Source organism: Protomyctophum parallelum (genome assembly GCF_964188405.1).
Source record: "Protomyctophum parallelum genome assembly, chromosome: 6".
In the NCBI taxonomy this organism is placed as follows: Eukaryota; Metazoa; Chordata; class Actinopteri; order Myctophiformes; family Myctophidae; genus Protomyctophum; species Protomyctophum parallelum.
The window spans coordinates 20,856,136-20,982,524 of record NC_139701.1 but is presented as its reverse complement, the minus strand read 5'-3'; the positions used below and the strand labels follow the sequence as shown (position 1 = coordinate 20,982,524).

The following is a 126,389-nucleotide window of genomic DNA, read 5'->3' as shown; positions in this document are numbered from 1 at the left end:
GGTGATAAATCATTTCTATAGATTATTATTATTATGATTTGTAATGTTCTGTATTTACATGTCAGTATGATAGTAGGACAGCTGGGAGGGAGGCACAGGAGGAAGAGCCGCTCCAGATTCATCTCAGGCCAGCAGGGGTACTGTAATAACAGAACAAACTAAAATATCAAAACTACAAGGTAGTACGAAGTGTAAATTGCAACTAAATGAATCTCTCAACCACCAGCACACAATCTACAGGCACAAATTGCATTTTAAAATAGAAGTGAGATCATCCTGGGATGTAAAGACATTTCTTTCCTGGCAAACACCTTACCTGTTGCCTAGCATAAAATTGATATCTTTATTTTTAAATGGAACAAAGTTTAAAATATTAATGGAATGTTGTTTTATATTTTATAAATACTCCAAAAGCTCAACTCTTTAATCCTTTTACAGTAGCTTATAGCCCCTCTCGGAACCCTCCGTAAAGCTTTTCTGAAATTTGGATGTCACTTTACGTAGGGTCACTGTGCGTATCTGTGTTTTCGTATTGAAATGATAGAACGTGGACATAAATATCGTCGGATACGTCGTGTCTGCGTCGTTTGACGGCTTCTTTTAGTTTGAGTTATTCTGAATGTGTCAACTATAAGTACCTATACATACCGCTGCGAATTCTCCTGTGCCGCGGAAGCCTTTAAGTATTTTAACTTTGTTTGACCGATTTGGTCGCTTTGATTCTTCTTTTTTATTTACCGTTTATTGTACCGCCTCCTGATGTGCGGTTGGCTTGTGCATGGCTACGTTCCTGCCTCTGATCTGCTCTGTCATAGCTATAGCCACTAGCTAGCCAGATAGGCAGTACAATGAGGTGTCAATAAATAAGGAAGGAAGAGAATAATCAAAGTGACCAAATCGGTCAAACAAAGTAAAAATACTTAACGGCTTCCGCGCCACAGGAGATATTCGCAGCGGTATTTATAGGTACTTATAGTTCACACATTCAAAAGCCCTCAAACGAACAAAAGCCTTCAAAGAGCGCAGAAGGACGTATCCGAAGGTATTTACGTTTATTTATGTGTGCGTACCCGGTGGCAGGGTGGAGGTGGAATAGGACCCCATGCTATCTGGGTCTCAAAAATGTCAGAAACTTCAGTAGCATTGGGTTCTGACTTGTAGGGCTAAGTAGCTTGTATGAACAACATTGATAACATTGTGTCCTCAGACATGGATGCTTGCCTGTTTGTTTGATGCTACATCAGAACATGACAACCTTCACTGATTTTATTTTGACATTCTTGACAATAAACAACTTTGAGCAAACCTTGTGACTTCCATTGGAAAAGCAGGCGGCCATGAAACACAGCTGGAACACATAGAATGTTCGTTTGAAATGTGTGTATGAGCCCTCACACGACAATAACAACAACGAACACAACCAAACACGGGGCTTAAATAGGCACAGATTAACAGGACACAGGTGAACTCAAATCAATCAACACAAGGATTGGCTGGGGAAAAACAAGACAGGTGAAACAATGAACAAAAAATCAGGGAAGGTGAGACAAGGCAGGAAACAACTACAACGGAAGACAGGAAACACAAAAGCATCACTTCAAAATAAGATTCAAGAACACCATAGCATTACTTCAAAATAAGTTTAAAGAACAACAAAAACAACACACGGAAGGCAGATCCTGACAGTGACTAATATGTATTGTACTAGGACACTTTCGTATGGGGTGAATATACAACATCCCTGTTTGAAACATTTATTTACAATGTGATCCAAAAGTAATCAAAATGTGGGAGGTATTAGAAAGGTCTTAAATAAGTCTTTAGATTGCCACCTCACCATCAACTTGGGACTCCCCAAAAATCATGTGGGGACCCCCTGGGGGTGGCGACCCGCAAGTTGAGAACCACTGCTCTAGCAGATAGAAAATGCAGTATAATTTTGAGTTGGGTTTAGGGATAGGACAGAGTCTGTCATGCTCAGTACAGCCTCTGTGAGGAAGAATAATCTATTCATGCATCTGATAAATACCCATAAAGAGCCTGCCGTGATGTCATGAATCCATAGGGTCCTCATGCCATGTCGTGTCTCTCTCTGTCTCTGTATAACATATTACTGTCATCACTCTCACCTCACCTCTGTTAACATATTACTGTCATCACTCTCACCTCACCTCTGTTAACATATTACTGTCAGCACTCTCACCTCACTCACCTCTGCATGGTGTGTTCCCACAGGTCAGTACACTGTAATGATGTGTCACTTCTACCTGAAGAGGAAGATCGGATATTTTGTCATCCAGACGTACATGCCCTGCTTCATGACCGTGATCTTATCTCAAGTTTCATTTTGGCTCAACCGGGAGTCCGTGCCGGCACGAACTGTCTTTGGTGAGTACTACTGAGTACTACTGTAGCTACATCCTGAGCGTACATTTTGAATTATAGGATTTTGCTGTGTAGTAATTAATACTACACTACTAATAACAGGGTAACAGCAACTTTTAATATTTAAACTCTTGGTGATAAATCATTTCTATAGATTATTATTATTATGATTTGTAATGTTCTGTATTTACATGTCAGTAGGATAGTAGGACAGCTGGGAGGGAGGCACAGGAGGAAGAGCCGCTCCAGATTCATCTCAGGCCAGCAGGGGTACTGTAATAACAGAACAAACTAAAATATCAAAACTACAAGGTAGTACGAAGTGTAAATTGCAACTAAATGAATCTCTCAACCACCAGCACACAATCTACAGGCACAAATTGCATTTTAAAATAGAAGTGAGATCATCCTGGGATGTAAAGACATTTCTTTCCTGGCAAACACCTTACCTGTTGCCTAGCAAAAAATTGATATCTTTATTTTTAAATGGAACAAAGTTTAAAATAATAATGGAATGTTGTTTTATATTTTATAAATACTCCAAAAGCTCAACTCTTTAATCCTTTTACAGTAGCTTATAGCCCCTCTCGGAACCCTCCGTAGTAATTAATACTACACTACTAATAACAGGGTAACAGCAACTTAAAAAAAATAAAGAGAGAACTTGAAATTATCCTGGTTTACAAGACACTCAAACTCTAGACGGGCCTGCCCCAAAGTTATTAGTGCAGCCACGCCCGGCAGCCGGCGAAAACTAGAGTTCTCAACAGGCCCAAAAATGAAGGCCCGGCACTACCTGGGCACTCATCAAATCCTGTACACTCAAGACATTGTTGTTGTTGTTGTTGAAATTCTTTATTGGGAAGTGTGACCCCCCCCCCCCCCTCGCCTGCAGTATGATGTGAATAAAAAGAAATGGCATAAAACATGAAGTAGTGATATACTGTATATCCCAAAGCTTACAGCTGATTACTGAAACTGCTGAAACCACTTACATCCTCCAGGTGTGACTACAGTGCTGACTATGACTACGCTCAGCATCAGCGCTCGCAACTCTTTGCCTAAAGTGGCTTATGCCACCGCCATGGACTGGTTCATTGCTGTCTGCTACGCCTTCGTCTTCTCGGCTCTAATCGAGTTTGCAACGGTCAACTACTTCACCAAGCGGAGCTGGGCCTGGGATGGAAAAAAAGCAATGGAGGCCCAACAACCCAAGGTTTGTGTCTATGTACAAATTGTACATGCATGGTCTGAAGAAGTACAGATGAGAAGTACCGTACCCTCCCATGTGGGGACAATTGCTAGCTGTCACTACTTTATGATCCAGGAGTAGGGATAGAATTAAAAGCCCATGTGTGATTGTTTAGTCTTACATTCTCTTACCATCTTAAAGAGTTTGATTTGTAAATGGACACTAATGTTTCCATTATTTCCCAACGATCCAGTGATTCCTCATGTTCGCATCCTGTTCACCAGGATGTTGGGTGAAATCAGCCTTCTTTCAGAAATACGGGGAGGGAAAGGGGAGGGAAGCCAAGAGCTATTGCTCTTGGCGTGGAACATCCTTATTTTGTAAAGTACAATTTTATCACAGGTCACAGTCAGAATCAACAACACTGTTATTGTCAGATGAATACATTTGCATGTACGGTAACAGTCATTTGATTACAGTATAATTGGGACTTTTAACCACTTAAACCCTATAGACTTAGTAAACTGGACCCGAGTTGGCTCTTTGCTAAAATAACTAATGTTCTCCCCAGAATATGAATTCTGATGTTGGAGATTTTAATAAAGAAAAAGAGTCCATATAAAGTTTGCGTTGAACTGGTGCTGTTGTTGAGACTCCCGGCCACACGTGATCTAAATGGAGATATAAATCAGGTATTCTGAAGCACTGCAATGGAGCTGGATCAATAGAGGAGCTACTCATCCTGCCAGTGTCATCATGGCACTCTGCCAGTTCATTATCGGCCATAAACATCAATGCTCACCATAGTTATTCAGTAGCCAAGATGTATCTTGCTTGTGTGCGTTAGAGCGAGAGAAAGAGAGAGAGGGAGAGACTAGTCTTACTGATGTTCACGTTGAAATACTTTTCTTCTATTTATTATTTACTTATTATCCAGCAATAACAGTCATTATTACTTTGACAAAATGTTCATTTCAGTGTTAAAGTTGCAAAGATGCAAAGTACACCTTTGTGAAATTTAGGAATGTGGTGACGTTGGCTAAGCTATCTGTAGAAAGGAAATAGTTTATTTAGAAAATAGCTAGCTTTTGCATATGTTTAGTTGCTTGGTTTTGTTGCTTATCTTGGAGCTCTGGAATGTGGTCCAATTTTAGTAGGCTATAATGTTTGTTATAGCCGTTTGTTTAACGGAACGGAACGGAACAGAACAAAACAGAGATTACATCACAAATAAGATTATCTGTCAAATTTCACTTGACAGATAATCCCACCCAACTGAACTAGGCTCGTTTTCATGCGGAATAAAGATCAGATTTTAATGATAGCTAATGCCATCGTAGAATTGTATCCAGGTTTATTGCAAGATGCATTACAATGTTTTAACCTGCTTGTAACAGGGCCTTAACCACTTTCACTAACCACTATTCTGGGGTGAACATTCTGCAAAAAAGAGCAGATCTACAAGTTACCAATGCATCCGTATAGGCTTTAAGTGTCTGTCTTTCCCTCCTGATATTTATGACCCCATGGCCTTGGCCCTTTCCTGTGGCACAACGCTTCAGCCAAAATTACCAGTTGGGTGTAAATAGCAGCACAGCCTCTAGGTGCCGGTAGCAGGGCTTTTATCTGATTTGTATAATTGATCAATGCCTTTCTCTTACACCACAGAAAAAGGACCGTCTGGCTAAGAAGTCAAACAACGCCTGTTCAGCAGGAGTGAACTACGCACCCAACCTTACCAAGGATTCCTCCATTTCCACCATTTCAAGCACAGCCGTTCAACTCAAACCTTCGGAAACCAAGCCCGCAGAACCCAAAAAGACTTACAACAGCGTGAGCAAGATCGATAAGATGGCCAGGATAGTGTTCCCTGTTCTCTTTGGAACGTTCAACCTGGTCTACTGGGCCACTTATCTCAACAGGGAGCCAATTATCAAAGAAGGAGCCATATAAACCTCCATAACAAGAGTCATTCATCCCTCTGACCTCCTACTTCAGGTGTTTAATGACTGGAACAGAATCCAAAACCAATACCAAGCACCTAATCTTTATTCTTACCATCGGTTAGTGGATTTATTTAGTTTTTTAATTTAGTTTCTATTTTATTGCATTACATCGCATGTTCATAGCTGTACAAAAGAAATATTGCCATGTTTGCCTTGCCTTTCTACTTGTACGATAATCTACTACTTTCTTTACAATTCATTATTTCAGTCTCATTGTAGAATTCCATTCACTTATTAGTTCCTGCCACTAATTCTAGAGACATGAAACATTTAGCATTTGGCATCTATATATTTTTTCCCGTAGTCCAGGTGGCATTGATAAGTGCAGCAAAGCCAAATGCTATGCAAAACATTTCTACTGTGTTATTACTCTAAAGCTTGATTTATCTGTACCTGTCTGTGTCTCTGGCCAACAATAGCCAATCTACACACTCACAAGGTGCTGCTGTGCAATGTTGTGAGCTTGTAGATCTGCTGTTTTCAGTGTGTGACATGGCACACAAACAAGTATAAATCAGCCATAAGTGTGCTTTTATCGTTGGGAACTCTTGCTTTGTACAAACAGGCCATGCGTTCTGATGTGCAAGGCTCAGCCCAGGCACACAGAACCTCGTTGTTTGTCAAAAGCAGAAGAATAGCCATGCTAAATGTGTTGCCTTCAGAGTGACCGACTCATTATGAACGCACTGAAACCTCCCGCAATCACCTTTTTCAAAAGCGAGTGCTTAGAATTGTCATTGAATATAATTTGATGCGATGTGTAGAGAATTTCATTTTGTGATAGTGGCAGCTTTTGTTTCCAGGTTACTGAGAATGTATGTATGTATGTATGTATGTATGTATGTATGTATGTATGTATGTAGTTTAGGACTCGTATACATTATGCCCTGCTTTTAAACAAGCACCATAAAGCAAGTAAGATTAGCTTCTATGTTATGCAGACAAAGCAACATGTTACTCTAGTCTAGCGCTTAAGTGACTGGATATTACAAAGAGATAAAGCAGAATAGCTTGGGCTTCAGCGGTTTTCACAGAATATGCTTTTTCCTCCACATTTTTGGCTTTTTAATTAACTCTGTTTAGGTTTTTTATAAGCTTTGATGATACATTATTCTTGATGAACATTTTGATGCTTTTGAACATTTTTGTTATGAAGTAGATTAGTTGCTGTTGTATCTGTGAACATACTGAAAATAAGCTCTACTGAAATGAAGAGGTATCGAGTTCTTTGCTTTTCTTTTTTAACTACAATGATCAGGCTATTTTGGGGAATTTGGGAAATTATTGTTTTCATTATATTGAAATCTCACTATCTTTGTTATTATTATTTTTTTTCAAATGTTCCAGGCAAAAACAAGATCCAAAAGTAATTAGAAATTAAAACTTTAGTGACCACCTGCACAGTTAATCCCCAGTGTTTATGTATCCCTTTGCAACTCCGAGAGTGTCATTTGTACATTCTCAGAGTTAGATGCAAGGTCTTCACACTGGGAGTGAGACAAATAAACCATCAAAAAAGCATTGCCTAACCTTTTGGCAAATTAATCGCAGTAAAGAAAAATTTTAGTGATGTGTAAGGACCTTCAGATTTTACTGTGTGGATACAAGTGCAGCTTTTTATATGACACATTTCACAAAGACCTTGTTAATTGATGTATAGTACGGCTGTTCTTTAATGCAAATGTCTGAAGCAATAAATACATGCTGGTCTAGATGATGACTTCTACTGCATCTGTGATATCCTATAATTTCACCCTCAAATTATTGTCTTTTTTTTTGCTGGGTTTATTACCACATTCAGTTGATCTTTTGCCAGTATTCTTCCTGTATCTAGCCCTATATTCTGTGACACATTTCATTTGTTATTGGTTGAAATATAATAAATGCACCGCCCTTTTGTCTTGGGAATACAGCCCTTTCTGATTGTATTTTTTATATTCATCTTTCATAATAGATCTGGTTGGGAATACATGGCATTTGCACAAGACCAAATGCATGCATGCATGCATGCATACTAACATACATACATACATACACTGTAGTCTTTCTATAAATAAAACCACATGCTATTTGTAAAACAGGCAGCATGCAGTTATTCCTTTGATTATAAACACATCCTGTCGGGTTCTCTAGCTGTGACATCTGGCTCACATCTGTTTGTCAAGGATTTAGCTCCACTTAAGTTGCTTTTTCCATTCAGCATGACGATACTCCAATTTAAGCTGTCACTGATGGCAGGGGCTGACTGCAATCACATTGTACATGTATACACCCCGAGAAGCTCAGAGCAACACACACATGCACGGTACTACTAGCATCCCACCATCAGAATGATCATCACATCACTTCCAGTGTAGGCTACTCTCCCTTGAACTTTGTACACATATTTACCCCGGCCATCTTTACTTCCAGATGCAAAATAGCAGAGTATACTTTGTGTTACAGATGATTAAACTGAGGACATGGTTTAATGGTGTCCATGCCATTTGAGGCGCGCACAACATAGCCCAGAGAAACTGAAAAAGCTGAATAACAAGTTTCATCACCACTTGAAGCTACAAGCTCACAACATTATTAATATTGTATTAATAAGAATGTTCACTTCATAAACTGAGGCGTGTGAAATAAATGCAAAACAGAAGGTAATTATGGTGGGAAATTGCAAGTGTGGGTTGCAATTTCCCTCCAGCAGCTCGCCTAGTACACTATGATGGTATACTGTATTGACTCAAATGGGGAATTGCAAGTGTGGTTGCTAATGATGTCTGATGATGATGTATTGACACACACACACACACACACACGTTTATACTGAATGTTTATCTAGAATGAAGTTGGACAATAACTATAGTCCGATTGCCTCTGGCAACCACACTTAGAACAGACATTAAATTGTATAATAATAATAATAATAATAATAATAATGTAACTGTAATTACATTATTGTTACAGTAATTAAACTACAAACTGTCTACTAAATGAAGAACATAATTCTACATGTATGTGTTTCCTGTTTCCAGGGATCAGTTGAATCAGGTATAATTTGTTGTGTGCATTTTTCATTTTAGCCACTAGAGGATGATAACATTCAGCCATGATGACCATAGTGTAGACTGTAAGGGGCCAGGGCCATGACACCAATACACTACTGTGGACTACAATACCAACAAACCATTGTGCTGTAGCCGATATTGCATGCTGGGATAGCTATGAAATGTAGAAGTCCTTCTGTAAGATAGTTAAATTGCTCTATTGGATGTGCTTGCTTGCATTGTGTGTGTGTGTGTGTGTGTGTCTGTCGTGTGTGTCGTGTGTGTGTGTGTGTGTGTGTGTGTGTGTGTGTGTGTGTGTGTGTGTATTCAGATTGATTGATTGAACTGTGGAATGACTTACAAGATGTGAAGGTTGAGCATTGTTTTTTCCATGCAGAACATCCTCACATATTACACGTTGAATGTAATTTAAAGGTGCTGGCAGTGATATTTTCTCTTAAAATATGTGTTAAATAGCTCTATTCCAATAGTAGCCTATAATAATGATTGCTATGTGTTTGGTCATTAACAGGTGCACTCTCCAGCTCGTCTCTCCAGCTCTTTAGTAAACATAACTTAATTTTCTGATTTTCTGATAGGACAAACAAGTTAAATTGGAAGTGATGGAAAAAAGAGAAAAACAAATGGGAACTGGTTCTGACCATTATAGGTAATGATTGTGTTAGAAAAGATCCCAGGCTACTGCAGTAGGCAGTCTACCACCATCGGATTAAGTCCACACAATTAGGCTCTCATCTACGTTTTGTATAGCTTAGGCCATTTGGAAGGAGATTTTTCTTTTTTACATTAAACTACAAGTTTCTAGTTAAAATTAAACATTCTTATTGCGCTAAATGAAGTAATTTCGGGACTTTCAAAGTAGCAAAGGGGACCAAAGCTGTTTGACGCAGCCTTAAATCTCTAGAAAGGTTTGTGATGATTTATGAATGTGTCGAGGTCTGACAACGTGCATTTGTAGTTTGCGCACCTGCGTATAGATAGACCACCAGTAGGCTACAAGTAAGACGCGCAAACGCGGGAAGCGAGCGCAGCTCGTGTGTGTGTGTGGTTGTTTGTGTGTGTGTGTGTGTGTGTGTGTGTGTGTGTGTGTGTGTGTGTGTGTGTGTGTGTGTGTGTGTGTGTGTGTGTGTGTTACAGCTGCCCCTGTGTGTGTGTGTGTGTGTGTGTGTGTGTGTGTGTGTGTGTGTGTGTGTGTGTGTGTGTGTGTGTGTGTGTGTGTGTGTGTGTGTGTGTGTGCTACAGCTGCGCCCTCTGGTGGCGGGCGGGTGGTGTCACAGCGGGACAGACAGACAGACAGACACACAGACAGACACACAGACAGACATGATCTGCAGGGTCTCATAGTTAGTGCTCATTGCATTCGCAATAATGTGCATGAGCATGTGACGGTGCAACAGCAGATAACCAAATGCAACGATGAGTGGGAGGAGCAGGTCCTTGAGGAATGATTTGAGAACGCGGGACACCTGTGTGCAAACTGCAAAAAATGTGCAAGTCTCATGTTGGAAGAGGGTGTTTCTAGCCTCCACTCAGCGTCAGCAGAGCAGAACTGGACCATATCGGCTCCAACACAATCCATCACAATCAACACACGCCGCTCTCCGTGCACACCTGCAAGTTCGGTGTCTTTTTTTCCTAAATGACGAAGATGTCACAGAAACTGTTGCCATACTTGTTACTTCTGTCAGTTTTCAATATGTGGTAAGTGACACATTTATTTAAATGTTGGCGTTTATTTCACGATTTTGTTTTTAGCACAGAATGTGTTCTTTTGAGAGCACATGCACATACCAAACTTAATTTAATTGTCGAACTCGAAGGGGTGCGTCATGAATTTTACAATTGCTTTATAAACCTTGATGTAGGCTATATATGTCAAGTTTCAGAAAGCAATTATAGGTTCACAAGAACAGGTTAAGCCTGCATTGTGAGGGATCGACTTTATAATGACTATATGCCAGACTATCTGAGAGCTAGTCTGTCCATCTGTACAGTATAGGCTACAGATAAATAATAATTCGTATGATTTTAACGAACTCCTCCTGACCATCACGCTATTAACACACAGTTTGTCAACTTTTATGTGTTGAACTTTAGTCATTAGGTAGCGCTGCAGGGGGCATCTATCACTTTAGCTTTTTTTGTTATGAAGATTTGGTAGAAATTTCAAATTGGTCAGTTATTATTTAGGATATTATAATCAAGGTCTCTATGCATTTTCATCTGCGTGAATTCCTTAAAATGTATTGTTTAATTTGCCCAAAAAATATGTAGCATATAAGAATTAATAAAGATGAAAGCTGAGGCTATACAGTGAACTAGTGAACTAATTGGCACATACAATCTTTGACAATACAAAATATTGATATATTCACTAATGTGTATTTTTCTCCCTTAGCTCTCAAACAATTGAATATGAAGACGACTATGAGGATGTTACTGTGAATCAAATGTTGGCTCCTAAATCACATGAAACCTCGGACACCACGGAAATATTGAACAACTTACTGAGGGAATATGACAGGAAACTACGGCCAGACATCGGAGGTAAGTCACTGTCTTTCATTCACAGAAAGTGCGACCCAGTGATGCTGAGAGAGAGAGGCAGAGAGAGGGAGACTCATGTGCGCTGTCCATGGTCCTGAAAGCAGTGTGTGTGTGTGTGTGTGTGTGTGTGTGTGTGTGTGTGTGTGTGTGTGTGTGTGTGTGTGTGTGTGTGTGTGTGTGTGTGTGTGTGTGTGTGTGTGTGTGTGTGTTGAAACTGCATGTGAGGGACATTTCCTTTCCCAGCATTCATCCCATCATATTTAATTAAAATGAGCCATTCACCTCAATCTATAGCTAACCACGTCGGGGTGCAACACATGTTGGTGTACATGCAGCACTTCGTGCACGACACATCATGCAACCAAGTACAAATCACCCTTTATTCTTCAATTGTTACATGAAGATACAGATAATGCACTTCCGATCAGTGGTTCTCAAACCTTTTCATGTCAAGGACCTCCAAATTAATGTGTATTTGGACACAGACCCCAATCTGAAAACATTATGTGACAGGGACCCGCATACAAATCTTGTAGCCTACTTTGTTTTTTCCTAGATAAAAAAGCAGCTCTACAAGCTCACATCGTGGCATGATGTGACACATTGACCCCCTTTCCATCGGTTGGTTCCCAATGGGAACCGGTTCAGTTCTTTTTGGTTCTTAGTCCATGAGCCAGAGCTCTAAAATTGGTGGGAAAAACTAGACCTATATTAAATTGTTTATAGGATCAAGGATACAAGTAAATTAATACATAATAACTACTGCTTTAGATGGTGTTTTTCTTTTGTGTGGATAAGCCATCTGTCTGATTATTCATCTAACAGCAGTCATTTTAGCCTACAATGAGAAGAAAAAAAATAGGCTATTCCCATATTCTAGCAACTGGTTGTATTTGGGCCACATCATTTGGGCCACATCAAAAAGGCTGGCCTTCATCTACTGATAGGAATAAAAATAAAACATTGGCTGTAAGGATAAATCCTGAATCTGTCCTATTGGTTTATTAGAATTGGTTCCACAGGGGTGTCTGGTGACTCAGCCAGTTAATGCATGAACCATTATGCTTGTGAGTCAGGAGGACCCGGGTTCAAAGCCAATCCCCATCTTATTTCACATGTCTCCTCTCTCTCTGCCCTCCACCTCTCTACGCCACTGATTCTCAGCCTTTTTAATGTCTGTCAAGGGCCCCCAATGTCATAGGCATTAGGCCACGACCATAATTTTATAATTTTACTAACACCGGAAAACACTTTGAAAATCAGTGCTCTACACTCTCCTAATCAAATAAAGAATAAAAATCACACCGTGTGAAGTGAGGGGCGCTCTTATCATCAAGATGATTAGGTGATGTAATGATGTAAAACAAACGGTGACAAACAATCATCGTACATCATCATGACGTAACATGTCGATTTGCTCAGACACATACTATGATGTAAATTGTCCATTCATTGTCAATATGAATGTAATGTTTGTGTAAGACAAAAATCTACACTAATAGCTGAATATAGGAGGGGCAAGCGCCCCTCAATAATGGCTTTAAAAATAGGCCGACCCTCCCAGATAATGTTTCACGCAGTTAAAATAACACACTTGATTTAACTTGTGTATCTCTCACTGTATTGTCCCTGCAAGCATACCCTAACTCTGAATGCTCAAGAAACCAGGTGTGAACCAGGCTGTGGCTGCCGTACAATAGACCCATCACAGCATTGTTCTATACCTGCAATGTGTAACTTCTGCAGGATCTTGTAGTGTCCTTGAGTAAGCATCAGGTAAAGAGAACAGCCAGCTTGCTTGGTGATGGAGCCTGCATGTGCACCATACCAGCATGACAGCCATCAGCACAGAAGTGGAGGAAACAAAACACACATACAAGTTTCATTAGGCTTGTTACGGCGGAGCTCCACCGGGCGCGTTGCGTCTCCGTCGCGTGCGTAAAAAACGAACCGGGGCAATTTTAATGCAGTCACGCAACGCAACGCGGGCAGTGGAGCCACCCTTCATTGATTAAAAAGGGAACATTCCCTGACGGAGACGGAGACGCGGTTCCTTATACAAATATGTTTAAACAATTATGCTTCTGTGGGATATATATACTGTACAGTATTTGTGACACTACTTGTAGCACTTTTTGACAGGAAGAATTTGAAAGTGACTGTCTATTACTTCCCAGCAAAATCTCCCACTTAAATTGGATTCCAACGGTGTTGTGGCAACTGAACAATGAACAGCCACAGTCTCAACATTTGGCTGCCTGCTATTTGTCTTTCTGTTCGACACTGTTCCTCAGTCTGTGTGATCCTCGCTCTGGGCCTATAGTGAGTTGGGATATAATTGGAATGATTGAAATCATTGGTCATTCGTTGTCTTGATTGGCTACACTTTGATAACCTTGAGCTTTGATAACCTTGAAGTCAAAAGGCTAGCCACCACCTACAGTAGTTCAAAATTAATTAACTTCTAGTTTTCATGACTTACTTATAGTCAGGGCATGGTGGGTTGTCTCTCGGTTACTATAGAGCCTCGTAGAACTGAAATCTGGTGGACCCCCCCCATTTTCTTTCCACGTACAATGGTCAGATCAGCACACATATAGATAAGAGTGCTCCCCATGGAGCCCTGGAGTGTGACAATCTGAAGTTTGAAATACATTGTTTTCAAATAGGACGGCACAAATATCAGCTATTTTAGGCATGTGTGCAACATGACAACTGTTACAAGTATTGTACAGAAACAACTAAAGTCTCTGTAATGTTTATGTTGTACTATTACTGAAAAACTATCTAAAAGAAAGGGATTTAAGATCATTAAAGCTAGGCTGTTGCTTGAGTCCAGTGCATTCTGTCAACTTCCGGCCGTCCAGGACTTTGTCACACTTTGCCATGCTCTTCGCCAATAAAAGTCTATGTAGAAAAGCCGCCATTGGACTGGCCCAGTGAAAGTTGTCACAACTCTCTCATCTAAACAGCGCTGACAGACACAAGCCAGTGAAGCCACTTTCTTTCCCAGGACAAAAAACTACACCACTATTTAAACCACCTGCGATATTAAAAAACACCCACAGACATTTGTGCAGCAAGCAGCTCACAACAGCTGTGCCAGTCATAGCATACTGAAGTTTAGTGAACACCGACAGTCAATCAAAGCTTAGCTTGTGTCAAGTCAAACAAACGTGAATCCTTGACTTCCGGTTGGTGGAATTCCAAATAAGCCATATTCTGAAAACAAATGCCATTTGGTACAATAAGTGAATGTCGTTCAGTAATATCAGTATTATTGATTTCATGTATTTCTCATGCTACACAGCAGAACTACACAATCAATCGGATACATGACATCCAGCGCTTATGAAAGTACCCAAAATAACAATTTTAAAGGGCCCTCCACACCAATATAATGATAAATGATAATGATGTGAAGAGCATTTACACGATAAACGATAATGCTTGATTTAGACCTACTTAGTAGGCTATAACTTGGGCTTAACATTCTGTAAACAGTGGCATCATGCCACCACGTCGTACAGTAGCTCTTACTGCTGTACGTTGTGCAGAAAAGGTCTGGTCTGGGTTCAAGAAATTCTTCAGAGACAAGAGGAGTTAAAAGAATCCAACACACTGCTATGAGAGTTGTCATCTTTTGAAGACAATTTTTATTTATACTTTTGTATGCCAACACGAATTTGATAGTATCCTGCGGAATGTCAAAGTAGAGGCTCCATAAACACCAAAGGCAGTCGTGTCTAAACATATTCAAGGGCTTGATTCAAAGTAGTTCTGTTATAATTGTATTATTGTTCATTATAGTGATGCCCTGACTTGATATAAATGGGATGTGATGGACAGACATGGTACAGTATGACAGCCTACAGTTCCATGGCAGAGGGTAGGATTGTAGCCGTTCAACAGAATAATGCCACATCGGTTTTTGTATATGAAGCCAGGCCAGCTTTGGTTGTTACCATACCTTGCCAAGGAAGAGTTTACAGAAGAGTATTCAAACAACAAGCAGCATTTCACAGGTTCTGTTCTGTCATGCAGTCCCCCATCCAGATGTTGCAAAGACCTTTTGATCCGAGCTAGATAGTATTGTCCACACTCTGATGAACATCCCCATGTGTGACATCCTAGGTGTCAGTCTTGTTCTACAGCAGATGACCCCTGAAACCTCCACCAGCAGTCCCTCCAAGGCCAGTGCAGCTAATTAATGCACCCATTTCAGGTCTGCTTACTCACACCCTATTTGTCCTGCTAGTGAGTCAACTGGGTCAAGTCACCAAATGTTATGTCCACGCAGTGGCAGGCAGCTGACACAGGGCCTGCACTCCGTTTCATTTTGGTTTATTATTATTTTGTATTATCATTTGTAATACGAATGATGCAAGTTGGAACGATGCAAGTTGGAAATGCACTGGAACACTGACATTTTTGTTTATGTGAACATAACAAATTAACTTTTTACATTACAGATTAGATTACAGGCACTGAGGAGCGGTTTAGTGAGACATCAAGGATTTGTAACTGTAGCCAATTACTGTACTAGCACAGATTGATTTGTCCTAAAGCACGATAGTAACATTACATGTCACCCTATGACTTTTTCCGCAGCATTTATGGGCCTCAGGGCTCTACTAGTGACTTTTCTTTTACTGATCGACGCAAACTTAAGTGTAGAGTCTAAATATCTTTGCTGAAAATAGCCACGTGTCCCGAGACATGAACCGGATGTAAACAAACGCTTGTCTTTTCTTCCACCCGGAATTTCTTTTGTAAACACCATCATCGGTTAGTTAAGGGGCGTTGAATAAAGCTTGTTTTGACCAAAACGCAATCTGGACAAAGAATCCGAGAAATGCATTTTTGTAAATCCGTTTACATTGAGGCCGATGAATAAACCAACACGGGCTCTTGTGACCTGGTGCGAGATTGTCCCGGTGGCAAAAGAACAGTTTCAGGGGCATTTAAGCGCACAGGGAGAGCTCAATCGGTGGCTAAACAGCAACTGCAGCACCGTGTGTGTGATATCTTTCTCACGGCCAGCTGTTAATGACATTGTCAATATTTCCATGGCCTGATTGTGTCAGCTTCCTTTTGGGCTGACACAGGAAACCCTCTCAACCGTGTCGGCCTTTGCTGTGCCGTGGCGTGTCACACAACACACCGTAGATAGACTCATTACCGGAGAAGCTGGGCAGGCTCGGGAAAACCTGGTGCCAAGGCTAACCCTGTGTGACAGCGGACACATTGGAATTTAGAAAGCAGGCTATGGTTATCAATCATGCAAATTTCCCCTCTGTGTCAAGAGTTTCCTGGCTATGAGAGGTGACAATCTTGTTTTTATTTTGTTTATGGAGCGTGGTTAACTTTAAACATGGCTTGCTCGTGCGTGCGTGTGTGTGTCCCCGACATGTCAACTGTATGTAACGATGCTTTGCCGTCCATGCACGTTGTAACTGGCTCCCACTGTCAAACTGCACTGGCAGTGTTTGTGTCCTTTGCACAAGGTATTCCTGTACCACATTATGTGGACATAAATAAACATTTCAAGTGTGTGTGTGTGTGTGTGTGTGTGTGTACTTGCCAGCAGTTCAATTTAGCAGAGTGTCATAGAGGTGATAAGTCCATGAGTTACATCATTTTCTGACACACTGTTTTAACCATCCTTCGTGAGTACAGTGTATAATGCAACTCATAAAACATGGTACTTTTACGGCATGGCTTTGCAGGAGGCTAGCTGTCTATATAGAGATCAAGAGATTTGTTGGATTCGTCGTGTCTGGACTCAAGAGAATCGCTGGACCAGCAATTGGCACCAAATTCCGTGAATGAATGAAATGAAATATTTAACTATAATGTTATAATGGAAGTAAAAGGGGCTCTTTGCAGGCTTTCACCAAATTTGGAGTAATTCATAGATGTCATAGACGACTGAGGTCACGTCACAGCAGGCTGATCACATGTCCAAGATCCACATTGGAGCCATGCTCATTCCATGTGGATACCAACATGGCTAAGAAGCTCTGGTAGGTAAATTGACAAAGGACAGGTGGTGGTTGTTTGGGGAAGAATTCTGTATGTCCATGAAGCCTATAGGAATTATGGTTAAGAGGACACCATTTCCCAAATTGGGCCCATCCACACCCACTCCAGGCCATCACACACACACACACACACACACACACACACACACACACACACACACACACACACACACACACACACACACACACACACACACACACACACACACACACACACACACACACACACACACACACACACACACACACACACGGGATCTACCTTATGGGCACTTTGGGCACATGCACAGGGGCCCTTGGGCATCATCATTTTAGCTCCATGGAAATTTCCCCACTTTGTTATTGGCTGGGTTTCCTGGTAGGCCTCAGGCCTACCATTCTGAAATTTAATTTAATAATATTTGGACTGCTGGGCTCCCTTTACTCTTACTCTAAAATATATATGTATATATATTTGCATAGATGTACCATTGCGTGGCACATCTATGCACAGAATGTCTATGTTCACAGGCTTCTGTGTGCGGCCTAGAGGGCATCTGAGCATGTGCGGCACTACAAGTCTTACACTAAATGCGTTCGGGAAACCCAGCCCTTATTTATTAAATAGAGTCAAAATGAATGGTTTTATTGTTGGTGAGAATGCAGCTGGAAAGTGCAATTGTGTGTAAAGGAGCAACAATGGGCTAGATTTGCTGTGAGGCGGGGAGGCAAAAAAAAGAAACTGACAAAAGTTCGCGCACAGGTCTGCATGTGCAGGAGGGCCCTTCGAGCTTCAGTGCCCAGGGGCCCTCAGAGGTGCTAATCCAACCCCGTTCCTGACAAACTCATTCATGAGGCTTGTCTTAATCCAATAAATGTATTTAGCATATATAAATACTTATATACTTTATATATTGGCCAGAATAACCGTGGCATGAACTTTAATATCGTTCTATCTCCCATGTATAAAACCGACGCTTCATTGATCCTGTGTGGGTTGCAGAGTGCATTGGTCATTTTAGTATACATAATGCCTTGTAAAATGATGGCATTTTAATGAAATGGACAGGGGTGGGACTCGTGAGAGTCTTTCGATTCGTTCTGTAAGAAATGGATGAGGGAGCGATTTGATTGGTAAGAAACAGAGTTGTGGCGATTTGATAGGAAATACAGGTGGAGAGATTTGATAGGAAATACATGTGGATAGATTTGATAGGAAATACAGGTGGAGAGATTCCATAGATGTGATATGATGTTCTGTCTGGTTTCCAGATGGAGCCATTTGACTGGAAAGAAATTGACATAAAGCATGCAGTTCAACATGTTGTAACATTGTTGTAATTAATTCGTTTTATACTGTCCAATTTTATTTATCTTTTTAATAATGCTTTTTCCTGGCTTTTGTTGGATGCTATTTTCCCTTGTCTTTTGTACTACTAAATATCCCAGGTGGCTGCAGACTACAAGCCTGCCTTTGATTGAAATGACCTACTTAACTAATCCCTTTAATTTGTTGACAGGGGGTCTGTTCACCGAATATCAAAAATAGCTGATTGCAACGCATTGTGCTATTTTTTACCAAATGTTCGCCTATTACGACATGGATTCAAGTGGTTAAAGAACCATTTTTTTCCACTCTCACCCATTTAACATGTTTGGTTTACTTCTCACTATATGCCCTCTCTCGTACCGCCCCCACAAGTCATAAGGGTTTCCAGGAGCTCTCACAGATACCGCTGGTCTCTTACTGTTCTTCCTCCCGCTTGCCAGGCCAGCTGTCAGGGAACACCTGATGCACATGCACTGTTCACTTAAAAGCCCCCCCTCCCACCTCCAATTTCAGCTAGCTCCTGGTGTCCTGCCACTTCTCTTCGTTGACATGTGATAGGCTTTGGCGCAGCTAGCCAACGGGGAGACGATCTGTTCTGCTGTTTGAATATTTCAGAAGCCTTGGCATTTCTTCCAGTAATGAGCCTTGGCCGGTGAGAGAAGACACAGAGCGATAGACTTTGTGCCATCAATCCATATGCCTGCATGGCACAGAGTGTGGAGACACCCGACCAAGAATAGGTTGTGTCTCCGTCCGGCAGTGCATTTGTGTCAGAGGGATTTCCTTCCTGTGACTGATGATTGGTCCAAAACATTCTGCAATGGAGACCAGTGGACTTGTGAACAGGGGGGGGGGGGGGGGGGGGTGGAGGACAGAAATCACAGTATGATCGGGCCGGCCTTGACACATTATTACTAAGGTCTACTTTAGTCTCTGAGGATTATATATAGGCTGGCAAAATAAATGAGCATTATTATAGCAATGAAGTGTAACCCAGGTCAAAATAGCCAAGTCAATAAGATAAGGATGTAAATATAAATGGATTTAGGATGAAACAACACATTGCACTACAACACATCGTGAGCTTGTAGATTGACATCTTCATACTGTATTTAAGATTTTTGTAAATGTTTTGAAAACTTTCACCTAAAATTACATGCCAAAAATAAGGATTAATTATTAATTATTAATTAGATTATCGATTATTGTTTCTATAATGTATTGATTTGTTTGACTGTATAGCCCCACTTCACTTTGCTGCCGACCATCTGGCAAATGGTAGCAGAGCATTGGGTCTCGATCCAGTATGTGTGTGTGTGTAATATATATATATATATATATATATATATATATATATATATATATATATATATATATATATATATGCTGGACATGTCCCCAGGCCATAACTAAATAAATACAGTGTGCAGATTCTGCATTATACTGCAATTTACAATGTTCACATTCGCTGCAGCCACTAAGGGGGCAGCTATTTATAATATAAATGTACTGTATATACATTGTATATACAGTACATTGTGTGTGTGTGTGTGTGTGTGTGTGTGTGTGTGTGTGTGTCACAAATGTCACACATGAGCAGCCTGTATAGTGAGGCTGCATCACTGACTGAACACATACACAGAACTGCACAGATACAGTATAATACCTTACTATAAATATTGACAGGGAGAATATATACTGTATAATTAAAAGCTCGTTTTTCATGTCCCTCCTTTCCAATTGACCTGGAGCCCCCTTGTTGGCCCCTGGGAGACCCCACGTGCAATAGGAGCTATCTCTACAGCAGAACTCTTTGAGTATTTCCGTGCACGCACACGCGCACACACACACACACAGTCAGTTAGTACACACACACAGTCAGTTAGTACAGAAAGTATAGTCTGTTTTGTCAGCAGTGACATATGCTCCTCAAAGACATGGCATAGTAAATAGTTTAATATTTAATATTAAAGTTTGTGAGGTCTCTCTGCTGGATTGATTCTTAAAAGTCTGAAAAGCAGGAAGAGGCTCGTAAAATGATAACTGAGATAAAATAAATATATAGTGGCACAGATGTTCAGGAATGAATACAAAGAGGACCAGTGTTTATCCTTATGCTGTACTAGAACTTCGCGGCCGCTCATCCCAGAGTTACTTTGCCGCGCACTATGGGAAGAAGGAAATTGCGGGAGTTGACTCCACATGTAGTAACGGATGGGTTATTAGTTATTATTATGTGTCCTTATTAGTGTAGTGTAGTGTAGTCAACACGTTATGGCTCATACACACTGCCCGGTATTTGCTCCGATTATGCTGTCGAAGAGCATTTTTGGCGCTGGCCGACAAAACCCCTGATCTGACGTTACTGGTAGATCGTGATCTACCTTTTGGGCACCGCTTAACTCAACCTTTTTTGTCCCATGGCACACTTTTCATAGCCTAAAAATCTCGGGGCACACCTAGATATACGGTTTGTGTACACTGTATATATACCGGTGTGTATATATAGTAAATATATATATATAAATATATATACATATAGAATATTAGTGGTCCATGACATGAAAATGTTTGAGAACCACTGCTGTAAAACAACATTGGACAATGATGTTTGACAGTCAGCAATATTGTTGCTTATTCTAGATTTATTTTCTGACTGGATCTGGCCTGTTAACATTTTCATAGACCTGGTTGCTTGTTTCCCTCTCAGTCAATGTGGCAACCCTGGTCAATGCCGTGTTGACTGTTCTGTATGATGATTTAGCTTAGCACACAACAGCTAGGAGGATGCAGCAGGCTGATGCCGTCATGTTTAACAGTATTTTGCGCAATTTATGTCCCCGAATTTATGGATATGGACTTATGGCTCCATCGCTGCCTCTTTCTTTAGTAGAAGTAGAAATGTAACGTGTTGCTGACTGTTTACCTCCCTCTCACACGCGCACACACGCACGCGCACACACACACACACACACACACACACACACACACACACACACACACACACACACACACACACACACACACACACACACACACACACACACACACACACACACACACACACACACACACACACACACACACACACACACACACACACACACACACACACAGCTGACGTCCTCTCCCACCGACGTCAGCTGTTCATTTATCTCCTTATTCATACACGCTTTGAGCTGAGAGAAGCTATAAAGCGCCTTTTAAATATGACAATGCTGTATATATATCAGCTGCACAGTTCAGGCAAGTGTCTGTGGCATATGTAACTTTAACAAAATAGGTTTGACAGCTTAAATCCACGCGGCAGTGTTGTGTGTGTGTGGGACACGGGGTAGTGTTGTGTGTGTGTGTGTGTGTGTGTGTGTGTGTGTGTGTGTGTGTGCGTGCAATCAGAAGTACTGGCAGTAGCGAAATAACAAACGCGATCTGTCTAATCGTAGTAGTTAGGAACAAACCAAGTACTTTCTAAGAACAATGTTAATGTAACTAAGACATTCGCTGAGCGACCTATATTTTAAATACAGAGATTTGGAAGGAATAAGCAAAATGGTGAGGCGACTATAGGTAAGGTTTCTCTGCGGAGAGGGAGATCCATAGGGGAGATCACATTACAGCAGCCAAAGAGGGAGGGGGGGGGCTGAGAGCTAGTGACGGGTGTGGCTTGGTTGAGTTGGTTGAGTTTTCATTGGCTAGTGGCCACATCTGTATGGGCACATCTTTTATGGGCACATCTTTTCATTGGCTGTGCGCACATCTTTTGCGCCACGTGACAACTTTACAACTATTAAATTAGATGGCAGTGCACCAGAAGCCACTGTGGAGACTGGATTTGCAGTATTCGCCTCCTTTATTCCATATCCCTTAAAGATCCTGAGTGTTAATTTGACTCTGTAAAAGTTGCCCCTTACTGGTCCATTTCTAAACTCTCCGAGTTAAATGAATGCTTGGGATTTTGCTGTGTACTGAACGTGCTTAAAACGGTTCTGTTTATTTAATTCGCATTTTGTTCCAAAGGTATCAATTTATCTTTTTTCTTTCAAAAGGGGACGATAATCCACTCCTTCCTATATTGACCAGCCCTGACGAACGTGCAACCTAAGCATAGCCTTATCCCGGTGATGTCTTTGTGATGGACGATGATTGACTATTGGAAATCAAACAAGCTATCCTTTCTGACTCAGGGGCTATAAGAAAGATTGTAGTGGGACTATAGCAAACCCACACAGGATCAAGACAATTGACTTCATAATTGGAACTGTCAGGATGATAATTATTTGAAGACAGGCAGAGTTTGGAACACAGCTTTGGCTAGGTCACAAAGAAAATAATAGAATTAATGATTTTGGCAGACAGTCACAAATTCACGCGATGCAACAATGTGCTATCCCAGCATTTAATCCCCTTAAACCTTTCATTTGCACTAACATCCATTGATTTCCCCACTACGTTGTTTAACACTAATGCAATATGAAAACCAGTAAACCACAACAACAAACCTCAGACAATAAACCACAAGAATAAGACCAAGTCAGACCAAATAACCATTAAAAAGAGATTCACCTTTCCTTAGGCCTTCCTTTCCATAAGCCTTGACCAAACATTCCTTAAACACAATTTGTGTACTGGTCCCATAGTGATGCCGTTTTCGCTCCTCTACCACTGAGGCCCTTTTATAGTCACCATCTGCAGCACCATGCTGGGCGTCGGCAGCACAACAGGTGAACTTGATCAACCTACTAGTCAAGAAACTAGTCAAATAAAGGTCTGTAAGACCCAACATGGCAGGAACCCCTTCACAATAAAAGTTTCACCATCCCGGGGTCCGTTACAATGAACTCCTGAAATATTGAATATGAACTATTTTCAGTTTAGTCGGTCTGTCACTTAATTTCCTCTTCATTTTTACTTTATTTCTATCTTCTGTCATCTTTCTCCTTGATGATTCGGTGACGAGCGAGAATCTTTATTTATTTATTTTACAAAAAGTCCCAAAAATCCTGGTTTTGCCATCAATATAACCGTCAGTGCAGTCAAATACAGTGACTGGGCTGTCACTGTGTCCTCTTCTCTCTGTGAACTAATGTATGTCCATTCATCAGACACAGGCGTGGCTATGCTGGAGAGAGATTAGCTAATGTCTCAGAAGACCTGTTAAATCTCACGAGAGGTTATGCCCCCTCCCAACACACACACACACACACACACACACACACACACACACACACACACACACACACACACACACACACACACACACACACACACACACACACACACACACACACACACACACACACACACACACACACACACACACACACACACACACACACACACACACACCTCACTGCATCACTGTATAATTGTCCCCAGTTACTTGTTGGCTATCACCAGATCTCATCATAATATTCTCACATACTCCAGAGGGAGATGATATGCTATGATATGATAGTAGGCCTACTTTATTGTCAGTTTGCACTGAAATTTGTTTTGCGACCCAGCGGCCTTGTATGCAACACATATACACATTTGACATAACACAGGACAAAAAGAAATACAGTTACAAATACATACATAGAAACATAAGGGCAGAGAGCAATGTCCACAGCTCAGTCTAGTCCTGGCCAGAATCCTGATTAAGCCTCAGAGTTGATTGAAAAGACCTTCAGTCTGACCTTATTGTGCCTGGAACACCATATCTCCTTCCTGACGGCAGCAACCTATACTCTCCATACAAGACATGGCTAGTATTAGAGGTGACATTCCTTGCTAACCTTAGGATGCTGTTATCATATGTGGATGTATAGAGATCAGCCATTGGCCTGCATTTCTTCCTTTTTCTGTGTGAATGGCATTGCAGTACCTACATTCACATTAGTGTGGTCTCACCATCTGGTCCAGGTACTGTACCACCAGCTGCCAGCTGGACCATCAAAATAAGTGTACGAATGGAACAAACAGTATAATATTGGGGTTCCAGACGACTTGTGACCACAGGTCACATTTACTATGAAATCAGTTAATAAAATAATAATGAATTTTGTACAAAATGGGCCACTCCTGCAAACTTTAGAATCAAATCTTAGCCAATCAGGATGGAATAAGAAAAATCAGACAGATCTGTCTCGACCACATGACTATAGAGATAATGTGTACAAATGTGTGTTTGGACAACATCTGCAGTAATATAAAAAACTTTTGCCAAAATATGCCTCCTGGTAGCGCTAGGCCTATAACAGGCCAATGTAAAACATTTGTGGCAGAGGTTCTTCCCTGTTCTCCATGCCTTCGGGCTTGCAGAGACAAAAATAGCCTGCTTTTTGGGCACACTTCCCAGACACTGCTTCTGCTTTGATGTGTAGCAAATGTTGCTCTAGTTTTATATTAGTTTTATATTGGTCAATGGTCACTTTATTAGATCCCCTGTTTCTCCTTGAGCTTCCTAGGTAGCCTATAATGTGTTTACGAATGCTATATGTCATTGTTATTCTCCTGTAGGTTGTTACTGGCAGAGATGTAACATTATTTGCCTCTTTTCTTGGCCAGTTCACACATAAAATATAAGAAATCATTTTTACCAATTATTGTGTTACAATTCAGTCATATACGTGTTTAGAATAAGAACAGTAGGTGTTCTTGTGAGGTGTTTGCGGTGAATCGTGTTCTAGTGTATTTTATATCCATAAATAAACATTTGGCATTAAATTGTTACACACTTTAAACGCCTCACATGTTCCAGGGATTTACAGTGGTACGATGTACACTGTATATATACCGGTGTGTATATATAGTAAATATATATATATAAATATATATACATATAGAATATTAGTGGTCCATGACATGAAAATGTTTGAGAACCACTGCTGTAAAACAACATTGGACAATGATGTTTGACAGTCAGCAATATTGTTGCTTATTCTAGATTTATTTTCTGACTGGATCTGGCCTGTTAACATTTTCATAGACCTGGTTGCTTGTTTCCCTCTCAGTCAATGTGGCAACCCTGGTCAATGCCGTGTTGACTGTTCTGTATGATGATTTAGCTTAGCACACAACAGCTACTGGTCAATGCCGTGTTGACTGTTCTGTATGATGATTTAGCTTAGCACACAACAGCTAGGAGGATGCAGCAGGCTGATGCCGTCATGTTTAACAGTATTTTGCGCAATTTATGTCCCCGAATTTATGGATATGGACTTATGGCTCCATCGCTGCCTCTTTCTTTAGTAGAAGTAGAAATGTAACGTGTTGCTGACTGTTTACCTCCCTCTCACACGCGCACACACACACACACACACACACACACACACACACAGCTGACGTCCTCTCCCACCGACGTCAGCTGTTCATTTATCTCCTTATTCATACACGCTTTGAGCTGAGAGAAGCTATAAAGCGCCTTTTAAATATGACAATGCTGTATATATATCAGCTGCACAGTTCAGGCAAGTGTCTGTGGCATATGTAACTTTAACAAAATAGGTTTGACAGCTTAAATCCACGCGGCAGTGTTGTGTGTGTGTGTGTGGGACACGGGGTAGTGTTGTGTGTGTGTGTGTGTGTGTGTGTGTGTGTGTGTGTGTGCGTGCAATCAGAAGTACTGGCAGTAGCGAAATAACAAACGCGATCTGTCTAATCGTAGTAGTTAGGAACAAACCAAGTACTTTCTAAGAACAATGTTAATGTAACTAAGACATTCGCTGAGCGACCTATATTTTAAATACAGAGATTTGGAAGGAATAAGCAAAATGGTGAGGCGACTATAGGTAAGGTTTCTCTGCGGAGAGGGAGATCCATAGGGGAGATCACATTACAGCAGCCAAAGAGGGAGGGGGGGGGCTGAGAGCTAGTGACGGGTGTGGCTTGGTTGAGTTGGTTGAGTTTTCATTGGCTAGTGGCCACATCTGTATGGGCACATCTTTTATGGGCACATCTTTTCATTGGCTGTGCGCACATCTTTTGCGCCACGTGACAACTTTACAACTATTAAATTAGATGGCAGTGCACCAGAAGCCACTGTGGAGACTGGATTTGCAGTATTCGCCTCCTTTATTCCATATCCCTTAAAGATCCTGAGTGTTAATTTGACTCTGTAAAAGTTGCCCCTTACTGGTCCATTTCTAAACTCTCCGAGTTAAATGAATGCTTGGGATTTTGCTGTGTACTGAACGTGCTTAAAACGGTTCTGTTTATTTAATTCGCATTTTGTTCCAAAGGTATCAATTTATCTTTTTTCTTTCAAAAGGGGACGATAATCCACTCCTTCCTATATTGACCAGCCCTGACGAACGTGCAACCTAAGCATAGCCTTATCCCGGTGATGTCTTTGTGATGGACGATGATTGACTATTGGAAATCAAACAAGCTATCCTTTCTGACTCAGGGGCTATAAGAAAGATTGTAGTGGGACTATAGCAAACCCACACAGGATCAAGACAATTGACTTCATAATTGGAACTGTCAGGATGATAATTATTTGAAGACAGGCAGAGTTTGGAACACAGCTTTGGCTAGGTCACAAAGAAAATAATAGAATTAATGATTTTGGCAGACAGTCACAAATTCACGCGATGCAACAATGTGCTATCCCAGCATTTAATCCCCTTAAACCTTTCATTTGCACTAACATCCATTGATTTCCCCACTACGTTGTTTAACACTAATGCAATATGAAAACCAGTAAACCACAACAACAAACCTCAGACAATAAACCACAAGAATAAGACCAAGTCAGACCAAATAACCATTAAAAAGAGATTCACCTTTCCTTAGGCCTTCCTTTCCATAAGCCTTGACCAAACATTCCTTAAACACAATTTGTGTACTGGTCCCATAGTGATGCCGTTTTCGCTCCTCTACCACTGAGGCCCTTTTATAGTCACCATCTGCAGCACCATGCTGGGCGTCGGCAGCACAACAGGTGAACTTGATCAACCTACTAGTCAAGAAACTAGTCAAATAAAGGTCTGTAAGACCCAACATGGCAGGAACCCCTTCACAATAAAAGTTTCACCATCCCGGGGTCCGTTACAATGAACTCCTGAAATATTGAATATGAACTATTTTCAGTTTAGTCGGTCTGTCACTTAATTTCCTCTTCATTTTTACTTTATTTCTATCTTCTGTCATCTTTCTCCTTGATGATTCGGTGACGAGCGAGAATCTTTATTTATTTATTTTACAAAAAGTCCCAAAAATCCTGGTTTTGCCATCAATATAACCGTCAGTGCAGTCAAATACAGTGACTGGGCTGTCACTGTGTCCTCTTCTCTCTGTGAACTAATGTATGTCCATTCATCAGACACAGGCGTGGCTATGCTGGAGAGAGATTAGCTAATGTCTCAGAAGACCTGTTAAATCTCACGAGAGGTTATGCCCCCTCCCAACACACACACACACACACACACACACACACACACACACACACACACACACACACACACACACACACACACACACACACACACACACACACACACACACACACACACACACACACACACACACACACACACACACACACCTCACTGCATCACTGTATAATTGTCCCCAGTTACTTGTTGGCTATCACCAGATCTCATCATAATATTCTCACATACTCCAGAGGGAGATGATATGCTATGATATGATAGTAGGCCTACTTTATTGTCAGTTTGCACTGAAATTTGTTTTGCGACCCAGCGGCCTTGTATGCAACACATATACACATTTGACATAACACAGGACAAAAAGAAATACAGTTACAAATACATACATAGAAACATAAGGGCAGAGAGCAATGTCCACAGCTCAGTCTAGTCCTGGCCAGAATCCTGATTAAGCCTCAGAGTTGATTGAAAAGACCTTCAGTCTGACCTTATTGTGCCTGGAACACCATATCTCCTTCCTGACGGCAGCAACCTATACTCTCCATACAAGACATGGCTAGTATTAGAGGTGACATTCCTTGCTAACCTTAGGATGCTGTTATCATATGTGGATGTATAGAGATCAGCCATTGGCCTGCATTTCTTCCTTTTTCTGTGTGAATGGCATTGCAGTACCTACATTCACATTAGTGTGGTCTCACCATCTGGTCCAGGTACTGTACCACCAGCTGCCAGCTGGACCATCAAAATAAGTGTACGAATGGAACAAACAGTATAATATTGGGGTTCCAGACGACTTGTGACCACAGGTCACATTTACTATGAAATCAGTTAATAAAATAATAATGAATTTTGTACAAAATGGGCCACTCCTGCAAACTTTAGAATCAAATCTTAGCCAATCAGGATGGAATAAGAAAAATCAGACAGATCTGTCTCGACCACATGACTATAGAGATAATGTGTACAAATGTGTGTTTGGACAACATCTGCAGTAATATAAAAAACTTTTGCCAAAATATGCCTCCTGGTAGCGCTAGGCCTATAACAGGCCAATGTAAAACATTTGTGGCAGAGGTTCTTCCCTGTTCTCCATGCCTTCGGGCTTGCAGAGACAAAAATAGCCTGCTTTTTGGGCACACTTCCCAGACACTGCTTCTGCTTTGATGTGTAGCAAATGTTGCTCTAGTTTTATATTAGTTTTATATTGGTCAATGGTCACTTTATTAGATCCCCTGTTTCTCCTTGAGCTTCCTAGGTAGCCTATAATGTGTTTACGAATGCTATATGTCATTGTTATTCTCCTGTAGGTTGTTACTGGCAGAGATGTAACATTATTTGCCTCTTTTCTTGGCCAGTTCACACATAAAATATAAGAAATCATTTTTACCAATTATTGTGTTACAATTCAGTCATATACGTGTTTAGAATAAGAACAGTAGGTGTTCTTGTGAGGTGTTTGCGGTGAATCGTGTTCTAGTGTATTTTATATCCATAAATAAACATTTGGCATTAAATTGTTACACACTTTAAACGCCTCACATGTTCCAGGGATTTACAGTGGTACGATGTCTTGCCTGCAGCTGGTGCAGCGTGGTTTTGGAGAGAAGCATTGACCGTTTCCATTTGTGAAAAGAATTTCAGTATCATTTGCAGATAGAAAATCACCCCGTGTGAACTGAGTGGTGCAACTCCCCTCTCTCCCCCCCCCCCCCCCCCCCTCCTCTCCTTTCTCTCTCTCTCTCTCATTAGCAGGCAACAGTGCAGCACTAATACTATCTCTCTCTCTCTGTTTCTGCACCCTACAGCGCCCCTACTCGTAGTCAGTCATACTGGTGCTCATGAACACATACATAGGTGAACAAACACATAGGTGAACACGGACATTGCTGTTCCTTGGAGTTTTTGCACCACTCAAAAAGCTATCAAACTTCTGTTGCAGCTTATGCAGACCACCGGCTCTCTTTTTGTGCATGCAAATCTGCGAGAAATTCCATGATTGCACAGTAGTTGAAACCATTGCTTTTAACAAGGCTGCTCTCATGGTCCAACGCGTGGGGCACAGAGGTTTCAAAGATGGTGCGTCCTCATCTGGTAGCCTACTCCTTAAACCAGGCTAGTCGCTTTGGTGAATTTCTGATCAGTGTTATGTCATGAACAACTACCATGAAATCCTGACACTCTTTGATGTTGTGGACAACATCCTGCACAACTAAATTCAGGACATGATTGTGCGGTGCAGTGAATGTAGACAGACACTAGGGCTGTCCGCCTCGACAGGTTCTGTCGCTGGGTCGGCGGCAGGTTTCAACGGCAGGCTGGCATCGCTGTTGCCAGCCAGTGTTTTTGCTGGTGGTGGTTTCATTGTGAACAAGTAAGCAGAGTAGTAGTACAGTACTGTACGCATACCCTACCTGGCAGGTGAAAACAAAGATAAGAAATAGTGGACTAAAGCCTGATGTATTCATAGTGTACACGGCGGAAATGGCTAATCTACAATTCTCGGCACACAACACTGGCGCACTATCTATAAATTCAGCAATATAGCATCTATCTCACGCATAGTAGAACATCACAGCTATAATCATTTTACACATGCTTCTGTCTAATGGGTCTGCTCCCCTCAGCCCTAAGACAAGAATGAGATGGTGGGTAAATAACCAACAGGCTAATTAGGCACTGCTAATTAATTATCTACCGTCATGGTTTCCACATACACAACCCCACCCCCCCAAACTGGTGCTAAATGGCATGGTGGGCAGGTGCTGATTTATCAACTGCAACAGAATTAGTAGGGTACTGTATAATGAAAAAAGTAATGTAATACGATTTCATTGCCAGAGGTGCATGCAAATCTTCAAAGGGACACAATTAACCAGGAGCGCTATTGTATCTGCTGCACGGCCTCCCCACTCCGTCGTTTAGTGTTCTTCCAATGTGTCTTGTCACTTGTCAGTTAAAAGTAGATCTTTCAGGCTGTGCAGTCATTCCAGTCGATTCACTGTACGTCTTGTTGCCAATATTTTGTAGTGCGACCTCTAAATCATTTGAGTGTTGTGGTCAAAATGAAGCAGCATGGGCGCCAGCCTCTTTTCAAAGTGGGTTCAGTAAACTCGGAGCACAGTCCCGAGCCAACCACTATCAATTAACATAATCTGTGCCACATTACATTTTAGTAATTTTGATGGGGGGGGCCCGGCTGTCTCGGAGCCCTTCATCATGTGTGACTGTGTGTGATTCACTGCCTAGTGATGTGGCTCCAATATTCACTGGAAAAGAGAAGGGAACCCGCACACTCATATGCTCCAAAAGATACATTTATTGACGACGTTTCGAGCCAAGGCTCTTCATCTGGTCAAACGTCGTCAATAAATCTATCTTTTGGAGCATATGAGTGTGCGGGTTCCCTTCTCTTTTCCTATGTCACTTTTTGAACCCAGCACCCCCACTAAGTGATAGCTCCAATATTCACTGCCTCAGTGCTGCAATTAAAGTGTCCTGCTGTGCTAATCACCTGGTATGAAATAGTCTTAGCACTTGGACTATATGTCCCACTCCTTTGAATCTCTGGTGCATTCAGTTTTTCATCTGACGTCAAATCAAATGTCTTTGTAATTTCTAAGAAAAACGGTTTCAGTTTAGGGGTGTGGTCTGTAAGACAAATTGCAAGTTGTATTTTTTCCTGATTGATCAGTCTACACTGTACAGAGACAAGAAACCAAGGGCATAGACAGATCGAAAAGACATTTGTGGTATATTTCAGCGTGCAGCAGTGCAGGAAAAAGAGGCCAGGATATCGATGTAGTGAGGTTACAAAGCAGGCAGCTTTATTTGCAGTGAAAAACAGTCCCGCGTCAAGACAAGCACAGACAAAGGAAACGTCCTTTGTGGTTCTCCGGAATTAAACAAACACACAGTCACTTGATAGCCGAAAAGAGCAACCGGATCCCAGGAACCCCTAATCAGAACCCAAGCCGTTGTTTATATCCTGTAAAATAGTCCCTCCTCCGTTGCAGGCGGCTCCTGTCTCTTGACCAATGATATAACTCTTTCCGGTTGGGGAGGGAGGCGGGACCAGTTACAGGAAGGACGACGAAGGCCTGGGTTTTGATCCAGCTATACATAGTTAAACTTTTAACAAGATTTTAAATGTAACTGAACATTTTCTTATGCGACATGTTTAAACATATCTAAAAGTATATTAACTGGAAACAAACTTATAGTTTAAGAAATGTTTAACGGAACTACAGAAATAAAACTGAACACTTTCTCTTAAGAGGTAAACTAACACGGTGGAGCGAAACCCTATGTTCTTATCGTACATTTTAAAGGAGACGAGTTAAACTCACTATTAATAGTTAGAGTCTCATCTTTCTATAGTGACAGATTGTTAAAAGTTATTGAGTTTAACCGGTGGACTATTTGTAAAAAAAACTCCACTGTTCGCAGGACTTATGCAAAACACATGTTCTTGTGGCAAGAACAATAGGATCTGGTTTCATTCGCACCTCCGTGCAGCTTCAAAGGTTTTTAGAACAATAGATGTGAAATGTAATCAGGAGCTTCTGCGTGAAAGACCTTTGTGCATGAGATAGCTTTTAAACATATTTCACTGACTTAGTGACTATAGTACCTTTTGGTTCATGAAATTATACGACATATTTAAAGACGGAGTGCTGTGATTTCTTTCCACCCTAAAACATGATCATCAGGTATTATTATATAAGCCGGAGGAAGAGTACTTAACATGTCGTTTTTATGTGGACACGCCCACCAGTTGATTACGTATGCCTGGCTTGTAGTGATGCGCGGTCCGGCCCGTTGCAGTGCGCACACAACCCAAACAAGTGAAGTGAACCAGTCCAAGACAGATAGCATGTCATGTATGTGTAGCCTATAAGTTTTATATGTTCATTCAAATAATTTGTTACGACTCGCGCAGGAACGAGGGACCTCTCTCTCTCTCTCTCTCTCTCTCTCTCTCTCTCTCTCTCTCTCTCTCTCTCTCTCTCTCTCTCTCTCTCTCTCTCTCTCTCTCTCTCTCTCTCTCTCTCTCTCTCTCTCTCTCTCTCTCTCTCTCTCTCTCTCTCTCTCTCTCTCTCTCTCTCTCTCTCTCTCTCTCTCTCTCTCTCTCTCTCTCCCCTAGGCCCTTCAAATTCCCTCTGGACTGCCCCCTCCCCTCTCTCTCTCTCTCTCGAAAGCAATTTAAATTGAATGGACTGAACTTGGTGGGTGTTGAAAAGCCCGTAGTTAGGCTATTTTTTGACGGGCGGGTTATGGAAAAAAAACAGCCTGCGCATCACTACTGGCTTGCCTAGTCAGTGGGTGGTGATGGGTGGTGAATTGATCCACCTGAACTGAAGCCACACCCACAGCTGTTGTTGTATGATAAAAGTGGGAGGGGTTAGGGGAGGGGAAGATATTGTGATGTCACTATATCACTGTTTTTTTCATTGTCACGTTTGACTGTCAAGGTTTCAGCCTCCAGGAAGAAACCCTAAATACAAAGGGAAGACATCATTGCACATAACCACACCAAGGGGTCTAATGAAGTACTGTCACCTCATAAACACAAACGATACAACAATACAAAAATCACGGCACTAGATAAGATATGGTCAGATTTGATCTTGAGTCCTCTTGAGTCCACAAGGAGTATTAGTAGATACAGTATATGGTATAGTTACTGGTATGGACTATGCACTAACTGGCTGAGGTAGTAGTCACCCCATCATATTGGGCTTTTATTGTAGGAGGGCTTTCCCCTGGAAATCTGGTAAACGTGGCTCAGTTGCAGCAGACCGGCAATGAATACACAGGTTGCATATTGAAAATCACGTTACATGTTGCAATGTCCATAACCATTCATTCCTGACGGAGCTAATCAAATACTGGAGGGTGTAGGGCTGCTACTCACTTGTGCCTGCCGTCTGTACTGTAGGCTACATGGCTGTGATGAATGGGACAGCTTCGGGATTCGGGAAAGTTGATTAAATAGTCTCTTAATGTTTCAATTCAAGTGATAAAGTTCACGTGGGCATGTCCGTCCATCTGTATGATTAGGCTACTGTTGTTGTCTTGGTATTCCTTTCATGCGACTTCACTCACCTCCAGTGCATGTGGATGGAGCTGCTGCTGCTGCTCCACCTTACTCCATCTATCTTGCCCTCTTTTGCCTGTGGTAATTTTATGTCTTGTTTATGACTGTTCAAAGAATCAAAACTCAACTTCATCAGGTGATTGCAGAGCAGGGCTAACAACTGTATACAGCCACAGTGTGACAGCAAATCCATCAACTCTAGTACTCTAACGTGCAGCCAAGCAGCCCAGTTTAAACCCTCTATTTCCTGCCTGCGCCGTGAAGGGCCCTACACAATAAAGCGTCACCCTTTACCTCCCAATGAACTAAATTTTACACTGCTTATTATTGACAGGAAATGTAGTCTTAGTCGCGGTAATTTAACAGCGTGTTTGTGGGAGAGAGCCAGAGAGAGAGAGAGAGAGAAAGTATACAGTTTAATACCACGCATCGGAGCGGCCGGCCGGCCGGGCCCCCCCACCCCCGCGGGCCCTGAGGCAAGCATGTACCAGTTATGTATTTTTTGTAAGTCACTGCAGAGGCAATTTAAATAAAGACTGTGGCAACATGGAGGTCTCCCTCGCGTAAAGAGCACTCCAATGGGATCACAGCACAAATGAGCCCTTCATTGTTCTTGTCGCATTTTACCAATAGTAGGTCATTCATCATTTGCCACAACATATTACTACACCATTAGAACAATTATCTCCAGTGATGGTGTGTGCCTGTAAAATGTGTTTTAAAATATTCAGATTAAATAATAATAATCAACACACAGGGCTTTTGGGGGTGTCTTTCTAAAGGATGTTCATAAGATGGTCAAGGTCATTCAATATTGGTCTGATCCTGTTTTTGCCATAACATCTTAATTAAAGCACCTGTTGGCATGGGTTACACTGCCATACTGTGTGCATATTAAGTATCTCCTTTGGCAAGCACTGGTGTTTGAAGTGTGCCGGAGAGTATGCAGAGCAGGAGATGCGCTGCGTTCAGGGTTCAAGCAGCGGGTCTGATTGTGTCCAATTTGCTTCTCATCACGGTGGCGGCTCTCTGGGTCAAAATTGCAGCACGATGTGACCTGCAAGCTGACACACAGTGGCATTTCAAGTGCAATCACTTGACTAGCTGGTAATTGCACCCTGCTCCATCCCTTCATTCATCTGCTGGCTGGAGAGCAAGGAAAATCTTTTTGAGAAAAGTGATGGACAGCTCTTTAACCACTTGGAACTGGAGTCCCAATTTTGGGCATGTCATTATACTGCAGGTGAAAATGTAAAAATAAATGTTTGAAAAACCCTTGAAGGTAGGGTACAAAGTCTATTTCATCTCCTTTATAATTAGTAATCATAGTCATAGTGAGATTATCCATATCCTATTCCATACCCAGTGCGTACTGTGCGTATGCCTAGCGGTGGTACTGCAAACAGTGTAACGGAATGTGGTGGCCTAGTTGCTAGTGACTGCACCCTAAGAGAGAAGTCCCAGTGTCTGTACAATGCAAATGTATTTTGAATGTCTGAAGTGTGGCTATACTAGTACTTCATCGCATATCTAAAAGATGTGATGTGAGTCTCTTGTTGAATGGCTGACTCAGCAGGGATTTTCCAGATATGTTCCCATTCCCCAAAATGCCAGCTGTTGCAGCATGTGCAAAGAGCCCTGGTGCTACAGACATGGCAGTGGGTGAAAAGGCAATGGATTTAATTGGCCATGACATGCAGCCTCTGAAGATGGGTAATGTGCAGTGATGGAGGAGCTCTTCAGTATGAATGGTTAAATTACAATGTTGTGTTCTAAACCTATTTTTATGTGCATGTGCCGCTGTCACAATATCTGCGAAATGTGATACTTCCGAAATGGGTAAGATGGGTATTTCTTTTCTCCTTCAATTAATTTAACACTCCTGCTGCTAGACTATTCTGCTTGGCTGTCTTGGGCTATGCTAAGGGATTAACATTGGACGAAGGAACTGTTTCGGGGCCCACAGCAAACTGTTCTCTTATAGCGAGAATCACACCGCATACATCAAAAGAAAGCCCAACTTGTCCACTTCAATTTAAAACAAAATCATGATTTTACCATCTTCCATTCTGGAGATATTGACCTTTTTCTAACACCTGCTTTTTCCTGCACTCTGCTCGCTTGAAAAAACTGAGATATGGAAGGTCAAAGTTGACAGACATTTCAGTTCAGTTTTTTCACACCCCTGTGAAGTGAGCAGTGCAACTGTTGCACTGCTCACTTCACAGGGGTGTGATTTTTATTATTATTACAGTATTAGTTTTTTTCTTATGAAAGCAGAGAGTCTTCTGTTTCATACGGTATATAGTATGTACATGTCGCTATAGGCCTTATTTTGTGAATAATAGTTGTTCAGGTCCATGCTTTCTCTAAAGTTCTCTCTGGTGGCCGCAAGCTGCATTCAATAAACAATTACTGACAAACTGTACATGGGATCAATGTGTATATTGATTTCCTCCTAAAAGTAGACATTGAGGGCTTTCATTCGGTGTATGGTATGTATAGGAAATAATTTGTGTTCATTTGTATATCTGCCTGTCAATGTCTGTGACTAAATGGCTTTTGTATGAGCTAAAGAATGAGCATGGGACTGATGGAACATATTGGGGCTACGTTACTTGATGGGTATATTTCCACCATATGACTGAGGACTGTATTAAAATAGTTACTATAAATAGCTTCGACAGCAGAGCTGAGAGCACCGAAACACCGGAACTCTCAAAATACTTTTAGAAGTAATCAAATTACAATATATACTTAGCTTTAGCTTTCACCAGGATACTTTAAGTAAATAGCCAATATAAACAATGTTACTTTAGGAGAATTACCTTATAAATACCGAAATGTTACCCGAGTTCACCACAGACGAGAGATCCATTCAGAGTGAGGGTTTTAGTCATATTTTATATTGATCCAGAGAGACAGAACGAGATTCACATACAGCATAATGATAATTTACAATCAAATTAGACCGACCCTGCAGGGGCGGTCCAACGTGGTCTCTCAATGCCGTTTCAAAATGGCATTGAGTATTTATACGGTTTCAATACAAAATGGAGAATGGTACAAAATAGACGTGGCAATACAGAGGAGCATCTTAACCAATGTATTGGGATATGTAGTTTTGGGAATGACCTGTAGTTCATAATTCAATCACTGGCCAACCAACAGACCCTAAACCGGAAGAGCACAGAGGTTGGCAATGCATGGCACCCGGCTTTTAAGGATAAATTGTCATGCAGTCTCGGCTACGGCGAGCTGATAAGGGAGCGCCTGGCCTTCAAGGTCAGTTACATGCAGGGTTCTAGACGCTGAGACAGCGTGAAGTAATAATGTCTACATATGAGTGGAGCACAGGGCAACCAGATTAAAAGGTCAAAGGAATCACTGATCATTCACCCACAAAATACAACATGTATAGAAAATACCTATCATTACTACTGTTTTGTTTATTTTTTATGAAGATTATGATGATGACGGACCAAGACCCCCGGCGAGCAGATGGAACGATGCGAAGACGCATTGTCATTATTTATCCATTCATTATTTATCCATCTGTGATCTGTCGCTGTGTACAGTGTATCGTTCCAACTTGGCTCGCCGAGGTTGTTGTTGACTTGTAAAGTCAGAACAGCGGCGCGTGCATCTTGTAAATACATCATCATAACAAAATAACCGTTTCGTCCCTCGGCAATGAATGAAGGAAGGGAGACCAGACGTTAGATCCGTGCCGTGTCTATTATGGGAACAAGTCCGAGCATGTTCGGACAGAAACAGAGTCTACACAAAGACGCCTCCTCGCGAGCAAACGGGCCATCCCTCCCTCCCCTGAGACATGCAGGGGGGGAGTGAGAAACAGCTCTGCCTAGCTAGATACGATCGGATGTCATGAAATGTGATCTGGCTAAGGGCTAGCTAGTAGCTACGCTCGCAATGGGGGCCGCCATTGTGTGATAGTGAGCATTTGACCCCTCCCGTCCTGAGTTTCAGGAAGGGAGGGGGAAGAGGCATCTTTTTTTTTTTTTTTTGTGATCACGTGATCGGAGTGTTGTGCTACCGTCCAGTGCTAGTAGGTAAAGTGCTCGGGTGTGTAGAAAGGCGATTGAAAGTTATCAATAAAAACATACAGTAAACGTAAATCTCCCTTTCCCGCATCGGAGCACTGGGAATCGAACCACGTGATTCTCCCGTTCCAGCAGAGAAACGGTTAAAATGCAATAGATGGTGTGATAAGTAGTGTATATAACTTTAAGGGCTGTACTGCTTTAATTCATTGTGTAATGTTTTGGTTGTGAAAGTTTTATTTTTAATGCTGTCCAACGATAATTATTTATCCTGATTATGCATGATATTCACATATTTGTTGGATCAATCTTGGATGATAAACTGAAAAGCAGTGCATTGGAGCAGGGTGCATCCAAATGTAGTATTTATTATTATACTATCTAAGGCATTATAAAACCAATGTTATTTAATTATCTTATAAATTATATCCTCCCTGGTGTCTGGTCGACATACACTATATAGACAAATATGCAAAAAGAAATCCCGATATCAATATTTTAATAATCAATATTATTTATCGCGGGAGGACGTATCGATATTTATCGCAATATCGATATTTCAGCACACCCCTAACACGCACGCAAGCACGTACGCACACATTAACTATATATGATGATTTGAGATACAGTACAGTACAGTACAGTACAGTGCCCAGATGGGGACCCCCACATGGTAACTCTGTCATTTCTCAACCAACCGGCCCGGTTCGCTGGGTGCGTTCCTGGGGGTCTGGATGTTCTGGGACCCCCGGGGACCCCCACACAGTAAATCTGTCACTTCTCAACCGTTTCGGACTGGCTGGCACCCTGGCCGCGTTCTTGTGGGTCTGGAACTTCCGGGGACCTGCCGGGAACCCCCACACGGAGTTGCATCACTCCACACGTGTGTGAAAATAAAGCAATTATTTCAATTGCTTTATGTCACAGTTCTATGTCATAATTATGCATGTATTCTGTGTAAAAAGTTCAGTTCCTGTACTTTTATAGATATTCCTGGTACCCAACTTCCTGGAACCATTGCTAACATGCTTTTTCCACGCGTGAATCCTGTTTGCGTCCGAGCATAGGCATGGTAACGCCCCGTCTGCCTGTGATTGGCCTACCGACACTGCCTGTCTTGGCTGTCCTCCGAGACGCAAGGTTACTCTAACCTGACTTTGCCAGATGGGGGCGGTATTGGGTAACCATGTTCCCCAACACCACAACCATCTGGGACCTCTCAGGGAGTTCAGCTAACACCGAACCGCTCCCGGTTCGAACCAATCAGCGTGAGCTAAGGGCGGGATATGTGCGAAACCGGATGTGAAGCTATATAGACACATCAATATGATTGGTTGTGTTTGCACGCCCACACGGTGATAGACAGACGGTCCCATCCAATCATCTACCAAGTATCTTGAAAAAAAGGAACAGCCCCGTCATCGAATTTGCTTCCGCGATCCCAGATCCCAATAAGCTGTGAAACAAATTTGTGTAGCAAGCTTCTTGGATCTGGCAGCGTCAGGTTAAGGTTACTCCTGGTGAGATTGAGAAATAAATAATACAAGAGAATGACAGCTTGGCACGTGTGATAGAATGCAGCCTTGTAACAAACTTGTACGTTTTATTTTTGTAGAAGAGCCAAACTAATATTATTTAATGCGGTTTGCTTTGATTGAATAATTGATTGAACACATACGTTGTACAATGATTTGATTTGGGTGTGTTCTAAATAAAGTGTTGATTATCGTGTATTAATCTAATTATAGTAAACTAATACTATTAAAAAGGATAAAGATGAAGGGAAAATATACCTGTTTATAATGTTTCAAGTTTACACATACAAACAATTGGACCCATATTATACATGTGTCCACCACTGTACGGTATGACCAGGCCATGCTGACCAACTCATCATAGTGGCCAGTGGAGTAACAAAACATGACATTATCAAATTTGTGCATATCACATTAAAAGAAAAGCTAAAAGAATCACCATACCCAGGTGATATTTCTTGTCAGCAGTTGGAAATATTCCAGCTATATGAGTTGATGAACCAGTAAGGTGTTCAGGCTTCATTTTCAAGGAGAAAGGTATACAAACTAACTGGCCCAGTGGAACGATGACTGCTGTTGTTGAAGTGGAGAAATGCCACAAAGTTTCACAACTTACATCTTACTAATTATGCGTGTATATCCATGCATGTCAAAATATAATAAATACTTTGCATATCGTACACACGCTGAAATCCTTTCAGTTCGTAAAGTTCACAGAAAGGAACTTTCTCAATCCATTCCGTACACACACTGAAATCCTTTCAGTTCGTAAAGTTCACAGAAAGGAACTTTCTCAATCCATTCCAACACTAATTGGGCCAAACTCGGTGTAGGAGCCGATCTACTATAGGCCATCACATCATGTATGTGCCATCATGCCATGTCTAACATTCCTGTTAGTGTGCTTTGTCACCCTCTACAGACAGGGCAGAGAGGACATAAATGACCTGGCCATCAGAGGGCCAGGTGTTGTTGATTGGAGGTTCACAGTTTTTTACGTCTGGTTTTTGTTCTACACCTCCTTCTATTCTCAGTTACAGTTATATGCTAAAAGTATCTTTATTTTTGTTTTCAAATAAACCTTTTGAGTTCAACTTTAATTCTTCGCCTGGACATTCCTCATTTCCCTTTTTTGGTCAAGTTTGCTGTACAAAGCCAGTCAGTTGGAAAAAGGTACTCTCAGTCAACCACCACAAAGAACAAAAGGTCTCTACACTCGGAGCCAAACTTTACTCAGCGCAGAGTTCTTTCTTTTGTCTGGAAGCTGAGCAGCATGCAAATGAGTCGCGTTTAAACTCCATTGGTGATCGGTAACATGGAATGTTCATGTCTCACCCATCTTGCTTATTGTTCATTTACAAAGACTAACAGGTCAATTTAGTACATCATTATGGTTAATTATCTTACCCGTTCTAATATATGAACACCAAATGATGTACAGTGAGTAATGCGATTTAATAGATCATTATCTGGTCTCAGAGGCCTGTCAGGCAAGTATATAGTACAGGAATGGTGCATTTCTGGGGAAATTGCAACGTGTGGTTGCCTCGATCGTACAGATGCCTTTGGAAATATAAAAAAAGGTTTTTTGCAACAAACATTTATTTTATATTTTTGTGTGCCGATTCTTGTGAGATTTGGACAAAATCTGTAGGTGGAAGTGTGTTTTGAAGAAAATTCTAAATGGTGGAAAATCTTTCGAGACGCAAATGGGCGTGGCCAAAGTATTTTTTCTCTCAGAAACCACAAGGGCTACATTACAACACTTGGAGGGGACAGGGGAGGTTCATTATAGTTATTCAAATTAATGTAATAAATAATTACATCAGTTGGCCTCATGGTGGCGCTATAACAGAACACTTTACATTTCGCTCTTGAACCGTAGGTTGTAAATTCAAAATTCCCTGGATTCCTTGGGTCATGATGACGCATCTTCCTGTATAGGCCACGCCCATTTGCGTCAGGATAGATTTTCCGCTATTTTGAATTTTCTTTAAAACTCACTTTTTGCTCTTCCACCTACAGATTTTGTACAAATCTCACAAAAATCTGTACACATGATCTCTGGACCTATCCAGGCAGACATTTGATAGTATATATCGTCCGACGTAATCGGCTTCCAAAGTTAGTGAGAGGGGCCTATTTTACAAAAAAAAAAATCACAAATCAAACGGAATGTCTAATCCACCCCAAATTTTTATCACATGTTTAGGGCGGTTTAACAAGTCAACGAGTCAAAAGCATGGTTTTTGGGGGATAAATCCCCTCCTAATTACTTACACATGATCATGATCATCCCCTTAGATACTGTAGCATTTCTGTAGACTTAGATAGCATTTGATACAGACTTATAGTGCTATAAGTGCTGTCTTATATGTAGACATCACTATAATTGCATTGTATGTAGTCATAGCACGTCATAGTACATATGTATAGCATAGTATATTATGTATAGTTTATATGTATAGTTTCATTATATAGATATTCCACTGTTACGTTCTTAGCTTACGCATGATAAATGCTTTTTATGTGATGTATTCCCATGCTTTTTTGTTCTGGCTTAATGTAAGTCGCTCTGGATTAAGAGCGTCTGCTAAATGCCTAAATTGTAATCACGGGGTGACTGACTTGACATTGTAATTGCCTAGCAAAATCAGTGGGAGGGAGATATTTCTGAAAGTGATTAAGCACACAATTTCCCCAGAATTTCACCTTTCCTGTACTACTTGACCAAGTGCCTCTGACACCAGACTGATTACACCTCAAAATACACACATCAATAACATGATCTATTAAATTGCATTACTCAAACTGTATACATAATTTGGTGTTCATATATTTGAACAAGTAAGGACTAGTATAGATAATTGCGACCGTATGTCACAGTTTACTATGAAAGCCTGCATCTCCCGTAAGTCACGCCTTTTGTGACACGCTTCATATATGGCCAATAGTAATACAGAATTAATTCCATATGTTGATCTGACCTCATCAAACCCTGCACACTGAAGACACGCTCCATATATGGCCAGTACAGAATTCATAAAGGTAATAGAGCATGCAGAGTCTGCAGCACTGGTAGGAAAAACTCAGCTCCACTGGTTTATTGATTCAACGTTTTGATCACTGGGATCTTCTTCAGGAATCCTGAAGGCTACTACATTCTTAGGTTGTAAGTAAGAAGGGGCCAGAGAAGAGGCTTGGCGTGGATCAGCATTTTACTCTCATGCACAAGACGAGGCATCAGCGGTGAAATGGGTAGTTCTATTAGTCCCCAAGTTAAATTTGCTCAGTTATAATGAACCTGCTCAGTTTCTCCGCTGACCAGCCCAGATCAAAGTGACAGGTCTTGCGTTATATGTCAGGAGCACACAGGGTTCAAATGCATCTGTTGCTGTCCAAAAGAAGAATAGATGGGATCAAACACAATCTGCCTGTGTTCGGTGGAGTGTCTCTGCATGTATTCCTATGGTCTGGCGCGGCAAATGTCAGCAGGGACTAGAGAGTGTTGGGCAGGAGGAGTACAATGAAGGCTCCTCTCTGGCAGGTGAGTCAGTACAATACGATACAACAGCAGTGACAACATTGTAATGTGTATGGGGAGGAATTCATTTGGCATAACTAAATTGGGGAGAAAAAGGTGCATAAGAGAGTGAAAAATAATAGATGGACCAATGATCATTTGGCCATATACTGTACATAACTTTCTGCTTTTCCTATAATTTGAGTTCTTGGTTTTTACTTCAGGTCTTTAATTCTAAGAATAAATAATTGTATTAACATAATTGTCTTTAACGACCTTGATCTCAGGGTTGTTGCACTTGATCCCAGTGTAATCTTTTCTTTCCAAAATATTTATTGTCCATTGTAGAACATTTTGAATTAGACTCCGACTTGTAATACTGTTGTAGAACCTGATATCAATCTATTGGTTTACTAACAACACTGCTGATCCTGTTGAGCTGGGCTTTGATGCTGTTGAAGCATGCACCATAATCCTTCAAAGGGAGGTTAACCACTTTCACCCTGGCATCCCTATTTTGGGCATGTCATTATTGGTGAAAATCTACAAAACTTTAAAAAGAAAATACAAGCTATGAGATCTACAAGCTCAGAACGTGAGGCCATTGCATTACGACACAGAGATTGTCTATTTTCACCATTTATGAACTAGTGGTTAACTTGAGTTCTTCAGTGCATGTCCACGCCACTGATATATTACTAATTGATCTTAAAATTTAGTTTTTACCACCCTAAATAAAATTCATACTTGAGTAAAAATGTCACTTTTTTGAAAATGGAAGATCTACAAGCTCACATCACCACCAGGGACACCAACATGTCCGTACACACCATTATTTATAATGTTCTCATTTTGATCATAACACCCACTTACTGAATGTTAAGTCTTTAGGTTTCCTTATTCTTTCTCATTTAGAATATGTATGACAATTATTTACTATGACACTAAGCACATTAGGAGTCTACTACTAGTACTAGTGGTTCTTTTATTTGCAAAGACCCCCTTAACTCTGAGAGTGTTACGGGTCCATTTGGTTCCATTTGAACACTCAGAGTTACAGACGTGTTGTGGTCATTCAGGACTATCTATTTGTGTTTCTGGTAATATTATTGTCTGCACTCAACAAAAGTCTCAGTGGGACCTTTCCTGTGGTTTCTAAACTGTTGCCTATAGGGCACGCGCTAATAGGCACGGAGTACAGCAGTTTTACATACATCGTAGTCAAGACTGTCAGCAGAGTGGACCAGTTCTCTTTTGGCCACTTAAGTACAGTCGCAAGGCGCTCAAAAGGTATGAAAGAAAGCATCTACTTCTGATTCCCGAAAGGGTGGCAGCTCTATGTGTTTAAACAGGTCTGATTTACCAGTGTGGTGGAGGTAGTGGAGGCTGGCTTACCGTGAGCAGTAGTTGAGGCAGGGGCCACCGCAGTGGATGGCGGAACAAAGGCAGAGGAGGTGGACGGTGCCACAGTTTGGGGAGAGAGTTTGGGGAGAGGACTCCAGTTCCAACTTCCGCAGCCTGACGGCTGTCTCTAGCTGGAATTCCAGCTCCAGCCTGCGGATGGCAACTTTCTGAGCTCTTTCTGCAGCTTCCCTAAGTTCCCTTTTCTCCTCCCACTCTGTCGAGGCGGGCCAAACGCAACTTGAGCTTAGCGCCATCCAGGGACCCTGTTAGGGTCGGAGAGAAAGCCATGGGGCTCCATCTAGTAATTAGTAAAACAAAAGCCTGCCTACCTACGTAACTACTCTAACCAAAACTTAGTTCAAAATACATGTGGGGGAAAACACCCCTTACCTAGTGTGCTTAAAAAGGTTCTACCTACGTGGTGCCTATGTATAGAGGCCTCTGTCTTACCTGTCCCAAGGCAGGGCATATAGTATATAATTTACATTAGTAGTAGAACATTAAAATAAAACATAAGGTTTGCTTCTGGGGTCGATCAAAGGGGGACAAAATGATGCAGCAGGGACAGGGCTACAAACAAACAACTGAACTGAGGTGTAGGCCTACTGGTTGATAGAGTGAGCCCAGGTGGGACTCAGCCTTTTATAGGCAGCAGGTGGTGGCGATTGGATGAGGGTGGAGTCAGGTAACAGGCTGATTGACAGATGAGGTGACTGGGGACTTCAAACCTGCAGAGAATGAGAGAGTGGAGGGAAGGAGAGACAGGGGAGGAATACAGAGCACCTACACCAACTACACTACGTGGCACCTAACATGGAGTAAAAAGTACAATATTAGCCTATGAGATGTAGTGGAGTAGTACTGAAAAATACCAGCACCTTACAAAAGAGGATAATTTAAATGACACCGGTCACTGATCATTTTCAAAATCTTGTTGAGGTCCACTGCTGTAATAAATAGCTCATGTGGATCACATCTAATCATCGAAAGGACCTGCAGTCAGCATCATATGGCAAGGGTTGTTCCCATGATGTCATGGGTTTCTGAATGGCGGTGTTTCGGAATGGGGGTCTGTCACCCTTATCCAGATGGTGTCCAAACCCTGTCCTGCTGGAGAGAGGATGTAATGCTTTTATAGAATGTTTTAGCTACAGTATGTTATTGTTTTTGTTGCTGAAGCTTTAGTAGGTTTTATAGTACTACCATTAACCGTAACCCAGAAAATTATCACACATCCCCATCTTTTCCATAGTGTCCAACAGAACAGGTGCATATAAAGTTTGTCTGCTGCACCCCCCCCCCCCCCCCCCCCCCCCCCATTCACATTTAAATTAAGTCTTCTGAAACTAGTGATGCATAGACCCTTAGACATTTACATGAGCATATGGGAGCAGACAGCACTAGAAAAATGCAGACTTAAACCAACACATTATTATAGGTTTCTGGATGATATATTTGGAATATGGGAACATAGCAAGGAAGAATTCCAGGAATTTATTGATGTTCTAAATAGCCATCATAGATCCATAACGATAACATTTGTGACACACACTGAAAGGATTGACTTTCTTGATGTAACAATCTTCAAGGGCCCAAACTTTAACACAAATGGGAAACTAGACTTAAAAGTATTCTTTAAAGAAACATACACGCCCTATTACACAAAACGTCATTCCACCCGACACACTCCTACACAGGGATAGTCAAATCACAACTACTAAGATTCCATAGGATTTGCACGCAAAGAAGTGATTTCAAAATAGCTTGTAAAACACTATTTAAGGCCCTCAGACTAAGAGGATACACTAGGACATTCCTCCGGAAAGCTCAAAGTACCTTCTTAGAAATAAGAGTGCAGGATCCAGGTCCCAAATTGGCCCTGATAACCAGTTATTCAACACAGAGCACACTAGCCAACAACAGAATAAAAAGGAATTTTGAGAACCGAACGGATGATCTTCTAAAAGATTATAAAATTATATCGGCCTACAGAAAAAACAAAAACCTTAAAGATTACCTAGTACACAGCAAGCTAAAAGAAATCAACACACCAGCACGCCAGGGACCAGAATACTTCAAACCCAAACAATTAGTCAAAAATAGAACTACAAAACGCGTGTTAGAGATTAAACAACAAATAACAACCAGAACCAGCAACTGCATTTACTTAATCACATGTGAAAAATGTGGTTTACAATATGTCGGAGAAACGGGTAAAACAATAGGTACAAGGCTGGGACAACACAGATACAATATTAACAATGGAAAAAAGACAACCACAAGGTTTGTGCAACATTTCATGGCTCACGGCATTGAAGCTCTAAAATGCGCTGGACTTCAACACAATCCCAACTGGACAGTAGGACAAAGACGTTTTAATGAAAAACAGTGGATTAAGAACCTCAACACGGATTTTCCTGGAGGCTTAAACATGCCTAAAATCAGATCTTGAACACAACAAAAACTTAAACTCAGGATTAAACTGGAGAAATCTAAAAATGATTGGATCAGACTTCCTTCGGATACATGGCGAATGCATTTATTCCTTGCATTGTGCCTACACATGTTGCCACCTGCCGTCGCAACATGTGTAGGCACAGTGCACTGAAGTTTTTTAATTCCCCCCCCATTCACATTTAAATTCAGTCTTCTGAAACTAGTGATGCATAGACCCTTAGGCTGCATACCATATTTAACTGATTTGAAAGCATTTCCATTTCAGAAATGTTGAAACTTTCAGAACACCATTGCACATTTAGAGTGCAAAAGAAATGTCCAAATGTCCATAACACGTTTTGGGAGTGCAGCCATCACTACTTGCACTAGTGGGGAGCCATCAAACCCACTTAAACAGGGAGACAGCTACTAGCTTTTCCTGCATACTGCTCCACATTTTCGACGTTTCCAAAAATGTATTTTGGAATGAGACCAGCTTATTATTAGTTCTGTCAGAGACCAGATTGGTATAATTTTCACACCAGCAGTGAAGATCCACGTGCCATGATGGAGAGAGTGAATAGAACCCTACGTTTAATAAATGTCCAGTACACATTCTTGGGCTACTCAATTGCTTAAGTACCGTTTGTCAGGCCTATTGGGACATCAGATCTTGACTGACATTGATAAATAGATGCTGTTCTGGCTGATAACGATGTAGTTGTTTTTGCGGTTTTAAAAGTAAACGTTCTACTGTAGTCTCATCGTGATGAGCAATTCTGATCATTGTGTGTGTGTGTGTGTGTGTGTGTGTGTGTGTGTGTGTGTGTGTGTGTGTGTGTGTGTGTGTGTGTGTGTGTGTCTCGAGTCTAAACCAAACCCATATTTTATTTCATGATGAGAAGAGATGTTCTGACAGTGTATGGTATTTCTCAAACTGAGAAACCGCCTGGAAAAAACAGAAGCTCCTCGGGAGCGGAATACACTGTATACCCGCAGGTCCCAACACAAATCTTGTTGGCACGAGTGGTATTTAAATACCTGTGGTTGGGAACATACAGTCAAAATAAAACCAGTGCCCAAGGCAGACCAATGAAGAGGTGCAGGCAGGCAGAGATATGTTTGGGAGTCCGGTGTTATTTGCAGAGCACAGAATACAGCAGAAGACAAGCAGGAGCCAGGAGGCTGACCACCGTGGTGGCCAGCCCAACTGAACACCATCCTTACATTGAGTCAGAATATATAGGTACATGCACAAACCTGAGGGACAAGCACTGTTATTTAAGGAACCTCCTTGAAGAAACACACACATGATTGACACCTTAACCTGCAGCTTTAGTTGGAAATAGCCTGATAAATCAACATTGGCCAGGTTCTCCTGGAATGCCTGGTGAGACCCTAGGCTAGGGTGTCATGACATAATGTTTAAGCAGATGGTCAACAACTGAAACATGAAGCTTGCACTTAATTAAAAAACTGTCACATAAATGTGAAATAGCAGATAACATGGTCAATCAAAATATACATCAAGCTCTAAGAGATTTCGGAGCAAAATAAAGAGCAGACCTACAGAGCTCAGGGGGACTATATTCAACTAAATGTGAATGTGGAAATAATTATGCTCGGATGATTCTGACCAGATTTCAAAGCACTCTGCTGTTCACACTGTAGAATGCACTAGCTGATATTTAGAATATATACTTATATATACTAAAATTCATCCCATGTATAAACATCCACCTCCATTGTTCTGACCCCAGAGTGGTCAGTGTACACTGTCAGTGCTCACAGAGAGCACTTTTGCGAGCCTCCGGTGACTCTGAATTTCTGAATGTAGAGAGTATCACCGTATTTTCATGACTGAGGACCCATAAAATTGTCACGCACGTGCTTGTTTGTGCGCACACCCGTGGGCGACTAGACCTGGATTGTATGGTGAGCTTTTTTTTCTCCCTCATGAACAGACCTGTCGCTGATCCAGGCGAGAATGCCTGCATCACTCGCTGCCCTTCTGAAATGGCCTTTGATGTATATTTCCGAATACCCTATTAATAGGGGTTTAAGTAGGGTTTAAGTGGTTAAGTCTGCCACAAGGAACCTGAGTGCAAGCATATTGTGCTCCCCCAGCCCCCCCCCCCCCCCCCCCAGCTTGCTGTAGCTGAAGCAGGCATATGTTGAAAGGGACACTTGAGTGATCATTCCCCAATTATTGAAACCCTATACTTACTACTTAGTAGACAGCGGTACCGAGGCCTATAAGTCTTTAGTCTTTATTGGATTCTGAGCAAGACGGTGAACTGATATTGACATCCTTACATGTCTGACGTCTGTGATTTTAAAAGAATAAAATAGAAGAACATCGTATCTCATGTTGTACTCTCTGTCTGTCTCTTTTGCAGATAAACCAACTGTCATAGATGTTGACATATTTGTGAACAGCATTGGGCCTGTGTCGTCAATAAATATGGTAAGTGGATGCAGTCTTTCAAACTTTGGATGTATGAATGAGCTCTTTGCACATTTTCTATTTTGTTGACTTGTCCTTATAGCTGCATGAGCAGACAGGTATCCAAATCATTGTGTCCACATTTTTAATTTGCAACTAGAGAACATCTACATTAATATTCAAGTATAGGGGAAATATCAACTGTCTGGCAGGGAAGCAAGGCTGCACTCTGATAGGTCAACTCTTCCTGACTATTCAAACTTTTGGAGCTTTTTTGACCAAAAAGTTACATTCAACCAGTGCAGTATTTAATCTGTGCTACTGCTACTGTACATGCAAGAACTAACACCAGCGCTGCTGCACTGGGATTCAAAGTAATATGAACCAAATATGTCATTGTGGATATAGTGGTCCTGGTGTGTGTGTGTGTGTGTGTGTGTGTGTTCCAGCAATATTCTGCAAAGAAAGTGTTACCTTATTTTCCTCTTTCCCCTTTATTTGAAGAACAAACACTGGATACTAGGTCCCACAAACCAAATCTAAATTGGTATAAAAGCCAGTGGTCTTGTTATAGTCTGTCATTAAGCCCACCCTTTTACTGCATTGACTCCATTGCTTGCTGTATGTCAAACTTCTAAACCCATCACAGTTACAGCCCGCAAACTAGAGCTCTGATATGTCATACGGATGACATACTGTAGTATGTATGAATTCTTAAACAGACTCTGCTTTAACTATACATGGGAACTGCCTGAATGGTTCAGGTGTTTCAATGCCGAAACACTCCATTATATACCTGAGCTCCCCAGACACCTGACAACCTGTGGTATGAGGCTAAAACCTCCTGTCTGATGGTAAGCAGGATAAGTCCACGTGGGTGAAAGAGCGACAAATACAGGCAAGAGGGGGCACCTAAAAGCTGGATTTATTTGTGTTGAAAATAGCCGTTACAATCTTATAACACGTCATCGCACAATGCATGGTGAGCTTGTAAATCAGCTATCTTTGCCACACTTCACCGGCATCAGTGGTGTGCACAGACATTTAGAGGGGCAGTGTACACTGTACAACATTTTTTTCCCCTTTTTTTCAAAAGGGCACATTGCTGTCCAGAGGGCAAAGGGCAGGTGCTCTACCACCACCTAGTGTCTATCTGTGCACGCCATGTCCGGCATGCAAAGTAAGCCTTAAGCTAAATTCCAATACCCAAAATCTCGGCCACTCGCTCACTCCCACTCGGTCACTCGGGGTCATTCCAGCGTGACCCGGAAATGGTTAACGTTCCGATTGTTAAAGTGCTCCATCGAGGAGGAGAGTGGAGGAGCCGAGTGGGCTCTCCGAGACCACATAGATCGAGTGTACATCAGGTGCAGGCTCGGTGGGGTATTTTGTCTCCTCGCAGCGGATTTCCGCATCACGTGTACATGTTTTTTTCCTTCTCCAGTGACATAAGTCCGCCTCCTCCACATGTGGCACAGAAAACCCGAAACCCTGAAACCCGATACTATGCACTCCCCCCCCCCCCCATCCACTAGCTGCCACTATCCATTTTCGCTGAATGAATAGAGCTTCAGAATGATAAAGTAGCCTATCTAGCCTACTCCTACATATGTGAAAGTGAAAGGACCACAACAAGCCACTGGCTTTATTGCGTTGTGTGATATAAGCATAATAAAAGTAGGATATATAAACAATTTACAATTTACAATTTAGGCATTTAGCAGACGCTCTTAATCCAGAGCGACTTACATTAAGCAAGAACAAAAAAGCATGGGAATACATCACATAAAAACATTTATCATGAAACATGCGTAAGCTAAGAAAGTAACAGTGGAATATCTATATAATGAAACTATACATATAAACTATACATATATACTACTATGCTATACATATGTACTACGTGCTATGACTACATACAATGCAATTATAGTGCTGTCTACATAACATGCTATAAGTCTGTATCAAATGCTATCTAAGTCTACAGAAAGATTGGGAGTGATGCTGCAGTTCTGACTGCAATGGGAAGTGCATTCCACAGTTTTGGAGCCAGAAGGGAGAAGAGTTTGGGACGTGTGGAGCGTTGTCCCGGCGTTTTTAGTGAGGGTATTTCCAGCTTCCCTGCGTTGGCTGATCTGAGTGCGCGGGAGGGTTTGTAGGGTTCGATCATACTTGCAAGATATGGGGGAACCATACCTTTGGTTGCTTTGAATGCCAGCATCAGAGTTTTGTATTCTGTGCGGGCAGCGACCGGGAGCCAGTGGAGGGAGCGGAGCTGGTTGAAGACCAAGCGAGCTGCGGCATTTTGGATCAGCTGGAGAGGCTTAAGTGCACATGCTGGTAGGCCAGTAAGGAGGGAGTTACAATAGTCGAGTTTTGACAAGACCGTTGTCTGGATTAGGAGCTGGGCTGATTCCTGGGTGAGGAACGGTCTAATTCGTCGTATGTTATAGAGTGTGAACCTACAGGATCGAGTGACAGCTGTGATGTGAGTTTTGAACGAGAGCTGACTGTCCAGATTGATTGATTGATTGAAATATTTATTAACAGTTTGTAGAATTACAGTACATTTCAAGCACAAACTCAATACAAAGACTGTTAACTGTGAGTGGACGACCCAGTTAAGCATTACACTTGTTTGTGTCCAGGACAACACCAAGATTCCTGGCTGTTGGGACAGACGTTACCAGGGCGTTGTCTACGGAAATAGTTAGCTCCCGCATAGGGCAGGACTTAGCTGGGAAGAAGAGAAGCTCAGTCTTGTCTGGGTTCAGTTTGAGGTGGTTGGAGGACATCCACTGTGAGATATAATTAGAATAAATTAGGCCGGCTATATTGTGTGCACCTCAAAAGCTATAGTTAATTTATTTCTGTGCATGCCTGAATGCACAGACTGCTGTGAATGACGGTGAAAGAAATTTATTTATTTATATGTGGACTGAACTGAATATGTAAGTCAGAGAGACTATACCTAATTCTTGTTATAGTGTCCGTTATTTGCAAAGACCGTTGGAGGAGGATGACTGTCATGTAAATAGCCTTAATTGCCTTGCACATGTTACCAATACATACACATTGGCCTCGGTTACATGCACAAAATGATGAATTGTCTATTCTGTAGACTGTACGTCTCTGTTCGGAGTTCCAGTGATCCAGCTGTGTGACACTATTGTTCCACCACTTTTGATTTGGCAATGTAAACGTTTGTTTTCCCATGCCAATAAAGCCCTTTGAATTGAATTGATACACGTCATTAGTGATCGCGGAATGTGCCGTCGCTTTGAAATGACAGCGTAGTAGGTTCCGATTCTAGAGGAAAATTCGACCACCACTCTGTCCTCGCATCGAATCCTCTCCTCCTCCTCTCCTCCTCGCTGGGGCCGAGGAGCGAGTGGAGGACCCGAGGAGAGTGAGCGAGTTTGAAAGTTGCGGTATTGGAATTTAGCTTTAGAGTCTAGTGGGGAGGCAAAGTCAAATGGAAAGGGAGAAATAAAGTGAAAGGTGACATATTTGGATGCTTAAAGAATTGTTAAGTTAGTACTGTAGGAGATGGTGGTTTTATTCTGGAGTGGTGTTTGCTGAAATTCTACATTCAGACTGAAGTGTCGGAACAAAAGAGGTGGGTGGTTCACAGGGGAAATAGAGTTGAAGGCTTGGCCAGAACTCTGCATGAAGCAAATCAGATATAAGACGTTTTCTCTGGCGAGTGCCCCCGACAGCAACACCCCCCCCCCCGCGCGCGCATGTGCGATCGTTGGTGAATGTAGCCCAAACGGACCGTTTTTGGCTTATAAACAGCGCAGCGGGGCACTATGCAGCAGTTGTGACGGACGGTACCTGTTGCGATTGGAATCAGAGCAACAGCTGCAGCCTATAAAAACAAGCCCAAACAGTGTGTTGGTTTATAAACAGTGGGGCACTGTACAGTTGTAGTTGTGATTTCTCGAGACTGGGAAAGCACACTGGAACACCGAACCGTATTCTGAATATCTGAACCATCAGGCTTCATATAATTATCTGTTAAATGATGGGACAGGAGAGGGTTGACGAAGAACGGACAGTTTTATGAACTGTTCATAATTATACAAAGGCAGTTTAATCTCAGAATTGCTCATAGTCTTCAGTAATATCGTCTCATCTCCCAATCACTCTCTTTATGGTTTGTGATATGTTCATTTCATCAAGGAAAAGGCCTGAAGTGCTCTATAAGCTGTTTTATAAGCTGTCTTAGTGCTTTATGACTGTGTGTGGCACATACACTCAGTAGTTGTTTGATAACTTACAGTCTGTAGAGGTTTGTTTGGAGTGAGAGCATTCACTGAAAAGAAATCCAATGTTTTCCAATTCATGTTAAACATTCATAATGTTAAAGTAAATAAATTATAATAATAATAAATGCAGGGGACCCGTTTTATCCAATATTGCTAAACATTGTTAACTTCAACTGTACAGAGATTACACAATGCGGAGGATGAAGGCGAGATTTATTGCAGATAGATTGATTACAGTATGGAGCTGGGATTGAGTGAATGGACAGAGAGGTGACTGATGGCATGATAAACAGAGTGATGAGGAGGAGACATGGTGGAGGAGGCGCCCATGGCGTGGGCCCCATGGGGACGGGCCGGAGCCTCGGCTCGGATCCTGCCTGGCGGAGGCAGGGGGGGGCTCTTGAGCCTGCCCCCCTGGGGCCGACCTGGTGGGCCTGCTGCTGGGCGGCGTCTGGGAGGTGGCGGGTACCTGAACGGAAGCACAGATGAATGACGGGAAGGAGAGGACACCCTTTTAAAGGGGCGCGGATAAGGTAACGTTGATCTGATTGGAGCTGTTGAGTGACGGCTAGTTCCATCTCTCAGTTGAACTGACGTATATAACTAACACAACAATGTTTTTTAGTTTTTTTACTTACATTTTTATCCCACGATTTTTTAACCCAGTTTTCATTTCACCCAGTGCCAATTATCTAATGTAATCCTGGGCGCTACACTTCCTCTGCCAACCTGGGGGGGCAGCGGACTGACCTCATGCCTCCTTCTATGCATGAGGAGTCCAAGCTGCTTCTTTTCACCTGACAGAGGGGAATTTCCCTTGCCGGACGTAGCGCGTGGAAGGGACACATTATTCCTTTCCCCTCCATCAGGCGCCCCGGCTGACCAGGGGGAGGTAGTTTTAGAGACCAGGATTACGGCATGTTTTTGTGAGGGTATCTACCCTAGGGGACACGGGGAGAACATGCACTACCAACTGTGCCACCGTGCCCCCGTTTAACAACAATGTTAACCGTTTCCGCGCCATTGCCATTTGCAGAATTACAGTACATTTCAAGCACAAACTCAATACAAAGACTGTTAACTGTGAGTGGATGACCCAATTAAGCATTACCATGTTCAATTCATCAAAACATTTAGGAGGAGATGTACAAATAGACACTTCTATATAGTCAAGGAACAATCTATAGATAGACAATCTAATAAATACACTAAAGAAACTGCTGGAAAATACCGGTAGTATTATTGTTGGGTCGTTGCAACAGCAGCGACACCACTATAGTTCGCTTAAGAAGAAAACTTTGGCGCCTAACTAGTCCTATACACGCTTTCACTTAGACACTCCGTTCATTGATGATGTCAAATGATGTTCAGATTGCTGTGGAATTGTGCGGCATCTCTTGAATATTTGAAATGTTTTGTATTTTCTGAGATGCTTATATATGAAGTCAATTATAATGGAAGTCAATGGAGGATTTTGATACGTCGCAAATTCTTCATACTTTCACCTTAATGGAGACTCCATTCACAATTGAAAATCACACCCGTGTGAACTGAGTGGTGCAATCCACTGATGATGTGCATCTCACTGACTGAGACAAAAGTTCTGTGCTTTATACTAACTAGGGTGTGGTGATGATTGTACCGTGACCATACAAATGCATGTGTACTGATGCAGATGGTACCGTGACCATACAAATACAGAGATACAAATACAGACATACAATTATAAACCTGGGTAAAACATGGATAATTTACCCCCAAACCACTCTCATTTGGAAAGGTGAAAATAGGTCTGTCTCTCTGTAATGGGCCTGCTTTTCAAGATACTCAAGGGAACCGTGCCCATGTGCCTGTCTAAATATTTCAAAAGAGTGAGTAATGCCCACGGATACACCAGAGGGATCTACACTGATCTCATTCCCCCCAAATTCGGCACAAACATGGGGATGAATTCATTCTACCATTATGCCCCACCAGCCATCAAAAAGTGTGACTTCCTCCCTGATGACTGATGACATCATGCTGTGTATAAAACTTTACATGGTTTATGCCCACCTCCTATGGAGGAATTTATAAAATGGAAGCCCGACAAAGGCATCAGTACGACTGTACGGGTCGTCACCAAAGGGGATTGTGAAGTGCAGTCTAGAGTAGACGCACATCACATTTCCTTTTCAGGAAGCACAATGTGGAATAATCTACCCACTAACATAAGACGGTCCATCCTTTAAATATTTTAAAGTCCAACTAAAAGCATGGATCATCATGGACAATGTGAACATTTTTTAATTGTAGGTTTTATTAGTTTTCTTGAGTGTCTTGTATAACAAAAATATTGCATGAATGCACCTGGGCCGTATCCTCAGTGATGTATCCCAAGGTCATAGGGGGTTCAGGTCTCGCAACATCATATATACCCTTCACTCAGGTGACCCAGCCGGGGTGATCAAGTCCCGACTTACGTCCCAGTAGCTATCCCCCATCAGTCCCATTAGGGAAAGACCAGGGCCACACAATCCGTTGCTCCTGAACTACTGTCAGTGATGTAAATAGGCTTTCAATGTAATGGGTCCCAGGGACATTAAGTCCCACTTCAACGATGTTAGGAGTCATAATTTGTATTTTATTTTTATTTGAGCATTTAACTATAATTTCTGTTATGACTCGAGTGTGGTGTGACCCAAATGCACAGCAAGGAGAGGCAAAGCAGAGTTAAAGCCCACCCGGGCGGATTTTATTCACAAACTCAGGGTGGGCCTTACTTACCGGAAACACTGGAGAGGAGAAGAAAAGGTGAGTCAGTGGCAGGTTCACAGAGGAGAGAATAAAGCACAGCATGACGTTTAACTGTCTAACTCTAAGCACTGGCTGTCTAACTTTACCAACCGTAGACTGGAGACGAACTGGCGTCGAGCTGCAGACAGGGCTGGCTCTTGTAGCCTCATCAGCTGATTAGTGATTGCAGACGAGACGACGCTCAGGTGGGGAAGTTGTAACTGGGAGACAGACAGGTGTGTTGAAAGGTGCTGTGTAGAAAATGTATCTGAAATAAATAAACACAATTCTAAATCTGGCAACTTTAATATATCTTCAAAGAATTATGCAAACAACAGTGCAAAGTATATGCAAACAGAACAGTATATACAGTAAATTAAATAGCACCAAAATAATAAATAAATAAAATAAAGTAAAATAAAATAAGTAAATGAAATACTGTGAGCTAAATAAAGTGTATGCCTGTATGGTGCATTTATGCACAGCTCAATTAAAGTCTCTCAAGATGTGTAATGAAGTTAGCCAAAATGCGCAGATCTACAAGCACGGAAAACACTATTCGTTGCACAGGGGTCCCCACGGAGGTCCGCGGGGGTAATCAACGATAAAAGCGATATAAAATACAATACCAATTGGTATTGTTAAAGGGGAGAAATAACCAACCAAATTTAGGTTTCCAAACTTTTTGTGCAGAGTTTACAAAGGGACAGCTCACATAGCTGTTCATAGGTGTGGCTAGCACAAAAACAAGGGAAATGCTTGTTCATTTTTGGATTTGAACCAGCTGGTTGGTGGCTGTTTATTGAACCTGTCAGAACAAATCACTGCCTGATAAATTACTTTTGTCATTCAAAATTCTCATGAGGAAGCTGTAGTCCTATAGAGTCTCAGACGATACGTGTGTCTCAATGCCACTGGACCAGTACTACAACAAGGGCAAGATAAGAGTTCTACAGTAGCTATTATTTGTTTTGAGAATTACAGAGAACATTTTCACAATCAACTTGGCCTGTTCCATCTGAACAAATCCATGCTCTACTTGGCTTTTATAGCGTTTGGTAATTCGCCTCCGGAAAATAAAGGTTTTAAAAGCAGTCTCAAGATTTTGTTTACACAAATGGTTTATGTTGGATTGTCACCAATACACACAGACTCTGATAAACGGAAGGACAGTACCCCTACATGAACCTATCTGTGTGCACCCTGTCCCTACAATATATCAGCTGCAGGCTTTATGCTTCAAAGATAGGGAGAACTCTATACTTGCGTAAGCTGAATGGCTAACAGTGTATTCTGAGACACAGCGATGGTGCTGGGTGGGAAGAATATGTAATGTTCCATTCAAATTGGTTGTCCATTCAAATGTAAAATGTGCTGTACTCAAACTGCAAGGCGCACAATGCTTCTGAAATAGTTGGATATACACATTATCACTGTATGTGATGATACATTTAGGCAATCGGAAGCCAAACAGGAAAGTGTCGCTTACTTCCTCTCTGTTTCCTGTGAATGATGCATGCCATCGTTCAGTGTAAAACTGACCTTTTGGGTGAAAGGAATTACCCATAACATGACATCCTTTCATTATAACTGTAAACTGGATAATTTGTCCAGTGACTAGATATTATAAACAACAGCTGGTTGTTCAAGCTGGCCACATCACTAAATTAGAATAAAGGGGTGAATTATGGTTATGCTAAATTTATAGTTGATTGTGTGCATGAAAATAGCAGATCTACAAGCTTTCAATGTGTCACAGTGCAGTGTTGCAAATAGACTGTGTTTTGCGTCCCTATAGACGCAATATCCAACTATAAATGCGCCATGTCTCTGTGTGTGTGTGTGTGTGTGTGTGTGTGTGTGTGTGTGTGTGTGTCTGCGCATGTGTACTACGGTTGTAATACGCGTAACTCGAGAACCGTTCGTTATATTTGCCGTTATCGGTCAATATCGGTGATGTTAACTCCGTGCCATGTGATGAAACAGTTGCTAAAGAAAGTTTGCCATATGCAATAAATATTGGACATAATGAGCACTGAACAGTCTCTAGTCTCTCTCTCTCTCTCTCTCTCTCTCTCTCTCTCTCTCTCTCTCTCCCCCCTAACGGGTTCTCTACTATAGGCAATTATTCATTTTATATCTTATATGGTATCAGTACAAGTGGTACAAGGCCTTAGTGCATCAATCAGTATCTGTTGTATAGGGTGATATGGGTATACAAAAGTGCAATTAGGTTAGTTTTGATATTGCTTGCAGAACAGCTCACGGCTCAAGAAGCTAACGCAGATACTGTATCTCTCTCCCTCCAATGAGAATCTATTCCTCTCAAATGAAAACAAACAGCTTCTCTGCAATCCGTGCACTCGCTGAGCTCCAAGGGAATCGATTGGTCAGCAGGCAGTGCATTTATACACGTTGATCTGTTGTGTCAGTGTGCAGCATGTTACTGTACCATGGCAATGTAACCCTGAAAACCCAGATTTTAACCTGAAGTTACCTCACTAACACCCTAATCCTGCTTCGTGGTATAGGCCCTTACTGGAAGTCCAGGACGTATCTGTGAGTTTCCCTTGGAAATACTGTGCAATACATTAGCTGTGTGACATTGACGACAGACATGGGATAAAGTGTCAGAGGAGTCACTGAAGTCAGGAAACTACTGGATTGGATTCATTTAATTACCAGGGACAGTGCACATGAATTCACTTTTCACTTTTCAAATCCATGTAAATGAGTATGAATATTCTGGGCTAGTCAAATACATAATATTAATAAAAAACACAACATTCTGGGCTAGCCTATTTTATCCAATACCCTGGTTTATTATTAGCCCAGAATATGCCCCAGTGTATAAAACAGATCAGCCCACTAACCTCAGGTATAGTTTAGCTATGGGAATATTTTCATCATATCAGGTTTTGAACCTAGTTTCTGACCATCTTCCAAGAGGCCGTATCTCCTGGGGAGATATTGCGCTTCAAGCAGTAGGCTAGTACTTGTCAAGTCAAGTTGTCAACTAGTTGGTATCCTACCAGAAACCAGGGTCTAAACGTCAATGCGAACAGTTCGATTAACACTGTGGATGCCAAACTCATTGCATACCATACCACACCATCAATAAACCGATACATGGTCAACCGATACATGGCCAATGATAACAGCCTCAACATGGTCATGTACCAAGTATTCTATTTATAACCTTCTAGTTACTTGCGCAAGCAGAGCGCGCAAGTAATGTTTTCCCCCGGTCTCCTTCGTCGTGACAGCTGTTCCGCCATTCGATGCTTACGCAGAAAAACATCAAATCTGTGCCTGTGTTGCTGGACCAAATGACCACAAATGACCATATCTCTTACGTCATCATTTAGAGCTAGTCATACGTATACTATATACATAATCAGTAAAAAATAAAATGGCAAATTGTGCCTGATCTGCTGGGACCAGAGTACGTGGTGTGTATGTGTATGACTAGCTCTTAATGATGACGTAAGAAATATGGTCATTTGTGGTCATTTGGTCCAGCAACACAGGCACAGATTTGATGTTTTTCTGCGTAAGCATCAAATGGCGGAACAGCTGTCACGGTTTTTGGCGCAAAGTAACCACAGTATACCGCTAATCAACTTACAACTACACACTTTATACAGTATAGAGTATAGAGTATATATGTATACGTATATAGTATATGCCTATATACTATATATATACTATATATATTTCTTACGTCATCATTTAGAGCTAGTCATACGTATACTATATACATAATCAGTAAAAAATAAAATAGCAAATTGTGCCTGATCTGCTGGGACCAGAGTACGTGGTGTGTATGTGTATGACTAGCTCTTAATGATGACGTAAGAAATATGGTCATTTGTGGTCATTTGGTCCAGCAACACAGGCACAGATTTGATGTTTTTCTGCGTAAGCATCAAATGGCAGAACAGCTGTCACGGTTTTTGGCGCAAAGTAACCACAGTATACCGCTAATCAACTTACAACTACACACTTTATACAGTATAGAGTATAGAGTATATGTATACGTATATAGTATATGCCTATATACTATATATATACTATATATATTTCTTACGTCATCATTTAGAGCTAGTCATACGTATACTATATACATAATCAGTAAAAATAAAATAGCAAATTGTGCCTGATCTGCTGGGACCAGAGTACGTGGTGTGTATGTGTATGACTAGCTCTTAATGATGACGTAAGAAATATGGTCATTTGTGGTAATTTGCTCCAGCAAACCAGGCACAGATTTGCTGTTTTCTTGCATAAACATCAAATGGCGGAACAGCTGTCACGGTTTTTGGCGCAAAGTAACCACAGTATACCGCTAATCAACTTACAACTACACACTTTATACAGTATAGAGTATAGAGTATATATGCATACGTATATAGTATATGCCTATATACTATATATATACTATATATATTTCTTACGTCATCATTTAGAGCTAGTCATACGTATACTATATACATAATCAGTAAGAATAAAATAGCAAATTGTGCCTGATCTGCTGGGACCAGAGTACGTGGTGTGTATGTGTATGACTATCTCTTAATGATGACGTAAGAAATATGGTCATTTGTGGTCATTTGCCCCAGCAAACCAGGCACAGATTTGCTGTTTTCTTGCATAAACATCAAATGGCGGAACAGCTGTCACGGTTTTTGGCGCAAAGTAACCACAGTATACCGCTAATCAATTTACAACTACACACTTTATACAGTATAGAGTATAAAGTATATATGTATACGTATATAAGTATATGCCTATATACAGTACTATATATATACTATATATATTACTTACGTCATCATTTAGAGCTAGTCATACATATACACACCACATACTCTGGTCCCAGCAGATCAGGCACAATTTGCTATTTTATTTTTACTGATTATATATATAGTATACGTATGACGTAAGAAATATGGTCATTTGTGGTCATTTGGTCCCAGCAAACCAGGCACATATTTGCTGTTTTCTTGCATAAACATCAAATGGCAGAACAGCTGTCACGGTTTTTGGCGCAAAGTAACCACAGTATACCGCTAATCAATTTGCAACTACACACTTTATACAGTATAGAGTATAGAGTATAGCAAATTGTGCCTGATCTGCTGAGACCAGCTAGTCATACATATACACAACACGTACTCTGGTCCCAGAGTTATGAAGACCATAATACTGAGATAGAAAGAAGTATAAAGACCTACATGTCAAAATTAGGCTTTAAACAATTAAATACAAATCCAACTACAGATTACGGAAGTATTTTAGATCATGTATATTTTAACAAATGTGAAAGTATTATTAAAGAAATTGAAGTTAGAGACACATATTACTCTGATCATGATTTAGTATTAATATCACTATAGTCCAACATGAAATAGATTTAAAATAATTGACAATTTACAATAAATAATACTTTGTTAATACAATAATTATACTGTATAATATATTTTAATTCAGTTTATATACTTTTTTTTTCTAGGTATTTACATGCATAAAGTAGATAGGTAGTAAATAGTTACACCTAATAATTAGACATTTCAAATGTTCCTTCACAGAGATATTGAGATTCCACCGTTTAAAGAAAAATTATACTGTATAACATATTTTAATTCAGTTTATATACCTTTTTTTTTCAACACATATAAATGATTTATTTGTCTCTGAAAAACTAAAAAGGGATCCAGAATATATCTACAATGATAAAACAGTATTTCTTATATAGATAGAAACTTGAATCATACTTAATAATACTAGATGTTTATATGTATAAAGTAGGTAGCAAATAGTTACATCTAAACATTAATCATTTCAAATGTTCCTTCACAGAGATACTGAGATTTGACAGTTTACAGCGGTCGAAAGGACTTGCGCGCTCTGCTTGCGCACTAGTTGGCCATTTATGGCCTACTAGTGTGCAACAAGCAAGTATGCACTCGACAGAGTGCAGTTCTAGTTCATTCTGTGTCCTAGGCAACGAGTGTAACGTATGATTTGTCACTTCTGCAGTCAAAGCCAGTGGGGATGGATGTGATGTTCGCTCTCTCCCTACATACAGTAGCTACTGTTCTTACTGTCCCACCGGATTCCTTGACAAATATAATATTCATGTCAATTTATTTCCTACTGCATAAACAACCAGCCGGCAGCAGAAATACAGCTTAGACACACCATGGCGTGATGGAGAGAAGGCATGCTGACCTCCAGCGTAACTTTAATTTGGATTTTTTGGGCTGCATATAGCCCATTTCTGGATGTGAGAATTCCCCGGTGCTTGGCTTCCCGAGTGCTGTATTGATAAAGCAGTGCAGACGGGTGGACAGTGTAATAATAATAATAATAATGGATTTTATTTATAACGCACTTTATATTCAACAGAATCTCAAAGTGCTACAGCAAATGAATAAAAGCTAAAGAAACACATCATTAAAAACATCTAATAGAACAGGAACATTTAAAACATAAGGGCTAAAAATGCTTTGGTAAAAAGGAAAGTTCTCAGGTGGGCAGGGAGAGTTCGGGGGCGACGGAGCAGAAGGCCCGGTCACCCATAGTGCGTAGTCTTTATGGGTTTGAGGAGGATGGTGTTTGATGAGCGGGTTGAGGATTGAAGGGTGATTGAAGGGTGTTGAAGGTTTTCAGAGATTAGGTGAGGTAGCCGTGCTGTATTTTGCTTGTATTTTCCAAATAACAAATGAAACATAATTATGTACATTCAAGAAAAGAAACAAGACAAACCAGTACAGAAAACAAAAACCGGGGGTTTTGGCAAAAATGGCACTCTTCTACAAATGCCATTTTCCCAACGTTTTTCAAATAGCCCCGCCTTGGTCCTCAGATTATGAGTAATTTTCTATTTCTTGCTATTAACAATATTCTGAACAGGTATAAGTCCTCATGTCCTATGCCCTCTGATGTCAGTCCAAGATATAAACTACGGGGGTCACGAATTATGTTATATCCCATAATTTTCTCCAGATACATAATGGAATGCCAATTACTCTCAGACAATTCAATGTTAAATTCAGATTCCCACTTCAATTTGACATACAATGTATTCCTTCCATGTTGCTGTTGCACACCTCTATACAATTGGAGACAATCGGTGAAGATGTTGACCATCAATAAGTGTGCATACAGCGCATAGGCGGAGCTTGAACTTGACGCCTGGGGGTGCGACTGCTTGGCCAACAACACCCGATTTTTTTTACCTTTATTTTAGCGTTTTTACAATGCCCTAACCCCTAAAAATGAGTTATTTAGGTAGTACAGCAGCTCACACACATGCACTACAGCCATACAGCGAGTCATCATATCATGATAAGAGAGATGATTACAAACTACAGTCAGAAGTTAAGTTAAAAAAAAAAAAAAAAGAAAGAAAAACAAAACCAGTGCACCCCCTGAACCCCCTCAAGCTCCGCCCATGATACAGCCGTCATTCCCCATCTTTCATACATTTTATCCATTAACCCAGGTTTGAATTTTGGAGTCTTTTTTTTCTGGGTTGGAGATTTGGGTAATGAAGTCATCAGCACGAGCATCAGATAATGAGACTCCTGGTAATACCATAATCAGAACAGATCTTAGCAGAATACTAATATGCAGCTAAGAGTGCTTCAATCATCACATAATGAACTAACATGAGTGTCTTTCCCGATCTTTTAAACCCGATGTATACGATGCGCATACCGCGCATCGGTGTGGTGCGAATATAGCCGATCTACAAGCTCACAATGCATCATATTTGATGTGTTGTGAGCTTGTAGTTCAGTTATTTCCGGTGTGCGACACTGCCGGATGATGAAGAGCTGCGTAAAATTACGATGGCCGCACACACAGGTCTCTCGCTCTTTCTCTTGCCTTGGTGCTGCCACTCTGAATATGTCATTTTGAATCGATTGCAAGAATTCAAGAGAATTTTTTTTTCCTTTTTTTTTTTAAGATATTTTTTTGCGGCTTACGCCTTTTATTGATTTTTGAAGGGACAGACAGTAGGCTGACAGGAAACGGGAGAGAGATGGGGGGATGACATGCAGTAAAGGCCGTGTCGGGTCCGGGAGTCGAACCCGCGGCACACTGCGACTGGATCACCAGTCCGGTGCCCAGACCGTTACGCTACGGCCTGGGCCGAATTCAAGAGAATTTGAGAGGGAATGGGGTGTGGAAGTAGATGGAAGTTGATTGGAGATGGGGAATGACATGGAAGGAGCAGTGTAAGCTTGAGGTATTTATGCAGATATTATGCTGATGCAAGATTTTTTTTCTTCTTTTTATAGGATATTCTGTGAGTGCTGAACAGGCTACCTCATGTAGGAAAGTGACTTCTGAGGAATTTTGTAGGGATTTTCTGGGGCTATTGGAACACTCACTCCTTTTTGTAACATGGGTCCTGAATATCAGAACTAGGCTACACACGCTATTTTACAGGCTCTCCATGTGGACTTTGTCCACTCATGACGAGTGTACAGCTAGGTCACTACCAATTAAATGAACACTCCAGATGGTAATCTAGGTAGGTTGGTAGGCTATAAATATAGGGGGAGGGCATAGTGATGCGTTCGGTAGGATTTTGGCTAATTTGGGTGCCATCTTGCTGCCTACATGTAGGCTAGTAGGATGTTAGGCTACTTGGCTGCCAGTCTGTAGTTTGTAAGTTTGCTTGTCAGTGACGCTGGTGTGTATACTGTCACTGCAGTACACCATCTTCCATCTCTCTACTATCTTAGACATGTCACAACTCTTCTACTCTATGGCTTTGGATCGACGGTGGTATTATTATTATTCGCCGTTAGAAAATGTTCGGGTGTTCTGATCTGATAGCCGCCTCCCCTCCTCGGGTGCCGTTTGTGCCATCTGATGTCACCACCTGTTGTTGCAGGCCAGAGTTTCTTTAAAGAAGTCACTTTACTCTGATCTGCAGAGTAACCTAACCCTATTTCCTCCAAATTCGATTTGGTCAAAAATGGTCCGAGGGGGGTAAAATTGTCCGGCCTTCTTTGGCCCCTGGTCGTGGAACGACCTACAGTAGACTCCAGACTAAAATTGGCTTTGAATGTTCCTTTGAGAAGTTTCAAAAGGATGATCTTAGATGTACAACACCTGCACATGTTTCATGTACTAGCCTTTGTTCATGCTGCATTGTATGATTAATGACGATGATTAATGTTATTATTTAATAACTTATCATTGTTCCACGTCACCAGCGAGCAAAGGCCTTGCATGCTGCATCCATGATATCAGCCTATAGTCCAGTCCACGGTGGCCGCCAGATGATTTAATTTGCATTGGTGCCGAGCCCGAAGCTTGAATAATAGGTTAATTGCGGACCGCTACAGAGAAACTGTGGACTGGATAGTATTAACCTACTGTACCAATTATGGCCCATGGCCAAATGCAATTCACCCTTTGTCAAGTCCCGCCCATGGTTGTGCCCCTCTTCGCACCCATTGGTTGCTGTTTCTCTCCATCCACTACCATTGAAATAACATGTTTTTCAGTTGCTTCGTATTGATATTCTGTGCGTTCAATTCTTATTTTAAACTTGGTGTCAGTAAAAATAAACATCACAGTGCAGCATGGTGATTGGCATATCATGTTTGATTTTAGTTTCTTCCAGAAATGATGTTTTAGCAAATTCAACATAAACAAGGCGGAACCAGGGTGGAACAAGGCAGAAAGAGCCTGCTGGTTAGTCAGTCGGGGACCAATCAGAGGTCTGACAAAATGTAAATTGTGCAGGACACCAACAAATATGCATTGCGTGTCCATATCCATGTGAAACTATATTCATGTCCCCATGACACAATGCACAATTAGTGACAATCCAGCAGCACAGTGGGCTACAGTAGGCCTATATTATTAATTAATTATCATCATCATCATAATCATCATCAATGGCCGGCCGCTGTTGCAGAACGTATCCCTGCGTACTGTCCCCCCCACCTATCCATCTGTGTTTCTGCCATGCACAAAGAGGCTGCATGGATAGCCGAAACAGAAACTCACTCTTTAGTCTTGCTCAGACTATACTCTGTCTGAGTGCCAGCCATTACTTTTATAAATGCTGAAGCTAAATAATGTCTTCATAGAAACCGATATAAATACAAAGTGTAAAACCATCTCCTGTATTTTAGTTGACGACAGTGCCTCCGGCGAGTCATTGAGACAGACAGACACGTTATAATTAATACATTTAAGATTATTTTATTCTGCACAGGCCGTGCCAATATGGGATTAATATCAATATAATCAATATAATCGTAGGCCTACTTCCTCCTGTTAAATATTTTTGAATGAATTGCCCTCAGTCGAAATCCATGCCGCACAGAGAGAGAGAGAGAGAGAGAGAGACAGAGACAGAGAGAGAGAGATGGATGTGTGAGATAACGTATAAAAAAAATCTCTCTCAATGGACACTCCTGGGTGCCGTAGTACATGGGGTAAAAGGGTAAAAGAAAATAAATTGTGCAAGAACAAACTCGACTTCAACTTCAAGTTCAACACTGGGTGAACTGAACTCAAACTGGCAATTTCTCACAAACTAAACTAAAGTCATCTGCTGCAGGCAGTGATGCAGTTGAAGCTGGGTGTTCTCTTTGACTCCCTTCGCCACGAGCAATTTCCAATGGCTGTCCCAGATATTTAATTAGTGCACCTGGAAATACAGATTAATGTCTCAATCTGCAATAATACTGAGCAGCCGGACTAATTCAATACTACTTGCATGCCTGGCACTTTTTTCCTGGATGTTTTTGTCATTTTCCTCCAAACAATTCTAATGTGGCTACAACTCAGTATAAAGTTTTGATTGAATTATTTGTAGCGTGGCCGGGACAGATATGTAACCAATGAACACATTACAGGCACGGTACACAACCCCCCCCCCACCCCCAATGTTCTCAGGGACACTGCTTGGCGTGCTGAGAATGAGTTTGGGAGTTTTATTGCCCATTGGAATGCAGGATGCTGATCGCATCTGCAGGACACAAAGGGGAGACCCTCAATATCAGAGTTGGCCTCTCTGATACTCTCCAATGGAAAGCGAACAATTTGAATAAAACTGCTCACGTATTATGCCTTTGAACCACGCATATATATATTTGTATACTATGTATTGGGGTTCAACAATATATATATATATATCGTGTTGAATTAATGTGATGTGTGTCTGTAAATAATTATTTTCTGACTTGCCTGACTTGTATAAATGTATAAATTCATGCTGATTCCAAATATTCAGTCAGATGTGTTAACAGGAGTTCCCTAAGACTGTTTAACCCTTGGAATGCCAGTCCCAATTTTTTTGTTTGGGTAACAAATTGGCATATTTTTAATTCATCGTTTTAACATACAAGAAAGATCTGGTGGATTGAAGAGATGTTTTTTTTTGTTCATTCATTGCAAATGTATTCTCTCGATTCGCCACCAGATGGCGGGAAAGCATCATTATGCTGATTTTGGCTAAAATAGACGGATCTTCCTAAGTCACTTCCGGTTGAACGATCAACAACATCCTGTAGTAGTTTGACCCTAGTCAATAGTTTGGCTGGTCCGGATTGCTAAGCTAATGCTATATTTTTCATAACTAAGTCAAATTAACCTCAAATCAACCCCAAAAGATTGCAAAATATCACATTTTTTACACCGACGCACATAGAGACGGCGCGCGTGCACGATAGCGCACGATCACGCGGATTTCGGCAGTTTTTTGGTAAATTACATCCAACATTAGTGATATTAGCGAAAAAATATTATTTTTTGCTCTTTTTTCCCCGCAATAACTGATATTGATTGTCATTCCGTTTTTTCCGTTAACGGGAGGTTTAGATTTTTCGATTAATTCCGTTTTTTCCGTGAATTGTAGGCCAAGGGTTAATGCAGAAGTAGTAATTTGGGCTTTAAGCAGAGGGGCAGTGCCACCCATGACAGCTCACACACATCCTGCAGCTCCTTGCATGACAAGGACCACTAGTCTCCGCCTCTTCGATATAAGATGGCTGTCCAAGCAGCCATCTCGCTCTCTCTTCAGGCTCTCTCTACCTCTCAACTACTGGCGAAGGAGTAGGGAAGGTAGACGCATGTCCCTTCCCCCCCACAGCTCTCCTTCACTGACCAGGCCCTGTGTCCCCACACCAGAGGAGACATTCTGGGTAGACTCAGTGCCACAGCGGCCGGTTCCCAGAGACCGTGAGGCAACCCAGAACTGAACTGACTACAGCTCCTCTCTACACGCCTCTCAACACCACAGCGAGGATAAGACACCTCAAGTCTTCTCTACCGCTCAAATCTTCAAGAGGGTCAGCTTAAGCCAAGTGTCACCAAGAACGCACAGCTGATCCCGATGAGGGAAACCGGGGAAGCAAGCTGCCTCTGACGACTACAAAACCACCGCCCAGCTACATCCTTCTGGGCCTGCCATCCGCTGCCCCTAGCCGCCCGGGCGAGCTCAGCAGCACACGGCCCCAGCTACCACATGATGTACAGCTACAGACAATGGCTGGCGCCAGCCACTAGCCTCCCTGGCTATCAACATGCAGCTACATCATCCTGGGCCTGCCATCCACTGCTGACGTCTCCTCCACAACACAGGCGAGCATATCTCACATGAAAAATGGCAACTGAGTGTAGTGTTCAGGGCAGGGTAGATTGTTATTTTGAATGTGGATCTGCTAATTTTGAAACCTCTTTATTATTTCATGTTTCTCTTTCTTTATTTGTTTCATGAGCTATCACTATTTACTTTTACCTGACCTTACTATGATCAAAAGGGTTCATTTAAACCTTTGTCAATTTTGGGATTGTTTGTACACTTTTAGATTTTTAATAAATGTATATGATTTTCATTAAGAAGTCGTTGTGTATTCTATCTCAATATTTACAGTACAAGTACCGATTGGAATATTTATTGCAAGTCTGTCCAAGAACTCATGTTACATTATACGGTGACGTGAGCAATATAATTATTATATTGTAATATTGTAATAATTCAAATTTCATAAATTATGAATATTGATATTTGAAATATTACGTCCTGTCAGCTATGACCCCATTAGCGATTTATTACATATTTAATGACATATTCACATGCACAAGTAAAAACACGTGCATACAGTACAATAGTCAAAAGGCTAAAAAGGCTTATTTCCATTGTGGTCCTTTTTCGAAGATGGTTCAACACACAACAATATAATATACTGTTATGTGTTGATGTTGAACCATATATAAAAGTGATATATCTGGATGCTGTTACGTCAAAGTATTGTATGGAGAAGGGGTTAAGAGGTTCAGTTACATATCTGGTTCTCAACATGGGGACGAACAGGTGTCCTTGAGGGGGTTCCAGGGGTCCCACAGCTAAACTGTAGCCTAAATGATTGGCTTATACATAAAAGTGACTATTACGGTTCTGTAACTCCCAGTGTGTAAATGTGGAATAAATGGACCTGTGAATGACTCTTACTCTCATTTGTGCACCCTCTGCAGACTGCTGTGTTTTTCAGATTTTTAGGAGCGCTTCTCTGACATTCTTTCTGAAAAACGGCAGCAGTCTGCAAGGACCTTTAGAGTTAATTGATCATTGTTGATTTTACAGTGTAGATTCTAGATTGAGATCACACACATGAGCTTGTACAGTAGCATCTCTGAATGTGCAACTCATCGAACCGTGAAAAGTATTACAACCCTGAACAACCCTGACAAATCAGGGTTGTTCCTCTCTGGTTGTAAATGTGTATACCTAATAAAATGTCCAACAAGTGCACATGCAGGTCACAATAAACACCTCTCATTTTCAGAAATGTCAACAAACCTACTGTGTCTTTTTACTAACCCACTTGGCCAGCTCCTTGAGTAATGGATGCGTATCTTTCCCATTTCTCGGTTTGACAGTTACGACCCACAAGCCACTCTCACAGGCAGTCTACCACGACTGCCAGACATGTGTCTGCGTTTAATTATAAATAACTGACATCACTTTGTTTGAGGGGCATTTAACCAATCATTGTACGACAAATAGCAGAAATAGTGAGCTTTAGATCTGCTATTTGTAAAATGGAATGTGATGGAAGTGTTTTGTTTTTTACCTAATTGTCAGACCATTCAGCTTACTGACACATCCATCAGCCTCCATGTAAAAAATGACAAGAACATGATATGAAAACGCTGTTGGGAGACAAACGTCAGGCGGCGGCTTTGTGAATTTGCAATGAGACATATTTCTAGAATGACCTACTGTACTGTATGTTGCCAACAATGTTCGAAGAAGACTTGTTAAGCCTCGTCTTAAGAAGCAGCAATACAAATGTTACACCGGGTTGGCTCAATAGCACAGCAGTTCTATGGATGTGATTGCAATCCTGGGCTCCTCATTGATCGGAGAGGAAGTATTTGGCCCTGCTGCGCCTCTGTCATGGTGACAGATGGTCCTTATCATGCCATAGAACAGTTTTTTCTAACAAATCAAACTGCCTGTAATGAATCATTGGCCTTTTACCCCAGCAATGCCACAAATAAATATGACCACAATTTGATTTCTGTTCCTGATGTGTAATTAGTTCAGACTCAAAAAGGATAAGTGATCTTATTGTGATTTTATTTGTGTACGACTGACTGGGAGACAATGCAACAGACTGAGAGCCAATTAAGAGCAAACAAGCTGCATTATACAGGCATTATGCTAGCCTTGCTAGGAGATCTATACATGCATCTGTTAGTGTCCACATGCTGGCACACATCTATACAGTAATCATTAAGGGAATTAGCTGGTAAATTACTGTGTAGGAGAAGGACTTTGCTTGTTGTGTTCTGAACCTGGACATTATAGCTTTAAAAATAGAAAGGTTGCTGGCACTGCACTCTCTAACTTCCAATGGAAAATGTATGTAGGCCTTAGGACATAATAGAGCAAATCTGCCTTCTTCAGGGTTGAAAACATTGATATTATTATTATTCTCCATCATGTACTCCTCATAATACATTTATCTTGCATCGTAAGTTACAAGTGTTCATCAGCTTTTCTATTTGTATTGCATATTTTTCATTGGTCGCAATCTCACCACTACAAGTGAACTTTGCATCTCCTTGGACACTTCTCCACACCCCAACCCCTGCCCCGGGTGATGCCCACTTTGCACTCAAACATGCTACTTTATAACAGTATGATATTTATAATATCAAGATGTTGCACAATCAATAACCTATTCAGAATTAATCTCAAATTTCACCCATACTAACAATTTTCTAGTGACAACCCTTGGGAATAGATTTATTCAAAACAAGGTGAGGAGTATTACATTAAATGGAGTGAAAATATTATAATACATTAATATATTAATATTAATTATATTAATTTACAACATACTCTTTATTCAATGTGTAGCCCCCAGCCAAGACCCAGCCTGCAACAGCCCTGCCAATCGGGCTCAGCCCCATTGGCACGACAGGTTGCGCGTTGGTGTTAGGGTTTAGTATAATAGGACCCAAAAGCAGAACTCAGAACCAGCTGAATACAAACTCAGGTATTTATTCAACCTGTTGGGCTGTGTTGTGCTAGTCGGCAGGCATGCAGGCAGCAGGCGTAGAACACTGGGGGCGTAGAAAACAAGGAGACGAGGAATTAGAATTATGTTGATCGCAAGCAAAAAACATAGAGCTCAGAGGCACAGTAACTTTACCGATCGGCAACTGACAAACTGGCAATGGCTGGAGGGAAGAGCCAGGGTTTTTATCAGCTGGGCTTGATGAGGAGATGACCCCAAGGTGTCAGGTGCAGTTCCACAGGAGGTAGATTATAGCACGTCACAGCCCAGGAAGCCAGTCACACGGCCTTGCCAGACCATAGGAAAAGGAAAAAAACAGAAACACAGCAGAAAAACAGCCAGCCCATAGAGACACATGGGGACTACAAATTTCACGCCCCCAAATGAGACAGCGGCCCCACTTCTAGTCCGTTTGAACAGTGTACTGCAGGCCAGCCCATAGAAGTCCATTGAAATTCAACTGTAGTTAGCCTACTTTTAAAATAATACCAAATTAACTGAAGACTATATTGATTTGAATAAAAATATGTTTCCAAATGTAAGAAGTGTCTTTGTCAACATATATTGTTGTTTTCTCAATAGAGGATCTATTTCACATTTAATTTAGCACTTGAATGAGTTACCCATAATGTTAACGGAGCAGAGGACGTCACTGCCTTTACGAGGCAATGAGCGCCGACTTTGAAGAGTGGAATTCTCAATAATACATCCCGATCCCGACTGACTTTGTTCATTCATGTCTATATTTTGAACATGTCACGGGCTTACTAATATGTTCTACCTACCTCGGAGCTCCGATGGTGTGTTTTACCGTTGTCAACTACTGTAGCAAATACATAGCATATAAAACGAAATACAACAAATATATCTGGGTATTGAAAACCTCAAGGGATGTATAGTACATTGTGGGTTGTATATTCAGATGGCAGTTATGTGACATTGAAAAGGACAAATCAAATATATGGGACACTTTATTGGATAGGGATTGCATTGGCAGCTGCAGTACACCGTTGAAACAGACCAGAAGTGGGGCCGCTGTCTCATTTGGGGGCGTGACATTTGTAGTCCCTGTGTGTCTCTATAACAGTTGGTCTGGCAAGTGGGAGGCCCTGGTTCAATCCCCGCTTTCCGCACAATGCTACATATGGATTAAGGGTTTAGACTAGCTTAGAATACACTCAAATGTACACTCACCAGTTTAGTGGCAAAAGTAGAAAGATTTGCAGATCTACAAGCCAAATCTCGAGCTTGTAGATCTGTTATTTTTATCTGTTTATGTGACACTGTAGTATGATCAATTAGGAAAAAAGTACTGTACTTGTACTGTACGCGTGTGCGTGTTAGGCTGCGCAACAGTGACACTTGGTGGTGAAATAACGTTATTTCCGTGCTAGTCCTAGACCTAGTCTGCCTTAATTGGCCTTAGCCTAAAAACAGGTCAGGAAGCCTTGTGCTAATGAGTTGAATCTTTTGTGTGTCTATAAACCACAATGAAAATGCAATGTGCAACACAAGAGTACACACCAGACGCGCCGTATAACCCATATTAACACATCAGGAGATAGTTTGTGAATGATAATATGACTTGATCACTTGAATATATTATTTGTTTTTTATATATTTTTTTTTATCCCACGATTTTGTAACCCATTTTTCACCCCTGTGTCAATCATCTAATGTGATCCTGGGCTCTACACACCCTCCACCAACCTAGTCCCCTATATATGGGGGACAAGGGGAGAGCAACGGACTTGAACTCAACTTCCTTCATGCCTGAGTGTCCAAGTTGCTCCTTTACACCTGACAGGGGGGAGTTTCCCTGGTTGGACGTAGCGCGTGGAAGGAACACGTTATTCCAACCAGTTCCTTTCCCCTCCATCAGGCGCCCCGGCTGGCCAGGTGGAAGCCGTTTTGAATATATTATTTGTATATTAAGTACAACACTGAATCCCTAAATGGTGAACTGAGGCACACTGGTGTGCCTGCCTCTGTGAAAAGTCCAGGTGTGCCCACAACACCTTGTGAACTTCATAAATATTAACATTCAAGTTATTAGAGTCTATATGAATACGGTTTGCCTTGAGATTTTGAACCGTAACCCACTGCTATAACATAGTTCTTGCCTTTAAAGGCATAGTGAACTGGCATTTTTGGTAATATTATTTTGACGTTTCAGTCTGTACATTTCTGAAACAATCAGAGCGTCACATCCCTTCAGGCTATGGGATGTTAGTACAGTAGCTCCGCTATGTTTGTTTACAAGTGAGAGACATACAGCCAGCCAGAAAAGCATGATTGCTACTAGTACATGGCTTATTTCTAACCTATAATGTTTTCAGATACATATTTTAGCATGCTGATTAAGTTTAAAATGAGTAATATACTGTTTGAATGTAATCTTGAATGAGATTAAAACCGGTATTGTGTTTGGAGGAATGTGCATGCAATGGGAATCAAACAGGTAAATTAAATCAAGATTCTTCAGGCCGCGTTACGACTCATCACGCAGCACGTTTGAGTTCAAAGGAAGCAATTAAAAAAATTCAAATTGGCTTTTTATGGACTTTTGATATAAAAATACACAAAAATGGAAATTGTCCCATTGTTTTGGCATCTATTGTTAGGTATGCCCATGATGACCATGGATATGCTCTAAATAAAGTAAATGAAAGTTGTGTGCTTCCAAACCCCCGCTCCATTGTATTGACGTTTATGATTCATTTGGTTTCTAAGGTTGTTGTGATATTAATACCCATGCTCAGCAGTGATTCATTTGGTTTCTAAGGTTGTTGTGATATTAATACCCATGCTCAGCAGTGGGAGAAGGAGCTCATTCAAACGCTCTTGGGAGTCACACCATGTCTTTGTCAGTGAATCGATGTGAGTGAGCACGGTTGTTAACCTCACATGCTCCCAATTCCGATTTGAATGAAAAGTGGTACCTTTTATAACACCGGTCCATGTTGACAAACCAATATGGACAGATTAGACACAAGGAAAAACTCATAAAGAATACTGATTCACTGAATTGCCTTGAGCAGTAACCCACATATCTCACGCCATTGGGATGATGAAGCACGTGTTTTTTGCGCTCTCACAATGGCCGTGGGCTGCCTCTAATGGGGACACACAGAGATGCATCCCAAGGTAAGGGACAACAAACACATACTGGACATTGCAGAACCAGGTGGCACGGTCCGTGTTCTGCAGGATCACAGTGCCAGCGCCACACTGCAAACCAGTGTGCTGTGTGACCCATTTCATGGTAGCGAAGACCATTCAGACTAGAACATGAACTGTGCTGCTGCAACTGCCATATTTCACTCTGTAGCATTTAATGGGGAAACGCTGAACGTGGTAGAAAGTTAAAAGTCTGCACGTGACGTCACGACTCTGAGTGGGGACACTTTATGTCCCAATGTGATAAGGAAATGGGGGCTCAGAGGGTGATTAGAGGACAGAGCGAGCAGAGGAAATTTTTTCAGTGTAAGGCAGACCAAGCGCTTTCTTCTTGACTGGGAAAAGTCCCGAGGGCTGACTGAGGGAGGCTTTGCTTTATGCTTTATTTATATGCTTCATATAACGCCGCCACATGGCAGAAATAGCAGATCTGCAAGCTCATAATGCGTCGCAGAAGTGATGCATGGTGAGCTTGCAGGTCTGTTATATTTGCCATGCGACACTTATGAATAAGGTTCATGTCCTCAGGAATCCCTTTCTGAGTTCACAACATCACATACCTCAAGTGTTGTAAATTGTACACGACTACAGTATATTTCGCTGTCTGCAGTTACACCATATAGCAAACAGAGGGATGGCAGATGGCTTATTATAAAACACTATACTTGTGCAAGGCATGTTGGGTTACAGGTTCAAGATGGGATGCAGAGGGTTTTTTATTATTATTAGGGTATCATACCCGGAAGAAGGCAACTTGTTTGTCGAAACGTTGGTAACAATAAAAGTATTTTTGGCATCAGGACTACGAGTTGTGCAACCTCTCCTTTCTATTTTAAAAGATTAATAATCTCACATTTATCTCACTAAACCATCTGCAAGCTATACCATGAAATTGGCCCAACCGATCAAATAGATCATGGAGGGTACCACTACCATATCCAGCATGGAGCCACAGACACAGACGTCAGGAGGCTTCTTCTAATTATCTTTCCCCAGACTCCCCTATTTATTCGCTAATAGTTCATTCATATACTCCCACTAATCAATCTGTCTGTTCTCATTCGCTTAACTCTCACACGCCCACAGTACATTAGGCGGTCCATTTAAGCATGAGTTTCTATTCTCTTTTCACTCTACATGCTAACTGACACAGTAGCTGTGTTCAGATGTCAGTGTTCAAATTCCCTCCACCTCCCCGCGCCTGTGGCATTTAGTTCTGTAATGGGTGATTCTGTGATTATAATATTTATGGGTTGTACTGTATGCGGTATCTAGTTATGTAATGGGTGATTCTGTGATTAATCTTTCATGTGATTAAATTCTGAAGGTGAAATGGAGTTTTAATTGTAATTCAGCAGTTCACAGGAAATTAAGTCCAACAGCAAGTCCATGACTATAGATCCACAAAAAAAACCTGGCAATCAAATCCAATATCCGGCAGGCAAAAGGAAGGTCATAATCCCGGCAGGTGGTCAAAAAACAAAGTAGTAAATGCAAGCAGACACAGGAATATAATCTGGCAGAGAACAAAGAGACAAGCAGGGTTTAAGTAGACTGAGTGTGACAAACGAACAGAGTGCAGGTGTGAAGCTCCACTCTGATTGGCTGATTGAGAGTGAGCAGATGAGTGGGAGTGACGGCACTGGAAAGACAATAAATGACAATTAGTCAGTGCAGAAGCACATATGGCAACAACTAGAAGTATAGTCACACCCACAGGCAAGCCCAGACCCAAGACTCACGGTATTCCTGACAACGGACGTCGCTGGATGAATCAGAGACAGTCTGATCGAGGCCAGATCAACTTAAGTCATATCATAACTAGTCAGATCTGGCCCAGAATAAGCTATATTATTTCAACTGGTGAAGACGTCCTGGAAATGACGTAAAGATCATCCCCATATGGGCTGTGATCTGGACTAGTCCTGAACGTCATGCACCGGAGTCACTAACGTCGTTTTCTAATCTTTGGTATGACTTGACCAAGGATTGAACCCTGACCTCCCAGTCTCAGGGAAGATATTCTAACCACAACGTCACACACACACACACACCTTAGTCAAGCAGTGCTAACACACACACACACACACACACACACACACACACACACACACACACACACACACACACACACACACACACACACACACACACCCCCCTTAGTCAAGCAGTGCTATCATTGAGGTTCTAGAGAGGCTATGTTATTTTGCAACTGTTCATTCTGTCTTGAGGCATCTCATTAGTATTTTGCTCATTTTATACTTCATGAAATGCCAGTACGAAATGATTTCGCGCTTACCAGAGTCAGCTGAAAACCATGTGCATATTCACAGTAGGCTGAGTCATTTTCCCACTTGTCCCGATGATTTAGGAGATTCAAATATTTCCGTTATGAAAGGTAATTGAATATACAGTAAATCAACTTATCTGAAAGGCTGGAGAGGTACATTTAATTCAATATTTTTACAGCATTTCCTCTCAGGATTCCCTAAAAAGACTGCAGATAGATGTCCAGGTGGTGCATGATAAAGGGTCCTGCGCACCACTGCAGAGACTACACAATGCCTCCAGCTTGGCCAGGAGCTCCAACTAACAACTGGTCGTGTTCACGGATGGGAGGCCAGGAGAGGTGGACGATCTCTGTCACAGCACTATCGTGACTCCTACATGTTGGCCAGGGTACCCGTTTAGCAGGGAGCAGAACTTGGCCCGTTTGGTCCGCCCTCAGCCAGCCTTCCTCTTCCGGTGGGGCGCCTATATGTTTTCATTCCCACTAACAACGATGTACACATGTTCTGAATGCCCCTGCCGACAGATTCAGTAGCGCAGCTCTTAATTGGTGGTCAACTGCATCCTTCATTCTATTCAGGATTACTCTATTTAGCACGTTCCCTCCCTGGCACAGAGATTAGGGGTGACTGCCTTTCTTTGGGAGCTTGTTGATTAGGCCTTCCAGTCTGATGGTATCTGTGTTCTTCTTCCCAGAACCTTTTGAAGAATGGTTGCAGCAGCCTCATGGTGCTGGTATCGACAAACAGCTGTACAGTTTTCTTTAATTGGCAATTCTTTCCAACTCCTGTCTTAGTAATAAATTATTTATTTAAAAAATAAAAGACACAACTTAACAATTTAAGTCTTCAGATTCACCTTCACTGACATTTCTGTATATTTAATGCTAAATTTCCCGTGTGCATTGATCTTCCACTTCTATTCTTAGCTCTTGGCCAACATACTGTATACGCCCCAGTCTGCTAATGCTACAGTACATTCAACGTTCTGAGATGAAGATTTTTATGCAGTTTTCTTGCACCTGTCAAATCTGCATGTCCCAAGGGGTGCAGTTAAGCTGTGTTTTTGCTTCTGATTAATCATAACGTATCCACTTCAGTTTACATAATACAGGAACATCATTGATTTAAAATGTACACCGGTCTCTGTACAAGCTTAGCCCCTCTGGATTTTAAGCACTTTGAAGCTGGCATATTTTGCGCATTGAATAGCAGATCTACAAGGTCACTACACAATGTGATGTGAATGAGTATGACCTTGTAACTTATAAAATAGTGCTCGTGTTTAAATAGAGTGGAATGCTTCGTCTGTTTGCAACACTCTCCTATTACAGAAATACTAGAGCAGTAATGCTTGCGAGTGAAAAATTCAAAATGTTCCTTAAAATTCCTTTATAATATAACTGTAGAGAAATAAAGCTGGGTTTCTGATTTGTCACTTTTGACAACATATTCTCACTCAGTATGAAGTTGACCATGTTTGACACGATGGGACTCCCCTGAAGTGAGAGAAACAAACTTGAGCTTTGTGAGGCCAAGCGAGTATTTGCTGAGTGAACTGGCCATGCCAAGAGGTGCGATGTCAGCTTTTGCATTTGGAATCATAAATCATCCGTCCTCGTCAACATGTGATGTGACAGCAGAACCTTCACATCAATTTCTGACTCAGGGGAGTCATGGTGCGATTCCGCCCCAACCAGTCATGAAAATGTGTTGTTTTATAAGGTTTCCCTCCCTCTATCTGATATTATATTTTCAGATGGGGGTCCTCGGCCAAATACATCTTCACCGATCTACATAATTCTCATCCGCACCCCTCTATTTCCAGACGTTATCACATTAACCAAATATTAGTTATTGTATTAGATTTGCAGAACCTTTCCTCCGCCAGTCATCAAACCCCTAATAATGTCCTAGTTTGTCAAATCCCATATGCTGAACAATTGAAGGTTCTCCTGCGGACTGCATTGTAATTGGCCAGCTATTGAAATGAAGGCCTGTTGAAGCAGTGTCTAGGTAAAAGGTCAAACGAATGTCAGGAGATGGTGACAGTGTGATAAAGGCTGTGGGTGGCTGGAGGAATCCAGATAGTTCTATATAGAGCGTCGCAGTCCCGCCCCCTCGAGAGACCCGGAAAATAAATCGCCGTTAATTTTCCTCATAGGCATTTCTTAAAGTATTTATTTAAAGACGGTTACGCCGCGGACAAAGCCAACTCGGATCGTGACAAATCATGACAATAAACACAATATTTTGGGCCGATCAAATCATTAGAAAGAAGAAAATAAAGGCAGGAGACAACACTATTTGTTTTGTTTTTCTTCTTATAAATGATTTGATCGGCCCAAAACATTGTGTTCATTGTCATGATTTGTCACGATCCGAGTTGGCTTTGACCGCGGCATAACCATCTTTAAATAAATATTTAAGAAATGCCTGCCCAGGCCGTAGCGTAACGGTCTGGGCACCGGACTGGTGATCCAGTCGCGGTGTGCCGCGGGTTCGACTCCCGGACCCGACACGGCCTTTACCGCATGTCATCCCCCCATCTCTCTCCCGTTTCCTGTCAGCCTACTTTCTATCCCTTAAAAAATCAATAAAGGCGTAAGCCGCAAAAAAATATCTTAAAAAAAAAAAAAAAAAAAAGAAATGCCTATGGGAAAAATGCATTGGGATTTATTTCCTGGGCCACTCGTTGTTCTGAAAGGGGGAGGGACTGCGACGCTCTATAAGCATCTCAGTGTTGTGTCTAAAAGTGCATTTAACCACTTTAAACCATCAATTGTTAATTAGTTAAACAAACAAAATATACTGTCCACACCATATCTCTTTGCCCCAAAAAAGCTGATCTACATACATCATGTGCACAACGCATCGCAATCTGAAAGACTAGAATTTGATCATCTGACATAATAAAGTGGCACTTCCTTGTGGGAAACACGTTTATACCTCATATCCAACAGGCACCACATCAAAGAAATATGTTCAATTAACTCTCCCCTGTCAGGTGAAAAGAATCAGCTTGGACTCCTCATGCATAGAAGGAAGCATGAGGTCAGTCCGCTGCCCCCCCAGGTTGGCAGAGGAAGTGTAGCGCCCAGGATTACATTTGATAATTGACCCTGGGTGAAAAAATGGGTTACAAAATCGTGGGATAAAAATGTATAATAAAAAAAAATGATTTTACCGTTGCTTAGAAAAAGAAAAAAAAATCACACCCGTGTGAAGTGAGTGGTGCAACTCCGTGTGGGGGTCCCTGGGGGGGGGGGGGAGTTCCAGACCCCCAGCAACGCGCCCAGGGGGCCGGGCCGGTTCCGGCGAGCCGCACCGCGTCCGAAACGGTAGAGAAATGACAGAGTTACCGTGTGGGGGTCCCTCTACTGTACTGTACTGTACTGTCACAGTACTGTACTGGCACACCCGAAATTACCATATATACAGTTAATATGTGCGTGTGTGTTTGTGTGTGTTAGGTTGCAGGTGGTGAAAAACAACCATGCTGTTTTCGTGCTCAGACCGAGGCACCCAGCCACCCACACACATAGCTCCGTAAGGGAGTGGTTGCACCACTCAAAAATTGTATTCAAACAGGTCATGGACTAACCTGACGCTGCCAGATCCAAGAAGCTTGCTACACAAATTTGTTTCACAGCTTATTTGGATCTGGGATCTCGGAAGCAAATTCGATGACGGGGCTGTTCTTTTTTTTCAAGATACTTGGTAGATGATTGGATGGGACCGTCTGTCTATCACCGTGTGGGCGTGCAAACACAACCAATCATATTGACGTGTCTATATAGCTTCACATCCGGTTTCGCACATATCCCGCCCTTAGCTCACGCTGATTGGTTCGGTACGGAACGGATCGGTGTTAGCTGAACTCCCTGAGAGATCCCAGATGGAAGCTGTGTTGGGGAACATGGTTACCCAATACCGCCCCCATCTGGCAGCGTCAGGTTAGTCATGGACTACTTTGCCAATAACGATCTACTCTCACCATGCTTACAGGAAACGTCACAAGCACTGCACTTTTACAAATTAATGATGATGGTTATCTTCCATGGACAATAGGAAATTAGTAGGTGCTGTTATGATGGATTTCAGTGCAGCCTTTGATGTAATTGATCATACCTTGCTTGTAGATAAGTTACAGTGTTACGGTTTCACCTCCAATGCATCATCTTGGTTTATTCATTATCTCTCAGGGAGACAACAGAGAGTCTTCTTTAATGGCAGCTAATAAAAATGGAACCCCATTAACTGTGGAGTTCCACAGGGGAGCTGCCTCAGGCCTTTGTTATACTCTATTTTCATAAATGATTTACCATTGGGTATAAAAAATGTTAATACAATTATGTATGCTCACATCTGAGACATTTACAAATTAGTGCAACAAGCTGGTGTAAATATTTCTAAGACAAAGGCCATTGTGCTTGGATCAGTTGGCACCACACAAACTGAACAGGTGAACACAATCAATATTGTCATCAAAATGGGAAGTGGAATCGGTATGACTAGGAAGTGTTCTGCTTTCATCACTCCCTCTATAATGACATCTGTTATTCATTCTTTGGTTTTGTCTCATTTAGAATACTGCCCTGCAATCTGGTCATCAGCTACTAAATCTGATTTGAAAAAGTTACAGATTGCTCAGAATAAAGCGGCTCGTCTGGCACTAGGCTGTTCATACCGTTAGTATTAGTTATATGCATGAACATCTGGCATGGCTAATGGTTGAAAATAAATTAGCAGTGAGTCTTCTAATGCTACTGCGGAACATTATTTCCACTGGTAAGCCGTATAGCTTGGCTCACCAGTTAAAAATGACTTCTGAACATGGTTACAACACCAGAGGAGCAGCTTCTGGCAACATAAGAATAAAAACAACACCAAAATCCAACTGTCTCATCTACAATACATAACAAATTTACTTTCAAAAGAATATCAAGAGATACCTTGCCAATTTGCCAAGTACATAACTGTGAACTGTGATTTGGGAATTTGTTCTTTTGATTTTATAATGTGAATTTGTTCTTTTTATTTGTTTTTATTTTGTTCCGTTTTTGTATTTTTAGTTGTACATTAAATGTACAACTACAATTACAATAAAAAAATTGTATTGTATTTGTTTTATTCAGGACCACAGGAAGACTAGAGGCTCAGTCATGTCTCTAATGGGGATCCTTCAATAAATATAAACATGCACGCAAAAATATGGGTGGGGAAGTGATTGTCATCACTCACCCAACACCGCTGAAGTGCCCTTGAGCAAGGCACTGAACCCCCAACTGCTCCCCCTGGAGCTGCTTAGTGGCCAACAGTATAAGACTGTGGTTGTATTGGTCAGTTCCCAGGTTTTTGTATGCGTGTGTGTGTGGTTGTCTGTGTGTTTCTATGTGCAGGGCGTTGCTGAAAATGAGCACCTGTGCTCAGCTACTTCCATGAAATGAAATTACGAGTCATGATGACTTTGATTTCCAGCTCTAACGGAAAAACGGTCGCCTGATCACATAGCCACTGATGTGGATACATCAAGAAAAGACAAACTGAGCTCCACATCAAGTGCAGTTCTCACCAATATGTTTTCAGTGATTACTGATTAATCTGTCATTTTTTTGGTTTTCTTTTGTAGAGAGAAAAGAGAGAAGCGTGTAGGTGAGAACTAAGTGATTAAGAGATGTTAATGTTTCCCATCCTGCATGTGCTGCATGCCTACCAGCAGGTCCAGACTTCACAGAAAGTCAGACTGTGAGCTTTTACAGTATGCTATTTTTGACAACCACTGTTCTAAACCAATGTTTAGAACAGTGTTTTCTGAAAAACATAATGCTATATAAAAATGTAAGATGACAGGCTTTAAAGACCACTTTTCAACCTATATCTTCGTATAATCGGTCCTCACTAATGTCTGTGTCCCATGGGTGGGCTGTGGGCATTCAGAAACGAGAAAGTGCTATTCTATCATGAACATTAGTGAGGACCAATTATATGAAGATTGAAAAGTGGTGAAGTGGTCCTTTAATGGGTTAAAGTGCTCACTGTTCAGTGGATTGCAGGTTGTGAGTGTGACCCAAGTCAATGTCAAGACTTTCATAACTCCCTCAATGGCACCGGTCCCTGACTACAATTTGTGAATTGTGGTATGATACTATACGGTGGCCGTATGTCAAAATAGGCAAACATTCTGTGAAAACATATGAAGGTTTTGTGAAAGTAGTCGATCTTGCAACATGCCGTGACTCGAGCTTGTAGATCCGCTATTTTCGGTGAAAATATTTGGTGTAGACGGGAAAATATACAAATTGTATAGGGTTTAAATGGATAAACCTGATACTGAATTCGTTGCGAGCTCGTCAATTATCTATTTTTGGCATGCGACAGTCATAAGATGGAGTATAATTTATTCATGAATGACTGCTAGACTCATTATCTCTGACCCTTTCTTCACATTTCTGGGTCTTCCCCAACACTCTGTGCTGAGTGCTAAGTCATGTAATCCGTGTAACAGAAACTAAAAGCTGCAGCTGACCTCTATCCCAGTCAGCAAGCTGAATGGATTCTCCTCTGAATTCTGAATGAAAGCTGCTCTGATAAAGCCATGTTTTCTTTGTGTGTGTGTGTGTGTGTGTGTGTGTGTGTGTGTGTGTGTGTGTGTGTGTGTGTGTGTGTGTGTGTGTGTGTGTGTGTGTGTGTGTGTGTGTGTGTGTGTGTGTGTGTGTGCGCGCGTGTGTACTTGTCTGCGTGCGTGTCTGGCTGTCTGCACATCAACATGGAGACGGTCCTCTGAGATATGAGCCACAGAGTGCCCCAGCAAAGTCTCCCTGATCACTAGCCCTGAACAGCAATAGAAGCTTAGTGTAACACTATGTTTACACATGACAAACATCCCTATAAGTGACAAGACCACAAAGTCATTTTACGAGAACAGTGTATCCGACACCCAGGGGTGTGTGGTTCACTTACGTACAACAAGCCCCTGAATTCCCTTTCTGCTGTCTGCTGACGACAGTGGGGTCGCGCTGTTGTCTAGCATTGTTTGCTAGCACGTTCTCCCCATGGCCCACAAGAAAATAGATTTTCTTTTGAATGTTCCTAAACTTTCATAAAACCTCTCCGCTTGATACTTCATGCCATGGTGGCCACGGGAAGAAAATCAATACGCTCTCAAATAGATGAATAGGTGGAGTTTTAGCTTGGGGGGGACTGTGATATATGCTTCAGCTCTGTCTGAATGGTTTGGTTGATTGTTTGTACATTTGCAGATAAATAACTTTATCTCTGAATGGCCCTTACAGGTTTCGATTTGCTGGGGGGAGGGGGGTATATTCCCCCTCTGTTCAATCATTGTTATATCCTTGCTTCTGGTCTGACTATATTAAATTCAGTACATGCATTTTCTTTTGGGAAATGTACAGCCTGTCTCATATGTTTGATATTTTAAACTTTTATTTATTCAAAAATTGTGAAAATAGCTCTACAAACTCACAACACATCAATGTGATGCGTATGAGTTTGCAGATCAGCTATTTTCTCTATTTTACATCGAACCCCGAGCCCTTGCACCTCGCAACCACCTATTGTTGCATGATATTTTTATTCTCTCTTCTAGGAATACCAGATTGATATAATCTTTGCTCAGACGTGGACAGACAGCCGGCTCAGATACAACAGCACAATGAAAATACTGACTCTGAACAGCAACATGGTGGGACTCATTTGGCTACCAGACACCATCTTCAGAAACTCCAAGACTGCTGATTCCCATTGGATTACCACACCCAATCAGTTGCTCAGAATATGGAATGACGGCAAGATACTTTATACACTAAGGTATGTAACATTATCCTCATTTTCCCCCTGTACACCAAATGTGTTTTCAGAAAATAGCTTGTCGGCAAGCTCACACATTTCACACCATTATCACTGAATGTTAGCCTATTATGATGTTTCTCAGAGTCGGATAAGGGTCCAAATGGACCCTTATTGATCTGTAACACTGAGTGCACCGTCCCTGACCCATGGATGCATATGTGATCACAAACGTAACATGCAGAACTGCATGTTATGACCTACATACTGTATGTATAGTATGTCATGTGCATATTCTGTATGGGACTGACCTCATCTGTTGCTGTTCTGTTCCATTATTTTTAAGTTAAGTTGGCAGCTGTTGCAATCATCTTTCATATGCTCAGTTATAGCCTTTTTGAGTAGTTGAGCAACATGTATTTTCATAATATCTATACGTTTTGTGCAGTCTCATCCATAGTCATGGACAAATTCAGTGGGTATGGTGTCGAAATCACTGGTGAGTCGGAGGATGGAGTGTCATAGGGAATGGGTGAATTTGGGGGTAATAGGCCTACCCTCTCGAAATATTCAGTGTCATCCGTATCATAGCCCCAAAATGCCCTCTCAAAATGTTCAGCGTCCTCCATATCATAGCCCCAAAACGCCAGGTCATCATCATATTCATTGTCGTCCGTATCCCCAGTATTGGTGTTATTCCACCATGGTCATACACGGTCAATTGCGGGTCCATCCACCAAGAGCGGTCTCCTTCACGTGAGTTTGATGCTCCCAATGAAAAAGTTGAATCCTCCATGGTGAATGAATATCCTATAATGTCCTATAGTGTAGGATGGGATGGGGTGATAGCTGCATTTGCTGGTCCATCGGTTTCTAGATGAGGGAGGGATGTGGGTGCATCGTTTTCTAGGTCGCTGTACGATTTATGATTTGCAGGACAGTTAGCCATTGAGAATAGTGAAGCGCCAGCTGGTTTTGTGAGATCGATAGACCTACTCCTTGGTATAGTGGGATCACCGAACGAGTACCCAGGAGGTCCGGAAGGGCATGTATGGTAATCCATACGCCTCGATTTCTTTTCAATGAAGTAGTCCATTGATCCTGAATCTACACGTTTGACGCCTCTAAGGCGGGCTTCCAACAGTGCCATCTTTCGACTCTCTGTAGTTGCTTTGAAAAAATCCAAGGCTTCACACATCACATGCTTTAGAATCCCTAAATCTTCCGCGCCAATGGATAGTTGGATTGGAAAGCATTTCCATGATGCTCTTAGGTATTTCAAGCGGGGTAGTACCTTGAGATTTGTATCTTAATAACAGCCATAATTTTGACCTGGAACAGTCAACGACGAAGCCCTCAGTATCACTACGCCAGGGTATTTCATTGCTCACCCGTACAACTCGAGATGGCTTGATAGATGTATCTAACTGTAAATAATTACAGAACTCTAGAATAGGATTGACCAATCTCTCAAATTCAGATTCATAGATGCGAATGTAAGGCAACCGGTCTTCAAAGATACTGTCCCCTGATTCCAATGTATAGAGTTCAATAAATCGATGATTCTTGAACGGAAAAAAAGACAACCGAATTTTCCGGCCATCAGATAAGGCCCAAACTTTCCTATCCTCATCTTGGTAACAGGTAGAGTACATATTTTATTTCTTTCTTTGGGTAGCTAGTGTCTCTACTGTAGGATTACTCACTTATGCAGGGTTGTTCTCCGTATTTAAGAACATCCCCAGAGAGGTGGAGCCTTTTAAGAATAACTGCTATGCTAATCATTGTCGACCTTTGAGGTCAAACTGGGTTTTTTTTTAATACTGTACAGTGAATAATAAATATGAAATAAACATGAGATAAAAACAACGATAAAAATTAGTTTGATATTTTTTATTTAGCGTGAAAACATGTAACACATATTTACACAGGTATGTTACCCAATACATCTAACAGATCCAAACTCAATCATATAGTACAAAATGTAGTACAAAATTGAGTTATCAATGATGGTTTTATCTGAGTCTATAAGTGTATAGTGGGTACACTGTACATAGTGGGCTTGTGGGTCGTCAGGTGGCTATGGAGGCCGATTCTGGACCCGATTACTCTAGGTGTGCAGTGTGGACAGGGGAATGTAGTGCTGGGTTTGGGTTGGACCGGTTTATTGGATGCTCTCTCCTTTCGGAGTCTACACTTGTCCTGTGCAGCATGGTGAAGGTTTGGTGCATCTAGATCTAGAGGGGAGGTTGCGTCCTCATCATCAGAGTATGCAAGGGCTGCACTGGTTTGGAATAGGTCTGTGCTGAGGAGGGTTGGGGTTGTTATGGGGAGTTGGCCAACTCCCCATCTACTATTCTTGCTCGTAGTCAAGTCCAGCGGTTCGATAGCATCAAAATATTCATCATCCGTATCGATTATTACCCCGTCCGACTCCCAAGTCCACCAGGTCCTCCATCAGGTCCTCAATTCCTGGCATATGTATGCTTAACAGCTCGGCAGTCATGACCGCATCATCCATTCTCTCTTTCTATATTTTGAGATCCGGGGTATAGACCAATCTGTCCTCTAGTGGATTCACATATCCCCATACTCTGTAAGGATCGTATGAGTTGAACAGGTTTGGTTTGGTTCGGTTGACGATAACGTCTGACGTTCCATTGATTCTTTATGGGCCCATCGTTTACCCATAGCATCCATGACTAATATTGAGAGTAAATAATTGACGAGAAAGGTTGTTTCTTGAGAAATTATATCGTAGCCTTATCCTCGGGCGTGAATAAGCCTAGGTGGCTTTTGCATGTAGATCTGAGACTTCCCTTTTAAATAGTTTGTTCTGATTCTATACACCACACCCCCTCTCATTGTTACACAAATCACACATGTTTACAAAGCTACCTGTCATTTATGCAACATTGTACTGTTTAACATCAGTATCTGCTTATTAATTAGTTCTGGTAGCCTGGTTTGGTCTGGGGTTGAGCATCATACCCCTACATATTAATACTTATGAATAGAGTATAGATGAAAATAGAGTTGACACACTATAGGTTCAATGTATAATATTTATTTACAAATCAATCAAATCTAGACCCATATATAGATTTATATATACACACATACACTTTGAACACTTTCATATTATAACTTGGTGATTTATTTATGTTTTGTGAATTTTGTATGCTTCATGTTGTCCTTATGTTTTGTTTTAATGTATGTCTTGTATTATTTTTGGTGTGTTGTGTGGTGTTTTGTGAATTGTGTATGCTTCATGTTGTCCTAATGTTTTGTTTTAATGTATGTCTTGTATTATTTTTGGTGTGTTGTGGTGTGTTTTGTGAATTTTGTATGCTTCATGTTGTCTTAATGTTTTGTTTTAATGTATGTCTTGTATTATTTTTGGTGTGTTGTGTGGTGTTTTGTGAATTTTGTATGCTTCATGTTGTCCTAATGTTTTGTTTTAATGTATGTATTGTATTATTTTTGGTGTGTTGTGTGGTTTGTGAATTGTGTATGCTTCATGTTGTCCTAATGTTTTGTTTTAATGTATGTCTTGTATTATTTTTGGTGTGTTGTGGTGTGTTTTGTGAATTTTGTATGCTTCATGTTGTCTTAATGTTTTGTTTTAATGTATGTCTTGTATTATTTTTGGTGTGTTGTGTGGTGTTTTGTGAATTTTGTATGCTTCATGTTGTCCCAATGTTTTGTTTTAATGTATGTATTGTATTATTTTTGGTGTGTTGTGTGGTGTTTTGTGAATTTTGTATGCTTCATGTTGTCCTAATGTTTTGTTTTAATGTATGTCTTGTATTCGTTTTGGTGTGTTGTGTGGTGTTTTGTTAATTTTGTATGCTTCATGTTGTCCTAATGTTTTGTTTTTAATGTATGTCTTGTATTATTGTTGGTGTGTTGTGGTGTGTTTTGTGAATTATGTATGCTTCATGTTGTCCTAATGTTTTGTTTTAATGTATGTATTATTTTTGGTGTGTTGTGTGGTGTTTTGTGAATTTTGTATGCTTCATGTTGTCCTAATGTTTTGTTTTAATGTATGTCTTGTATTAGTTTTGGTGTGTTGTGTGGCGTTTTGTGAATTTTGTATGCTTCATGTTGTCCTAATGTTTTGTTTTTAATGTATGTCTTGTATTATTGTTGGTGTGTTGTGTGGTGTGTTTTGTGAATTTGTATGCTTCATGTTGTCTTAATGTTTTGTTTTAATGTATGTATTGTATTATTTTTGGTGTGTTGTGTGGTGTTTTGTGAATTTTGTATGCTTCATGTTGTCCTAATGTTTTGTTTTAATGTATGTCTTGTATTAGTTTTGGTGTGTTGTGTGGCGTTTTGTGAATTTTGTATGCTTCATGTTGTCCTAATGTTTTGTTTTTAATGTATGTCTTGTATTATTGTTGGTGTGTTGTGTGGTGTGTTTTGTGAATTTGTATGCTTCATGTTGTCTTAATGTTTTGTTTTAATGTATGTATTGTATTATTTTTGGTGTGTTGTGTGGTGTTTTGTGAATTTTGTATGCTTCATGTTGTGCTAATGTTTTGTTTTAATGTATGTCTTGTATTATTTTTGGTGTGTTGTGTGGTGTTTTGTGAATTTTGTATGCTTCATGTTGTCCTAATGTTTTGTTTTTAATGTATGTCTTGCATTATTTTTGGTGTGTTGTGGTGTGTTTTGTGAATTTTGTATGCTTCATGTTGTCTTAATGTTTTGTTTTAATGTATGTCTTGTATTATTTTGGTGTATGAGAGAGAATATTATATTATGTTAATATATTATTATATTAACAGGCCACTATGAAAACAATGCCATTTCTATCTTGGATGAATTCACAAAACACCACACAACACACCAAAAATAATACAAGACATACATTAAAAACAAAACATTAGGACAACATGAAGCATACAAAATTCACAAAACACCACACAACAGACCAAAACTAATACAAGACATACATTAAAACAAAACATTAGGACAACATGAAGCATACAGAATTCACAAAACACCACACAACACACCAAAAATAATACAAGACATACATTAAAACAAAACATTAAGACAACATGAAGCATACAAAATTCACAAAACACACCACAACACACCAACAATAATACAAGACATACATTAAAAACAAAACATTAGGACAACATGAAGCATACAAAATTCACAAAACACCACACAACACACCAAAACTAATACAAGACATACATTAAAACAAAACATTAGGACAACATGAAACATACAAAATTCACAAAACACCACACAACACACCAAAAATAAAACAATACATACATTAAAACAAAACATTAGGACAACATGAAGCATACAAAATTCACAAAACACCACACAACACACCAAAAATAATACAAGACATACATTAAAACAAAACTTCAAGACAACATGAAGCATACAAAATTCACAAAACACACCACAACACACCAAAAATAATACAAGACATACATTAAAACAAAACATTAGGACAACATGAAGCCTACAAAATTCACAAAACACCACACAACACACCAAAATAATACAAGACATACATTAAAACAAAACATTAGGACAACATGAAGCATACAAAATTCACAAAACACCACACAACACACCAAAATAAAACATGTTGAACAGATAGTAATTCTATAGCATTTTATATAGTAAGTAAGTAAATTGAACTATGATATACTTATTTTAACTTATTTTAATTTTGTTGTAAGGTTTCTTTTTTTGTATTTATTTTTGTATTGTTAATATTATTTTTGCATAAAAACATTTTAAATGTTTGCATAATTTTATTCATACTTTTATTTTCCCCTACCTGTACTCAATAGTGTATACCTACTGTACATCCCATTACACCAACGTATATATGCACCTGGAAATTGTAATGCTGGGGGTTAAACCATAACAAAAGCCATGTGTTTCCCTGTCAACTGTCAGCTGCTGTCAGCTGTCATCTGTCAACTGTCACCTGTCACTTTCAATGATAAGGGACCCCCCCATCCCTGGCCCCCACACACATCACGCATACAAGTCACTTCAAAGATAAGGACCCCCACCCCCTGGTGTTAATCTAATTAACAGCGACTGTGTTTTGAGGGGGGTTTACAAGTTACAATTGGCACCTGGCGCTTCAAAAAGAGTGGAGGAGCCCCCACCCACAGAGGGTCATCTGCAATTCTATTGTTCTATTCACCCCTGGAGACGGCATGTCTGCTAGGCTTGGGACATGGAGAGGCGTGGAGGGAGAGAGAGATGATCAGCTTTTTAAAACACACACATACATACATTATAAAAACTATTATTAGCTTTTATTATTTAATAATAACTATCATATGCTAATTATAATTATAATATTTATGATATATACAATATGATTTTATGATTATGGAATGTAAAGAATGTAATTACTAATTTGCATAATTTATGCATTAATTGCTCACTAGCGCCACTAGTGGTAGTGGTCAAAATGTGTAATGAACAACCACCATATAAGACTACTCCTGGGACTTATTTCTGGCCTATTTTTCCTACTAGGCCAGAAATACTATACTTGTTTTTATCATCCGGTTTTAAAATGTGCATAATCTATATGCATTAAACTAAACGCACATTCAAACTTTTTTTATATATAGACAGAATATACTGTTAATATATATTGCAACATGAATTATGTTTACACTGTGGTACTGCCAATTTACTAAAGTCTAAACTCTTCCACCACTGCTATTAATATATCTGAAAATATGTGCTGAAAAATGTACAAGCTATAGCTCCCAACATGTCGCAAAGGAGTGGACCAAGTACAGAGCCGACCCCGGTCAAGTTCACTATAGACTACTAGAGGATTTTAGTGGTCAACCTCATTAGAAAGGTCAGATAACCAACCAATGTAATTAACGGCCTTTCAACAGCATGCTCTCGTGACCCGACCTCTCTCTCTCTTGGGACAATAATCTATGCATACTTTTATACAGTAGTATCAGTGGGGGAAATGAAGTACATTTAAGTACTGCAGGCCTACTTAAGTACAATTCTTAGGTACATTTACTTTACTGGGGTATTAAAATGTTTTGATACTGACACATTGTACTTTTTACTCCACTATAGGCCTACAATTATTTGACAGTTTTAGTTACCAGTTACTTTGCAGATTTAGTTTATTAATATATTAGCCTACAATTAACACATGCATTAAAGGGCCACTTCACCCCTTTTGCAACCAGAGCCTATTTTAATGATGTTTAGGACACAAGAAACACTTTTCTGGGGTTTTAATGTGTATACTGTACATTCTTTTTTTTTTATATATTTTAGTCATGATGCCATGTTCATGACCAAAAACCTGCCATGAAAATGTGGTCTCACTTCCTTCCTGGACTACAAAGTCACACCTCCATGCAGCCTCCCCCCTCTCCACAAGGAGGGGAAGTGCACCAAAGCATTATGGGCATTAAGTCAAACGCACTTCATTACACACACACACACACACACACACACACACACACACACACACACACACACACACACACACACACACACACACACACACACACACACACACACACACAGGCGTGACACGTGACAAATCAAAGTAGAGCTGGCTTCAGCTGTTAAGAATTATACCATACATAATTTCTATGAGGACTTACTGCTGTATGAATTGAAGTTGTGTCCATGACATGTTGGTTATTATTACTTTTCTTTTTTAAATTTAATCCCACAATTTTGCAACCCATTTTTTCACCAAGTGTCAATTATTATCTAGGGAGTTTCCCCGGGCCGGACGTAGCGAGGGGAAGGAACACGTTATTCCGACCAATTCTAGTTTAGAGACCAGGATTACTGCATGCTTTTGTGGTTTCAAAGTTATGTGCAGGCCGTGTCACTGGCTTTGAGTGACCGTGGCCACTGAAAAGATGATACAAACTGCGTTACTCCAATGTGCCGTAAGCATAAGGCATCTAGTGTGGCAGAAACTACATGACAAAGTTGCGATTGCGCAGTAGGGCAGGCAGTGGGCAAAAATGAGACGCAATTCATTTTCATACTAATTGTACATTTAAATACCTTGAAGATGTTGAAAGCAGAGGACTGAACAAAATGTGACCGGGGCCAGTGGTTTGATATACAAGGGGGACATGGTCATTTTTCAGTTTTTTACATATTATGAAACTGCACACTGTAACCTTTCATATGATCTATTGCTCATTGAAATTGGTGGAAAAATGAAGAAGATATGACCATTTGAAACTTGAACCAGAAATGCCAAATTAGATAATTCCCTCTTCAAAGTTTCCCTAGAATTTGAGCCCAGGAATGGGTGTGACAATAGATACTTGTATCCACCCCTAGATACTTGCATAAACACTCCCCCCATCCACTAACCACTCCACACTGTCAACTGCACGTAGGCTATAATTTATTCCATGAAGTTACTTGTAGTTTTAGACCCATGCTTTTAATTGCTAAATAAAAAAATGCTGTATGTTTACATTACATTATTACAAAGGTACCTTTTTACCCCTAAATGCATGGCTTGAACCAGCCGTGCACTGATGTGAAAGAGTTAAAACCTTACCAACAGAAAGTCAGGGGAAAAAATACCTTAGACGTGTGTTATGATCCTTTTTTAAGAAGATCACACCAGGATTTGTACTACACTATGTCTTCACATTCAATATTTGAGCTGTTCTTCTAACAACAATGTCATGGATTGATCAAATTATATAAACGACGGATTTCACCGCGACGCGCGATCACGCATGGATGTCATGGATTGATCAAAATATATAAAAAGGATTTCACCGCGACGCGCGATGTTATTCATTCATGATTGATCATCAGGCAGCTGCATCCAACGGTAATAAAGTTACAGAGATTAAAACACAGTGCTAAACATGCACATGTGTGCACTGAAATAAAATGGATTTACAACTAAGACAATGTCGTCAGAACGCGTGTGGTGTGGAGACCTCAAACAAACATAAAACTGGCAGCAACTTTTCTTCAGTGGACGACGGGTAAATCAGTTAATTTATACTTTTATTACAATATCCAACAGCATCATATCAAGTTAACAATAATGCTGATGTTGTAGGCTATTTACTATTGTCACAGGAACACACTGCACGGCTACTGTAACTGGAGAACAAAGATAGCTACGGCCAATCGAAACGACTCTATGTAAATACGTGCAGGAATGTTCACACCCCCAAAATACGGAAAATAGTCTTTCATTATAGAGACATTTTTGCAACGTAATTACAACGACTTAGACTTTCTGATGGAATAAAAACATTCTTTAACATTCCAACTGTGTTAATGTGGCTAAAAACGAAAACCACAAAAAAAATAATAATAATGTATTTCGTTCTATAGTGACATAACAGAGTTGGCGACTTGTGGTTCAAATCACTGGACTGGGACACAAATATTCTGACCCGGTTGTTTTTGATGATCACAGCTCTGCCTGAAAAACATACGAAAAATAAAAAATATGTAAGGTGTCTTCCCACGTTCGCTTCGAACAGTCAGTCGAGTATATGGACATAGGGGAGGATGGGGGAAGATGAACCGTTGGGTAAGTTGAACCACCCCCTGTATCTTTAAAACTACACACATGAGTTGTCATGTGACCTCAAAATCAGGACACACCCACCATTTCAACCTGACTGTGAAGATGAGAGACACATGGACAAAGTGGAAAGTACATTTATACACAAAAAGTAAAAAAAAAAAAAAATCTGGAATAATCATTTTTATGTTAAAGCAAAAGCACCCAGGTCTAAACTTATATATCATGCATGTTGGTGATATACCAATGTATAAAACCCATGTGAATCATTTAGCTAAACATTAGCCTGGAGCGTAAAGCTATAGCCATGTTTTGTCAAAAAGTGGCCATGGGGCAAGTTGAACCAATTCCTTGGGGTAAATTGAGCCAATTTTCTTAATGTGAATCACCATTCATATTATGTATTAAGTATTTGCTACTCAAATTATACTGAATGACCTTTCATTTGGATGTTTGCAAATGTTTGCAAATTTGCTATATTGTATTAACAATATTGCAAATATTATAAGGTTCTGAATAACAAACTTTATTTAATTGTCTTTATATTGTTTAAATAATAAATAAACAGATAAATAAGACTATTTGCAAAAGGGAAAACTGTTATTAAATTATTTTCAATAAGTGAATACATTATCTGTTCAAGTTTAAGCTCTTTACATAAAAATATCATGTGGTTCAATTTTGGATCAACTTACCCCTTACCTGGGGCAAATTGAGCCACATGACCAGTTTTTTTTTAAAAGGTCATATTTTCATGGCCCTTTGTCATAGCTGCTTACTCATCATTTCAATTGATAGAGGACATCCTGAAATATGTGTAGATCATTAGATTTGACTGCCATCTAATTTTGCCTTGCTTCCAGGACAACTTAAGTAAAAAGTGGTTCATCTTCCCCCATCCTCCCCTACATTACAAACAAAACCTAGTGAGATTCACCTCAGAGAATCACATTGATGTACAATATTCATGGAATTCTGGAAATCTGTTGGTGGCGTGAGAGAAAGACAATGAAATGTCACTTTGCATTATTGTGCTTTGATTTCGGCCACAGTAAACAGAGATGACATTTGTGGTATCTGTTCTCTACTGGCTACAGAGTGGCTGCTGCGATGAGGTTGAAAGGTCTCACTGCATTTTCAAGTTAATTTTCATGTTCCGCCAATGTGTGATTATTATCTGTAATTCTGTATCATTGCTTTGCCATCACTTATTTGACCACTCTGTTTATGGCTAATGCTGCTTTACAGCTGTTATGGCCACAGGGGAAAACCATTTAACTTAAAACTGAAATGTGTATGTTTTATCTCCAGTACAGGAGACCAAACATCTACCGCTCATCCAAGAGAAAATCCCTGCTTGGCCAGGGGAGGTATTGCGCTTATGAGCTTCAGGCAAGGTCTACCTTCTTAAATGAAATAATATGGATACCACCTCCAACCACTACAGATGTGTTGGTTGTATTAACATATACTCTACCATATTACAGATTGAAAAAAAGAAATATATATATATATATATATATATATATCTCCGCCAGGCTGGAGTAAAGTTTTTACCATTGTCTATCCGTGTGTATGCCTGTGAGCTGAATCGTGGGCACTGATGGACTGATCTGCGTGAAACTTTACATTTGCACTTCCAATAGGCAAAGGTAGAACATGCCCCATTTTTTCATATGGGCCTCATGGTTAGGCTGACCATACACCCTTTTTTCTTTTGGAGTTCTGTCTGTCCTGCCGGGTGGGTTTTATAAACAAAACAAAAAAACAGAAGAGGCTATTGGAGAACCTGATTTGAAAAGGGGCCTTGTGACAATAAATCAAACAGGGTTTTGATATTTCACAGAGTTTGCCTGTAATTTTGATTGACTGGTTGATTGATTGGATAGTTAAAATGTTTATAGTACAGTCAGTGGTACAATTATACAATGGTGCTAAAAGGATAACACAAAAAGCCCTGAGGAGTTATTTCATAGAGAAGCAATCAATTGCCTCCATCGCTGTGTATCATGAGCACATCCAATCATACCAAAATTGTAATTGCATATTGAGGGGCCTCTACAGAGTGCATCTCCAACACTGCTTTCACTTCTGCCCAATGTGCCCATAGGGGAAATCAAATGGTTCCCGTCAAACTGTAGTTTCCCCCGCACCTTCCTTGTGTCAGGACTGCTGCACTTCACGATGTAGATCTCCGCCAGGCGTGGCTGCCTAGACAAGCCGGGCGGAGATCTACGTTCCTGACCAAGGACACTTTTGGATTGTAGCTTTATACACTTAGCAGCAGCAAAGTGTTAAGGAGGGAGACATGTCACATGCTCAATTTGTAGCATGTTATCCAAGACCTCCTGCAGGCCAGTTAGACGTTACCATGGAAGCATGAATGCAATTAGGACTGAGCCGTCTCATAAGGGTTAAATATAGACCGGACAGAACCCACGGCATAACTCAACAAAATGTTTCCCCTCTGAATAATACAGTATGTTGTCATTTATTTACTTTGGCAAAAAGTAAATACTTACTATTAAAAAAAATAGTCATCAAGAATCATAAGCAAGCTAAGAACCTATCATTCGTCTAACAGTACAATATCTTAGCTCTGGTCCATATCTCTAATACGTTGCATTTAGAGCCATGTTACTGTCAACTTCCGGGGGTCGCATGAATGCAGACCAGCCTCTCGGTAGAGGGCGCATTGGAGTAACTAAAAGTATTTTTTCCCCGGTGAAAACAAAATCCCTTTTTGGCCAAAAAGTACTGTTTAGATGTGTGGTGCGGGGCTCAGAGTGCTTCCACTAAGGAAAGTAAGCTTTCTAATGACACAACCCGCCTTTGTTTTGGTGAGTATAGCAAAAACTTTATTTTTATTTACGCTAAAGATGAGAGGCTGGTCTGCATTCATGAGACCCACAGAAGTTGACAGTAACATAGCTTTAAATGCAACACATTAGAGCTATGGACCAGAGCTAAGAATATCTGTACAATGAAACTATGAGTACACTGCAGAGTGCTATGGCTACATAATATGCCATCTAAATTGCCGGTACATACTTTTAGCCTTTGCCTACGCCTGCAAGGTCATCGGCGCTAGGGCAAGTGCTATGGCAAATATATACTGTGCGTGTGCATATATATATATATATATATACTTTTTGGTCTGCACAAGCTCACAATGCGTCACAATGTAATGTGCTGAGCTTATAGATCAGCTATTTGTGCTGAATGTTTGCCGCCACAATAGGGTTCATGTGTTTAATGAACGTGCTTTTCATTCTGCATGAGACCAGGTAGAAAATAAATCCCTCACCCTGCAAAAAGGTTTATCCAAAGCCACTTTGCATTTATTGGCATTTAACTCACCCTCAATATGATGGAATAAATATAAAACTTTACAGGCATTGCAGATGGTGCAGTCCTCTCATAATCGAATATATAACTATTACAACCTTGCTTCTAGGTTGGAGTTTCCCTAATGTCGAAAACATCCAAATCAAACTCATTTTCACTTGAAGGTATTGCTCATGGCAGCTGATTTTAATGGGATCATGGCAACTTTACATATGGTTTGAAGGACATTATTCAATTATTGTGTCTTATAATTGAAGGTCAGCAACAGTTGACTCCGTCTGTCATGACTGTTGTTGTAAAGCAAAGCTGTTCCTCTACTTTTCACAAGTATACGGTAGCGTCTATCTCTTCGACTGTTCTAAAACCTAATAAGGCTAAAGGTACTGTAGACTAAAGGTAACATTATTGCATTCTCTCTGGGACTCTCAGCTTTAAATTGAACTACTTTTGGACTCATTCTCCAGCTAAATGTAAATGAAATCAAATGGTTCCCGTCAATTGTACAAACTGTAGTTTCCCCCGCACCTTCCTTGTGTCAGGACTGCTGCACTTCACGACGTAGATCTCCGCCAGGCGTGGCTGCCTAGACAAACCTGGCGGAGATCTACGTTCCTGACCAAGGACACTTTTGTAGTATTCATTAATAAATAAGTTCCGGATTGTAGCTTTATACACTTAGCAGCAGCAAAGTGTTAAGGAGGGAGACATGTCACATGCTCAATTTGTAGCACTAGTCCTTACCCGTTGTGAGATATTTGCCCCCCCCCCTTGTGGCCGTGAAGGGTACTGCGCCTGGGTGCGTTTGTATTTGACTAATAAATTAATTAATAATCATTAATGTGTCAAATCGAAAAAAGGGCTTCGTTACGCCCTCCATATTCATATATGGTCAATGCCTGTGTGAAAAGTGGGAGTGATTGGTGCAGGCAGTAAGGAGTTACGGCAATGTTTCTGACAGACAGACACAGACATTCGGTTAATTATAGTATGATATGATGTTATCCAAGACCTCCTGCAGGCCAGTTAGATGTTACCATGGAAGCCACCCTGGTGGTGTTAGAATGAATGCAATTAGGACTGAGCCGTCTCATAAGGGTTAAATATATCTCTCAGCTTTAAATTGAACTACCCTTGGACTCATTCTCCAGCTAAATCAGCAAAAAAATTATTCATTGGTTTTACTTTTGGAATGTAAAGTGTTTTATAACATTTTCTTCACTATAAATGTTAAATGGTAAATGGTGCATTTATATAGCGCCTTTATCCAAGGCGCTTTACATAGTGCTTTACATTCACCCATTCACACACACACACACACACGCACACATACACCGATGGCGATGGAAGCCATGCAAGCAATTTGGGGTTCAGTGTCTTGCCCAAGGACACTTCGACATGTAGACATATTTTTAGAATACAGTTCAGATTCAGAACACACTGTCACACTCAGATTCTACACATGTGACAACAATGCACTTTTTTGTTTGGGTCTGTCTCTTATCTCAAATCAACAATGCAGCAAACCAGACCCCACTATACAAGGATAAAATATAGGATAACAAAACCCCATTGGATAACACTCTTGCCTCGACACATTCACATTACATTCATTTGTTAACATACAGCCCCACAGCCAGGGTTTGAACTGCTGGGGGGATGACTCCATGCCTCCCTGCTTCTGGTCAGACGGAATTATTACTTGCGCAAGCAGAGCGCGCAAGTAATAATTTCGCCCAGTCTCTTTCACCGTGACAGCTAACCCGCCATTTGATGTTTATGAAAAAAAACATCAAATCTGTGCCTGTTTTGCTGGGACCAGATTACACAAATGACCATATTTCTTACGTCATCATTGAGAGCTAGTCATACGTATACTATATACATAATCAGTAAATATAAAATAGCAAATTGTGCCTGATCTGCTGGGACCAGAGTATGTGGTGTGTATATGTATGACTAGTTCTCAATGATTACGTAAGAAATATGGTCATTTGTGTAATCTGGTCCCAGCAAACCAGGCACAGATTTGCTGTTTTTCTTGCATACGCATAAAATGGCGGGTTGGCTGTCACGGTTTTTGGCGCAAAGTAACCACAGTATACCGCTAATCAATTTACAACTACATACTCTAGTATATGTATATGTATACGTATGTCTTACGTCATCATTTAGAGCTAGTCATATGTATACTATATACATAACCAGTAAAAATAAAATAGCAAATTGTGCCTGATCTGCTGGGACCAGAGTACGTGGTGTGTATTTGTATGACTAGCTCTCAATGATGACGTAAGAAATATGGTCATTTGTGTAATCTGGTCCCAGCAAACCAGGCACAGATTTGCTGTTTTTCTTGCATACGCATCAAATGGCGGGTTGGCTGTCACGGTTTTTGGCTCCAGACAAGAGATACAAATCCAACTACAGATTACGGAAGTATTGTAGATCATGTATATTTTAACAAATGTGAAAGTATTATTACAGAAATTGTTAGAGACACATATTACTCTGATCATGATTTAGTATTAATATCACTATAATCCAAGATGAAATACATTTAAAACAATTGACAATTTACAATAAATAATAAAATTATTATACTGTATAATATATTTTAAATCAGTTTATATACCTTTTTTTCATCACATAATGATTTTATTTTCTTTGAAAAACTAAAAAGGGATCTAGAATATATCTACATCGATAAAACTGTATTTCTTATATAGATAGAAACTTGAACCATACTTAATAATACTAGGTGTTTATATGCATAAAGTAGGTAGGTAGCAAATAGTTACACCTAATAATTATACATTTCAAACGTTCCTTCACAGATATACTGAGATTTGACAGTTTACAGCGGTCGAAAGTACTTGCGCGCTCTGCTTGCGCACTAGTTGGCCATTTATGGCCTACTAGTGTGCAACAAGCAAGTATGCACTCGACAGAGTGCAGTTCTAGTTAAATACATGCATTTCCTTTTGTGAATGATGATATTTGATATTTATGTTTGATAATATCACAACTTAATTCAATGTAAAAATATATGTTAAACACATTAACCCATGGCAATTAACTTTTGGGTAATTTTCTTTCATAATTGAAATGCATTGCATTGTAAGATCTACTATTTTCAGTATTGGCCACGCTCACCCTCTGTTTTATGTTTTGTTGTACAAATCAAACCATGCATACAGCAGCAGCATACTGTATCAAAGCCTAGGTAAAGATAATTGTACACACTCATTTGCACATGTGGTACCTAGGTAATTAGGTATACAGTACAGTACATTCATGGCACTATCATGTTTTGGATGAAAGTAGCTGTTATATGGCATATGAACATCAATGCTTGTCATCTCATCCTTGTGTAACTGGTAACAGGGAATGACTTAAATAAACAGTCAGGAATCGGATATGGCAGCATAGACATGTGTTTTACAACAAGCTGTCAAACAGAAATTCTATGATCTTCTCTTGTTTCAGGCAGTTTATTGTGTTAATTAGATGTGACGGTAGGAGTGTAGGGTGACGGCAAGGTGAGTGTAGTGATGTGGAACCTACACAGTTCAGGTCTCCAAACACAATGGGCCAGGGGAAAATAAGTGGTTGTTGATATTGTTGTCCGACTCCCACTATCTCTCTCTCTTCTAAAGTCTTTATTCCCATGAAAGTTTTTCTTTGCCCCTATTACCAAGTACTTGCTCATGTTTTATTATTATTGGTAGCGCTGTCGCCTCACAGCTAGAAGGTCCGGGGTGTCAGGATTAGGGTGGCCACCTGCAAGACCTCAGAAAGGAGGACACTTTTGCGGGGCCCGACCCCCCCCCCCCCCCCAGGCCCGGCGCCACGGGGGGGCAAAGGGGGTGTTTGCCCCCCTAAATCAACCTCTTTGCCCCCTTAGATCAAATAGTTACAGACAAAACAATGGTACATTTCCAGGCATTGAAAGGAAGGAAGCCAACGAAATCGTGCGCCTCCGCCCTCTATAGATATGCAAATGTGGCGCATTGTCTTCATGTCCAATACCTGCCCCCGATTGCCCCCTCTGTCATTTCATCCTGGCGCCGGGCCTGCCCCCCCCCTCCCAGATTCGCTCCCCCACCTGCCAGATATTATTATTATTACTACTACTATTGCACCTGATTTTCACCACCATCATCTCCAGCATTATGTCCACAGAGAACATATATTATTTGCTAATTAAATTAACCTTTTTAAATTATAGGGTACCACAAAGGCCATTCATTTTATAATCAATTTATTTTATTTCATGTTTAGATATGTTTTATGTTTAATCTCTTTCTTGTGGGTTTTTTATAGTCTTATGGTCATCGGTGTGGGACATAGTATGATGCCAGTGGCAGTAGCCTATATGTTCACAGTGCTTTAGCCTCCCTTTCTTTATGATGTCGAGTTCCTTGCTCCATTGCTCATTAAATGTAGTTTTTCATTTGGTTTATTTATCTCTGCATTAACTATCCTAAAGTGATTGTGAGAGCACACATTCCACAACAAACAAACTGACCGTCCCACTGGCAGTGTTGCCAGATTTTGGAAGAGAACCAAGCAACCATGTCTATGAAAACAAGCCCAAAAGAAGCCTGACTAGGCTTAGTAGGCTATTTTATAAAACAAGCATTGTATATCACAAAAAAACGGACAATTTTGTGTCCGGCCTGAGGTTGGGTGGGAGGAGGACAGGTGGGTCTAAAACCGGACTGTCCGGCGTGAAACCGGACGTCTGGCCACCCTAGTCAGGATGCAGAGAGAATTGAACCCAATATGCAGAGTCACAGGAAACTATGTCGATTTCAAGAAAAATAGGCAAAATCTTACACTGAAGTAGAACTCAGGAATCAAGGCATAAGTCTCACACTTGAGTAGAACGCAGGAAACAGGAATGAATCTCATCCTCGAGTAGAACATAGGAAACAGGAATAAATCTCACTCAGGAAACAAACAGAAAATGACATGGTAGTCAAAAAGTAACATGCACCGACGACATCAAACTATGAACTGCCAAAGGTGGTTTGAAAAGAGTCCAGTTATATAGTTGGAAGGCTGATTGGAGAAATGTTCACAGGTGGGATGACGAGGGAGTTGGAGACAGGTGAGTAAATGGGACTGCAGTGTGGAATGGAAAGTGGGAGTGGCCAGGGCTGACATGGTCTGTGGAGAGACAGACCCTGACACGGGGTATCCCTGTCAGGTGATAAGAAGAGACCTCCTCCTGCATTGACGGAAGCATGAACTCAGTTTGGGGCTCTCCCTAGGTTGGCAGAGGGAGAGTCTAGGAGCCCAGGATTACAGTTTAGGCAATTGGCACCATGTGAAAAAAAACATTGTGGGATAAAAGTTTTAAAAAAAGAGGAAAGTGTATTATGATTTCGGGGGCCACTTGCAATACCCTTGCAACCAGGGCCCAGCAGTGGTCCCTGGTTGAGAATAGCCGAGGTAGAGTCTCTCTCTACTCTCATCCTGCTCTAGTGTCTTGAGAAAACATATTGTGATTTGATACTATATAAATAAAATGTGAGCTATTTACACCCAGATCAGATTTGGTTTGTTTATAAATGTTTCTCACAATCAGTTCATTTATATGTGATTTATAACAATGGTGATTCTCTTTCATTTGCAGGCTGACCATAAATGCAGAATGTCAACTCCAGTTTCATAACTTTCCTATGGATGAGCACTCCTGCCCACTCATATTCTCCAGCTGTAAGTATGATATGACCATTAGGGTTCCCGGTCACTTCCCCCCTGATGCTTAAGATATGAAATTGTATATAGAGGGTATGTGTGTGACATCATCACCATACCCAGAAGTTATGCAGGAATGCCTACCAAGTGGCAAAGTGACTTTCTGGCCTTGACAGCCCATACATCCAAACAGAAAATTCCTACACTATATCTGATTACATTAAACAACGTTAAACGACGTTAAACTCACTTTGACACTCGATTAACCACTCACTTTGTGTGTGTGCACACCCTCTATTGCTTAGACTCTGTCCATCCTGTCATTCCATAAGAGAGCGGAGATAATAATAATCTACTGGCAACCAATGAAGGGAGGCCAGTACTGGAGTAATGTGTTCACACCTGGTGTTGTGTCAGTAGTCTTGCTGCAGAATTTTGCACTAGTTGCAGGCGGGCTATGGATTTTTTGGGAGAATGGTTCTCGAATTACGTGGATTATAGACGTACATGCGTACATATGGAGTTCTGTGTCAGGCATGCCAAAATATGGAGTGTTGTGATGTCAGAACAGGCCAGCTCCATAATGGTCCAGAGGTCGGGCAGAGGCCTTTTGTGGCGGTTCTGGACAACCGTGGGTCCGACGGACTCGATACCGGGCTCGATTCCTGTGGGGGTGTCGAATTTGAAGTCGGTGGGGCGAACGGTTCTCAAGTTACGTGCATTACAGCTGTACACACAGACAGACAGAAACATGGTGCATTTCGAGCTTGGAAATTTGTTGGTGAGCAAAAATAGAATGAGAAAACTAATACACTACTGACAGCCTGAGTATAATACAAATGCATTTACAATTGTGATATGAAGGAGAAAATACTGTAGGCTTGATTGTTTATAATAGTAGACTGGGTTGGGATCAAGTTGCTTTGCAGGCTGCTGATCAGAATCAACTTTATTGTCACATCACAGTTTTACAAGTAAAAAAGTGGGTACAAGAAAGGGAAGAAGATAGGATATATATAAGGATATCAAGGCAAGAAAGAAGAAAGTATGAAGGAAGGAAGTAAAGGGATCCGGTCTAGAATGGATATGGAAACGATGCACACTTGTCTGTACGTGTGAATTATCGAGTTGCACCACTCAGTTGACACGCGTGTGACTTTTTAGTAACTACTTAAACACTGATGAGAACAGCATCACATAAAAAATAAATAATAATAATAAACTAAACTCACATTGATAAATCTGTGTTTTTTGGAACAAGCTACTATGAACGGCATTGAGGAGCAAGAGACAGGCAACAGAAGGGCAGCCGAAAGAAAGTGGCACAAGTCAAAGCTACCAGATGACCTTTCACACTTTCACTCACTCCTCTCTGCCTTTGCCCACTCACTAACCACTGCTAAAACCTCTTTCTACCACACCAAAATCCAATCCTGTACTTCTAACCCAAGGAAGCTCTTCTCCACTTTCACCTCCCTCCTTAAACCCCCTCCCCCCACTCAACCCTCATCCCTCACTGCTGATGTTTTTGTCAACTACTTCGAGAAGAAGGTTGATGATATCAGCAGCTCCTTTCCTCCCCTCCCACATAAAGTGGCATCTGACTCAACCAGCACCAACCCCAACATACCATGCATGTCCTCCTTCTCTCCTCTTTCCCCAGACGAGGTTCTACAACTAGTAACATCCTCTAGACCTACCACTTGTCCTTTTTTTTTTTTTTTTTTTTTTAGATATTTTTTGCGGCTTACGCCTTTTATTGGTTTTTGAAGGGACAGACAGTAGGCTGACAGGAAACGGGAGAGAGATGGGGGGATGACATGCAGTAAAGGCCGTGTCGGGCTCGGGAGTCGAACCCGCGGCACACTGCGACTGGATTACCAGTCGGGTGCCCAGACGGTTACGCCACCGCCTGGGCCCACTTGTCCTCTTGACCCTGTCCCGTCTCCAATCTTCCAGACCATCGCACCTGATCTGCTCCCCTTCATCACCTCCATCATCAACACCTCAGTAACCTCAGGCTGCGTCCCATCTGCCCTCAAGTCAGCCAGAGTAACACCACTCCTCAAAAAACCAACCCTTGACCCCTCAGATGTCAAGAACTACAGACCGGTATCACTCCTTTCATTTATTTCTAAAACCATTGAACGTGTCGTCTCCAACCAGCTCTCTCTCCATCTCTCACAGAACAACCTGCTGGATCCCAACCAGTCCGGATTCAAGAAGGCCCACTCCACAGAAACTGCCCTGCTGGCAGTCACAGAAGCACTACATGCTGCCCAAGCTGCTTCCCACTCTGCAGTACTGATTCTCCTAGACCTATCAGCAGCATTTGACACAGTGAACCACCAGCTGCTCCTAGAAACCCTAGCGGAGCTAGGCATCGGTGGAACGGCACTAAAGTGGTTCTCCTCCTACCTCACCGATCGGACCTACCAGGTTTCCTGGAAAGGTCTGCTATCATCCCCCCGAACCCTCCAAACTGGGGTCCCACAGGGATCTGTACTTGGTCCCCTCCTTTTCTCACTGTACACTAAATCCCTTGGCACTATCATCTCTGCTCACAATATATCCTATCACTGCTACGCCGATGACACACAACTGTTCCTATCCTTCCCCCCCTCTGCCACTCAGGTGGAAGAGCGCATCACTGCATGCCTGGCTGACATATCACAGTGGATGTCCTCCAACCACCTCAAGCTGAACCCAGACAAGACTGAGCTTCTCTTCTTCCCAGCTAAGTCCTGCCCTATGCGGGAGCTAACTATTTCCGTAGACAACGCCCTGGTAACGTCTGTCCCAACAGCCAGGAATCTTGGTGTTGTCCTGGACAGTCAGCTCTCGTTCAAAGCTCACATCACAGCTGTCACTCGATCATGTAGGTTCACACTCTATAACATACGACGAATTAGACCGTTCCTCACCCAGGAATCAGCCCAGCTCCTAATCCAGACAACAGTCTTGTCAAAACTCGACTATTGTAACTCCCTCCTTACTGGCCTACCAGCATGTGCACTTAAGCCTCTCCAGCTGATCCAAAATGCAGCAGCTCGCTTGGTCTTCAACCAGCCAAAATTCTCACATGTCTCCCCCCTGCTCCGCTCCCTCCACTGGCTCCCGGTCGCTGCCCGCACAGAATACAAAACTCTGATGCTGGCATTCAAAGCAACCAAAGGTATGGCTCCCCCATATCTTACAAGTATGATTGAACCCTACAAACCCTCCCGCACACTCAGATCAGCCAACGCAGGGAAACTGGAAGTACCCTCACTAAAAACGCCGGGACAACGCTCCACACGTCCCAAACTCTTCTCCCTTCTGGCTCCAAAACTGTGGAATGCACTTCCCATTGCAGTCAGAACTGCAGCATCACTCCCAATCTTCCGCCGTAGCCTGAAAACCCACCTTTTCAGACTCCATCATGGCCCATAGCACTTACCCCAACCCCTTAGATAGCATTTCTGTTGGCTTAGATAGCATTTGACACAGACTTATAGCATGTTATGTAGACAGCACTATAATTGTATTGTATATAGTCATAGCACGCCATAGTACATATGTATAGCATAGTAGTGAATATGTATAGTTTATTATGTATAGTGTATGTATAGTTTCATCATATAGATATTCCACTGTTCCTTCTTAGCTTACGCATGTTTCATGATAAATGCTTTTATGTGATGTATTCCCATGCTTTTGTTCTTGCTTAAATGTAAGTCGCTCTGGATTAAGAGCGTCTGCTAAATGCCTAAATTGTAATTGTAAATTGTAGTATTGTCTGACTTTGTGAGCTGACAATGACTATGGTTAAACCAAACCTTCAACCATTCAAATTTACAGAAGCATGGAAGGCACAAAATAGAACACAGAGGTCTGCTGGAGCCTGGAAATGACATACTGTATGGGCTAGGATGACAGGGAGGGAAATGAACATTTATGTTACCAACAGCACTAGTACGCGCTTTGCTTTTCACATCGCTGACTACGTCGGAGGTCGGCGGCGGGATCCAACCCCCCCTGCCAGCTATTATCATACACTTTATACTGTTTGTGGTGAAAAATGTCTCTCCGCTAATCTCATGTTTTGAGGAACAACAGTAAGAATGTGTGAAAATTAGGATAATTTGCAAATGCCACCAAACATCTCTCAATCAAATAACCAGCGGCACTAACAACTAAACAGGAGCTATTTCTGTTGCGTGTTTGTGCTGTCCTTTTGAGAAGAGGCTATGAATTTGGATAATAATGTGCTATTGTTAGCACTGTCATTGACATTTGCCAGTTCTATCTGCGATGATGCCAGGAAAAGTGACAGCTGATTCAACATGCTGAAACGTTGCCACAGCTCTCTGTACTGGAGCCTGATGGGCCTAAAGTGCAGTACAACATGCTGTTATCAGTACATGTGCAAGTGAACAACATTCAGAGCAAGACTTGACAAATAAGCAAGGTACTGTACTAAATTAGCCAAAGGGTGGCGCTATAGCACTCAATTGAAAATGCAAATTGTGAACAGGCATAGGTCATGAACTGCTTGACCGTCAGCAATAAAACTTTGTTACACATTTGTGTCTCCTCAAGCTTTTGACCTCTGACCATACTGAATTGTATGACAAACTCTTAACATCTATCTACTCCTAGGATTTTTGTTTTTAAGTTAGAAAATGAATGTTTTATGAGACAATGAAAATTGCAGTTTTATGAAACTTTACAGTATGGTAGAGGGTCATGGCACTGAAACCAGTCTATTTGGCCAAAGGGGGGGCACTATAGCAATCGTTTGAAAATGAAAACGTTGAACAGGCCTAACTCATGCCTCGTTTGGCCAAAAGCCATGGACCTTGTTTACACATGTGCCTTGACTCATGCGGAACACATCTGTGACTTTTACCAGTAAGCTCCGCCCTCAGAATCTCCGCCATTTTGAGCGGCTTCAAAAATGTCTGTCTGTCTGTGCCTGCGGAACGAACAGCTCTTTAGGTACTTTAAAGTTTTGGTACTGCTGGGTGACCTCAAGTGGCACTGTTTAACAGCCTAAAAGGGCCAGCCACACTGAGCACTAACTGTAGCCAGCCAGCTGTGTTTTACAAAGCTGCTTGACAAAGCAAGCTGGGCTATTTTCTCTCGGGATCGCTTCCACAACCGTAGTCACGACCTGGCGTCCTGATTGGCTGCCTCGTATCTAGGCAACCAGGCACTTTTAATGCCAGCAACAACCCATCGTCTAAACGATCGCGTGTACCAAGGGATAACAGGCAGGTGCCCGCACGCACGTGACTGCCATCGTATACTGACTCAACTGACTCAGAGCCTTGAGTTCCGCCGCAACAAAAACAATTTAAATACTGCAGGAGAATTAAACAAAAGATAACGTGTTCTTGACTTATTATTGTGAGTTTGGTTTCGCCGCCGTGTTGCCTCAATTCTTTAGGGTAACTACTACATCATTTTTGTTTTGATTGTATTGCTGTATTGTTGTACTGTTCTTTCTGCTTTGGCAATGTAAACGTATGTTTTCTCATGCCAATAAAGCCCTTTGAATTGAATTGAGCATAACAGACAGTGCAGCGCAGCTAAGAGCACATGCACACCCATTCACACACACATTCATACAGTACACCGATTGCGGCGGAAGCCCTGCATGCAAGGTACCAACCAGCACATCAGGAGCAATTTGGGGTTCAGTGTCTTGCCCAAGGACACTTTGACATGTAGACAGGAGGAGCCGGGATTCAAACCGCTGACCCATGGATCATTGCTCTACACCTGCTCAACTGTACTTTCTGAGCCACAGTCGCCCCATAACAGTCCATTTGCACAGTCTCAGAGTTTATTATAAACGGGTCCTTTGGTTCCATTTTGTAATAGGCTACACTCACAGTACAGTCACCTGGACAGATGCTGTTGTCCCACACGCGGACACATTTGTCCCTTTATTTTTCGTTTCCTACATTTCATTATTTCAAAACAGTTTTTCATGAATTAAAAACAAATTCTATTTCAGTAATTTCATGAAGAAATAAAAGAGAATTTTAAGAAATTAGGTTTAATAAGTAGGCTAGTGAAAATAGATCAGTGTGTTGCATTGCTTGTAGATTTGCTATTTTTTGAGTGGTGCAACCACTCCTACAACCAGCTTGCAATGTCCTCGTACGTGTTTGTGTGTCTGTGTGTGTGTCTGTCTCGTACTTGTTTGTGTGAGCATGAGTATGTGACTTAAAAATAGCAGTAGGGGGCGCCAGAAACAGTGAGAGGGGTAGTGACTCTAATGAGAGAGAGTGAGAGAGGTAGTGACTCTAATGAGAGAGAGAGATAGAGAGAGAGAGAGGGGGGGGGGGGGGGGGGAATTGCACCACTCAGTTCACACGTGTGTGATTTTAGAAATATACAACGTTTTTTGCCTGCTAGCAACAACATAATGCTGTGGTTAAAAATTGGCCCATGGTAACAGCAATGGCAGCCAGGCAGACTAGTAGGACAGGTTGATTCTCACGGTCCATTCAAAGTGGGCATTTCGGCGGGGATAATGCCAATAGCCAAATGCCTTTTAGAGAGGGGCTTAAAATGTTGCACTTTGCTCTCAAATTTGAACTTTGCACTTATTTTAAAAGGGTCTATGGTGTGTCTGGAATTAATCTATAGTTTTAAAATAACTTGAGGGGGTATTCATCTGCTGCATGGGTCATCTTAAAACAAAGTTTTTAAACTAAGTTGTTTCAGTGAGTTGCATAACTTGCATTTGAGTTTTATTAGTCGAGCTCTAATGGGATTAAAGATTAGTAGGTTTAAGTGGGATTACATTCTGAATTCATTACGATCATTGAATTTGGTGAGTGGGAGACCATGAGCTAATGAAAGTCATTTTGGGAATCCATGACATGAGAACCATTTAAATCCCCTTATCTATAGAGTATGCGCTTTATTAAAGAAATTATCACAAAGCGGGTGTTTTTGAAGTAAAATGTTTAATGCCAGACAGACTCAGCAAACACTGTAAATACACAATATATGTACAGTAAGGGACAACCTTTTACATCTTGGGACTGTATCTCCTCATGTCTTTCTAATGGTAAATGGTGCGAAAATAGCCGATCTACAAGCTCAGAGCACGATATGCGTTTTGATTCCTTTTGATGTTTGGTTCTTACGGTCTGTGAACTGTACGCTGTTTGAGAGTTAGGCCAGGATAAAATATGTAAAATGAAACAGACCTGGCGATGATTGTTATTTGCTTAATGGCAGGAGAATATCTGTGCAGTGTGCACCCAGGATTTTCGCTAGATATTAAATCAGATCACAGAAGTGGATAACATGAGCTCTCTTTCATTCTTCTCCAAAGACATTCTCGTGTGACGTAACCCACTGAGCAATTGTCGGCATTTAGACGTCTAAATGATCGTCATGGGGTAAAAAAAAGGTCCATATAGTTATAGTCTATAGACGGTCTACATTTAGACCTTGATTAGCCAGGTAGACCAAATGTAGACCGTCTATATATAGACGTTGAAACGACATTGTTTCAACGTCTAATCTAAGCCTAGACTGACAATTTTTACCCCAGACCATTTTTTTTGCCATTTAGACGTCTATTAGAATACAAAAATGCTCAGTGGGAACTGACGCGAAACCTGGGAATCAGAACTTTTAATGTACCCATTTTGGGTCAGTCAGATTTGAATTAGGTTTAATGCAAGGATTAGGCCAACCATGCAGCTGCACAGCGTTATTAGTCACCATTAAGTGTTTGGCATGCTCACCATGGCTGGACTCCAGGCAATAGGAAATAATTGGTTTAAATCGTGGGAATGGCCTATTGCCTGCCTAAGCCAGATGTTATCCTTTGAAAATGTATTGAGTGAGTGACAAATAAAACCCTCTTGAATCTTTAATATTTTGGAGAATCTAATAATAGAATATTTACGTCGTGGCACCAAATGGTGTTATCATCTACAATCTACATTATAAATACGTACCGTGTTGTGGCGTATTGATGATGATCAATATATTATTAGATGAGGTCAGTAGTGGCCAAATCAAAATCACAAATTTATACTATAGAAAAAATAGGCGAACATTTGGCCAAATTAGATTATATACAAACTCACAACGCGTTGCATGACACACTGAGCTTGGAGATTGGCTAATTTAGGTGTAGAGGGGAATAAGGAGGGGACCAAATATAGACTCATGGGGACCCCAGTCAACAATACATGTAGGATTTAAGTGGTTAACTTTGGATATAGGCACTCTTGAAATGCAGACCAATTCACAGTATGGCTTACACTACACTACAGGATTTCACGTCTATAAGATGTTGATATACCATGCATGGTTTTATTGTGAATTCTGATGCTGTCATTATTGCCGATGACAAAGACATGGGTGTACGCTCTTTACTCAGCTAAAGATTAAGTAACATCAGGCAAAGGAAACACTGCTGTGTGAATGGTGCATACAATGAAATCATTGTAGTGGGAGTGGAGTGGTGTGCACAGATATTTAGAGGGGCAGGTGCTCAAGTGAAAAAAGGGCACCTTGTGCAGAGCGTGGAACCGGCCGGTTGACTTAATAGTGTGAGATTTATAGATTTTCGGGCATACATAATATATTAGAAGCTTCTTTTCTTTTCAAGAATTGATCAATGTCACCATGGTCCACATACTGTACAAAAAAAAAGTCTTATTTTTTTTAAGGGCACATTGCTGTCCAGAGGGCAAGGGCAGGTGGTGCTCTAGCACCCCCTAGTGTCAATCTGTGCACGCCACTGATGGAAAGCATATCTGTTGGTACCCATTATACAGAGTAATCAATTATTAATCTTGCTGTTGTACATTTGGTTCTCTCAGAGTTCATTTGAAGGATGACCACTACCTTTATCCCAGCATGCGCATAGGAATGGAGCATGTTGATAAAATAGAAGATATGGGCGATATGTTATCTACTCTGGATCAATAGTGTCCTCCCCGGGAGATGAATTCTCTGCATAAGGCCCTTGTGAAGTGTTTGGGGTTTAATACCTGTACCACCCACCAGCACCCAGCCTGCTGTGATTCATTATACCCATTTCCTCACCTATGGAAATGACTAGACATTAGTGGCTCCCAAATGGGGACATGCTGATTAAATCTGCTCAACTTTTAGGCCATCTTGAGGAGTTTGGAATAGTCAACCAAGTTATAGACCATTTTTCAATACCTGTACTTAATTGTTAACCGCTTAAACCTTCTAGACCTGCACAATCACACAGCGATGCGTTATGAGTAGGGTTGTCCCAATCCGATCACGTGATCGTAAATCAGGGTCGATCACGTCATTTTCAAATGATCGGAATCGGATCGGGAGCTAAAACACATGATCGGGACATCCCTAGTATCAATATTACATCCCTATCATGATATTAGACTGGATATTGTCTGTGATTTTCGATATTGTACTATTAACATGTATGTTTACGCTATGAGTTAAATGAACACTGGCTTTGGCCAGTGTTCATTTCATCCAGAGATGAAAATCGGCCTAGGCTAATTTATATGAATTTAATTTGGAAATTGAAATTAAAATGGCTGAGAATCAATAAGTTAAACTGTAATGTGTACACTATATTTAATTCACAGAAAATACAATAATATAGCACATACGGTAACCATTTTTGAGACAGGGCTTGGTTTTGAAAAGCCTACATTTTGCACTAAAGTAATATTGAAAAACAAAATGTAGGTTTTAAGGCTAGCATGGCATTGTAGAAAAGTGGACTAGTGAGAGATGAGATTGTCTCTCCTTCATTGCGGGACTGCGTGACTCTGGAGATAGTTACAGTCGTGAATGATCAGCTTCAGTCAGTGTTTTAGTTCGTACCTAGAGTGGTGCATTATCTCCGCTGTGCACAGCACCACAGGGGAACTGTCTTTATATCGATGGTGTTGTTCAGCTGCTTTCCATGTGCGGCACAACAGTACAATGTGTTGTTTTGTTAGCCTGCAAGCACAGCCAAGCTGTTTCACGTAATCGCGTTGGACAAATGAAACCAGCCGGACCAACGTTAATGGCTTAATGCACGTAGGAGCCACATTTTCAAACTATCCACTCGTTGCGACGGACCCGACGTTATAATAGATGTTGTGAGTGATTATGTGCATGTGTGCAGACGAGGCAGCCAATCAGGCTAGGCCGTCAGTATGACTAGGGCTAGACTAGGTAGGTTGTCTAGTTTTCATGAGCTTTCATTAGTCAGGTTTCACCTTACAAAAAATAAATATCGAATCAGGGAAAAAAATCGATATCAGCAGATACTCAAAATCAATCGGATTGGGAGCAAAAAAAATTGCCAAACGTGTCAGCCAAATGAGATATCAGCAAGTGTTATTACACAAATTGTAAATATGTTCTTGAGGTAATTGTTTATACCCGAAAATCACGAGGGCTAATTTGACCTCTAGGTGTGTCACCTCTGGTACACTGGGCGAATCAACACCTCCAGGTATCCGGACTGAACTTGGCTAGAGGCTAAGTTTTGAATTGGAATAGTACTTCAGCTGTGACAGATGATGTTTCACAAGTCTATGAGAACACAATAGCCGATAAGACAGATAAAGAGAAACGGCCATAGATAAACATGCACATTATAGAGAATTTAACAAAATGTAAATGTCATGAATATTGAAAAAGAAAATAATTTTCATCCAATTGTATTCTTCCGGGTAGAAATTAAATACATTTGTTACTATGAGCTACATGTTGAACATTACAGCAGTACAATCACCTAAACAGCAGTACAATCACCTAAACACTAAACAGTGTATGCACAGCACATGCATACAGCTATATGCAAAGCTATACACACAAGAGCTATCTGTATGAACACATTACACATTAACACATTAATACCAAATGAGAGCAAATGGAAGCAAATGTTAATGAAATTCATTCATTACACGTGTTTGAATACAATTAGTAGTTAGGGCAGCATCTTCCCCCCTCAGTTAATTATTTTCTTAATCGGAAGCCTATTTCAAATTGCTAGTATGGCATGTTTATAATTAGTTTGTCGGGGTTAGTATGAATTTGTGTCTTTTTCAGCAAAGCCATAAATGTAACTATAGTGTCATCATCCAACTCAGGTAATCAATGTTAAAAGCAATGTCCATCCACCATGCACATCGTGTGAAGGTCAGGCCTATCCCACCAAGAGTACATTATTGAACCAAACCTTTCATTTACTCTTTCCGGCTGCCTCTGTCTTCATTCCAGACCGTCTTTTCATTAGCTGGCCTGCAGCATGAGACTAATGTTGTTCTGGGTGGCCCCTAGGTCTGTGCAGGGGGGCATCCATCATGACAATGTGCCATGTGGAGCACACACACACACACACACACACACACACACACACACACACACACACACACACACACACACACACACACACACACACACACACACACACACACACACACACACACACACACACACACACACACACACACACACACACACACAGTATGCTCTGTGTAATTGCAGATGGATACCCACAGGACGAGATGATTTACAAGTGGAGGAAGAACTCTGTGGAGGCAACTGACCAGAAGTCATGGCGACTCTATCAGTTTGATTTTATGGGCCTGAGGAATACTTCGGACATCTTAAAGACCACAGCAGGTAAGCTCGCCATCTCATGTGACAGTTCATTGCCATAAAGTAAGTTATGGATCACAAAAGTTAAGTTATATAGCACTGGTTCTCATCTGAAGGACTGAAATTACTATGTGTCCATACAAGATTTGTGCTGATAAAATGTTGAAAAAATATTCCCCCTTTGCGTTGCACTGTTGTGCGTTGTGCACTTGCAGATCTGCTATTCTCGTGGGGTGGTTTAAAACAGCTGCCTGAGCCCTGAGCTGGAACGTAAGTGGGCTGCCTGAATTGTGTATCTTAAAAAATTTAAACAGAGGGAGCTCGAGCCCCAAGCAGTACTGGAGCCAGTATCGGATGAGGACGTCACGTCAAAGTACTACATGTCTTTCTTTGGGAACATTTTTCAAATTATTAAAAACAAAGAGTGAACAGTTGAGTCCATAGCATGAAGTTAGTAGGCCTACATGGTCAATCATTAATAGTATATTAAGAAGAAGACGATGTCTCAGCATGTAGGCAGTAAGCAGACACTGTAGCTGCTTGTGCCCTCAAGCCACAGTCAGGAGCTTTTCTAGATCTAGAGCACAAATCCAAATCAGGGATCAAGGAGCTTCATGGTGTGGCTGTGTTGTGGTGTGTTGGCTGTTTTGCCTTGAAATCCGTGAAAAATCAGCATAAACTAGAAAAAGTGCTCTTCTGGGCACACGTCTCCACCAGGAGAATAGGACTGTGTGAGATGTTTGGCAAAATGTTTAGGAGTAATATATATATATATATATATATATATATAACATTTTTTGCAACAATTTTCTTCATTTTTTTTGAGGAAATGCAGAGCCAGATCACTCATAGCATCTCTGAGGATAGAATTCTGGATGAACGAAACGGGTCACTCCAAACTTTGGAAGGCAATGTTAGTCAATCAGTGTAGAATCTGATCACATGACTACAGAGATCATGTGTACCGCTTTGCTTGAGATTTGGATGAAATCTGTGCAACATAAGCAATGTGTTATAGAAATCTGTCTCATGGTGGTGCTATAACCGGCAGATGTGGAGGGATGCAGGGACAATGTTTTTCCATGGCCTCTAGGGAGTGCGCATACATAAGTTGTATACCGATCGATGCAGTTATAGCTAAAAACAGGAATTGGCCTGTTATAGCACCACCATGAGGCTGAAATGAGTGGCATGACGTCCTCGGCCTAGTGGAAATGTGCGTGTATAATTTCACGGAAATTGCACACCATTTGTGATTTGTGTAATTTTGTTCAAAACGGACCAATCATGTGAGCTTTGGAAGCCAATCTTAGCCATGGGAAGATGGGAAATGGTGCGGATCCGTGTTGATCACATGACTATGGAGATAGTGTATACCGAATATGGATACAATTTGTACGAGTAATCTACAGTGCCTAAATGGTGGCGCTATAACAGGCCGTTGAAGAATATTTGGGGCAGAGGTTCGTCGTTGTCATCCAGGGAGAGTGTGTGCAAAGTTTGGCATGAATCGGGCCAACGGTGGTGGAGATTAGCTGGTAACGGACGGACGGAACGATGGACGGACGGAAGGACAGACGGAAGGCCTGGTGGAGACAATCAGCAAAAAAGACAATTTCCGCACGCATGCGCTTTGCGCACACGAGTGTGCCCCAAATTGGACCCCTCGGAATTGCCCTCTGCGTCCTTGCTGGCAATGGTTGAGAAATGACAGAGTTACCGTGTGGGGGTCGCCAGGGGGTATAGTATACTATACTGTACTGACTGTGTGTGTGTGTGCGTGTGCGTGTGCGTGTGGCTGTGACTGTCTTTGGGTGACTGTAGTGGAAATTGGTAGTCTCTGTATATACAGTATCTCTTCTACATGGAAGGGGTTGAAGTCCATGTCCTTTGTTTTGAGAATATTCAGCTGAAGGAAGCTGTGTCCCAGCATTCGACAATGTCAGTGACAACAGCTCTGAATTGGACTCTCTTCTCCTGCCGCAGAGTGACTATCATGTGGACAAGTCTTGGCAAATTTGATAATAAATGTCTGCCCTTGTGAAAACTCTGGCAGTTTGTCTGCAGAGAAACAAACATCCCTGAGGCCTCCAGTGTCCAGATTTGCACCATCTGTCGCCACACCCACCAAAGCTGCTTTCGTAACACTGTCTGTCTGTCTGTCTTTTTATAAATATTGAACCATGAGTATCGGCAAGAGCTTGATGTGAGAACTACCATGTATCGTTTGTAAGAGGTTATATTTTCCAATTTCTTAAAAAGTAACCCAATCCTGCATCAATCATATTTTTCTGTATTGTTGCGCTTCACCTTGGGAACAGCTTTGGACGTGGTGTTAAAAGTTACACCTCTCATTTAAGAGCAAACCTCTGTGACCATTTCCATTTTGCACAGGTGATTATGTGGTGATGACCGTCTACTTTGACCTCAGCAGAAGAATGGGCTACTTCACCATCCAGACTTATATCCCCTGCATCCTCACCGTCGTCCTCTCTTGGGTGTCCTTCTGGATCAAAAAAGATGCCACGCCAGCCAGAACGGCCCTAGGTACAAGTTATGTCAATCACTCTCTTAGGATACATACGTATAGCGGTGGTTCACAGCGTGGAGTTCGGGTCATTGCTGGTTTCAGAGGGTCCCCAGCTAAGTTATTGATAGTAACCAAACTGATCCAAATTGAAACTGGTCTGTAACTCAGAGTGTACAAATGGATACTCACAGTCCATTTGGTTCCATTTGTTCAATCTCGGAGTTGCGTAAAGCATCCTCTGTGAGGATTTTAGTGTAGAATTGGGTAACAAAACGTGGGTCTGTGGCCTAATTCTAACTTGAAAATAAAAGTGAATCAATGCAGTATGTACAGTACACTTAATTTCCACTGTTAGTTTTTGTTTCATTAAAAAGCAGCAGTGGTGTTACATGCTTTTTTGTGTTTACTTTTAGTTGCCTTTTTATGTGCTTTTTATGTCCTCTTGTGTACACAAAATGAGAATCCGTTTTACCTTCAATCACACTTTTTTGCTTCTGTTCTTTCATTGCTTTTTTTCCTCCATGCTGTCCATTTGTTGTGCAGTCCTGTGGAACACTTTGGTGAAGGTAATCGATCTCACTCCTTCTTTCGCCTTTGTTTTATTATTTCATTCCGCACATTTGAGTTTGAGTGATGCTTGATTGTGCAGTACATTTATATGACATAGCCATTTAGCTTATTATATTATCTGAAAGGGACAAACCTCTCCACTCACAACCTCACGTCCATATATTTTGGGCATGTCATGCCTTGTGTGCATGAATCACTGGCAGGACAGCGTCTTTGTAAGAAGGCAGACTGGCATGAAAGTGTTTCCATATTCGACAGGTTTATGTTTGTTTGTATGTATGTAAAGTAGGTTTGTTTGTCTGTTTGTTTGTTTGTACACCAGCCTTCATCTGCCTTTGCAATGCATATTGCCCCAGGCAGATACAGTGATATTAGTATCGCTACGCGAGGCTAATTCAGCCCGGGATGCTTGACTGACTGAATGACACAACTGATAATTAACTACATGGTAACACCAGATATTTTTTGAGACTACATTAACATCCAAGGGATTTTCTTACGGGTGACTTTTACTTTTACTGGAGTAACTGGAGTACCGGTATTTGTACTTTTACTCACGTATGGCTTATATCAACTGTATACTTTATGCACTCCTGTTTTTAACTTGTACGGCAGAATTGGAAAGCAATCAAGCAGTTGCAGCTTTGTAACATGCTGGCTGGATGGCTACCTTCAGGCATCACATTTAACGGTTAATGTTTTTTTTGTTTTTTGTCATAGTCTTGTTGCCCCCGACATCATCTTGTTGAATACCACTGTCCTATAGGTATACTAAGGGTCTGCTATATGACCTACTGTAGGAGGGTGTCAGTGACAGACGTATTACCTGCTATTACAGTATTTCCACCCATTTAAATTGATCTGCCCTTGGTGATCTGTTTGAGGTGCTGTAAATTGATGCACCTCCTGCATCCACTTTCCCAGCTTGTGTTGCAGCTTGTAGATGGGTTATTTTTGGAGCACAATGCTGTGCGCAACAAAGTATAAATCAAACGTAAATGTCTTTTGCCACAGCCCACCCACCACAATTGCTGCAATTTTAACCTTTTTTTCATAATAACATCAACATTTAGGTTGTGTGAAAGCAGAGCAAAGTATTAAAATACTACTACTACTTCTTTACTAGGCTTTTTTTTTTTTTTTGCTTTAGGCTTTAGGCTTTTGTGCTTTTATTGATAGTTAAAGTGAAGACAGACAGGAAAGAGGGAGAAAGAGAAGGGGAGAGACATGCAGCAAAGGTCGGCATGAACGGGACTCGAACACGCAACGCATCAGGCCAGAGCCTATGTGGCATGCGCCTGAACCACTAGGCGCATGTCAGAGCATCAAGGGAGTGTGCCTTATAGAGCTGTGCCTTATAGCGCCACCAGAAGGCTGACTTTTGTAAAACAATTTTTTATACAAATTTCACGCAGATCAGTACACACAATCTCTATAGTCATGTGATCAAGATGGAATCCATTTGTTTTTTTACATATTTCATCCTGATTGGCCAAGATTGACATCTAAAGTTTGCAGGAGTGGCCCGTTTTGAACAAAATGCCTAAAATCATGAACGCAGCGTCCGATTGCTCAGCTGTGAAACTTGCACGCACATTCGCACTATGTTGAGGAACAAATGCCACCCTTTTTACATTGCCCTATTATAGCACCAACCGGAGGCCGATTGTTAGTCCTACAGATTTTGTAGTTGTGTGATCAAGATACATCTGTCTGATTCGTCATATTCCATCAACATTGCTGGCCCACAATAACCTACCTGACCTGGCGCAGACCTGTGCTCTGAGGAGTGAGAGTGCTTTTTGTGAAAAATGCCTGTTGCTGGAAAGCCTTCTTTTTCTCCATGTCACACTCCCATATCTCTCAACTGAATAGCTGTGATGAAAGGAACACCTGATTTGTAGTGCCATGGTAAAACTAGACTGAGGCAGTGTCAGACAGATCAGGACACACAGACAAAGGAATGGGACAGGGAGAGAACATGAAGGATGAGTGCAATTAATCTGTCAGATTAAATAAGTCATTATGCTATTCGCATCTGAATGTGGGAGGAAAATAGATATTTGCTTTTTTTCAGGCTTTGATTGATGGTGTTCAGGAGGAAGAAGGGAGATAACAAATGGGTTTGATGCAGGCAGGCAATGTATAGCGTTCCTGGAGAGGGACAAGGACAGCGTAACACATGTGCTTATCAATCTGATACCAATTAACCCATTAAGACCCGGGGGTGGGATGATACATTATTTTCAAGGCAGTATGTGTGATGCTGTTGGTGACGTCAGCATGTTGAAAGCATGGGGAACAGTACACAGGTGGACTGCATTATGCTTTTGTAAAGGTCGTGGCAAAACCTGCTAATGGCAGGTTTTGTCCTTGTTCCGCTGTAGGTACTTGTTGTCAGGGCACCATAAGTGGGAAGCTGAGTATGTCTAAAGTAGTCTGAAAATGACAGTGTCATTAGAATATTATTATTAAGTATTTGTGATGGGTTAAGGGCTGATACAATTATTTGTGTAGAGGGTGTAAAGGAAGGGACACGGGCCTGAGGGGCTCCAGTGTTGGTAATGACTGTCTAAGACGATTCCGTCTCTATTTTAACAGCCTGTGTTCTATCGCTGATGAAGTAGCGAATCCAATGGATGAGGAGTGGAGGAAGGTTGAGGTGGTATCAAGTCTCTGGATCATCTGGTGGTCCTGAATGGTGTTGAAGTTGGGGCTGAAGCATCATCCTCTGTCTCTTATTTGGCCCTAGGCATACTGGGGGGGGGGGGGGGGTCGAACCACTTTAACCCTAAATACCGTACCTAAAGTAGTTGACCGAAGTAAAAATTGCAGAACTTGTAGATCTGCTATATTTATGCCAAATATTGCCCCAGAATAGGGACACTAGGCGAAAATGTGAGGTGTCAACCTCAAATAGATTTGGCCCGGCTGTTACCATAGAAACCTCAGAGAAACAGATCGAGGGAGGGATGTTTATTTGCTACTTGTGATGTTCACAAGGGAGAGAGAGGAGAAGGGGGAATGGAGACTGAAGGCAAGAGGAAAGAGCAAACAGCTAGAAGAATCTTTAAAGTTTTTCTTTGTTGGCTTAATTTTTGTTTTAATCTCTGTGAACCTGACAAAAAATATTTAAATTTTTTTAACATGTTTTTTTTGTTCTAGACAGTCTGTTATTTCTGGTGAGCAACATGATAAATAACAAAGTATAGGGTTACATCTTCAAAATGTCACCAGTGCTTAGCTGGCTAACTTTGGTCCCAAACGGCTATTTGCCATTGTGCCTATACGGTAAGCCTGATAGCCTGGCAGCCGGGGGTGTGGAGTGTGAAATGTGGTATAGTTATTTTTTTTTTACAATTTACAAACATTCATGAATCCACTTGCTGACCAGCTGTCAGTATTGAGCAATGTTTTTTTATAGGATGTTTTTAGCCCAAGGACAAGGAGTGCAAAACTAATGCTTGGAATGGATTCAGAATCATGAAAACCCCCTAGTTTGACATGCAACATGCTATATAAAGCATAATGACATTTTGAACCCCGAACCTCGGGACCAAGCAGGTACCGAACCGAACATGCTTGGGTACCGGGTACCGAATCGAACATGGGTACCGGGTACCGAACCGAACATGCTTGCTTACCAGAAACCCATTCAAATAATTCAATTTCGGTTCTCCCCATTGGTTCCTACAGACGCACGCAGTCACGCACTATTTATTTATTATTTTTCTTCCCTTTTTATCCTATCCTTGATGTTGTTTACAGTAAGATATATAGAATTGCTCAGAGTCTCAGGCATATATTTGTTATTGTCATTGTCAGTAGTAGTAAGAGGTAATACAGAATAGATAATAATAAAAAAGAAAACATGTACAGTAGCTCACTGTAGTATCCACAAATAGGGGACCGTTAGGAACTGGAATCGATAAGCAGAACCGGAATCAGTACCAGACTCATACAAATCCTAACGATTCCCATCCCTATATGACACGGTTGGCATAAAAAGTTGCGTTGGCTCTTCCCTAACATTCTCCAGGTCTCCCAATATAAATGATGAATGATTGCTAAGATGTGAAACTGTCTTGATCTGGTCCTCACAGGTATAACCACGGTGTTGACCATGACCACCCTGAGCACGGTGGCCAGGACGTCGTTACCCAGGGTGTCCTATGTCACTGCAATGGATCTCTTCGTCACTGTCTGCTTCCTCTTTGTCTTCGCCGCTTTGATGGAGTACGCCACGTTGAATTACTACTCATACAGCGCTCAAAGACCCAGCTGCAGCAAGGCCAAGAGATCGGTAAGGTTGTCCATGAATCGAGACTATAGGGCCGTCAAATGTTGCATTCTTTCAATTGCAATTAACCTCATTGTTAATAACAATTCATCTCTATTTTAGCCTGATTTATACTGTTCTTTACTGCTAAAGTATATATGTGTAGCAATGCAATGCGTTGTATGAGGTTTTAGGTAGAATATTAATTCACCAGCCCTATCAGTCAGTGACTCCGTCAGTCAATCAGTCAGTCAGTCAGTCAGAGATGTTCACATTAAAAAGGCTGCTGTGGACCAGTCCAAAAAATGCACAAAAGATCAAACAACCAATATTAGTGTGAGAGTGTGCTACATGCTCTGATGATACTGTACAATCATGTTCTATATGTAGTAACCCATCAATCTTGTGCTCCAGACCAATTCAATTGAATGTTCATATGAGGGTCCTTGGCACGGTTTTTTAGAACTACTGATTTAGAAGGCATTTGTACAATCAGCCTTAGGTCTTAAATGGATTAAAAGCCAAAAGAGCTTGTTTAATTGCCAACCTATCTTTGGAACTTATAAAACATCTATTTAAAGTGGAACGAGTTGGACTCAGACCTACTTTGGAACTACTTCCCAAATCCTGTGACTGTATAGATCATTAATTTTTAGGCCAACAGGCCAATCTTTATCTCTCACTCAGTGACTCATGCAGTCACAGATGTTCACAGGATTGAAAGACCATTAGCTTGGTCTCAATCCATCAGGCATGATGCTATGCTTGAATACCTTTGGGAGATCTTACTCCCCATAGGCACATACAGTATAGTGAGTATACTGTATGTGCCTCCAGCACTAAACTAAACACTGCCAGATCTACAGCAAATGTACTGCTCTACTGACTGACTCAAATATTACTAGTTTAGGCTTTTTCTTCCAAATGAGCTTTGTTTCATTGTAGTGTTATGTTAACATTGTGGTCCACTTAAGATTTGTATATTGTCCATAATACCTAGTTGGGTCTAATTTATGTGTTGCTGCCTTCTTGAAGGCAACTTGTTTATGTTGAATAACTTCCCAAATCTGTGATTTGTTCCCAGTATATTCTGGAGAATATACTGGGTTCTCCCCATCTCTCCAGGTCTTTAATAAACAGAAAACACATTTGACCAATCAGGAGAGAGTATACAGAGAGTTATACAAATTTGTATAAGCCATAGTTGCAAGTTCTATTCTTAGATGTTAATTTGACAAATTATTTCTCTCTCTGTGGCATTTCAGAACTACTCCGTACTGGACGTGGGTTCACCACACACGGTCATCACACTGAACAACTCGCTGTACTGGCAGGAGTTTGAAGACGCTTGTGTCTATGAGTGCCTGGAAGGCAAAGACTGCCAGAGCTTCTTCTGCTGCTATGAGGAATGCAAAGATGGCGCATGGCGACGAGGCCGCATTCACATAGATCTACTTGAACTGGATGCCTATTCCCGCGTCTTTTTTCCCACCTCCTTCCTTTTGTTCAACATTGTCTATTGGGTGGGCTATCTCTACCTTTAGCACTCAGCAGGAGGCACTTAAGGAGGACTCAGAAAGCACAGTATAAAGCTCAATTTATAGTTGGGTGCGCACTGGTGTCATGCACACTGGTGTCAAAACATAAATCAAGCTTTAGATCATACAAAAAATAAACCCTCCTTAAAGGTACAGTAACACCATGTGACTTCTTACCCGATGTAATTATCCTAACATAGTCAGGAGGACATAATTTGCCTGCAGGCCTTTCCCCAACAGAGATTTCTGCCTTTTTGACTTCAGGTATGACAACATTGACGACATTATTTATTCCCTTGTACACGTGCAGGGTGACGCAAGCAGACTATTTCGCTAATAACAGTAATACCGAAACAAAAGAAGGAAATGTGCTTTGCACTGCGACCCACAAAATGTCTCAGTCGAAAAGATGACCATGTGGGTCATTTCTAAGACACTGGGACGTCATCACATCAGTGGCACATAACTCAAAACCAGTCAACGACACATCTGAGGACATCTAATGAGAACATCCAAAACCACTCACAGTGCCTTCCTCTGGAGGGGTAGCCAGCTATGCACAGTATGTTGCAGGTAAACTACGACCTATTGACCTATCTGGCTTTGACTGATTGCGGTTGTCATTCAGACAACTTTAGATTTATATGAATCAGCCACTTATTCATACACAAGCCCTTAACGCTCGCATGCCAATTTCTCTTCGCCAGAAACCCCTCATTCACTCCTCTACCACTATTGGGCCTAATTCTTGCTTGTTTCATACTACAGTGTTGATTGCCGACAATAATGGTTATCCAATAACATTTTTGTCGCTTACTGGCAAATTTATAGGATGTTTCCCACAACAATTGGGAAAATGTCACATTCCTGCATGTTCCACAACAACCATTTCCAGCCAGAATACTAGTAACAGGAATCAGATAAAGATTTGTTTTTCATTAGCCGAGCGATGATTGTATGGCCTCCCATAAACCGTCACACACATCTACATTGTTATTAGCACACTGCTACCATTATGTTAAGATGAAGACTGTAAAATGTTGCAGCTTTGATGGTGAACTTAGACTGTATTGGCTGCCTATGAAATACAATACAAGATTAATTTATACACATAGTAAAAGATCAGTCATCATCTACTCCCTTATTTACACTTACGTGCAATGTATAATTTATCATATCCCTCCAGCAATTATGCGTTGGTATAATGCATAATACTAGCCTTTTAACATTGTGTGTCTTGTGTTTTGATTTCATTAAGTTTAGCGACTATTGAATTGCCTTGGGGTACCCTCTCCACTATACTATAATTTAGGAATATACATTTACCTAAATTATAATGAAAACTTTTGAAAGAGGAAAACCTCACATCAGTAAAGGTTTCATCTTAGCTATTGGCAGTATACTGAAGTAGAATGTTTTAATATCCTTTATTGAGCCATTCTTTGTTTATTATACTTGCTACAATGTACGTATGTATCACGTACTGTATGTGCCAGGTCGTTACTTTTTTTCATTCACCGCATAACTTCTTTGGGAGCTGCTTTGTGTGTGCAAGCTTCGTTTTCTGTCAGTTGATACATCTCAATTATTATATTTATTATATTCTTTATGAAGGGAAATGCAATAAGGTACTCTGAGTGGTGCTATACTATACTATGACCCTCTCATTACTGCTTTGGGAAGGAAACACTATTTAGGCAAAATATGTCATTCAAGGTATATAAATGTTTTTGTTTTTTGTTTGTTTTAACCACTTAAATGTTAGATACTTTTAACTTGGTCCCCTACTTTCCCTCTCACCTCTTCTCATTGTGAGCTTGTAGATCAGCTATTTCTGCCAAATGTTTGAATATGTTTGTTGCCCATTATGACCTAACGAGAATATGGTTAAAAATGT

At 41.1% G+C, this 126,389-nt stretch overlaps 1 protein-coding gene across 1 annotated transcript; it reads left to right on the top strand.

Moving 5' to 3' along the window:
- Positions 1 to 10,284: 10,284 nt before the first annotated feature.
- LOC310860914 (gamma-aminobutyric acid receptor subunit gamma-3-like) lies at positions 10,285 to 124,498 on the top strand (the record flags this gene model as incomplete). The annotated part of the gene is made up of 9 exons (XM_083768104.1): positions 10,285 to 10,337; positions 11,035 to 11,183; positions 49,372 to 49,439; positions 85,114 to 85,334; positions 103,883 to 103,965; positions 115,462 to 115,599; positions 117,970 to 118,122; positions 122,779 to 122,978; positions 124,220 to 124,498. 9 exons carry the CDS (start codon positions 10,285 to 10,287, stop codon positions 124,496 to 124,498), a joined length of 1,344 nt encoding a protein of 447 aa, XP_083624230.1.
- Positions 124,499 to 126,389: the final 1,891 nt, after the last annotated feature.